The following is a 144,179-nucleotide window of genomic DNA, read 5'->3' as shown; positions in this document are numbered from 1 at the left end:
TTTCCATATTTCATATAGGCCTGGTTCCAAGAATGGGAAAGCAGACGCACTCTCCCGGATGTTTCCAGAACCTCTCCAGTTAACTGAGCCCAGTACCATTTTGTCACCCCAAAATTTTGGTATTCTTACCCAATCTGATTTGACAGCCGCTATCAGGGCAGCATCCAGTCACTATACTGATCCAGAGGTACCCTCCTTGGAGAAGCATGACAACTTGCTTTGGGCCTGGAATAAGATTTTCGTTCCAATGGAAGTAAGACCTCTCATTTTAAGAACATTTCATGATCATAAACTGGCTGGTCATTTTGGAACACAGAAAACCTCAGAATTAATTTCCCGTGCCTTTTGGTGGCCTGGTTGGAGGAGGGACTGCAAGGAATATGTCTCTTAATGCATTACTTGCCAGCAAAGTAAGGGGTCTAAGGCCAAGGCTTGGGGGCTGCTGAGGCCCTTACCTATTCCAGAATGGCCATGGGCAGAAATTTCTATGGACTTTATTGTTGATTTACCACCTTCAGAAGGATTTACCACCATTCTGGTCATCGTTGACCGCCTCTCAAAGATGGCACATATTTACCCATGATAGGCATTCCTTCTGCCCTGGACACAACCAACATCTTTATTAAGGAAATATTAAGGCTGCATGAAGTCCCTGTTAGTATCGTCTCGGACAGAGGCGTCCAATTTACGTCTAAGTTTTGGAGGGAGCTTTGCAAGTCACTGGAAATTAAGGTTTGTCTCTCTTCCACATACATCCCCAGAGCAATGGACAGACTGAAAGAACAAGCCAGACCTTAGAACAATATCTCAGTTGTTTTTGTTCCAGCTCCCAGGACGATTGGTCCTCTCTTTTCCCTACGCAGAATTTTCCTATAATAACTCCATACATACAGCTACTAACCAAACACCTTTTTAGGCAAATTTCGGTTTTCACCCCTCTTTTCTTCCAGATTCCGTTCCTGAAACCTCAGTCCCTGCCATCCAAGATCGAGTAACCTCCATCCAAACAAATTTCCAAAGGATCCAGGAGACCATGCAAGAGGCTCAAGACAGTTACAAGAAGCATTATGACAAAGGTAGAAGAAACCCTGACTTCAAGATAGGTGAGAAAGTTTGGCTATCCGCCACTAATCTCAAGTTACCTTTTCCTTCATGAACATTGGGCCCTAGATTCATAGGGCCATTTAAGGTCAAAAGAATGGTGAATCCTGTAGCCTTCGAGCTAGCATTACCTAGCTCCTATAGGATACATCCAGTATTCCATGTATCCCTTCTAAAACCAGTGGCCCCCAGTCCATTTCCTGGAAGAGAGGAACTTCCTCCTCCTCCTGTTGAAGTTGATGGGGAGAATGAGTTTGAAATAGAAACCATACTAAACTGCAGAAAGATGGGTAGACAACTGCAATATTTAATTAAATGGAAGGGGTATCCCCCCAAAGATAACTCTTGGGAACCCTCCGGAAACTTACATGCTCCACGGTTGATCAAAGCTTTTCACCAGGAACATCCAGAGTTAATGGCAAGTTTGGGCATCCAGAGGTTGCCCCTTGGGGGGAACTGTCAGGGAAACAACCCAGATCAAGCCTGCCAGCATCGCTGTTTCCCTGTGCGCATGCGCGACGGAACGGCGCTTCGGCACATGCGCGTTCGCGGGCCGGCTGAATGGTGCGCGCACATGCGCTATAGCGCACGCATAATGTGAGTCCTCTGCCTGCCTATAAAAGCTGCCTTGCTGTTTAACAAATTGCTGGTTTGTCTCTCAGCTTCCCTGTGATCTTGTTCCTGTTACCTGCCTATCGATTACCTGTTGTGACCTGGATTGCCTTGACCTACTCTGAGTCTCTCCTGGATTTGACCCCCTGGCTTGTTTTACGGACTTTGCTTACCTCTGGATTTGACCCTCGGCCTGTACTCGGATTGCCTTCTCCTGCCTTGACCCTCAGCCTGTGACCTGGATTTACCTTCAGTCTTCAGTACCTTGAACCTCTGCCTGTTTGGAACTTTGCTGCTGTCTCCTATGTTTGACCCTCAGCCTGCTCTTGGATTTCCCACCGGGCTGACCCACAGCCCAGCCACGCCGCTGCTCGATTGCGTTGGACGGCCGCTGTCCTCTGATGAATCTACCAGGTGCTAGGCTTTATGGGAATTGTAGGCTATATGCGGTGGTCAGTGTGCAGGCGCACGGGCCACTCTCTGTCCGCTCCTGATTGGCGAATTGTAGTTGCCAGTCAGGTGGGGGGCTTTAAATAGGATAGCTAGTAGTCCATTCATGCGGACTCACTGGGACGCTGCTGTGTTTAATTTGCCATACAGGTAAATTTGATTTTTTGCTGACTATACCACCATTATATGCAGATATAATTGACCACTGGGACTTCTATCACTATGCCTATTCACTGGGGGTTTTTTGTTTGTGTCCAACAGGCTTATGCACTGTAACTGGTGTGGATACTCTGTGCATCTACCCCATTTTTTGTTTGAACTTGCATTACTATACTGCCTCTGGTCATTATTATACTGCTGGGCTTGTCGCCTAATTCCCTCATGGAGGAAGGATTCTTTAACCAAGCTTATTGGATAATTCCTGTCGCATAACAAAAATCATTTCAATCTTTGGTAAACTACAATTCTTTCTCTATTTTTTTATTCAGTGTAGCTAGTCTACGTACCAACTCAATTGTTCAACATGATCAATTATTATTGATCTTTTCAGCGTCCCGGTTACTTGTTAGTATACCTTGTATTTGGTGAGTATTTAGGAATTGTTCCTTTTTTTTTTTATTATAGATAGTTGAGCTGTTTATAGCCTTACACTTATGTATTTTTACAGCTATATACCAAGGTTTATTTTATCAAGCCCCCTGCAGCCACAATATAGGGCAGTGAAGGACGACCATTCTCCTCACATTGGATGTTGTCCATCATGCCCTGCTGGGCTCCGTGGGTAGGTTGTGATGATGCTTGGTTGATGTTATGTCCCTGGGGACAGCTTTCCACCCTTTTGGTTGGAATTAATTGTTTGGGGGAGACTGCACTTGTCTAATATTTTTGTACAGTTGCTCAGTGATATGCACAGTGTTATCTGTTATTTATATTTTGTTATATTAATAAAAGATCTTTTCTTTCTGTATAACTACAACCTATCATATCCCTTGAGGAAGCCAATGTTTTAGCGAAACTAGTAGGGGATATTTCAACTATTTCTATCAACTGGTTGTAATGATCTGCCTATGCTCCTTTTTGCACCCTTTATGAATTGTAATTTTAACTTTTTGTAATAAACTTAATTATTTTTATAATATGGCATTGTTGTATTTCTGGCACCGTAATAATCCCTTACACTCTGCCCTTCATTTTTCTTTTAATACAAATTATCATGACCAAATGTAGTTAACCCTGTATCTGGCAAAAACATTGTATTTAGTTGGCAAATGAACAATGTTCACTACAACCGATTACTGTGCCCATGAACATGAAATTCGACATTTTAAACTGTCCAATAGTAAAGAAAAGGACTTGGAGCAGCATGCATATAACAATAATAATCGAAACACACGACAAATACTTACTGTGACGGGAGTCACTGTTGGGCGCAGGGTGACCAAGAAAAGAATGAACCCTAAGAATATGATTGGATTACTTCAAATGAGACAGTAATATTCATTAACAATATCTCTCAAGAATATATGTAAAGACTATTCTTGGGTTGTTTGATTCTGAACTCAACATGTTAGTTGAGAGAGCTGATCACATTGGCCTCTAGAACTGGGTAGGAGCCGAACAGTCTACTCCTACTATAGTTTGCTGCCTACTAGGCTGAGGAGGGGAGGAGATCACTGTTTGTATTGTTAATTGTAATTAGCTCCTGCTATTGTGTGAAGGTGTCCTGTGTTATACTTATGATAATGTTAATTGTGTCTTCTGAGCTAAAAGGCAGCAAGTCTGTCCTAAAGGTCATGTCTCTGAGTCACCTAGTCTGGGTAAATGATTTAGTAAATTAGCTCATGTTAATTAGGTTTCTGGTTACAGGTGTATTGTTAGAGTAATATGAGCTGAAGGTAGGAACCTCCTCTTTAACTATATATAAAGACTTGTAATTTTGGTTCTAATACAGAGTCTGATTCCTGTTTGACCCTCCATACAGAGCCTCATCTCATACTTGAGGGGGAAGAATTATTTGTATGGGTTTCTTGTTCGGCTGATTGGAGTGTTTGGTAGCTGCCTTTGTTTTTGGAAATGGAATGTTCTAAATGGCTTTAACCCCTTTCATACTCGGGGTGTTGTTACACTTACTTTTTAGAAGCACTCTCTTGATCCTTCTGTACTGATCCTGCTCCCTCAGTTTCAGGTCTGACAAGCGTTTCCTCAATTGCTCCTTGGATCGTCGAACCCCAAAATTCCTGTGCAGACTCTTCACAACTTTAGTCATGATCTTGGCCTTTCTCTTATTAGGGTTGGTGTACGGTCCATACTTCCCATCATAGTCGTCCCTCTTCAATATGTCGACCATCTCCACCATCTCTACAAAGGCCATATTTGAGGTCTTAAATCTCCTCCTCCTGGATCAGGACGTTTCTTGCTCCGGGCTTTCCTCCTTGTTACTGCTATTATCACGCACCTGCTGTGTCTCCACCATGTCGTCTCCCACTGTGCGCCAAAAGAAAAGGGGCGGGGAATATTCTAGAAAGAACGTCAGGGGCGGGCGGAGTTTTGCAGTGTATATAAAGCTAACATGCGTGTGTCGTACCTACGTTCTGTATGCGGAAGAAGGAGGAATGGAAGCGACGAACGTAATAACAAAGGTAACATTTTAACTTGGGACATGAGTGGCCTATACTGATTCTAGATTGAGGCCTATATTGGGACAAGATTAGAAGAGTTTAGCTTGATATTAGAGTTTTTGTCTTTTGTTTGGTCTTGCAGCAAAAATGAAACAATTTAAAGACCCAGAATTTATGGGCCAGTTCATTGATAAATACAGGGATATGCGCAATTTGTGGGAGGTGAAAAACCCCTTATATAGAAATAAACCAGCTAGGAAGGCATCGCTGGAGAATTGGTAGCTGGAGAAGCATGTATAGGAAGGAGCTTCAGAAGGTCCATAAGTCCATGAGGTCAGGAGCAACAGCAGAGGATGTGTATGTACCCAGTCTGTGGTAATACAACAAGATGTGGTTTCTGGAAGACCAGATGGAAGCCAAGGAATCACTTTCGACTCTTCTGGACCCCCTTCCATCCAGCCTTCCCTCAACCCTTCCCTCAACCCCAACTGAGGCTTCCGAGGACCAACCTGGGCCTTCCATCCTGGAAGAAATTGAGGAGCCCAGCTAGAGCCAGGTATAGTATTTTTAAACATATTTTTTATTAGATGTTATTATTGCTAAGAAATGAATGATTTAACAAAAAGTGTTTGACATATCAATAGACAGTAGGGGCCAAAAATGATTGGGACAAGAATGAAAAATGTTGGGCTCAGAATGATAGTCTTTTCTATTTATTAACATTCAATTTGCAACAGTCAGCCAGGAGGTGGGGGTTAGTGTCAGCCAGGAGGTGGCCGGGTCCAGCCTCACCCAATCCCAGGTCCCTCCCCTCTGCATTCCACCCAAAAGACCCAGGAAGGGGAGAAACATGGAGGAGGCAGCACTTGTCCTCATTAAGGAGGCTAATGAGGCCCTGAAAGCCCCCCTCGATGCTGGAGAGGTCTATGGCTACTATATAGTCTGAAATTTGCATAAAATGGAGGAGGGCCAATGCTTCAACTGTGAAAAATTATTTTTTGAGGCCATTCACAAGGGGTTGAGGTGGCAAATGACCGATGATGTCCACTTATGTGCGCTCGCCCATCCTATTCCTCCTCCTGCCACAAGTCCACCTCCAGAGCCACAGCCCCACAGCCTGCAGGAAAGGCTGCAGTGAAAGCTGCAGGGCAGTGTGGAGGGAAGGCTGCAAGGAAGACAAGAAAGTAATGATGACCTGGCTTCAGTCTGGTCTGACAGAAGACGCAGGCTGTGGTAGTACCACAGCCTGGGGACATATATACCATCTGCTGCTGTTCGTGATCTCTGGGAGTCCTGGACCAGATTATGCTCCCTATTATATGGACTTCTCAGGCTACCAATTTTAATTTACAAAGAGTTGATGTCTGCCCTTAAAATAATTGGCTTAATATTGTATAAAAAGCTTTCAATAATGATGATTTCTCGTGAGACGAATTTTGGAATTATGTCTGCTTGAGTAAGCTTAAATCAAACTGTGTGTTTTATTGTACACACATAAAACTTGGAAAATACTTACAAAAATAGTACATTCATATTCAGAATTAGTGTTGTTTCATATATGCAAAAAATGTTCAAATATAGTTCATTTGTTTAAAAGATCTGAAAAGAGTTCTTAAAGTCATTAGAACATGTGCTTTCCCTTTTTATTGACTTTAAAGATGGCCGTTTAACTTCTTGTGTCCTGGAAGAAATGCTGTATGCATAGAAAAGAGCTGTGTATCTTGAAGAAGGAGATGTATGTAGCTTGAAGGCAGGGAGTAGCAAAGAGAAAGAAGGCTGTTTTCCTTCTGAATATATGAACTCAGTCTTTCAAATTCGCGCCCAACACAAATCCCTCCCATACACTCCCCTTTCTCCTCCTTCCTAAAAGTGGGGGCTAGAGTAGATATACAAGCCTTTTTAACATCTGTTTTCACTTTAACAAACCCTCTAAACATGAAACAAGATATATGTGAGAGAGACTATAAGACCACTTATAACATAAACGCATAAATCAAACAGAGTATCGGTTACATAGGAAGATTTTCAACCCATACATATGGGCATATAAATATTATTTACAAAATCCATCAAATTCTGACAGGGTCTTGACCTGCAGTCTCAGTCAATGAGTCGCCATCTGAATATCATTAGCTCAAAGTCTTATCATTCACACAATTGTAGAGAATGCATATTCTTTTTAATAAAGCCAATTCAAATTTAGATATTAAGAATATAACAGCCCTGGGATACAAAGGCTTCAAAAATTCCAGCAGTTTTTCCAGCGTAGCCTTCCTCTTTATTTTGTTATTATGAATAAATGGAAATTGTTTTATATGAAAATACCTGCCTTGTGTTTTTCTTCAAATAGGACAGTTTTTTGTGAGTAGGCAGGTACATTTCAAAAATTCAATGTCTAATTAACTAGGGACACCAAGCAACCTCCTTGAGGTTTACAAGTACAAGATAATAATGTTGTTGTGGAAATGTGACATACAAAATAAAAAAAAATATGGAGATCACTATAAAATAATTTAAAATAAAAAAAAACAACAGGAGATCTTGATTAAAAAAATAAAATAAAAATGACTATAAAAAAAAAAATTATAAACATTACTATGGAGATCTGGATTATTCATAAGATCACGAGAAATAATAAAGAAATCAGTTTGTGAGAACTCTGTGTGAATATGAGCAGCAAAACAACTTCATTCTTCTAGCATTCTGAAGAAGAGGAGAATGCACTGCATTAAACTATTTAAAACATTTCAGTGTGACGAATCTGCCATCTCTATTATGAACGGTAATTTTACCATACCGAGTGCTTCTGTCTCGTACTTGATTCTGAGCATGCGTGATTTTTTTTGCGCGTCGCGATTGCATACAGACAATCGCATTTTCGGATAGGAAATTTTCCTGACCGAAAAATTGAGAACATGCTCTCAATCTTTTGCTGGCTGGAATTCCACCAGAAAAAGACTGATGGAGCATACACACGGTCGCATTTTGCGACAAAAAGCTCTCATCTGAGTTTTGCTGGTGGCATTTCCGATCGTGTGTATGTGGCATTAGGAGAAAACCTGTTAAAATCTGCAAAAGACTTGAGACTGGGGCAGGGGTATACCTTCCAGCAGGACAACGACCCTAAACATACAGCCAGAGCTACAATGGAATGGCTTAGATCAAAGCATATTCGTGTGTTAGAATGGCCCAGTCAAAGTCCAGACCTAAATCCAATTCAGAATCTGTGGCAAAACTTGAAAACTGCTATTCACAGACATTCTCCATCCAATCTAACAAAGCTTGAGCAATTTTGCAAGGAAGAATGGGAAAAACGTCACTCTCTAGATGTACAAAGCTGGTAGAGACACCCAAAAAGACTTGCAGCGAAAGGTGGTTCTACAAAATATTGACTCAGCGGGGCTGAATACAAATGCATGCCACAATTTTCCAGATATTTATTTGTAAGAAATTTTGAAAAACACTTATCAGTTTCCTTCCACTTCACAATTATGTGCCACTTTGTGTTGGTCTATCACATAAAGTTCCAATAAAATACATTTACGTTTTTGGTTGTAACATGACAAAATGTGGAAAATTTAGAGGGGTATAAATACTTTTTCAAGGCACTGTAAATGTATATTTTTCAGGATAATAGTATTTTTTTCCATTTTATGCATAAAATGAATCTATTTTTTTTTAATTCATACACAGTATTGCTAAATTTGCCCTGGGGACTTTAATTGAGATACATCACTCATATAACCAACAACATAATACATATATTCCACATGATTAAAGGTTTATTGACACAATGACATTACATTGTGGTAAAATCCAGTTAAAATCATATTATGCCCCGTACACACGGTCGGATTTTCCAATGGAAAATGTCCGATCGGAGCGTGTTGTCGGAAATTCCGACCGTGTGTGGGCTCCATCGGACATTTTCCATCAGATTTTCCGACACACAAAGTTGGAGAGCAGGAGATAACATTTTCTGACAACAAAATCCGTTGTCAGAAATTCCGATCGTGTGTACACAAATCCGACGGACAAAGTGCCACGCATGCTCAGAATAAATAAAGTGATGAAAGCTATTGGCCACTGCCCCGTTTATAGTCCCGACGTACATGTTTTACGTCACCGCGTTTAAAACGATCGGATTTTCCGACAACTTTGTGTGACCGTGTGTATGCAAGACAAGTTTGAGCCAACATCCGTTGGAAAAAATCCTAGGATTTTGTTGTCGGAATGTCCGAACAAAGTCCGATCATGTGTACAGGGCATTAGACTGATTTGTAACATTAAATTCATACACAGTTCCAATGTTGGCATACATATAATATGGTGGAAGACACCTTTGCCCATTTAGTGATCTGTAGCACCAGTCTGACTGATATATTATGCTAGTTTGACAAATCCATATCACGATTCAACCCTGGTACTGGTACATGACCCCTTTGTGTGGTTTCCAGGCTTGGGATGGCTGTTCTGGGTTGAGTTGTTCCAGGGGCTGCAATGCGCCTGGATAGCCTCGCTGTCCCCCGCTGCACTTTCGCCACTGGGGGAGGATGGCGGGCCCTCGATGCGCATTGGCATTCACACCCGCCGTGTGATGTCAGAGGTCGCAGCTTCATGCGCCTCATATGGGAGTTTAATGTCACTGCGATGCTGCCCATTGTGGGGTGACTGTTGGGCACCATCTCACCTGGCAGTCCCGCCAGGTGTGTATCTGCGCCCTTGCCCCCCCTGTTTTGGGCAGTCCACACATGGCATTTGGAGGAACCCATTTTGGACCCTTGGGATAAAATGACAGGAGACAAAAAACAGGGTCCCCCCCAATCAATATAAGGCCCTTTGGGTCTGGTATGGATTTTAAGGGGAACGCACGTTGAAATTAACCAAACCCCAAATCTATATCAGACCCCAAACCCTTATTTGAGTATGCAGCCCAATGACATCAGTGGGTGACCCCACCCCCTTGTAATTTCACTGACTGGGGCATGCTGGGTCGATGACGCCACAAGGGGAGGGGTCACCCCCTGATGGCATTGTGTGACTCTGCCCCTTAGCTATTTAAGAAATGTCAGACAGAGGTTCAGGCAGTCGGCGGGGAGCCTTCAACAAGACAGGAGGTCCTTTTTTTTTTTCAGGTACTGTGGTACGGCGGGCAGTGCGATTGAGGATGGATCTCCCCTGAGGGACATTTTTTTTAATAAAGGAGTTGTCAAAAACTCATGTGGTGTCTTTATTCACTTTTTACACTTTTTTGGTAAATGGGTAGGCCATACTACTCATTAACATGGGGGAGGCATCTGGGGGCACCCTTATTAAAAGGGGCTTCCAGATTCAGATAAGCCCCCCACCTGCAGACCCCCACAACTACAGCCCAGGGTTGTGGGGAAGAGGCACTTGTCCTCATCAACTTAAGGGCAAGGTGTTTTGGGGGCCCACCCCTGCCCCAAAGAACCCCTCCATGTTGAGAGCATCTGGCCTGCTATGGTTCAGGTACATAGTTACATAGTTACATAGTAGGAGAGGTTGAAAAAAGACACAAGTCTATCAAGTCCAACCCATGTGTGTGATTATATATCAGTATTACATTGTATATCCCTGTATGTTGCGGTTGTTCAGGTGCTTATCCAATAGTTTTTTGAAACTATCCATGCCCCCCGCTGAGACCACCCCCTCTGGAAGGGATCCTTGCCACACTTACAGTAAAGAACCCTCTACGTAGTTTAAGGTTAAACCTCTTTTCTTCTAATTTTAATGAGTGGTCACATGTCTTGTTAAACTCCCTTCCGCGAAAAAGTTTTATCCCTACTATGGGGTCACCAGTACAGTATTTATAAATTGAAATCATATCCCCTCTTCTCCAGAAAGAATAAGTTCAGTGCTCGCAACCTTTCCTCATAACTAGGGATGAGCTGAACACCCCCCGGTTCGGTTTGCAGCAGAACATGCGAACAGGCAAAAAATTTGTGCGAACACACAAACACCGTTAAAGTCTATGGGACTCGAATGTGAAAAATCTAAAGTGTTCATTTTAAAGGCTAATATGCAAGTTATTGTCATAAAAAGTGTTTGGGGACCCGGGTCCTGCCCCAGGGGACATGTATCAATGCAAAAAAAGTTTTAAAAATGGCAGTTTTTTCGGGAGCAGTGATCTTAACCATTTCAGCGCCGGAAGGATTTACCCCCTTCGTGACCAGAGCACTTTTTACAATTTGGCACTGTGTCGCTTTAACTGCTAATTGCGCGGTCATGCAATGCTGTACCCAAACGAAATTTGCGTCCTTTTCTTCCCACAAATAGAGCTTTCTTTAGATGGTATTTGATCACCTCTACCATTTTTATTTTTTGCGCTATAAATCGAAAAAGACCAAAAATTTAAAAAAAAATGATATTTTCTACTTTTTGTTATAAAAAAATCCAATAAACTCAATTTAGTCATACATTTAGGCCAAAATGTATTCGGCCACATGTCTTTGGTAAAAAAAAAATGGCAATAAGCGTATATATATATTGGTTTGCTCAAAAGTTATAGCATCTACAAACTAGGGTACATTTTCTGGAATTTACACAGCTTTTAGTTTATGACTGCCTATGTCATTTCTTGAGGTGCTAAAATGGCAGGGCAGTACAACCCCCCCCCCCCAAATGACCCCATTTTGGAAAGTAGACACCCCAAGGAAATTGCTGAGAGGCATGTTGAGCCCATTGAATATTAATTTTTTTGTCCCAAGTGATTGAATAATGCCAAAAAAAAAATTACAAAAAGTTGTCACTAAATGATATATTGTTCACACAGGCCATGGGCATATGTGGAATTGCACCCCAAAATAGATTCAGCTGCTTCTCCTGAGTACGGGGATACCACATGTGTGGGACTTTTTGGGAGCCTAGCCACGTTCAGGGCCCCGAAAACCAATCACCGCCTTCAGGATTTCTAAGGGCGTAAATTTTTGATTTCACTCCTCACTACCAATCACAGTTTTGAAGGCTATAAAATGCCCAGATGGCACAAAACCCCCCAAATGACCCCATTTTGGAAAGTAGACACCCCAAGCTATTTGCTGAAAGGCATGTTGAGTCCATGGAATATTTTATATTTTGACACAAGTTGCGGGAAAGTGACAATTTTTTTTTTTTGCACAAAGTTGTCACTAAATGATATATTGCTCACACAGGCCAGGGGCATATGTGGAATTGCACCCCAAAACACATTCAGCTGCTATGTATGGGGATACCACATGTGTATGGGGATACCACATGTGTGGGACTTTTTGGGAGCCTGGCCGCATACGGGGCCCCAAAAACCCATCACTGCCTTCAGGATTTCTAAGGGCGTAAATTTTTGATTTCACTCTTCACTGCCTATCACAGTTTCGGAGGCCATGGAATGCCCAGGTGGCACAAACCCCCCCAAATGACCCCATTTTGGAAAGTAGACACCCCAAGCTATTTGCTGAGAGGCATGGTGAGTATTTTGCAGCTCTCATTTGTTTTTGAAAATGAAGAAAGACAAGAAACATTTTTTTTTTCTTGTTTCAATTTTCAAAACTTTGTGACAAAAAGTGAGGTCTTTTTTCAGCAACTTGTGTCACAATATAAAATATTCCATGGACTCGACATGCCTCTCAGCAAATAGCTTTGAACTGTCCTGGCATTTTATGCACAACATTTAGAAGCTTATGTCACACATCACCCATTGTTCTAACCACTTGAAGACAAAGCCCTTTCTGACACTTTTTGTTTACATGAAAAAATGATTTTTTTTGCAAGAAAATTACTTTGAACCCCCAAACATTATATATTTTTTAAAGCAAATGCCTTACAGATTAAAATTGTGGGTGTTTCATTTCTTTTTTCACTTGCGCAGCGATTTTTCAAACGCTTTTTTTAGGAAAAAACACACTTTTTTAAATTTTAATGCACTAAAACACACTATATTGCCCAAATGTTTGATGAAATAAAAAAGATGATCTTAGGCCAAGTACATGGATACCAAACATGACATGCTTTAAAATTGCGCACAAACGTGCAGTGGCAACAAACTAAATACATTTTTAAAAGCCTTTAAAAGCCTTTACAGGTTACCACTTTAGATTTACAGAGGAGGTCTACTACTAAAACTACTGCCCTCGATCTGACCTTTGCGGTGATACCTCACGTGCATGGTGCAATTGCTGTTTACATTTGACGCTAGACCGATGCTTGCATTCACCTTTGCGAGAGCAGGGGGGGACAGGGTTACTTTTTTTTTTTTCTTCAATTTTTTTTTTTAATCATTTTTATTGTTATCTCAGGGAATGTAAATATCCCCTATGATAGCAATAGGTAGTGACAGGTACTCTTTTTTTAAAACAATTGGGGTCTATTAGACCCTAGATCTCTCCTCTGCCCTCAAAGCATCTGACCACATCAAGATCGGTGTGATAAAATGCCTTCCCAATTTCCCAATGGTGCTGTTTACATCCAGGGAAATCTAAGTCATGCAATGCTCGTAGCTTCCGGTTTCTTAGGCCATAGAGATGTTTGGCGCCACTCTGGTCTCTGATCAGCTCTATGGTCAGCTGGCTGAATCACCGGCTGCATTCTCAGGTTCCCTGTTAGGACAGGAGAGCCAGAGAAAAACATGGAAGACGGTGGGGGGGGCATTCCCTCCCACTGCTTGTAAAAGCAGTCTAGAGGCTAATTAGCCACTAGGATTGCTTTTACATGAAAGCCGACCACTGGCTGAAAAGAATGATACCAAGATGATACCTAAACCTGCAGGCATCATTCTGGTATAACCACTCAAAGTCCAGCAACTTTGCCAATACGTTGCTGGTCCTTGTTGGGCATATATTGTAATCTTTTTTTTCATGCAGCCTGTGGGCTGAACGAAAAAAAGAGATTGATCGGTGGGTATGCCCACCATTAGAATACCTCCCTTCATCCACCCACTTCTAATGATGGGCATACATGCACCATTTATATATGCCGAAGCATGGGGGCATCCTCCCTCAAAAGGTAGGAGCTAATCGCTCCTCCGCCCCTGCTGCCCCCATGCTTCGCCATATATCACCTCCGCTGGAGTCACGGCTTTATATATCGTGGGAGCAAACGCTGTTGCTGTCAAGATAAATAAATCCGTGCTGCAGCTGAATGGCGTACCTGAAGACAAAAAAATGGTTAACAATAAAACACAGTAAACAGTAAAGTATAAAAAATTGCATACCTGAAAAGCAAACATGATAAAACATAATAACAATAAAACATTGCAGAATAGAAGTAAAAAAGTAAGTAAAAGTAAAAAAGAGCAGAACAATAGAGAGAGAATAGAGAGAGAGAGAGAACAATAAAATGACAACTATTTTTTTTTATTTTATATATTTTTGTGTGTGTTTTTTTTTTTTTTTTACACTTTTATTTGTAACTGTAACTTTTGTAACTGTAACCGGTTCCAGGTTACCCTGTGAAAGTGTGCCTAGTCTGTGCAATGCTGTACGCTAATACTCAACTAGTGTACGATAGCGTTCAAAACATTCACCAATGCAAAGACCAGGATTGTCAGGACAGGAGGGACAATAATAGCGGGTGTCATGCCTATATCCACGCTTGCTGCAGACACAACATATTTTTGGGGGGTTTGTTGGGTAGGGGTACTCGGGAGGACATAAAGAAAATGCCTCTCATGCAGCCGACTGCATTTGGTTGGGGATGTGAATGGGGGAAGTACAGGTGCTGCAGAAGTGGTGGGTTCCCAATTAGGATTGGCAAATGCAGGAGGAAGGTCATTATGGGCACGACGGGCCTGTGTTTGTCTTCTTCTTGGTGGCAGCGGGACACTACTTGTGCTTGCCACCTCACCAGCTTGAACTGCACTTATGGGACTCGCCACGTCACCAAGTGTTACTGCAGTGCTGGTTTGACTACGACCGGGGTGTACTAGGCCGCTGGTGCTTGCCAGTTCACCAAAACGCTACCAAAAAAACTATTAACAATCGCAGGATCAGGCCTGACTCTGCAAACGCTGCAGTTATGCGTTTAGTGTGTAGTAAGTGACAGTGATCGATCAATACTGCACTTGGGTGGGCTGGGCTGGGCCGGGCGGAGGGGCAAAATGCAGGTGCTAGCAGGTATCTGGGCTGCTCCCGCTAACACTGCGTTTTTGGGAACCCTAAACTGCTGGGGACGCTAGTATAGATCTGATCAGATCAGATATTGATCCGTTCAGATACTATACCACTAAGGGAGGTGTATGGTGCCTGCGTGGGTGTTAGCGGTACTGGCCCTAACCTGACGCTGCCTGGGGCAACGCAGACCCTATATGACCCTAAAATCTAACTTATATTACCACCGGGCGATCAGGGGGCTAAACCTTTATTAGGTAATAAACGGCTGGTGCCCTGACACTATAAAAAATAAACTCATTAACCAGCGTCACCCGTAACAGTTATACGGTGATCACTGGTGAAAGGGTTAACTAGGGGGCAATCAAGGGGTTAAAATCTTTATTAGGTAGTATACAGGGGTCCCTGATGCTATAAAAAGCTGACGGCAAACCTATATATTTACCTCCCTAACTAGCATCACCAGTGACACTAATACAGTGATCAGAAAAATTATCGCTTAGTGACACTGCCGATGGGGGGTGATCAAGGGGTTAAAACTTTATTGGGGGGGTTAGGGGGGTACCCTAGACCTAAAGGGGCCTAACACTAACTGCCCTACCACACTAACTGTCACAAACTGACACCAATGCAGTTATCAGAAAAAAAAAAAAACCCAGCTTGGTGTGTACAGGTACGTGATTTTGCCTGCCCGTGCCATTCTGCCGACGTATATCGTCGTGAGGCAGTTGGCAACTGGTTAATAATGCTTAAAGTGAAACAATAAAAGTGAAATATTCCTTTAAATATCGTGCCCGGGGGTGACTATAGTATGCCTGTAAAATGGCGCATTTTTCCCGTATTTAGAACAGTCCCCGCAGCAAAATGACATTTCTAAAGGAATAAAAGTCATTTAACCACTTGACGACCGCCTCACGCCTATTTACGTCAGCAAGGTGGCACGGACAGGCAAAATCACGTACATATACGTGATTTGCCTTCCGCGGGTGGGGGGTCCGATCGGACCCCCCCCGGTGCCCGAGGCGGTCGTCTTTTGTCCCACGGCGATCGGAGATGAGGGGGAGGCCATCCGTTCGTGGCCCCCCCCTCGCGATCGCCGCCGGCCAATCACATCATTCCTTTGCTGCTGTATGCTAAACAGCAGCAAAGGAAATGATGTAATCTCTCCTCGGCTCTGTAATTTCCGTTCCGGCCCGAGGAGAGAAGACAGGTATGTGAGTGCACCAACACTACACAACACAGTAGAACATGCCAGGCACACAAAACACCCCGATCCCCCCCCCGATCCCCCCCCGATCCCCCCCCAATCACCCCCCCCCTGTCACAAACTGACACCAGCAGTTTTTTTTTTTTTTCTGATTACTGCATTGGTGTCAGTTTGTGACAGTTACAGTGTTGGGACAGTTAGTATTACCCCCCTGTAGGTCTAGGATACCCCCCTAACCCCCCCTAATAAAGTTTTAACCCCTTGATCACCCCCTGTCACCAGTGTCGCTAAGCGATCATTTTTCTGATCGCTGTATTAGTGTCGCTGGTGACGCTAGTTAGGGACCTAAATATTTAGGTTCGCCGTCAGCGTTTTATAGCGTCAGGGACCCCCATATACTACCGAATAAATGTTTTAACCCCTTGATGGCCCCCTAGTTAACCCTTTCACCACTGATCACCGTATAACTGTTACGGGTGACGCTGGTTAGTTTGTTTATTTTTTATAGTGTCAGGGCACCCGCCGTTTATTACCGAATAAAGGTTTAGCCCCCTGATCGCCCGGCGGTGATATGCGTCGCCCCAGGCAGCGTCAGATTGGCGCCAGTACCGCTAACACCCACGCACGCAGCATACGCCTCCCTTAGTGGTATAGTATCTGATCGGATCAATATCTGATCCGATCAGATCTATACTAGCGTCCCCAGCAGTTTAGGGTTCCCAAAAACACAGTGTTAGCGGGATCAGCCCAGATACCTGCTAGCACCTGCGTTTTGCCCCTCCGCCCGGCCCAGCCCAAGTGCAGTATCGATCGATCACTGTCACTTACAAAACACTAAACGCATAACTGCAGCGTTCGCAGAGTCAGGCCTGATCCCTGCGATCGCTAACAGTTTTTTTGGTAGCATTTTGGTGAACTGGCAAGCACCAGCCCCAGGCAGCGTCAGGTTAGCGCCAGTAGCGCTAACACCCACGCACGCACCGTACACCTCCCTTAGTGGTATAGTATCTGAACGGATCAATATCTGATCCGATCAGATCTATACTAGCGTCCCCAGAAGCTTATGGTTCCCAAAAATGCAGTGTTAGCGGGATCAGCCCAGATACCTGCTAGCACCTGCGTTTTGCCCCTCCGCCCGGCCCAGCCCAGCCCACCCAAGTGCAGTATCGATCGATCACTGAGACTTACAAAACAGTAAATGCATAACTGCAGCGTTCGCAGAGTCAGGCATGATCCCTGCGATCGCTAACAGTTTTTTTGGTAGTATTTTGGTGAACTGGCAAGCACCAGCCCCAAGCAGCGTCAGATTAGCGCCAGTACCGCTAACAACCACGCACGCACCGTACACCTCCCTTAGTGGTATAGTATCTGAACGGATCAATATCTGATCCGATCAGATCTATACTGGCGTCCCCAGCAGTTTAGGGTTCCCAAAAACGCAGTGTTAGCGGGATCAGCCCAGATACCTGCTAGCACCTGCATTTTGCCCCTCCGCCCGGCCCAGCCCACCCAAGTGGGCTGATAAAACATAATAACAATAAAACATTGCAGAATAGAAGTAAAAAAGTAAGTAAAAGTAAAAAAGAGCAGAACAATAGAGAGAGAATAGAGAGAGAGAGAGAACAATAAAATGACAACTATTTTTTTTTATTTTATATATTTTTGTGTGTGTTTTTTTTTTTTTACACTTTTATTTGTAACTGTAACTTTTGTAACTGTAACCGGTTCCAGATTACCCTGTGAAAGTGTGCCTAGTCTGTGCAATGCTGTACGCTAATACTCAACTAGTGTATGATAGCGTTCAAAACATTCACCAATGCAAAGACCAGGATTGTCAGGACAGGAGGGACAATAATAGCGGGTGTCATGCCTATATCCATGCTTGCTGCAGACACAACATATTTTTGGGGGGTTTGTTGGGTAGGGGTACTCGGGAGGACATAAAGAAAATGCCTCTCATGCAGCCGACTGCATTTGGTTAGGGATGTGAATGGGGGAAGTACAGGTGTTGCAGAAGTGGTGGGTTCCCAATTAGGATTGGCAAATGCAGGAGGAAGGTCATTATGGGCACGACGGGCCTGTGTTTGTCTTCTTCTTGGTGGCAGCGGGACACTACTTGTGCTTGCCACCTCACCAGCTTGAACTGCACTTATGGGACTCGCCACGTCACCAAGTGTTACTGCAGTGCTGGTTTGACTACGACCGGGGTGTACTAGGCCGCTGGTGCTTGCCAGTTCACCAAAACGCTACCAAAAAAACTATTAACAATCGCAGGGATCAGGCCTGACTCTGCAAACGCTGCAGTTATGCGTTTAGTGTGTAGTAAGTGACAGTGATCGATCAATACTGCACTTGGGTGGGCTGGGCTGGGCCGGGCGGAGGGGCAAAATGCAGGTGCTAGCAGGTATCTGGGCTGCTCCCGCTAACACTGTGTTTTTGGGAACCCTAAACTGCTGGGGACGCTAGTATAGATCTGATCAGATCAGATATTGATCCGTTCAGATACTATACCACTAAGGGAGGTGTATGGTGCCTGCGTGGGTGTTAGCGGTACTGGCCCTAACCTGACGCTGCCTGGGGCAACGCAGACCCTATATGACCCTAAAATCTAACTTATATTACCACCGGGCGATCAGGGGGCTAAACCTTTATTAGGTAATAAACGGCTGGTGCCCTGACACTATAAAAAATAAACTCATTAACCAGCGTCACCCGTAACAGTTATACGGTGATCACTGGTGAAAGGGTTAACTAGGGGGCAATCAAGGGGTTAAAATCTTTATTAGGTAGTATACAGGGGTCCCTGATGCTATAAAAAGCTGACGGCAAACCTATATATTTACCTCCCTAACTAGCATCACCAGTGACACTAATACAGCGATCAGAAAAATTATCGTTTAGTGACACTGCCGATGGGGGGTGATCAAGGGGTTAAAACTTTATTGGGGGGGTTAGGGGGGTACCCTAGACCTAAAGGGGCCTAACACTAACTGCCCTACCACACTAACTGTCACAAACTGACACCAATGCAGTTATCAGAAAAAAAAAAAAAAACTGCTTGGTGTGTACAGGTACGTGATTTTGCCTGCCCGTGCCATTCTGCCGACGTATATTGTCGTGAGGCAGTTGGCAACTGGTTAATAATGCTTAAAGTGAAACAATAAAAGTGAAATATTCCTTTAAATATCATGCCCGGGGGTGACTATAGTATGCCTGTAAAATGGCGCATTTTTCCCGTATTTAGAACAGTCCCCGCAGCAAAATGACATTTCTAAAGGAATAAAAGTCATTTAACCACTTGACGACCGCCTCACGCCTATTTACGTCAGCAAGGTGGCACGGACAGGCAAAATCACGTACATATACGTGATTTGCCTTCCGCGGGTGAGGGGTCCGATCGGACCCCCCCCCGGTGCCCGAGGCGGTCGTCTTTTGTCCCACAGCGATCGGAGATGAGGGGGAGGCCATCCGTTCGTGGCCCCCCCCTCGCGATCGCCGCCGGCCAATCACATCATTCCTTTGCTGCTGTATGCTAAACAGCAGCAAAGGAAATGATGTAATCTCTCCTCGGCTCTGTAATTTCCGTTCCGGCCCGAGGAGAGAAGACAAGTATGTGAGTGCACCAACACTACACAACACAGTAGAACATGCCAGGCTCACAAAACACCCCGATCCCCCCCCCGATCGCCCCCCGATCCCCCCCCAATCACCCCCCCCCTGTCACAAACTGACACCAGCAGTTTTTTTTTTTTTTTTTTCTGATTACTGCATTGGTGTCAGTTTGTGACAGTTACAGTGTTGGGACAGTTAGTATTACCCCCCTGTAGGTCTAGGATACCCCCCTAACCCCCCCTAATAAAGTTTTAACCCCTTGATCACCCCCTGTCACCAGTGTCGCTAAGCGATCATTTTTCTGATCGCTGTATTAGTGTCGCTGGTGACGCTAGTTAGGGACCTAAATATTTAGGTTCGCCGTCAGCGTTTTATAGCGTCAGGGACCCCCATATACTACCGAATAAATGTTTTAACCCCTTGATGGCCCCCTAGTTAACCCTTTCACCACTGATCACCGTATAACTGTTACGGGTGACGCTGGTTAGTTTGTTTATTTTTTATAGTGTCAGGGCACCCGCCGTTTATTACCGAATAAAGGTTTAGCCCCCTGATCGCCCGGCGGTGATATGCGTCGCCCCAGGCAGCGTCAGATTAGCGCCAGTACCGCTAACACCCACGCACGCAGCATACGCCTCCCTTAGTGGTATAGTATCTGATCGGATCAATATCTGATCCGATCAGATCTATACTAGCGTCCCCAGCAGTTTAGGGTTCCCAAAAACACAGTGTTAGCGGGATCAGCCCAGATACCTGCTAGCACCTGCGTTTTGCCCCTCCGCCCGGCCCAGCCCAAGTGCAGTATCGATCGATCACTGTCACTTACAAAACACTAAACGCATAACTGCAGCGTTCGCAGAGTCAGGCCTGATCCCTGCGATCGCTAACAGTTTTTTTGGTAGCATTTTGGTGAACTGGCAAGCACCAGCCCCAGGCAGCGTCAGGTTAGCGCCAGTAGCGCTAACACCCACGCACGCACCGTACAGCTCCCTTAGTGGTATAGTATCTGAACGGATCAATATCTGATCCGATCAGATCTATACTAGCGTCCCCAGCAGTTTAGGGTTCCCAAAAACGCAGTGTTAGCGGGATCAGCCCAGATACCTGCTAGCACCTGCGTTTTGCCCCTCCGCCCGGCCCAGCCCAGCCCACCCAAGTGCAGTATCGATCGATCACTGAGACTTACAAAACAGTAAATGCATAACTGCAGCGTTCGCAGAGTCAGGCCTGATCCCTGCGATCGCTAACAGTTTTTTTGGTAGTATTTTGGTGAACTGGCAAGCACCAGCCCCAAGCAGCGTCAGATTAGCGCCAGTACCGCTAACACCCACGCACGCACCGTACACCTCCCTTAGCGGTATAGTATCTGAGTGGATCAATATCTGATCCGATCAGATCTATACTGGCGTCCCCAGCAGTTTAGGGTTCCCAAAAACGCAGTGTTAGCGGGATCAGCCCAGATACCTGCTAGCACCTGCATTTTGCCCCTCCGCCCGGCCCAGCCTACCCAAGTGCAGTATCGATCGATCACTGTCACTTACAAAACACTTAACGCATAACTGCAGCATTCGCAGAGTCAGGCCTGATCCCTGCGATCGCTAACAGTTTTTTTGGTAGCTTTTTATTGAACTGGCAAGCGCCAGCGGCCTAGTACACCCCGGTCGTAGTCAAACCAGCACTGCAGTAACACTTGGTGACGTGGCGAGTCCCATAAGTGCAGTTCAAGCTGGTGAGGTGGCAAGCACAAGTAGTGTCCCGCTGCCACCAAGAAGACAAACACAGGCCCGTCGTGCCCATAGTGCCCTTTCTGCTGCATTCGTCAATCCTAATTGGGAACCCACCGCTTCTGCAGCGCCCGTACTTCCCCCATTGACATCCCCAACCAAATGCAGTCGGCTGCATGAGAGGCATTTTCTTTATGTCCTCCCGAGTACCCCTACCCAACGAACCCCCAAAAAAGATGTTGTGTCTGCAGCAAGCACGAATATAGGCGTGACACCAGCTATTATTGTCCCTCCTGTCCTGACAATCCTGGTCTTTGCATTGGTGAATGTTTTGAACGCTACCATTCATTAGTTGAGTATTAGCGTAGGGTACAGCATTGCACAGACTAGGCACACTTTCACAGGGTCTCCCAAGATGCCATCGCATTTTGAGAGACCCGAACCTGGAACCGGTTACCGTTATAAAAGTTAGTTACAAAAAAAGTGTAAAAAAAAAAAAAATATATAAAATAAAAAAAAATAGTTGTCGTTTTATTGTTCTCTCTCTCTCTCTATTCTCTCTCTCTTGTTCTGCTCTTTTTTACTGTATTCTATTCTGCAATGTTTTATTGTTATTATGTTTTATCATGTTTGCTTTTCAGGTATGCAATTTTTTATACTTTACCGTTTACTGTGCTTTATTGTTAACCATTTTTTTGTCTTCAGGTACGCCATTCACGACTTTGAACGGTTATACCAGAATGATGCCTGCAGGTTTAGGTATCATCTTGGTATCATTCTTTTCAGCCAGCGGTCGGCTTTCAAGTAAAAGCAATCCTAGTGGCTAATTAGCCTCTAGACTGCTTTTACAAGCCGAGGGAGGGAATGCCCCCCCCACCGCCTTCCGTGTTTTTCTCTGGCTCTCCTGTCTCAACAGGGAACCTGAGAATGCAGCCGGTGATTCAGCCAGCTGACCATAGAGCTGATCAGAGACCAGAGTTGCTCCAAACATCTCTATGGCCTAAGAAACCGGAAGCTACGAGCATTTTATGACTTAGATTTCGCCGGATGTAAATAGCGCCATTGGGAAATTGGGGAAGAATTTTATCACACCGATCTTGGTGTCATCAGATGCTTTGAGGGAAGAGGAGAGATCTAGGGTCTAATAGACCCCATTTTTTTCAAAAAAGAGTACCTGTCACTACCTATTGCTATCATAGGGGATATTTACATTCCCCGAGATAACAATAAAAATGATTAAAAAAAAAAAAAATGAAAGGAACAGTTTAAAAATAAGATAAAAAAGCAAAAAAATAATAAAGAAAAAAAAAAAAAAAAAAAAAGCACCCCTGTCACCCCCTGCTCTCGCGCTAAGGCGAACGCAAGCGGCGGTCTGTCGTCAAACGTAAACAGCAATTGCACCATGCATGTGAGGTATCGCCGCGAAGGTCAGATCGAGGGCAGTAATTTTTGCAGTAGACCTCCTCTGTAAATCTAAAGTGGTAACCTGTAAAGGCTTTTAAAGGCTTTTAAAAATGTATTTATTTTGTTGCCACTGCACGTTTGTGCGCAATTTTAAAGAATGTCATGTTTGGTATCCATGTACTCGGCCTAAGATCATCTTTTTTATTTCATCAAACATTTGGGCAATATAGTGTGTTTTAGTGCATTAAAATTTAAAAAAGTGTGTTTTTTCCCCAAAAAATGCTTTTGAAAAATCGCTGCGCAAATACTGTGTGAAAAAAAAAAATGAAACACCCACCATTTTAATCTGTAGGGCATTTGCTTTAAAAAAATATATAATGTTTGGGGGTTCAAAGTAATTTTTTTGTAAAAAAAAAAAACTTTTTCATGTAAACAATGAGTGTCAGAAAGGGCTTTGTCTTCAAGTGGTTAGAAGAGTTGGTGATGTGTGACATAAGCTTCTAAATGTTGTGCATAAAATGCCAGAACAGTTCAAAACCCCCCAAATGACCCCATTTTGGAAAGTAGACACCCCAAGCTATTTGCTGAGAGGCATGTCGAGTCCATGGAATATTTTATATTGCGACACAAGTTGCGGGAAAGAGACAAATTTTTTTTTTTTTTTTTGCACAAAGTTGTCACTAAATGATATATTGCTCAAACATGCCATGAGAATATGTGAAATTACACCCCAAAATACATTCTGCTGCTTCTCCTGAGTACGGGGATACCACATGTGTGAGACTTTTTGGGAGCCTAGCCGCGTACGGGACCCCGAAAACCAAGCTCCGCCTTCAGGCTTTCTAAGGGCGTGAATTTTTGATTTCACTCTTCACTGCCTATCACAGTTTCGGAGGCCATGGAAAGCCCAGGTGGCACAAAACCCCCCCAAATGACCCCATTTTGGAAAGTAGACACCCAAAACTATTTTCTGAGAGGTATAGTGAGTATTTTGCAGACCTCACTTTTTTGTCACAAAGTTTGGAAAATTGAAAAAAGAAAAAAAAAAAAGTTTTTTCTTGTCTTTCTTCATTTTCAAAAACAAATGAGAGCTGCAAAATACTCACCATGCCTTTCATGAAAATAGCTTGGGGTGTCTACTTTCCAAAATGGGGTCATTTGGGGGGGTTTTGTGCCACCTGGGCATTCCATGGCCTCCGAAACTGTGATAGGCAGTGAAGAGTGAAATCAAAAATTTTCACCCTTAGAAATCCTGAAGGCGGTGCTTAGTTTTCGGGGCCCCGTACGCGGCTAGGCTCCCAAAATGTCCCACACATGTGGTATCCCCATACTCAGGAGAAGCAGCTAAATGTATTTTGGGGTGCAATTCCACATATGCCCATGGCCTGTGTGAGCAATATATCATTTAGTGACAACTTTGTGCAAAAAAAAAAAAAAAAGTGTCACTTTCCCGCAACTTGTGTCAAAATATAAAATATTCCATGGACTCAATATGCCTCTCAGAAAATAGCTTGGGGTGTCTACTTTCCAAAATGGGGTCATTTGGGGGGGGTTTGTGCCACCTGGGCATTCCATGGCCTCCGAAACTGTGATAGGCAGTGAAGAGTGAAATCAAAAATTTACACCCTTAGAAATCCTGAAGGCAGTGCTTGGTTTTCGGGGCCCCGTACGCGGCTAAGCTCCCAAAAAGTCCCACACATGTGGTATCCCCATACTCAGGAGAAGCAGCTGAATGTATTTTGGGGTGCAATTCCACATAGGCCCATGGCCTGTGTGAGCAATATATCATTTAGTGACAACTTTTTGTAAATATTTTTTTTTTTTTTTGTCATTATTCAATCACTTGGGACAAAAAAAATAAATATTCAATGGGTTCAACATGCCTCTCAGCAATTTCCTTGGGGTGTCTACTTTCCAAAATGGGGTCATTTGGGGGGGTTTTGTACTGCCCTGCCATTTTAGCACCTCAAGAAATGACATAGGCAGTCATAAACTAAAAGCTGTGTAAATTACAGAAAATGTACCCTAGTTTGTAGACGCTATAACTTTTGCGCAAACCAATAAATATATGCTTATTGACATTTTTTTACCAAAGACATGTGGCCGAATACATTTTGGCCTAAATGTATGACTAAAATTTAGTTTATTGGATTTTTTTTTATAACAAAAAGTAGAAAATATCATTTTTTTTCAAAATTTTTGGTCTTTTTCCGTTTATAGCGCAAAAAATAAAAACTGCAGAGGTGATCAAATACCATCAAAAGAAAGCTCTATTTGTGGGAAGAAAAGGACGCAAATTTCGTTTGGGTACAGCATTGCATGACCGCGCAATTAGCAGTTAAAGCGACGCAGTGCCAAATTGGAAAAAGACCTCTGGTCCTTAGGCAGCATAATGGTCCGGGGCTCAAGTGGTTAAAACTGCTTGCGCTGTAATGTAATGTTGCCCCCCCCCTGTCCATTACCAGGCCCTTTGGGTCTCGTATGGATATTAACCGCTTCAGCTCAGGAAGATTTTACCCCCTTCCTGACCAGAGCACTTTTTGCGATTCGGCACTGCGTTGTTTTAACTAACAATTGCGCGGTCGTGCGTCGTGGCTCTCAAACAAAATTGACGTCCTTTTTTCCCCACAAATAGAGCTTTCTTTTGGTGGTATTTGATCACCTCTGCGATTTTTATTTTTTGCGTTATAAACAAAATAAGAGCGACAATTTTGAAAAAAACGCATTATTTTTTAAATTTTGCTATAATAAATATCCCCCAAAAATATATAAAAAAAATTTTTTTCCTCAGTTTAGGCCGATTGTATTCTTCTACATATTTTTGGTAAAAAAAATCGCAATAAGTGTTTATTGATTGGTTTGCGCAAAAGTTATAGTGTTTATAAAATAGGGGATAGTTTAATGGCATTTTTATTAATAATTTTTTTTTTTACTAGTAATGGCAGCGATCAGCGATTTTTATTGTGACTGCGACATTATGGCGGACATGTCGGACAATTTTGACACATTTTTGGGACCATTGTCATTTATACAGCGATCAGTGCGATTAAAAATGCACTGATTACTGTGTAAATGACACTGGTAGTGAAGGGGTTAACCACTAGGGGGTGGGGAGGGGTTAAGTATGTCCTAGGGGAGTGATTCTAACTGTAGGGGGATGGGCTGTGTATGTCACTACGCTGATCACTGCTCCCGATGACAGGGAGCTGTGATCAGTGACACTTGTCACTAGCCAGAACGGGGAGATGCTGTTTACATCAGCATATCTCCCCGTTCGTCTTCTCCGTGAGGCGATCGCGGCTATCCCCGCGGCGATCGAGTCCCTGGGACCCGCGACCTGACTCACGGAGCTCCCGGCGGCGCACACACAAGGTACATTTTGTAAGTGTAGCTCCAGCCAAAAAATCTATTTTTAAGCTTTTGGATAACATAGAGAAGGGTTATCATCACCCCTGTTCAGAAGATTTCACCTCACTTTCTGTCCCAATGACAATTGGATTTAGAACATTTTGGGTTATTAGGGAAACAAGGATTGGAGATAACGCATCAGTGGAGACACCTTTTTCCCATATTAACACTTACAGGAGAGAATTTCCCTTCCTCGGGGTACATTTCCTCTCACTTCCTGTTGTCTTCCTCCGTTTCTAAGTAGGAGTCGGTTGTAAGTCAGATGTATGAAAATAGGGGACCGCCTGTATATACTATACGGCCTGCCCTATACACTCTGCAGAAAATTGGGCCTTAGGTGTTGGTGGTACTAGAACACTGTAAGCCCTCACAGTTACTCTTGGTGGGCACTGGAATGGGCCCTGCTGTGAAATATTATATCAAGAATTTTATTTACGCTCCCCTGTTAAACAGGGGCATACAAATTGGGCCTTAGGCGGTGTTGGTGGTGGTGGTACAACACTGTAAAGCCTCACAGATACTTTTGTTGAGTGCAGGAACAGGCCCTGCTGTGAAATATTAGATCAAAAATTCTAATTACGTGCCCCTGTTAAACAGGGCCAGAAAAATTGGGCCTTAGGCGGTGTTGGTGGTGGTGGCACAACACTGTAAAGCCTCACAGATACTTTTGTTGAGCGCAGGAACAGGCCCTGCTGTGAAGTATTAGATCAAAAATTGTAATTACGTGCCCCTGTTAAACAGGGGCATAAAAACTGGGCCTTAGGCGGCAGTGGTGGTGGCCCAACACTGTAAAGCCTCACAGATACTTTTGTTGAGCGCAGGAACAGGCCCTGCTGTGAAATATTTGTTCGAAAATTGTAATTACGTGCCCGTTAAACAGGGGCAGAAAAACTGGGCTTTAGGAGGTGGTGGTGGTGGCACAACACTGTAAAGCCTCACAGATACTTTTGTTGAGCGCAGGAACAGACCCTGCTGTAAAATATTAGATCAAAAATTGTAATGACGTGCCCCTGTTAAACAGGGGTAGAAAAATTGGGCCTTAGGCGGTGGTGGTGGTGGTGGTGGCACAACACTGTAAAGCCTCACAGATACTTTTGTTGAGCGCAGGAACAGGCCCTGCTATGAAATATTAGGTCAAAAATTGTAATTACACGCCCCTGTTAGACAGGGTCATAAAAATTGGGCCTTAGGCAGTGGTGGTGGTGGTGGCACAACACTGTAAAGCCTCACAGATACTTTTGTTGAGTGTAGGAACAGGCCCTGCTGTGAAATATTAGATCAAAAATTTTAATTATGTGCCCCTGTTAAACAGGGGCAGAAAAATTGGGCCTTAGGCGGTGGTGGTGGCACAACATTGTAAAGCCTCACAGATACTTTTGTTGAGCACAGGAACAGGCCCTGCTGTGAAATATTGGATCAAAAATTGTAATTACGTGCCCCTGTTAAACAGGGGCAGAAAAATTGGGCCTTAGGCAGTGGTGGTGGCACAACATTGTAAAGCCTCACAGATACTTTTGTTGAGCGCAGGAACAGGCCCTGCTGTGAAATATTGGATCAAAAATTGTAATTATGTGCCCCTGTTAAACATGGGGCAGAAAAATTGGGCCTTAGGCAGTGGTGGTGGCACAACATTGTAAAGCCTCACAGATACTTTTGTTGAGCGCAGGAACAGGCCCTGCTGTGAAATATTGGATCAAAAATTGTAATTATGTGCCCCTGTTAAACATGGGGCAGAAAAATTGAGCCTTAGGCAGTGGTGGTGGTGCCCTGAGCCAAAAATATTCCTAGAACCTATCATCATGAAGATTGAGGAAGAATAGGATAGTCACTCAGCATAATAGGATAGTCACTCAGCATATGCAGTCTTCAAGGGATCCCACAGCCATAGAAAAATCAATCGGTTACATCAGCATCAGGTGCTTGGTAGCTGGTGATCCAAGACTGATTCATTTATATGAATGTGAGCTAATCAACAGAGTCTGTGGACAGGCGCAATCTGTGATTGGTTACAAAGCCTCCAGCAGCACGGAATGTGCCTTCAGAAAGAACTCTGGATGCAGGACAGGCCAGTAGCTCAATTGCATATTGAGCAAGCTCTGGCCAGTGGTCCATCCTCAAGACCCAGTAACCCAGTGGATGTTCTGGTGGAAAGGTCTCCATGTCTGATCTTGCCCCTAGATATTCCTGCACCATGTAATTCAGACTCTGGCGATGGTTGCTGGAACTGAACAGACCTGGGCGCTAAGGACTGAAGAATTGTCTGAAGGCATCGGTCAGCCGGCCACCTTCTCCATCGCTCTCTCTGTGACTGAACGAAGCCTCAGAAACACATTGTCCAGCACCAGGGAATTGTAACCTCCCAGGCTCTGGAAACGCATTGCACAAACCTTTCTGCAAGGCCTACCGAAGATGTTTCAACCTCTGCTCCCTCTGCGAAGGCTGGATAAGTTCTGCAACCTTACTCTTGTAACGTGGATCAAGAAGGGTTGCCAGCCAGTAATGATCCCTTTCCTTGATACCATAAATCCTAGGGTCCTTTTGCAAGCTTTGCAGGATCAGGGAGGCCATGCAGTGTAGGTTTGCTAAGGCATTCGGTCCGGAGGCCTCTGGGTCACTAAGGACGACATGATCCGCAGCCACCTCCTCCCAACCACGTACAAGTCCATGGGTTTCTGGGGAGGGCAAACAATCCCCTGAAGACTGCTGCTGATGCTGAGTGTTATCCTCCACCGCCATGCTGACACAATCCTCCCCCTCCTCCTCCTCTTCTTTTTCCTGTGTGATCGGCGGGCCTGCAGGAATACTAGTATCTGGATAAATGGGGCCTTGAGAGGTAAGGAAGTCCTCCTCTTCTCCCCCGCTGTTCTGCTTCAAGTGCCCTGTCCATTATTCCATGAAGCGTGTGCTCCAAGATGAAGACAAGAGGGACAGTATCCCTGATGCATGCACTGTCACTGCTCACCATCCTCGTGGCCTCCTCAAATGGTGACAGGACAGTGCATGCATCCTTGATCAGTAGCCACTGGCATGGAGAAAGAAAGCCAAGCTCCCCTGTCCTAGTGCCATACTCACACAGGTACTCATTGATGGCCCTCAGCATTGCCAACATTGAGTTCCACCTGGTGGGCATGTCACAAATGAGGCGGTTCTTGGGCAGGTCGCATTCTCTTTGAATGTCAGCCAGCTGAGCACTGACATTATATGACCGGCGGAAATGACCACAGACTTTCCTGGCCTGCCTCAGGAGATTCTGTAAGACAGGGTACCTGCTCAAGAACCGCTGCACCATCAAATTCAGGACATGAGCCAAATAGGGATGAGCCGAACACCCCCCCGGTTCGGTTCGCACCAGAACGGACCGAAAATTTGCGCAAACTTTAGAACCCCATTGAAGTCTATGGGACTCGAACGTTCAAAATCAAAAGTGCTAATTTTAAAGGCTAATTTGCATGGTATTGTCCTAAAAAGGGTTTGGGGAACCAGGTCCTGCTCCAGGCGACATGTATCAATGCAAAAAAAAGTTTGAAAAACGGCCATTTTTTCGGGAGCAGTGATTTTAATGATGTTTAAAGTGAAGAAAAGGGAAGTGTTCCTTTAAATATCGTACCTGGGGTGTCTATAGTATGCCTGTAAAGTGGCGCGTGTTTCCCGTGCTTAGAACAGTCCCCGCACAAAATTACATTTTTAAAGGAATAAAAGTCATTTAAAACTGCTTGCAGCTTTAATGTGATGTCGGGTCCCAGCAATATGGATGAAAATCACTGAGACAAATGGCATGGGAACCCTCCCCCAGTCCATCACCAGACCCTTTGGGTCTTGTATGGATATTAAGGGGAACCCTGCACCCAAATAAAAAAAAAGGAAAGGCGTGGGGCACCCAGGCCCTATATACTCTGAACAGCAGTATACAGGCAGTGCAAACAAGACAGGGACTGTATGTTTGTTGTTAAGTAGAATCTGTTTGTAATTTTGAACTGGTACATTTTTAAAGTGTAGCTCCAGCCAAAAAATCTATTTTTAAGATTTTTGGAAAACATAGGGAAGGGTTATCACCCCTGTAACATTTGTTTTGCTGTCTGTGCACCTCTTCAGAAGATTTCACCTCACTTTCTGTCCCAATGACAAATGTTTTTTGAAAATTTGGGGTTTTTAGTGAAACAAGGATTGGTGATAAACCATCAGAGAAGAGGAGACCCATTTTTCCCATATTAACTCTTACAGGAGAGAATTTCCCTTCCTAGGGGTAGATTTCATCTCACTTCCTGTTGTCTCTTTCCGTTTGCAAGTAGGAGTCGTTTGAAAGTAGGGGCCTGCCTTATATACTCTGCGGAAATTGGGGCTTTAGGTGTTGGTGTTGCTACAACACTGTAATCCCTCACAGTTACTCTTGGTGGGCACAGGAACGGGCCTTTCCGTGAAATATTAGATCAAGAATTGTATTTACATGCGCCTGTTGAACAGGGGCTGAAAAATTGGGCCTTTGGTGGTGGTGCTGCTGCCAACACAGTAAGTTCCCACAGTTACTCTTGGTGGGCGCAGAAACGGGCCCTGCTGTGAAATATTAGATCAAGAATTGTAATTACATGTCCCTGTTGAAAAGGGGCAGAAAAATTGGGCCTTAGGCACTGGTGCCACAACACTGCAACCCCTAACAGATACTCTAGCTGGAGCGCAGGAACGAGCCCTGCTGCAAAGAATTGCATCAAAAATTGTAATTACACTCCCCTGTTAAACAGGGGCTGAAAAATTGGGCCTTAGGCACTGGTGCTGGTGCCACAACACTGCAACCCCTCACAAATACTCTAGTTGAGCACAGCAACGAACCCTCCTTGCAAAATATTGCATCAAAAATTTTAATTACACGCCCCTGTTAAACAGGGGCTGACAAATTTGGCCTTAGCCACTGGTGGTGGTGCCCAGAACCAAAAATATTTTTACAAGCTATCAGCATGATCATTGAGGAGGAAGAGGATAGTCACTCAGCATCAGCATAGGCAGTCTTGAAGGGATCTGACATTTAAAAAAAATTATTCGGTTACATCAGCATCAGGTGTTTGGTAGCTGGTGGTGATCCAAAACTGATTCATTTTTATGAAGTTCAGTCGATCGACCGAGTCGGTGGACAGGTGCACCCTGTGATCGGTTACAAAGTCTCAAGCACTGAATGTGTGATCCGAAAGAACCCTGGATGCAGGACAGGCCAGTAGCTCAATTGCATACTGTGCAAGCTCTGGCCAGTGATCCATCCTCAAGACCCAGTAACCCAGAGGATTTTCGGTGGGAAAGGTGTCCAAGTCTGATCTTGCCCCTAGGTATTCCTGCACCATGTAAAACAGACGCTGGCGATGGTTGCTGGAACCGATCATACCTTGGGGCTGCGGACTAAAAAACTGAACGTAACGGTCAGACGGCCGCCTTCTCCACCGCTCCTTCTTTGACTGACCGAAGCCTCAGCAACATGTTGTCCAGGAACAGGAGTTTTTAGCCTCCCAGTCTCTGGGAACGCATTGCACAGACCTTTCTGCAAGGCCTCCTGAAGATGTTTCATCCTCTGCTCCCTCTGCGATGGCAAGATAAGGTCCGCAACCTTACCCTTGTAACGTGGATCAAGGAGGGTTGCCAGCCAATAACGATCCCTCTCCTTGATACCACGAATACAAGGATCCTTCTGCAGGCTTTGCAGGATCAGGGAGGCCATGCAGCGTAGGTTTGCTGAGGCATTCGGTCCGGAGGCCTCTGGGTCACTAAGGACGACATGATCCGCAGCCACCTTCTCCCAGCCATGTACAAGTCCATGGGTTTCTTGGGACTGTAAATGATCCCTTGACGATTGCTGCTGATGCTGAGTGCTAAGCTCCACCTCCATGCTGACACAATCCTCCTCCTCCTCTTCCTGTGTGATCGGCGGGCACGCAGGAACGCTGTCTGGATAAAAGGGGCCTTGAGACCTAAGGAAGTCCTCCTCCTCCTGCCTCTGTTCTGCCTCAAGTGCCCTGTCCATTATTCCACGCAGCGTGTGCTCCAACAGGTGGACAAGGGGGACAGTGTCACTGATGCATGCACTGTCACTGCTCACCATCCTCATAGCCTCCCCAAATGGTGACAGGACAGTGCATGCATCCCTGATCATGGCCCACTGGTGTGGGGAAAAAAACAAGCTCCCCTGACCCTGTCCTGGTGCCATAGTTGCACAGGTACTCATTGATGGCCCTCTGCTGCGTGTGCAGCCACTGCAGCATGGCCAACTTTGAGTTCCACCTGGTGGGCATATCACAGATTAGGCGGTTCTTAGGTAGGTTAAATTCCTTTTGGAGGTCAGACAGCTGAGCACTGGCATTATATGAAAGTCTGTGAAATGCACACAGACTTTCCTGGCCTGCCTCAGGACATCCTGTAAGCCCGGGTACCTGCCCAAGAACTGCTGCACCACCAAGTTAAGGATGTGAGCCAAACAGGGCACATGGGTCAGTTGTCCCTGTCAGAGAGCGGAGAGGAGGTTGGTGCCATGTCGCAAACCACCATTCCTGGCTGAAGCTGGCGTGGCGTCAACCACCTCTGAGCCTGCCCCTGCAGAGCTGACAGAATCTCTGCTCCAGTGTGGCTCCTGTCCCCCAAGCACACCAGCTCAAGCACCGCATGCCATCTTTTGGCCTGCGTATTTGCGTAGCCCCTTGAACGCCTACGGAGCACCGCTGGTTCCGAGGACAAAGCACAGGAAGAGGCCATGGAGGAAGAAGAAGAGGAGGGGGTGGAGGAGAGAGGTGTGTCAGAATCACCAGTAGTGGCGGAACAACCTCCAACACTACTGCACCTTGTCCTGCATCCTTCCCAGCTGCCAGAAGAGTCACCCAATGCGCTGTGAAAGATAGGTAACATCCCTGTCCATGCCTGCTGGACCATGAGTCAGCGGTAATATGCACCTTACTGCTGACCGCCCTGTCCAGCGAGGCCAAGACATTGCCTTCCACATGCTGGTAGAGAGCCGGAATCGCCTTCCATGAGAAAAAGTGGCGTTTGGGAACCTGCCACTGAGTAACCGCACATTCCGCAAACTCACAGAAGGGGGCAGAGTCTACCAACTGAAAAGGAAGCAGTTGAAGTGCTAGCAATTTAGCCAAGCTAGCATTCAACCTCTGGGCATGTGGATGGCTGGGAGTGAACTTCTTTCTGTGGTGCAGCAGCTGGGGCAGGGAAATTTGTCTGGTACAATTTGACGTTGGTGTACCGATAGCAGATTGCCTGCAAGTACTTGGCTGTGACACATCTAATTCTACACCTTCATTCCTCTCAGTGCAGGTCTCAGAGAGGACTGAAGGTATAGTGGGGTTGGAGATCCCAGCTGATGAGGAGCAAGGAGAGGTCCTCTTTGTTCTTTGGTGTGGGTCTTTTAGATACGCTTGCCAACGAACTGCATGGCAGGTCAACATATGTCTGGTCAAGCATGTGGTGCCCAAGCGGGTAATGTTTTGGCCACGCAAAATACGCTTGAGAAATATGTTGCAAATAGCAGTGGTGGGATCTGATGCACTCGTCTCAAAAAAGGCCCACACCAAAGAACTTTTGGAATAACGCGCAGAGACAGCAGCACCCTGCACATGCGGAGCTCTGCGGTGTGATGCAGTCGGTGTGCTGCCCTTAAGCTGGCCCCTGGAGGGCATCCTGCCTCATTGGTGATGTGCCTCCTCCTCCTCCTCCCTCCTATCAGGCACCCGCATGGAGTCAGTGACCTCATCATCCCCTCCCTCCTCATCACTGGAGCAAAGCTGGCAGTATGCTGCAGCTGGGGGAACATGACTGCCAGATTGTTGTCCTTCTTGGGCACCCCCTCTCTCTGGGCTCACATTACTGCCTTCCTCTAGCTGAGTACCATCATCAGAGCCTTCAAAATGCTGGGCATCATCCTGGAGCATGTACCCAACACTGTGGTCAAACAGTTCAGGGGACTCCTCAGGAGGACATGGTGGGGCTAGGGAGTGACTGATGCCATTGAGCCGAGGGAAGAGGCCGCGTTGGCAGCTGCTTTGCCAGACAATGTACCCTGAGCCTGGTTGAAAGGGGATGAGGAGGGTGAGGACGGCTTAGTCATCCCCTCTACCAAGTATTCAGCATGTTGGGGCTAAACACGGCCAGCTGCCGAAAAAAAGGACAAGCGTGTCCCACGGCACGGCCACATGCTGATGAGGATGCACTGTTGCCGCTAGACACAGAGCCTGCTTGCCCTCTTTTATTGGCTTGTGACTGTCTGCCTCTCCTTGTTTGCCTTCCAGACATACTAATGGCCTGCACTGCAGTGAGATGTAGCTGCACAAAACTGGGATGTATTTATATACTGATTATACAGAAGCTAGCAGATTGCCTGCTTGTGGTATTAATAGGATCAGAAGAAGCACACCAGCCCTTGTCTTCAGGTAGCTATAGGTGCAACTGTGCAGGGTACACAATACACTAACTGTAAATACTTCAAGAGTCTGCCTGTGCTATTAATAGGATCAGAAGAAGCACACAAGCACTTGTCTTCAGGTAGCTATAGGTGCAACTGTGCAGGGTACAGAGTACACTAACTGTAAATACTTCAAGAGCCTGCCTGTGCTATTAATAGGATCAGAAGAAGAACATAAGCACTTATCTTCAGGTAGCTATGCTGTAGGTGTAGCTGTGCAGGGTACACAGTACACTAACTGTAAATACTTCAAGAGCCTGCCTGTGCTATTAATAGGATCAGCAGAAGCACACACGCACTTGTCTTCAGGTAGCTATAGGTGCAACTGTGCAGGGTACACAGCACACTAACTGTAAATACTTCAAAAGCCTGCCTGTGCTGTTAATAGGATCAGAAGAACACAAGCACTACAGTACACAAACTGTAAATACTGTAAAAACACCTGCCTGCCTGTCAGTATATTAGGAAGAGAATAACAGGAACGGATCTAGCTAAACTAAATACAGTATATATATATACAACACCTGGGATGCATTTATATACACAATACACTGTAAGTGCAGCTAACTGACTCGACCTGCCTACTCTATCTAACTTAAATCAAATGACACCGTCTCTCTGTCTATCTATCTCTCTCCGCCGCCGCAACACACTACACAAGGCCGCCATGCAGACGGCCTTATATAGTGTGGGGCATGTACTAAACCCCCTGAGCCATAATTGGACAAAGCCACCCTGGCTTTGGCCAATTACGTCTCTCTGTACACACGGCACTGTGATTGGCCAGGCATGTGGGTCATAGTGCATGCTTGGCCAATCATCAGCCAGCAATGCACTGTGATGCTGCAGTGAATTATGGGCCGTGACACGCCACTCGAACTTGGCGCGAACAGCCCATATCGTTCGCAATTAGATGAATGGTCCAACAGGCGATGTTCGAGTCGAACATGGGTTTGACTCGAACTCGAAGCTCATCCCTAGAGCCAAACAGGGAATATGGGTCACGTGTCCTTGTCGGAGGGCGGAGAGGTTGGTGCCATTGTCACAAACAACCATTCCTGGCTGAAGCTTGCATGGCGTCAACCACCTCTGAGCCTGCTTCTGCAGAGCTTACAGAATCCCTGCCCCAGTGTGGCTCCTGTCCCCTAAGCAGACCAACTCAAGCACCGCATGGCATTTTTTTGCCTGAGTGCTTGCGCGGCCTTCTGGACATGCTGTAAATTTTGTTTAGCAAAACCACACTACACTGTATTGTGTACTGTATTGTGTACTGTGTGCACCACCAGGAAAGTAGTAGCAACTGCACTAAGGGTGCACGGTACTGTGAACACCAACAGAAGTTTAACAACAACTATGGGTGCACTGTATTTTGTGTACACCACCAGGAAAGTAGTAGCAACTGCACTAGGGGTGCATGGTACTGTCTACACCAACAGAAGTTTAACAACAACTATGGGTGCACTGTATGTATTGTGTACTGTGTACACCACCAGAAAAGTAGTAGGAACTGCACTAGGGGTGCACGGTACTGTGTACACCAACAGAAGTTTACTGTGTACACCAACTGTGTACACCAACAAAAGTGTAATAACAACAATGGGTGCACTGTATGCATTGTGTACACCACCAGGAAAGTAGTAGCAACTGCACTAGGGGTGCACGGTACTGTGTACACCAACAGAAGTTTAACAACATCTATGGGTGTACTGTATTGTGTACACCACCAGAAAAGTAGTAGCAACTGCACTATGGGTGCACGGTACTGTGTACACCAACAGAAGTGTAATAACAACTATGGGTGTACTGTGTACACCACCAGAAAAGTAGTAGCAACTGCACTATGAGCTCACAGTACTGTGTACACCAACATAAGTGTAATAACAACTATGGGTGTACTGTATTGTGTACACCACCAGAAAAGTAGTAGCAACTGCACTAGGGGTGCACGGTACAGTGTACACTAACAGAAGTGTAATAACAACTATGGGTGTACTGTATTGTGTACACCACCAGAAAAGTAGTAGCAACTGCACTAGGGGTGCACGGTATTGTGTACACCAACAGAAGTTTAACAACAACTATGGGTGCACTGTATGTATTGTGTACTGTGTACACCACCAGAAAAGTAGTAGCAACTGCACTAGGGGTGCACGGTATTGTGTACACTAACAGAAGTTTAACAACAACTATGGGTGCACTGTATGTATTGTGTACTGTGTACACCACCAGAAAAGTAGTAGCAACTGCACTAGGGGTGCACGGTACTGTGTACACCAACAGAAGTGTAATAACAACTATGGGTGCACTGTATGCATTGTGTACACCACCAGGAAAGTAGTAGCAACTGCACTAGGGGTGCACCATACAGTGTACACTAACAGAAGTGTAATAACAACTATGGGTGTACTGTATTGTGTACACCACCAGAAAAGTAGTAGCAGCTGCACTATGGTTGCACGGTACTGTGTACACCAACATAAGTGTAACAACAACTATGGGTGTACTGTTTACAACACCAGAAAAGTAGTAGCAACTGCACTATGGGTGCACAGTACTGTGTGTACACCGCCTGAAGTGTATTAGAAAAAGTACACCAGGAACGGCCTGCAGCCAGATATAGCTAAACTGGATACAGTGGATATATATATACAGGACTGTCTGTATATATATATATATATATATATATATATATATATATATATAAAATACATTGCAGCTAACTGAATAACCTGCCTGCTCAATCTAAATGACACTCTCTCTCCGTCCACGCCAACTACACACTACACTGGGCTGACGTGCAGGCAGCCTTATATAGTGTGGGGCATGGACTTAGTCCCCCTGAGGCCCCCTGTCTTTGGCCAATTATGGCTCTCTTAGCTGAGGGAACTGGGATTGGCCAAAGCATGCAGGTCATGGTGTATGCTTTGGCCAATCATCATACAGCAATGCATTGCGCTCCCGCAGTGCATTATGACCTGTTATACACTGCTCGAATTTGGCGCAAACGGCCCATAATGTTCGGTTTTCGACGAACTGACGAACAGCCAATATTCGAGTCAAACTCATGTTCAAACAAAACAGAAAGCTCATACCTACTCATAACTAATATCCTCCAGACCCTTTATTAGCTTAGTTGCCCTTCTTTGTACTCGCTCCATTTGCAGTACATCCTTCCTGAGGACTGGTGGCCAGAACTGGTGCAGCCGGACCAGAGTCTTGTAGAGTGGGAGAATTATTGTTTTTTCTCTGGAGTTGATCCCCTTTTTAACCACTTGACCACTGGGCACCTAAACCCCCTTCCTAACCAGACCAATTTTCAGCTTTCGGTGCTCTCACATTTTGAATGACAATTACTCAGTCATGCAACACTGTACCCATATGAAATTTTCGTCCTTTTTTCACACAAATAGAGCTTTCTTTTGGTGGTATTTGATCACCTCTGGGTTTTTTAATTTTTGTGCTATAAATGAAAAAAGACCGAAAATTTTGTAAAAAAATGAATTTTTCTTCATTTTTATTATAACATTTTGCAAATAAGTAATTTTTCTTCATAAATTTGGGCCAAAATTTATACTGCTACATCTCTTTGGTAAAAATAACCTAAATTAGTGGATATTATTTAGTCTGTGTGAAAGTTATAGAGTCTACAAGCTATGGTGCCAATCACTGAAAATTGATCACATCTGATTACACCTGATGTACTTAGGCCTATCTCATTTCTTGAGACCCTAACAAGCCAGGAAAGTATAAATACCCCCCAAATGACCCCTTTTTGGAAAGTAGACATTCCAAGGTACTTAGTAAGAGGCATGGTGAGTTTTTTTAAGTTGTTATTTTTTCCCACAATTCTTTGCAAAATTAAGATTTTTTTTATTTTTATTTTTTTTCACACCAATTTGTCATTATAACAGGTTATTTCTCTCACATGGCATGTACATTACACAAATGACACCCCAAAATATATTCTGCTACTCCTCCTGAGTATGGCGATACCACATGTGTGAGACTTTTACACAGCCTGGCCACATACAGAGGCGCAACATTGAAGTAGCACATTCAGGCGTTCTAGGAGCATAAATTACACATCTAATCTCTCAACCACCTATTACACTTTTGAAGGCCCTGGAGCACCAGGACAATGGAAACGCCCACAAAGTGACCCCATTTTGGAAAGAAAACACCCAAACGTATAATCTATGAGGCATAATGAGTCTTTTGAATGGTTCATTTTTTTCCAGAAGTTTTTGGAAAATGTGGAAAAAAAATGAAAACGCATTTTTTTTACACAAAGTTGTCCATTTCTAAGATATTTCTAACACATAGCATGTACATAGCAAAAATGACACCCCAAAATATATTCTGCTACTCCTCCTGAGTATGGCGATACCACATATGTGAGACTTTTACACAGCCTGGCTACATACAGAGGCGCAACATTGAAGTAGCACATTCAGGCGTTCTAGGAGCATAAATTACACATCTAATCTCTCAACCACCTATTACACTTTTGAAGGCCCTGGAGCACCAGGACAATGGAAACGCCCACAAAGTGACCCCATTTTGGAAAGCAAACACCCCAACGTATAATCTATGAGGCATAATGAGTCTTTTGAATGGTTCATTTTTTTCCAGAAGTTTTTGGAAAATGTGGAAAAAAAATGAAAACGCATTTTTTTTTACACAAAGTTGTCCATTTCTAAGATATTTCCAACACATAGCATGTACATAGCAAAAATGACACCCCAAAATATATTCTGCTACTCCTCCTGAGTATGGCGATACCACATATGTGAGACTTTTACACAGCCTGGCTACATACAGAGGCGGTACATTGAAGTAGCACATTCAGGCGTTCTAGGAGCATAAATTACACATCTAATCTCTCAACTACCTATTACACTTTTGAAGGCCCTGGAGCACCAGGACAATGGAAACGCCCACAAAGTGACCCCATTTTGGAAAGCAAACACCCCAGCGTATAATCTATGAGGCATAATGAGTCTTTTGAATGGTTCATTTTTTTCCAGAAGTTTTTGGAAAATGTGGAAAAAATATGAAAACGCATTTTTTTTACACAAAGTTGTCCATTTCTAAGATATTTCCAACACATAGCATGTACATAGAAAAAATGACACCCCAAAATATATTCTGCTACTCCTCCTGAGTATGGTGATACCACATATGTGAGACTTTTACACAGCCTGGCCACATACAGAGGCCCAACATTGAAGTAGCACATTCAGGCGTTCTAGGAGCATAAATTACACATCTAATTTCCTTAAATCTATCACATTTTTGAAGGCTCTTCATATTTCTAACACATAGCATGAACATACCAAGAATTACACCCTAAAATACATTCTGCTGAGCAAAGGGTAAACAAAGGATTACCTGTGGTTTTAGTAGTGCAGTTGTCCACAGGGACATGGTCAGCGACAGTGAATGGAATTGTCCAGGCAGCAGGCCGGAATATTGTCCATAGTACAGGCAGGGATAATGTCCTTGTACAGTCCAGGGTCAGTGCAAGTAGAGACATTGCCAGCAGTGCCAAAATATTGGTCCTGGTAGTAAGCAGGAACATGGTCCAAGTAGCAGGCCAGAAAAGAATGGGGACAGGGGTAGAGGCTTCTCCCACCCAAATCTCTTTGAAGCCTCCGAGTCTCCAGACCCTAAATCTGGGAATGAGAAAACTAGAAAATTAGTTTTCTTCATCCAGAAAAACATTTCTGGAGCCCCTCACATATGTGAGACCCCTGTTTTCCCACTAGCATAGCAGGGTAAATGATCAGTCCAAGAGGCAGGCAAAAAACGTGGTCAAACAGTCCAGGGTCAGTTCCAGAGCAGGCAGAGGTAGGTACAATTTAGCGTTAGGCATAAGCTTGGTCGTATAACAGGCCAGGGTCAGTTCCGGAGAAGGCAGAGGTATGTTTATTGTTAGGCAGAAGCTTGGTCGTGTAACAGGCCAGGGTCAGTTCCGGAGAAGGCAGAGGTATGTTTATCGTTAGGCAGAAGCTTGGTCGTATAACAGGCCAGGGTCGATTCCGGAGAAGGCAGAGGTATGTACAGTTCACGCAGTGGCATAAGGGGTGTGGAGGAAAATGACAGGAAATGAGAATTACATTTACCATACGTCCCTAATAATGTAGAGAAGTATGGTAACGGCAGAAACATTCACCTATACAGAGGCCTGGTTGGGAAGGACAATCGGGACAATAAAATGAGGTGTCTCTTCTAATTCCTCCTCTGGAGCACACCCGGCATCTCTTCTGACGTCTCTGGCCTGTTTCACTGGGGGGATTTTCTCAGGAAAGTGGCGTTCATGGAGTCTGCTCACGGAATCAGAGCGAATAATTTCTGGTGGGCTTTCAGGGTACAAAAGGGCGGAGATTACTTGTTCCTGGTAGTGCAGATAGGATACGGGGTTCTCTGTAGATTTTTGGTAAATAACAGTGTTATACATGGCCAAACTGAAAAAATAAATGGACACTTTTTTATACCAGTGACGGGATTTTCTTGTGGGAAGGTAGGGTTCAATCATCTGATCGTTGAAGTCCACTCTCCCCATAAACAAATTGTAATCATAAATACAAGCAGGTTTCTGGACTGGGCCGTTTCTTCTTGGGACTTCCACGTAGATGTCATTATGGATTGTCATCAGCATGTGGACTTTTCGTCTGTCCCTCCACTTGACAGCTAATAGCTCCTGGTTCCGCAAAGCCACCGTATCCCCTCGGCGTAGCCTTTCATTGACCAGTTTTTGCGGGAAGCCTTTTCTATTCATTCTTACAGTACCACATGCTGGTGTGGCTCTCCGGTGAAGATTGCAGAAGAGGGGAAAACTTGTATAAAAGTTATCCACATAAAGGTGGTACCCCTTTCCAAGGAGTGGATAAACAAGCTCCCAGACAACTTTGCCGCTGGCTCCAATATATTCTGGGCATTCAGGGGGATGCAGTTGGGTGTCCTTCCCTTCGTACACCCGGAAGGAGTAAATGTACCCCGTGGCTCGGTCGCAAAGTTTGTACATTTTTACCCCATATCGGGCCCTTTTGCTGGGGATAAATTGTTTGATGCCGAGCCTGCCGGAGAATTTTACAAGGGACTCATCCATGGAAATATTCTGTTCGGGGGTATATAATTGGGGAAATTTTTTAGCAAAATAGTTTAGGAGTGGCCGAAGTTTGAATAATTTGTCAAATGCTGGGTCATTTCGGGGAGGGCACTGGGTGTTGTCATTGTAGTGGAGGAAGCGCAAAATCATAAGGTATCTTGATCTTGGCATTATCGAAGAGAAGAGTGGCATGTGGTGGACGGGGTTAGTTGACCAATATGAGTACATTTTGTTTTTTTTTGTGAGTCCCATTGTAAAAGTTAGGCCTAAGAAAATTTTAAATTCCGCTATGGTAAGCTCTCTCCACTCAAAGGGACGGGCATAACTAGAGCCAGGGTTGCTTACTATGTACTGCTGTGCATAGAGGTTGCACTGGGCGACAATGGACAATAGTAAGTCGTCGGTGAAAATCAAGCATCACAAAATCATCGGTGTTCACCTGGACACCTATCTGGGCGGAAAAAGGGGGGATATTTGCTGCTTCGGAATGAGGGGGAAGCCACAGGGGGTTTTGAAGGGCATAGGTAAGGGTGGCATGGCCTCTATCCTTTTGTGGCTGAGAGGACACCCTACTGGTACCTGGCCTTTGTTGCAGTGGCACTGCTCTTGAGGTGGACGGCACTGCGCTGGAGGTGGACGGCACTGCACTGGAGGTGGACGGCACTGCTCTTGAGGTGGACGGCACTGCTCTTGAGGTGGACGGCACAGCTCTTGAGCTGGAGGGCACAGCTCTTGAGGTGGACGGCACAGCTCTTGAGGTGGACAGCACTGCACTCGAGGTGGTAGTAGGCTGCTGCTCCACGCCAGAACGCCTTCTTTTCACGGGCACACGTTCCTCTTCTAAATCTGTATCAGACTCACTGCTTGTCACGGGTTCATAGGCTGAATCGGAATCAGACAGAGACTCAGAGAGCTCCCCGCTGCTCTCATCGGTCATGCTGAGATCCTGGTAGGCCTCCTCGGCCGTAAATAATTTTTTTGCCATACTGGTGGCTGGTGAGGTTGATGTGGCGCAGATGAGCACTGATGGGCACAGGTGGCACTGATGTGGCACTGTAGTGGGACTGGTGTGGCTCTGCTTGCACTGTAGTGGGACTGGTGTGGCTCTGGTTGCACTGGTGTTGCTCTGGCGGCACAGAGGTGGCACTGGTGGGCTCAGGCGGCACTGGTGGGCTCAGGCGGCACTGGTGGGCACAGGCACACTGGTGGGCACAGGCAGCACTGATATGGCACTGCAGTGGCGCAGATGAGCACAAGTGGCACTGATGGGCACAGGTGGCACTGATGGGGCACTGGTGTGGCACTGGTGTGCACTGTAGTGGCACTGGTGTGCATTGTGGTTGCACTGGTGTGCATTGTGGTTGCACTGGTGTGGCTCTGGTTGCACTGGTGTGGCTCTGGTGGCACAGAGGTGGCACTGGTGGGCTCAGGTGGCACTGATGGGCACAGGTGGCACTGGTGTGGTACAGGTGTGGCACTGGTGTGCACTGTATTATCACTGGTGTGGCACAGAGGTGGCACAGAGGTGGCACAGAGGTGGCACAGGTGGTACAGGTGGGACAGGTGGCACAGATGTGGCACAGATGACACTGATGGGCACAGATGACACTGTTGGGCACTGCTGTGGCACTGTTGGGCACTGCTAAAGATGAAAAAACTCACTGATTGTCACCGTAAAGCTCTCCTCTCCTCTCACGCTGCATCGGTGTGAGGAGAGGAGAGCTGTAACCTCCTGATGACCCTGCTTTCCCTTTTTGTTTACATTTGTGATCGCTCCATCATTGGACGGAGCAATCACATGGTAAAGGGCCGCTGTGATTGGCCCTTTACCGCGATCCGTGTTGCGCCGGGTCCCCTGGACCCGGCGAACATGGATGTTCCTGTGTGCGCGCCCGGGGGGGGCGCGCGGGAGCGGTTCTCCTGGATCACGTCATATGACGTAATCCCAGAGTTATCCAGCCACCCTGCAGCCGTCATTCGGCTGTGGGCGGTTGGCAAGTGGTTAATGCATGCCAATATTCTGTTTGCTTTGTTAGCAGCAGCCTGGCATTGCATGCCATTGCTGATCCTATCATCTACTAGGACCTCCAGGTCCTTTTCCATCTTAGATTCCCCCAGAGATCCCCCCCCAGTTTATAGATTGCATTCATATTTTTGCCACCCAAATGCATTATTTTACATTTTTCTACATTAAACCTCATTTGCCATGTAGTTGCCCACCACATTAATTTGTTCAGGTCTTTTTGCAAGGTTTCCACATCCTGCGGAGAAGTTATTGCCCTGCTTAGCTTAGTATCGTCCGCAAATACATAGGTTGAACTGTTTACCCCATCCTCCAGGTTGTTTATGAACAAAATAAATAGGATTGGTCCCAGCACAGAACCCTGGGGGATTCCACTACCCACCTCTGACCATTCCGAGTACTCCCCATTTATTACCACCCTCTGAACTCGCCCTTGTAGCCAGGTTTCAATCCACATACTCACCCTATGGTTCATGACAACTGATCTTATTTTGTACAGTAAACGTTTATGGGGAACCGTGTCAAATGCTTTTGCAAAATCCAGATACACTACATCTACGAGCCTTCCTTTATCTAGATGGCAACTCACCTCCTCATAAAAGGTTAATAGATTGGTTTGGCAAGAACGATTCTTCGTGAATCCATGCTGAGTACTAGACATGTGCATTCGTTTTCATCCGAATGCATTTTCATCCGAATTTCGGGTATTTTCGTTATCGTTTTAACAAGCGATAACGAACGTGCAGAATCCGAAAAAACGAAAAGATCTGACATAAACAAATGCTTTATTTTCATTTTCGTTGCGACAACAGTTCGATATAGATAGGAGATTCAACATGACGCTGACAATAGCGATCTGTGTCCATCGAACCTGTGGTCAAATGTGCCTAACATTAGCTCTATTAGGCCAAGATTATTCAACATAGAGAGAAAAGATTCAACATAGAGAGAAAAGATTCAACATTATAGAGACAATATCAAAAAAGGTTGAATGTGCCTAACCTAACTCTATTAGTCCAAGATTATTCGACAGAGAGAAAAGATTTGACATGAAGATTCGACGAAGCAGTCGCAGCGAGCGGACATTTATGGTCAAATGCTCAGCCCATAGGCTATAGAAGAATTCTAATGTTGGTTGACTAGTAATAATAATTAATAAATATAATTATTACTAGTGTCATACAACATTAGGATTCAGCTATAGGTTGTAGGTGGAACATTCGACCGGAAATGTAAGATTGCGACGTCGTACAGTTTAGCTGCTCCGTCAAATCTTCTTAGAACATTTGACAGACACCATAAGCCTTCAATGACAGATTCGACCTTAATTATATCGAATTTTCAGACAAATGCATTTTTTAAAGAAACTAAATAGATAAAAACGAATTTCGGGAGTAACTAAATAAATGTATTTTTCGGACGAAAACGAAATTCCGAAACAAAATATTTCAGTGTGCACATGTCTACTGAGTACTGCTAATGATACCACTCTTGTTACTAAAATCTTGTATATAGTCCCTTATCATCCCCTCCAAGAACTTGCATACTATTGATGTTAGGCTAACTGGTCTGTAGTTCCCAGGGTTATATTTTGGGCCCTTTTTAAATATTGGTGCTACATTGGCTTTTCTCCAATCAGCTGGTACCATTCCAGTCAGTAGACTGTCAGTAAAAATTAGGAACAATGGTCTGGCAATTATTTGACTGAGTTCCCTAAGTACGCTCGGATGCAAGCCATCTAGGCCTGGTAATGTATTAGTGTTAAGTTTCCCAAGTCTAATTTTAATTCTGTCCTCTGTTAACCATGGAGGTGCTTTCTGTGATGTGTCATAAGGATAAACACTGCAGTTTTGGTTACTAGACATGTGCACACTGAAATATTTTGTTTCGGAATTTCGTTTTCGTCCGAAAAATACATTTATTTAGTTACTCCCGAAATTCGTTTTTATCCATTTTGTTTAGTTAAAAAATGCATTCCTCCAAAAATACAAAATAATTAAGGTCAAATCTGTTATTGAAGGCTTATGGAGTCTGTCGAATGTTCTAAGAAGATTTGACGGAGCAGCGAAACTGTATGACGCCGCAATCGTACATTTCTGGTCGAATATTCCGCCTACAAGCGATAGTAGAATTCTAATGTTGTATGACACTAGTAATAATTATATTTATTAATTATTATTACTAGTCAACCAACATTCAAATTCTTCTATAGCCTATGGGCGGCACATTTGACCATAAATGTCAGCTCGCGGCGACTGCTTCGTCAAATCTTCATGTCGAATCTTTTCTCTCGATGTCAAATAATCTTGGACTAATAGAGTTAGGTTAGGCACATTCGACCTTTTTTGCTATTGTCTCTATAATGTCGAATCTTTTCTCTCTATGTCGAATCTTTTCTCTCTATGTCGAATAATCTTGGACTAATAGAGTTAGGTTAGGCACATTCAACCTTTTTTGCTATTGTCTCTATAATGTTGAATCTTTTCTCTCTATGTTGAATCTTTTCTCTCTATGTAGAATAATCTTGGACTAATAGAGCTAAGGTTAGGCACATTCGACCACAGGTTCGATGGACACAGATCACTATTGTCAGCGTCATGACGAATCTTCTATCCATATCGAACTTTTGTCGTAACGAAAACAAAAATAAAGCATTTGTTTATGTCGGATCTTTCGGTTTTCGGATTGTGCACGTTCGTTATTGTTTGTTAAAACAATAACAAAAATACCCGAAATTCGGACAAAAATGCATTCGGACGAAAATGAATGCACATATCTATTGGTTACTGAAGCCCCCCAATTCCCTCGTGAAGAAGACTGAGGAGAAGAATAAATTCAATACCTTTGCCATCTTCCCATCCTTTGTAACCAGATGTCCTTCCTAATTCTTTATGGAGCCAATATGGTCTGTCCTCCCTTTTTTACTGTTTACATACTTAAAGAATTTCTAGGGATTTTTTTTGCTCTCCTCCGCTATGTGTCTTTCGTGTTCTATCTTAGCCGCCCTAATTGCACCCTTACATTTCTTGTTGTATTCTTTATAAAGTCTGAATGCTGATGATGATCCCTCAACCTTGTATTTTTTGAAGACCTTCTCCTTTGCTTTTATATGCATTTTTACATTGGAGTGAAGCCATCCAGGACTTTTGTTCACTATTTTAAATGTATTACCCAATGGGATGCATTGGCTAATTCTTTTTATTTAATATGCTCTTAAAGCAAACCCATTTCTCCTCTGTGTTCTTTGTTCCTAAGATTTTATCCCAATTCAAATCTTCTAACAAGGTTCGGGGTTTAGGGAAGTTGGCTCTTTTGAAATTCAGTGTCTTTGTATTCCCCTTATGTTTTCTATTTGTGTGATTTATACAGAAGCCAGTTGACCTGTGATCGCTGTTTCCTAAATTGCCCCGTATTTTCACATCCGTGATCAGGTCTGTATTGTTGTTAATCAGTAGATTCAGTAATGCTTTATATCTAGTTGGTGCGTCTACCATCTGAACCATGAAATTGTTCTGCAAGATATTTAGGGACTGGCGAGCCTTAGACGAACGCGTGGTTCCATCCGCCCCGTCTATGTCTAGATAATTAAAATCCCCCATTATGATAACACGTCCCATCCTTGCGCTAATCCAATCTGTAATAAGAGATCCGTCTCACCCTCCTCCCTCAGGTTAGGGGGCCTATAGCATACTCCCAGTAATATTTTCCCCTTAGCTTCATCCCTTTGGAGTTCTACTCATAATGATTCCACCTCCTCTCTAGCTCCCTTAGTCATCTCTCACATTCACATGTACATTATTCTTGATATATAGGCATACCCCTCCCCCTTTTTTACCCTCTCTATCCCTGCGATAAAGGGTATATCCTTGAATGGTTGCGAGCCAATCATGGGAGCTGTTGAACCAGGTCTCTGAAATTCCCACAAAATTCTAATCCACCTTGTACAACAGTATCTCTAGTTCACCCATCTTGTCCGCTAGACTTCTGGCATTGGTGACAGCCAGGTCTTTCCCAGCTCCTCCCAGTAATCTGTCCACCAGATCCGTGATGTACCGAACCCAAGCCCCCCGACAGACAACATACAGTTCGGCGCTTCAGGTCTTTGTTACAGATTGCCCTCTTTGTCCTTTTAAGAATTGAGACCCCTACCACCAGAATCTGTCTTTCCTTTCCCTTCACTTCTCCCCCACTCTCACTGGAGGAGTTCTACCCCCGGCAGCTAGGAGAGTCCCTCAGCTCCAGCAGTGCTGGTCCCTGACTGTTTTCACCAATGTCACTCAATGGAGCGTACTTATTGGGATGCTCCAGCCCTGGATCTGCCTCCCTGGCACTTCTCTCTCTACCCTTCCTGACTGTCACCCATCTACTCTTTCCTAGTGCCTGCACCTCTTTGTCTCCACCCTCCTCTGTGCTGGCCCCTGCCGGAACCTGCCGTGTACATTCCTGGCTCTCCTTTAGTATGGAGGGACTTCTCAGTGCTGACAGTTGCTTCCCCCGATTCAGAACCTGGGCTTCCAGGGAAACAATGTGCTTACATTTTGCACAGCAGTATTCGCTCTCAATCACATGATCAAGGAATGCATACATGCCACAAGATGTACACCGAGTCACATCTCCACACCCACCGGGCATCGTATCTACTAATTTAATGAGGAATGGGGATTATGCCCTGTCCAAATTACCTAACAACTAGCTTCCTGACACTAGCACTCAACAAGACAATACACAGATACTCAACAAGACAATACACAGGTACTCGCTGACCAACGTGCACTCGCTGACCAACATGCACTCGCTGACCAATGTGCACTCGCTGACCAACAAGCACTCGCAGACCAACAAGCACTCGCAGACCAACGTGCACTTGCTGACCAATGTGCACTTGCTGGCCAATGTGCACTCGCTGACCAACGTGCACTCGCTGACCAACATACACACACACAATACACAAGTGTTAATGATCCACACACACTACTCAGACAACACTCAGGTACTCACAATACACAGGTACTACCTGACACTAATATTCAATACAGCCCCCGTGCACCGCAGCACTCATGTACTTACAATACACAGGTACTTGACCCCTGTTATAACCTCTTGTTTTCAACTCTGGTTTTTCAACTCACCACTTAGTCCAGTTCCACTCGGTTTAAGTTCCAGCAAGCTCAAAGATGAGCAGGCTCACAATGGGTTCTGCAAAAGGTTATATAGGCCTCAAGCACCTGTGACCAATTAACCACTCCCCTTAATTATTAGGCTGAAGTAAGAAAAGAAAAAAAAAGCTGTTAAAAAGTGTCAGAAAAAGGTGTTAAAAAGCTACAAGGAAAAGCCCCAAAAAGAACCTAAAATGCAACCTAGCAATCACCAGCAGTCAAAAAGCAAAACTTTTTCACCCTCTACTCAAGGTCCCCACTGTTTAGCTTCCAATCAGCAGTCCGGCAATTTCAAATGTGCTTTACACAAGGTTATGTAGGCCTCAAGCACCTGTGACCAATTAACCACTCCCCTTAATCAGTAGGCTGGAGGAAGGAAAGAAAAAAAAGCTTTTAAAAGTGTCAGAAAAAGGTGTTAAAAAGCTACAAGGAAAAGCCCCCAAAAGAACCTAAAATGCAACCCAGCAATCACCAGCAGTCAAAAAGCAAAACTTGTTCACCTTCTACTCAAGGTCTCAACTGTTTAGCTTCCAACCAGCAGTCTGGCAATTTCAGATGTGCTTTACACAAGGTTATGTAGGCCTAAAGCACCTGTGACCAATTAACCACTCCCCTTAATCAGTAGGCTGAAGGAAGCAAAGAAAAAAAAAGCTGTTTGAAAAGTGTCAGAAAAAGGGCCTCAAGCACCTGTGACCAATTAACCACTCCCCTTAATCAGTAGGCTGAAGGAAGGAAAGAAAAAAAAAGCCGTTAAAAGGTGTCAGAAAAAGGTGTTAAAATGCTACAAGGAAAAGCCACAAAAAGAACCTAAAATGCAACCAAGCAATCACCAGCAGTCAAAATGCAAAACTTGTTCACCCTCTACTCAAGGTCCCCACTGTTTAGCTTCCAACCAGCTGTCTGGCAATTTCAGATATGCTTTACACAAGGTTATGTAGGCTTTAAGCACCTGTGACCAATTAAGCACTCCCCTTAATCTGTAGGCTGAAGGAAGCAAAGAAAAAAAAAGCTGGTAAAAAGTGTCAGAAAAAGGTGTTAAAAACTACAAGGAAAAGCCCCCAAATGAACCTAAAATGCAACCCAACAATTACCAGCAGTCAAAAAGCAAAACTCGTTCACTCTCTACTCAAGGTCCCCACTGTTTAGCTTCCAACCAGCAATCTGGCAATTTCAGATGTACTTTACACAAGGTTATGTAGGCCTCAAGCACCTGTGACCAATTAACCACTCCCCTTAATCAGTAGGCTGAAGGGAGCAAAGAAAAAAAAAGCTGTTTGAAAAGTGTCAGAAAAAGGGGTTAAAAAGCTACAAGGAAAAGCCCCAAAAAGAACCTAAAAATGCAACTCAGCAATCACCAGCAGTCAAAAAGCAAAACTTGTTCACTCTCCACTCAAGGTCCCCACTGTTTAGATTCCAACCAGCAGTCTGGCCAGGTCAACAGGCTATACATATAGTTTTATGGTTTACGAGGGAAGACATAGTCACGTAGAGCCGGAGAACTGCCCAGACTACATAGGGAGCGCTGGTAAGATTGTGTGGGACTTGGTGTCACCCTTATTCGGAAAGGGGTACTACTTGTATGTGGACAATTATTACATGAGCGTATCACTTTTTAGTCACCTTTTTGATTGTGGAATTGGCGCATGTGGCACCGTCCGACTTAGACGGGGGGAGAGAGCCTGCTTGAAGTGTAATAATTTGTTAGCAGTGAAGTGGAGGGATTCATGGAATGTTTTTGTTCTGTCCTCCCTTCACACAGATATGACAGTCCAGATTCTTACGGCGACTGGTGTTGTGGAGAAACCCCACTGCGTCCACAAATACAACCTTAACATGGGAGGGGTGGACCTCAACGACCAGTTGTTGGTGCCATAACTAATTGCCTGTAAGGTCAGACGCTGGTCTGTATACTTTTCTTCTCATTTGTTTTTGAAAATGAAGAAAGAAAAGAAAAATGGGGGGGGGTTGTGGTATCTGGGCATTTCACAGCCTCCGAAACTGTGATAGGCAGTGAGGCGTCAAATCAAAAATTTACGCCCTTAGAAGGCCCGAAGGCAGTGATTGATTTTCAGGGTCCTGTACACGGCTAGGCTCCCAAAAAGTCTCACACATGTGGTATCCCCGTACTCAGGAGAAGCAGCAGAATGTATTTTGGGGTGTAATTCCACATATAACCATGACATGTTTGAGCAATATATCATTTAGTGACAACTTTGTGTAATTTTTTTTTGTCATTTTTCAATCACTTGTGACAAAAAAATAAAATATTCAATAGGCTCAACATGACTCACAGCAATTTCCTTGGGGTGTCTACCTTCCAAAATGGGGTAATTGGGGGGGTTTGTCCTGCCCTGCCATTTTAGCACCTCAAGAAATGAGTTATGCCCCGTACACACGGTCGGACTTTGTTCGGACATTCCGACAACAAAATCCTAGGATTTTTTCTGATGGATGTTGGCTCAAACTTGTCTTGTATACACACGGTCACACAAAGTTGTCGGAAAATCCGAACGTTCTGAACGCGGTGACGTAAAACACGTACGTTGGGACTATAAACGGGGCAGTGGCCAATAGCTTTCATCTCTTTATTTATTCTGAGCATGCGTGGCACTTTGTCCGTCGGATTTGTGTACACACAATCAGAATTTCCGACAACGGATTTTGTTGTCGGAAAATTTTATATCCTGCTCTCAAACTTTGTGTTTCGGAAAATCCGATGGAAAATGTGTGATGGAGCCTACACATGGTCGGAATTTCTGACAACAAGGTCCTATCACACATTTTCCATCGGAAAATCTGACCGTGTGTACAGGGCAATAGGCAGTCATAAACTAAAAGCTGCGTAAATTCCAGAAAATGTACCCTAGTTTGTAGACGCTATAACTTTTGCGCAAACCAATAAATATACTACTTATTGACATTTTTTTTTTACCAAAGACATGTGGCTGAATACATTTTGTCCTAAATGTATGACTAAAATTGAGTTTATTAGATTTTTCTTATAACAAAAAGTAGAAATTTTTTTCCAAATTTTCTGTCTTTTGCCGTTTATATCGCAAAAAATAAAAATTGCAGAGGCAATCAAATAATATCAAAAGAAAGCTCTATTGGTGGGAAAAAAAGGACGCAAATTTTGTTTGGGTACAACATTGCATGACTGCGCAATTAGCATTTTCTGAGGAGTTCATCACCATCTTTGGCAATTCTCATTCTTCTAGGGATACATTGTACATACACTTTTATGTAAATTACATATTAGTTTTGGTAGCCTCTTGCCAGCTATGGTGTCTTTACACAGACTTAACTTCTAATCCAGTGTAAACATGTCCTACGTTAGTAGTGTACTCTAGAATTCCATAGATCCTTTTATGAGTCTCTGTTGTATGCTTTCCTACATTCTAATAGGTTTAACTTTCCTTCTAGCTATTTTTAACTTCCTTTAATTTTTGTGAAAATGTCATATATATTGCCTGTGTACCTTCACAGGTTGACTCATTAAGATTTTTTAATGAACACATATTGAACATACATTTTTATTTCTATATGTTCATATGGTGATATGCTGGGAAAACTTCCGGGATCGGGACCGCATTAGTATATCAAAAATAGACACCAACCGGCGTGGATCGCCGCTGTGTTTTGCGTTCCACGCCTCTATCTGTTGGGCCTCGGTTTCCTGCTCTCCCTGACACGCAAACTCAGAGCGTCCCATTGTCACTACCTCATCATGCGATTGTCACATGTCTATCAGAACAAATGGGATTGCCGCTCTACCTATTGGTGATCAAGAGTGAGGCTTGGTTTTAGAACATCTCCCCTAGGATTTGATTGGCCACAAAACATCATGTGACCGTTGTGTCACGGATGACGCTGCCGAACCCGGAAGTCATCCCGTGTAACAGCGCTGATTAGCTGTTACACTCTAATCTCTATGTATATAAAGCGCAGTTGTGTGGGGGGCTTATTCATACCCCAGCAGAAGCCTTAGGAGGCGAAACGCGTCGGGTTCTATGACTATACCCCACCACTACCTACTGCGCCTGTTTTTATAATTTTTATGCCGGTTTTTATATTGGGCATAGTTTTTACCGCCCTCCGTCTGTAAAAAAATCTTTTCCCGGAGTACACTCCTCAAATAAAGTGCTTTTATGCTCTTTGCAAACCAAGGATTTACACTATGTGGAGTTTTTTTCCTCTCTCTTGCTTATTTGCACACATGATGGACTTCTGAGGAAACGGTCATCCGGCGATCGGAACCATACCCTGGGGACCCCGGACTCCAAATCGGTGCTTCAGTTGAGGACTGCTGACAAGATGGTTTACAAGTTTTCCCACAAACCTCTACCTCACACCGTCTAACGGTATAGGCTCGTTTGACTCACCGCTACGGCCTGTGAGTCCACCGGATCTGGTAAGGGCATTCTTTTGCTTTCTTCTTTCTCCTGGTGGGAATTATCCATATGAGCCAAGATCCAGCGTATTGATCGGGACCTTTCCCAATAACCTCTAAATTACCTTTTGAGAAGACGGCTTACACCCAGTTGCCTGTGGGACTGAATGAGACTACCCCATCTGGCCATTTAAGAGACTTTTGAGTTCCTATTTATGTTTGTTTTCCCCTGGGGATGCCGATGTCCCTTTTCTTGTCTGCCACTTCCATTGAATTTTGGTTTTGTGGAACAACATACTCAGCTCATTTAGATATCTTGCATTGACAATTATTTGTCTTATCCTTTATGTATGATTGTCTCCCAATTAACTTATAGTTTTTCACTGAGTTTTTTATATTCTTAAACACACACTGTGTTTTCACCCGTATTGTATATATTACCCACTATATATATATAATTTTTTGTATGTTTTACAAACACAATATTTTTTCACGTATTTACACTGAAGGTGTTTTCACTCTCTCCTAACCACTATTTCTACCTGTATAGCAACAGGAGTCTCACTACCCATTAGCGCCACACTTTTTTACTTTTACTCTAGAATCTCCCCAGAACAATTTTCTTCATATAAAGTTGAAGAAGAGAGATTGCTGTGTGGTCTTTCTATGATAAATCACAGCGAACCTAATGAACAGAGCCACTTGGACTGGCTCTGTACACAGCGTCTGTGAACCAAACTGTCCAAGGACAATTTGGTTCACATACTGTACATTAACAATCACAATGGCTGTGTGCTGGTGCTCTATTGGGTTCTGTTTATAAACTGCAGATATAGGTTCATGTAGTTCTCTCCCAAAAGAACATTACTAACAAACTTAATCATATCAATTATCATAACATAATCATCATAATTCTTGCTGATCTGTTTACTGACCACTGAAACAAACACCAAAGTGAATATCCTGTCTTCTATTTTCCAGTTGGGGGTTTAATGCACAGCCCTCACATGCCTTTTCAAATCTGCCTTCTATCCTCCTTGCTGCATTGGCTATCTGGATCAGGTACCCCTGAGAAGACATAAACACAGTGATGCAATTTTCCAAAATCTTCGTTTAAAGTTATATTAAAGTCTTGTTTTTTTTTGTTTAAAAATAACAAAGATGTTATACTTACTTGCACTGTGCAGTAGTTTTGCACAGAGCGGCCCAGATCTTCCTCTTCTTGGTTCCCTCACTGATGCTCCTGGCCCATCCCTCCTGCTGACTGCCTCCACAGCAAGCAGCTTGATATGGGGGAACCCAAGCCGAGCCGTTGCTCTGTGTGCCCATTCAGACAGGAAGCTGCAACTTGGCCCTGCCCCTTCTATCTCCTCATTGGCTCACTGACTTTGATTGACAGCTGCTGTGTCTCAGCCAATCAGGAGGGAGAGTCCCGGATGGCCAAGGCTCTCGTGCAACATCGCTGGATTGAGATGGGGTTTAGGTAAGTATTGGGGGGCTGGGGGGGCTGCACACTGAAGTTTTTTGTAACTTAATGCATAGAATGCATTAAGATTAAGAACCTTCTGCACTTTAAGGGTGCTCCTTCATAATAGCCTTCTCCTTTACACATAATGAGGGACTCCAAGTACATTTGAAAGGATTGCCATGGACAGCTCCGACTTTGGTCCTATAAAACAATGCACTGACTATACAGACATACACATTATTTACCAAACTCCTTGTGAATTCTGTGATAACTAATAACTACTAGTAGGTCAAAACTTACAGGTAGTAGGCCCATCCAGCAAAAAAAATATGCAGAGCTTAACAAGGATGTTGTTTTAAAGTAAAAGACTGTTGAAAGGATTGCTTGCAATACATTACTGTATCTTCATCCTCTTAAATACATTGTGCTCACTGTCACAATGAATCTTGTAAAGGATTACAACAGGGAACGCTCTTATTGGCGTTGATTTACTAAAGGCAAATATACTGTGCACTGCAAGAGCACTTGTTCCAGAGCTTAGTAAATGAGATGGAGCATTACTTTGCAAAGAATATCCAATCACATACAAGAAAAATAAAAAAACAGCATTTTTGCTTTTACATGATTGGATGATAGAAATCAGCAGAGCTTCCCATCATTTTAGAGCCACTCCTCAAATTTAGAGCAAATGGACTTGAAGTGCACTTGCAGTGCACAGCATATTTGCCTATAATAAATTAACCTCATTGTGTTATGTCATATGAGCTTATTCCTGGTTCTCATTGCTCAAGTATGGCATGCTGTAGAGATGACATTACAACATTTTGAATTCAAACAAATTCAAATTTCTCTGCATATACTGTAGCCGGTGGCAAGAACCAATTACTTTAATATTTTTTATTTTATTTGAATTATGCAATGTAATTATGTAATGTTCAAATACAGCTTAGTTGTATCTTTCTTTGGGGACAGGTAACCAAGGATTCAGTAAGTACAAAATAATTGACTGAGCACTTAACCATTGATTCTTAATCTTTAAATCAATGCAATTTACAAAAAAATTACAGGGAATTGTCCATATGTGAAATATATAATAAAACAACCTCTATCGACTGGTATATAAATTGTAAGATTGGTAACCTGCTCAACAGGAACCAAGCAGGCATATAACATGAATCTAACTAAGCTTGCTTGGATTATGTACATTACAGAAGCAATAATAACTTTAGGATTTTTTTTTTTCTCGGAGTCACTTTCTTTCGCCTTATGAAAGATTGGTCAATTTTACTGTACTTTATCTTATTTTACACAATTCGCACATTGTCCACTTATAGCAAAATATCACAAAAATCCCTTTTTTTACGGACTTGCCGTGTCTGATTTGGCTTCGGCAAGGGACTTCTGTGCGGAAGGGCCTATTTTCATTCTGTGTCAATTAGATCAGTTTCACCTGTTAGAAGAGCTGTTACAGTGACTGGATCCCCACTCACTCCCCAACCTTTTCAGGGGTTTCAGTTGTGAAATCAGAATATAAAAATTCCAAATCTCAGATGTCTTCTTTGACTGAGACAGTGTCTCAGGCCTGACAACTGGCATTCTAAGTAAAGAATGATACTAAAATTGCTAGCTTTTTCACCAAGGCTCAGTCCCTCATCAGCCATCACCTCTGCTCCCTGACACAATTCATTATGTGGAAAGAGACCATAAGAAAGAAAAGATAAGTATTGATTTTTGTGAAATGAACACTCACAGCCTCATTTTGGACTCAGATGTCTGGGGATTAACATTTTAAGACATCAAAGAGTGATCTTCAGTTAACCGGGACATTCCAGTAAAATGCTAAAGGTAATTTCAAGAAGCCTTGAAATGTTATTTCTAAGGTATTAACTAAAACTGAAGGGTTTTACCACCAAATGGTATAGGACCTTTTAGCTGCAGTGCCAATTATAAAGTAATGTAGAATTAATTGGTTTGTGTAGTTCGATTTGTTAAAGGTTGAGCTGCCTATTATTGGAGCAAAATAGAAATGATACATGGTTATACTCTTAAAGTACACCCAAAATATTGCAGATTATAAATTGAATATAGATACATTTTCAGTGTAACCATGGACAATAATTAAATCTAAAATTAGAGCATGACAATGCAGATATGTCTCTTTGATTTGTGTGCTTTTCAAGAAAGAAAACAGATTTTGTAAGATGCTTTAGAATACTTTAAATGCAATATAAGATGTATAAGTACATGAATGACTTTAGTCTGGGAACCATGTATTTCAGAACAAATCCTTTAATTTAAAGGATTTGTACACTTTTAGTGCAGTTGTCATCACTATAAAATTGCAATTAACAGGTACAATTGCAAATGTAATGCTGATAATACAATTCTTTCGTGAGTAGGTGGAAAAAGGACATCAACTTTGATATAGTAAGAGAAATATAATGTTGATCACCGTGGTGGTTTATTCAAAAGTGTTGCAATTATCAAACCAAAGTTACCATTTTCATACCTAATAAGACATAGTGTGATGCAAGGTGTGGAAAAAGATTTTCTACTCTGTTAATGGATTACACTCTGAGTTTAACTTGATGTAGTGGAACCAAGGAAGTTCTCCAATGTGCAGCAACCACTCAATGAATGGGAGAAAACAATAGACACTGAGTTGGATTAAGGGAAAACTGAACCCCTGTGATTTTGGAGGCAAAGGAGGTAAGCTTACTCCAAATTGGGACAACATGTGGACACTCCCAGAATGAATGGAAAAATGAGCCTGAGGTCTGACATCCTCTAAAACACAGGGGAGACACCATAGGGAAAATGTATGCACTGTAGTTGGAGTCCGATACCATCTTGTGAAGAGTTTTACAGCAGTCTCCCTGATGATCAGCCCACACAATTTCTTGAAGGATCAACAGGTATTTTTTTGCTATTACAAATATAACAACAACAGATAAAACAAAAGACTTTCAAGTGTACATTCAGCAAACCAAAAAACAAGAATGGAGTTTATTATGAGGGCTTACAAACACTTTAAGTTATATTCCTCTAAATCCTAGAAACCCAAATGGGTCTTTCTCATTTTTTTCCTAAGTTTTTTTTTGCTTGCTAATGCCCACTATTTGCAGTGACCTGCATTTTTCCACACCCACCAGATCAACACAGGCCACTGCATGAGCACAGAGAAAGCAATAGGTTTTTATGTGTCTTGTTCACACCAAAATCTAGTGTACATGTGTGTTGAAGTGTGTTACATTAAAATTAAACCTGCCTGCATTTTAATGCAACGCACATAATGTAAAGGAAATACAAAGTAATGCAGTGCAACTGAAAGTAAAGATATCAAAAATAAATTGCTGTACGTATTTTGACCCTAGCTATGAGTAAGCACTAACGTTAGTGCGAAACGTCAGCTCTATTCCTGTCTGCTGTTACCCTGTAATTGATGTGCATCTTCTTAATAAACAAGGCTAATCTATGAGTGCGGCTGTCCAGAATTCATTCCCATCTACTGCTACTAGTAATAGCCAGCACCTTTAACCTCTGAATCAAGAAGGAATTATTTTGGTCTGTTTGGACTTTTTCCTGGAGCGGTGATTACTCCATCTTACAAGTATTTTGACCCTACTGGCCCATTGGATGACATGCCATGAAAATGCATGCCAACACACATAAAACACAATTTATCACAGTATAATGAGCATGAAATGTTGGCTAAATGTACATCAATGCACATAGATTTTTGATTCATTGCTGTGAGTTTTTTTTGTCGAGTATGGAGTGAAAAGTCCCTCAATTCTTTCTTTGCCATTGTAATCAGCTGCATATACACTGGCATGAGTGCTCAATATAAAATATTAATTGGTGAAATAAATGAATGAACATTTTATACCAATGTGCACACTGAAGATGCTACGTGCATAAGTATATATATATATATATATATATATATATAATATCGTGGACGCACACGCCAGCGGCGGTGGGTCAAACAAGCAGAAACGATCCTCGCTGGCACACACTCCAGCTGGAACTCCTGTAGAAGGATTGGTGTACATCTACACTTGCATCCAATGACACAGAGATTTAGGGCATGATGATGAGGTTCCACATAGTGCAGATGGATCACAGGTTTAAAAATGCATTTAAATAAAAAAAATATAAAATCGTACAAGCATCACATCAGATGTGTACATAAAGTGACCACAAAATCGATACAAAGTAAGCGTGGTGTATAGAGCCGAGCAGGCTCTATACACCACGCTTAATTTTTATTGATTTTTGGATGCAAGTGTAGACGACTCTTTGGATGCAAGTGTAGACGTGTACCAATCCTTCTACAGGGGTTCCAGCTGGAGTGTGAGCTCGTGAGGATCGTTTATGCCTGTTTGACCCACCACCACTGGCATATGCATACACGGTTTGGGGTAAGAGTATTCACCCCCCTTCCCTGGTGTTGGATGCACATCCTCAGGTGCTGTGTATAAATAATTCCCTTCACATCCCGGCTCCAATATTGCAATTTAGGATTTCCAACGCCCTGTGATTACATCTATGGGATTGAACATGTTACACATGAACTATTTCAGGGACTCATGAATGGTTACTTTGGTTATCTTGCTCCACAGTAGGTTGGATGTGCAAACCATTCCATATACCTTTTATGTTTGGACTATTCATGTACGTCTATAATATTGCATGATTTTGTGTTTGTTTACAGGATTTTTTTTATATATATATATATATATATATATATATATATATTATATATATATATATATATATATATATTTATGCACATAGCATTTTCAGTGTGCACATTGGTATAAAATGTTCATTAATTTATTTCACCAATTAATATTTTATATTAAGCACTAATTTCTGGATACCTATTCAGGTTCCTATGCACTTTGTATCACTGCATTTTTTCTATTTTTTACTTTTTATACAATTAGTCTTATTGTTAATGCTAGCAGCTTTTCTAGATATAAGTAGCGCAACTTTATTTCCACTTTTATACACACAGGCATACAAGCAAATACTTTGCAAAAGAGTATTTTTTTTAGCTCTAAATAAGATATGGTATTGCAAATTAAAAGCCAAATGCCACCTTACAAGTCTTCTAAAAATTCTCTTGTAATGTCAGTGTTATTTATTGGTGCAGTGTTTGTTTCCATGTGCTATATATGGAGATTTATAGACAAATTAAAGAGTTGTTGTATTCTAATGAGACTAATCAGTATTCTCAGATGTGCTATGCCAATTCATGACTGTTGTAGAATATACAATGTAGTATGTAAACAAAAGTTACAATTTACTTTTATTTACCTGAAAGCACCCGCTCCTCAATGACCCCTCCCCATCGGAGGACCACCAGGCTTGAGGGGAAAACATCTATGGAAATCACAGAGGAGGACAGGGGCATGTACGTTCGAGGACGAGACTCAAGAGCGTTCCTCCGGACCGTACCCTTTTCAATGCACCAGGTACTGTATGCACCCATGGAACCTACAGGAGTCAACAATGGACTGTACTTCATACTCCTCATGGTTCTCAACCTGTACAGGGTGAGGACGAGGCACCGAAGTGGTAAAGCGGTTGCAGACCAAAGGTTTTAATAAGGAGACATGAAATACATTTGAGATACGCATATTAGAAGGAAGGTCTAATGAGCCACTGGGTTAATCTTGCAAAGAATACAGAAATGCCCAATAAACCAAGGTGCAAACTTCAGAGAGAGAACACGAAGTCAATGGTTGCGAGATGACAGCCAGACCTTTTCCCAAACCTGGTAGGAAGGCGCAGGCAGGTGTCTGCGATCAGCATGGAGTCTGTACCTATCATTAGCATGTCGCAAAGCCTCCTGGACTTGTGCCCAAGTGGAACGAAGACCACAGAGATGCTCCTCTAATGCAGGAATACTCCACAGAACAAATGAGTCAGGCAACATGGAACGTTGGAAACCATAGTTCGCCATACATGGGGACAATTGGGAAGCAGAATTCAAGGCACTATTGTGAGCAAACTCTGCCCACAGTAAAAGGTCTGACCAGCTGTTATGATGGTCAGAAATATAGTAACGTAGGAATTGCTCCAAGGACTGATTAGCTCTTTCTGCTGCCCCATTAGACTGCAGGTGATAAGCAGAGGAGAAAGCAAGCTGAATTCCCGACTGTGCACAAAAAAATCACCAGAACTGGGACACAAAATGCTAACAGCTCTCTGTCACCAATCTCATAATTGCACTCCGCAGGTGCCAATTTCTTGGAAAAGTAGCCACAAGGATGCATAGTGCTCTCAGAGGTAGGACGTTGAGACAGAAGGGCTCCAGTCTCAGAAGCATCAACCATGGGGGGCGCATGCGCAGCGTGGAGGAAGATGGACGCCTGACACTGTAGCTCCGCTCCACCCGGGACTCTATAGGCTTCCTGAGGGCCATAAACAGCTCAAAGCACGCTAACTTTTGCACCCCTCAAGCCACATATGCTTGGTGCATGCCGTCGAAGAGAAGAAAATCTCAGGGCTCCTCTCAGAACACTTTAACCCACTATCTCCTCCGCACGCGGGAACGTTACAGCATTTTCCAAGATGGCGCGGCGGGGAGAGGGGATTCTCCAGCTCCAGCTCCTCTGTCACAGTCGAGTCCTTCTCCAAACAAGAACAGCACGAGTGAGTACCACACCACCCTCTCTAAGGCAGACTTGGATGGCAGTCTGGAGGCTATGTACACCAGACTTGTGACCAAATTCCAAACGGAGCTGCATAAAACCTCCCATACCCTGTCACAGGAAATAGCAGCTCTAGGCTCACGTACTAAGCTCCTTGAAACCAAACATGATGAGCTTGCCTTGGCCTATAACGACCTCAGTCGTGAACATGAATCTCTAGCCTTAGCCCTAACTGCGATTCAAGCCCAAGTCGAAGATCTCGACAATAGAAATAGGTGCAATAATTTATGACTAAGAGGTATCCCAGAGTCAGAGACAGACTTAATCCCAGCAGTGATTCGTTTATTCAAATCACTTCTTCCAGATTATGAATCTGCAGCCTTCAAGTGTGACCGTATTCACAGTGCTCTCCGTCCAACACCACCTGATGACAAGCCCCCCCGGGATGTGGTCCTCTGCATGAAGGACTTTCTCACCAAAGAGGAAATTTTGAGGGCTGCCCGGAATAATCAACGGATTACCCTGGATAACCACCCCATCCAGATTTACCCGGATATCTCCCCAGCTACCTTGGACAGGCGTAGAGGCCTGAAGGAAGTCACCACTGCGCTCCAATCTGCTCATATCCGATACAGATGGGGATTTCCGTTCAAATTGCTGGTTCCCCATAATGGTACCACCTTTTCAGCTTCTTCCCTACAAGAGGGTCAAGAAATCCTGGTGAAGCTTGGCCTCCTGGATGCTGCTGCGATACGTCGCCCTCCATCGACACCCTGTCCAGCTCCCATTTGGCAAACCCCACCACCCAGGAGAGACAGAAGGAGGATCCGCTACGAAATTGGAGAGGGCCTCGCAGAACTACCAAGCTGAAAGTTTTCGCAGATTATCACTCAATTATCCCTTGAGACGCTCTACACCATATTTTCTCTCACCCTACTAAAGGTGACCGTCCCTCGGAGCCGTGATATGTTCTCCCCACCCAGCAAACATTTTTTCTGTTACCTCGGGCGCTGCATCTCCCTTTTTTTTATTATTATTTGAGTTTTCTTTTTCCTTTTCTGTTAGCCCTACAGGTTTCACGTTCTGCAATCCCACTAGTTGGAAATTGCAGTTCTGCTGGGTACGAGACCTAGTTGTCTCGCTTGTGAACTCTTTTTTTCTTATCAGGTAAAGTTTTGTTATAATTTTTACTCTACCTGATCCAGTTTGGACGTGGGACTTTATGTCCTTTTCCAGCACAGTATTTTTCTTTTTTCTTTTTTTGGTTATACATGTTTATGAAGTTTTTATATTTGGTCAGTCAGTTCACAGCCTAAAATATTGGTCCTTTCTATATTTTATATGTGAGATTTGTATGTCTATGATTCATGATCTCTTTTATTGGTTAAGTATATATGAGATTTACGACCTGGTGATTAAGATAATGGTGGAACCCCTGCTTGGTTTAGTATGCTCAAGTTCACAAATTCAGGTTACTTTCCATACAGGGGCTATTTTGCACCTTTTCTGTTATGATAGCTCAACTATGACATATCATGGTCATCACCTGTATATCCCATAATGTGAAGGGATTCAATTCCCCCATAAAGAGACACAAGGCCTTTGATCTATATAGTCACATGGGCGCCAAGATCCTCCTACTGCAGGAGACCCACTTCTCACATTCTTCACATCCAAAATTCCTTCATAGGAATTTCCCTCAATCATTTTACTCCCTTCATTCAACCAAAAGCAGAGGTGCCGCCATTTTATTACATGCCTCCCTCTCAATGGAGGTAAAGCAGTGCTATAGAGACAAGGATAGCAGGTTCGTCATTATCAAAGGGATAATTCACAATAAAGAAATAACAATAGCTAGTGTATACGCCCCTAATGACGCACCTGCATCCTTCTTTAAGTCTTTTTTTGATAGATTGGTCTCCTTGAACTCGCCCCACATGATAATAGGGGGTGATTTCAACTTAGTGGCTAACCCAGCACTGGATAGATCCTCCTCCACAATCGCCTCTAAGGCTTTCCCCAGGTCTCTAACACAAGGCCTGGTCGACCACCAGCTAATGGATACCTGGAGAACGCACAACATGGGGCTTAAAGAATTCACCTTTTACTCGCACCCCCATAAAAGTTATGCCAGGTTGGACTATATTTACACCACCCCCATCATATTAGCTAATTCCTCTGGCGCCACGATCCACCCTTGTGTTTGGTCGGATCACCATGTAACTTCCTTTACAATGAATTTTATTGGACTTGCTCCCACCCCACACACTTGGAGACTGAATGAGGCCTTGCTCTCAGACCTAGTGACAGAATCCGAGACAGCTAAGTCAATTGAGGAGTACTTCTCATTTAATGCTCTTCCAGAAACCCCACCTTCTATTGTATGGACCGCCCATAAAGCAGTTGTAAGGGGCAAACTAATCAGTATCGCCTCATCCCATAATAAAATGCATAGACAAAAAATCCTTGACCCTACGACAGAATTGGATCGCTTATATAAAAACACCAACACATTGTGCTTGGAGTCCACCAGAAAAATCATAGAACAAAAGCGTCTAGAATTAGACTCTCTCCTATCCTCCAAGACCGAAAAAGCCCTTAGATGGTCCAAAGCCAAATTTTTACTGCATAACAATACCGCCTCAACCCTCTTTGCCAGAAAGCTCAACCAGTCTTCACGCCCCACACATGTATACAAACTGGCCTCAGAGACGGGTCTATCCACCTCCAACCCCAAAGAGGTGCTTAGAATTTTCGAACACTTCTACTGCTCCCTCTTAGCACCGGTCCAAACGCCACCCACTCTTGCAGAAGACACTTGGCTCCAAAACATTCCTATTCCCTCCCTTTCTCCTACACAAATAGAGAAACTCAATGCTCCTATCACATCCTCGGAAGTTCTTAAGGTGATCAAATCCTTGAAGATAGGCTCAGCCCCTGGCCCTGATGGCTTTTCTGCCATATACTATAAGAAATTCGCCAACCTTCTTTCCACCAACTTAGTACAATTATTTAATTGGGTCCTACAAGGGGGTAGATTCCCGGATGAAATGCTGCTGGCAAATATGTCCTTAAACCCTAAACCTAACAAAAGTCACTTACTCCCCCAAAATTATAGACCAATTTCGGTCATGAATAATGACTTAAAAATCTTTAGTAGAATTCTGGCGGACAGACTGACATCCATTATTTCCTCCCTGATATTTCCCTTCCAATCAGGGTTTATACTCCACAGATTCATAACTGATAATATTCGGTTAGCCACCAACATAATACAGGATGCTAATCTGTCTTCCAGAAAACTTTTTATGCTCAGCCTAGACATACACAAGGCGTTTGATAGCGTCTCCTGGAGCTATCTTTCTATCCTTCTGCAGCGTATGGGCTTCTGTGATGAATTTCTACATGCGTTTCGTGCCCTTTACGTAAACCCCAAAACTCGTATTAAGATCCCGGGCAGTTATTCTGATTTTTTTTCTGTAGGGTGGGGCACTAGGCAGGGGTGCCCACTCTCTCCTCTAATTTTTGCCCTCGCCCTAGAACCCCTAGCTATTGCAATACTCAATAACCAAGATATATCAGGTTACACCAAGGGTGCCTCGTCCTACAAATTTTGTATGTATGCGGATGATGTCCTCATGTTCTTAACTAACCCCCATATTTCCCTGCCTAATCTCCTACAGACCCTGTCAAACTTTGCGGGAGTCTCCGGCCTCAAGGTCAATGTTTCAAAATCAGTTGCTCTCCCGGTGGGGTTTTCTCCAAGAGAGCTCCAACAACTTAAGGGTGCCTTTCATTTTGTATGGGCTGAAACCCACCTATCTTATTTGGGCATTGGCCTGACAGGAAACTTCTGCAAACTTTTTGAAACTAACTACCCTCCTATGATCTCTAAATTGAAAAAAACCCTGAAAATATGGTCTCAACTTCACATCTCCTTTCTAGGTAGAATTACAGCCTTCAAAATGGTGATCCTCCCCCGGTTACTCTACCTCTTTCGATCCCTTCCAATTAGAATATCTAAAGCCTACTTGCTAACCCTTCAAGCACAACTTAATAAATTTATTTGGCAAGACAAACCCTCTAGATTCGCTAGGGAAACTCTTTACCGTTCTCCTAAGAGAGGAGGTCTGGGGGTCCCTCGTATTTGGCTATACTATATAGCCTGTAGATATGCACAACAAGCCCAGTGGAACATCAGAGACTCCAAGGTCCCATGGGTCAAATTTGAACAAGACTCTATTGCTCCCCTATTTCTTCCTGGGATAATGTGGTCCTCCATCCCCTCCCTCCCAGAAATCTCTACCAAAAACCAGATTGTATCACTGGGTTGGAAACTCTGGAACTCATGTAAGAAAAGATTCAACCTTATTTCTCATACCCCTCGGGGAGCCTCCTTTCTAGGTGATCCTAGATTTCCCCCGGCCTATGATCACCCGGAGTCATTCCAGGAGTGGACTCAACATAACCTGAGCACACTGGGAGATTTTCTGGTTGACTCCAAGTTTACTACATTTTCGATACTTAAGGCCCGTTTTCATAGTCCAGATAGAGAATTCTATCGTTTCCTCCAAATACGACATTTTTTTCAACAACATTACCCCACCCCCTCAGCAGGAAATACGACATCATATGAGGATATGTGCCATTCGGCTCCTCGTCAAAGAGGCCTTATTTCACAAATCTATAAATTATTAGAATCAGTTGAAGATATTCCGGCCCTGAAGTATAAATCTCAATGGGATCAAGAACTAAATCTAGACCATAACGATATTGATTGGGATAGGGGTTGGTTAAACATACGCAAATGCTCTAAGTCCCTAACTATTAGGGAGACAGCCATAAAACTTATGACAAGATGGTACTATACCCCAACCCGTATTTACACGATATACCCGCAAACTTCTCCCAGGTGTTTCAGGGGTTGCACACATTCGGGTTCTTACATTCACATATTCTGGGAATGTGAGAAACTTCAACCTACCTGGAAGAAGGTACTAAAACTGGTGGATAAAATAGCAGGACATCACATCAACCTCACCTTTCTCCATTGCATTTTCTTTCAAGATATCCCTGAAATTACAAAACCCCTGCTGAGGTTAATTCACTCCATCTGTGTAGCTATGATCTGGTGCACTGCTCTTCATTGGAAATCCTCTGAGATCCCATTCGCACAAATTATCTCACGTGTTGATAGTATGATGATAACTGAGAAAATATTTCTTGTCAAAAGAAGTTTATTGAGTATACAATGTTATAAAGATACATAAAGTAAGTTTACAAGGATCTATAAAGTAAGCTCATTGTTTTACAGTAGGGTTTATATAGTTAAATATCATGAAATTTCAAATATTAAACATTGGGTTCACGTAAAACTAAATTAAAGATATATATCATTTCCTTCATTACTTTTGTAGGTATTTAAATGATTTATACCTACTATACATATTGTTTACAAGTAGAGTGTATATAGGTCTAATAAATTCTGATAATGAGCTTTAATCGTAAGGTGGAGAAAAGGAAAGAGAAAGAAGAAAAAGGGTTGAAAGGTAGAGGTATGGTCCACAAGGTTGTCCCGCTCGTCAGTTTATTATTCTTTTTAGTTCTCTTTGAAGCCTTAGAATGGGTGTCTCTGTAAGTCATTTAATCTGTTACCATGGCAACAGGACAGAGTCATTGAAGTTTGACAGGAACTGTTGTTTTATCCAAGGATGCCAAAGTTTTTCAAATTTTGGAATTTGATTTTGATCGATGGCTACCATCTTAGCATGGGACATTGTATTATTCATTCTGTGAATTGTTTCTGCTAGTACCAATGTAGGAGATTTCCATGCCTTGGCCACTGTTTGTTTTGCAGCCGTTATTAGTTGGATCATAAGTTTGAATTGAGAGAGTGTTAACCATTCCGGTTTTAGATTAAGTAAAGTTAAATATGGATCTGGTTGTATTATTTTTTTAAATATTTTAGATGCAATCATGAAGACTTCCTTCCAGAAGGTTTGGATTACTGGGCACGTCCACCATATGTGTAAATATGTGCCTATTTCTGGGCATCCTCGAAAACAAAGAGCTGAGGTATTAGGTGAATATTTTGCCACTCTAGCGGGTACAAGGTACCAGCGAGTTAGGACTTTATAATTTGTCTCCAGTGCTAAGATGTTGGGTGAAGATGACTTAGATGTGAGCCATATGTTGGACCAGTCCGTGTCTTCTAAAGTTCGTCCCAGATCCTCCTCCCACCTCTGAACGTAAGAGGGTCTATTAAGATTTGCTACTTCATATAATTGATTATAAAGTGATGAAATTGTACCTTTAGCAAATGGATCTTTTGTACAGATTGATTCAAAAATGGATAATTGGGATAATGGTGTATCCCCCTTTAGGAATGGTGTATAGAAATTTTTGATTTGCAGATATCTAAATATCTCAGAGTTTGGTAGATCATATTTTTCTCTAAGCGATGGGAATGAAAGGAATGATTTAGATGCTATGAAGTCATTTAGTGTCTGAATGCCTGATGTTGTCCAAGCTTTAAAAGAATTTGGGTAGATCCATGCCGGATAAAAGGCCGGATTTCTGATAAAAGAAAGGAGAGGATTGTGTGGAGATTGTAACTGATATTTGGTTTTTAGTTTATCCCAGAGAGATAAGAAGTGTTTAGTTATGGGATTATGAATTTTAAAGCGGTCTTTAGGATCAAGCCATAATAAATTTGATATTAATAGAGGGTCATTTTCTGAAGCCTCTATAAATACCCATAATGGGATTTCCTGTTTTGCATGGTATTTGGACAGACTGGCCAAATGTGCTGCTCTGTAGTAGTTAGTAAAATTAGGGTATCCCAGGCCTCCTTTATTTTTGGGAAGATGTAGTGTGTGTATAGGTATACGTGGTTTAGAAGAGCCCCATATAAACGAAGTTGCTCTTTTTTGTACTATTCTCAAAAAATAGGAAGGAATTGGAATAGGGAGGACTCTGAATAGATAAAGCAATTTGGGTAGAATAGTCATTTTGATTGCATTAATCTTCCCTATCCAGGATAAAGGAAGTTGTGACCATTGTTTTATTAGATTTGTGATCTGTCTTAATACAGGAGGATAATTGGTTGAGAATAAGTCAGAATGAGATGCTGTTAAATGAATTCCAAGATATGGGATTGATTTTTCTGCCCATGTGAATGGGAGTGCAGCCCTAGCCGGGATCAATTCCATGTTTGTGAGTGAAATATTAAGCACTAGGTATTTCTTAGGATTAATCATAAGGCCGGATAGGGCTGCAAATCCATCAAGAGCTGGTATTAAGTTAGGACCAGAGACCTGTGGTGATGATAGAAAAAGTAATATATCGTCTGCAAATATACATAATTTGTGTGTAATACCTCCTACTTCAATGCCAGTTATAGTTTGGTTTGTTCTGATGTATTGGGCCATGGGTTCGAGTATAAGGGCAAATAATAAGGGAGATAATGGGCAACCCTGTCGGGTACCTCTTTCGATATTAAAGGCTTCAGATTTGTATCCAGCATATTTTATATAGGCTTTGGGTTTATTATATAATGCTTTGATCCATGTTAAAAAGTGGGGTCCAAAACCCCATTTTTGCAATGAATATTGCATATATTGCCAGGATACTGTGTCAAATGCCCTCTTAATATCGAGAGATAGAAAACATAAAGGGATTTTCCGTTTTTTAGCAATATGTGCCAATAACACTGCCCTGCGTATATTATCGCCTGCCTGTCTATTTGGCATGAAGCCTACTTGATCTCTATGTATTAATTTTCCTATAATGCTATTGAGGCGTTTTGCTATTATTTTTGCTAATAATTTAATATCGAGGTTTAACAGAGAGATAGGCCGATAATTCACACAGGAAGTATCATCAGAAAGGGGTTTTGGGATCATACAAACAATTGCCATTAGTGTTTCTTGACGAAAAGAATGTCCATCTAGAAGTTTGTTAAAAGTTTCAGTGAGAATGGGAGAGAGTATTTCTGAGAATGTTTTATAGTATAAAGCCGAGTAGCCGTCTGGGCCTGGTCTTTTGTTAAGTTTTAGGTCTTTTATAGAGTTAGCAACTTCATCTATAGTTATAGGCTCATCCAAACTGCTTTTTTGATTCTGAGATAACTCAGGTAAGGTTATTTTTGAGAAGAAGGATTCAGCCTCTGTAGGATTAAATTCATTGTTTGTCTTGTATAAAGTTGCGAGATGTGAGTGAAATTTATGGACTATTTTAACTGGATTACAAGTGTAAACATTTTTTGATAATTTCAAACATATTGGTTTGAAAGATTTGTTAGTTGAATTTAATGCCCGAGCCAAATATGTACCTTATTTGTTTGTATTCATGTAGAAATTGTGTTTGGAGCGTTTGAGGGATTTATCAACTGACTCAGTGAGAAATAGATCGTATTCCAATCTAGATTTTTCCAGATGAGATTTTGTACTCTGAGATGGATTATCTTGAAATGATATGTAGGCTGCATTAAAATTGAGTTCTAGTTTTTTTGCTAGATTTTTCCGTTCCCGTTTAAATAGTGCCATTTGTCTTTGTATTGTACCACGCAAGACAGGCTTATGAGCTTCCCACAGTGTTATTGGGGAGATGTCTGTTGTATTATTAATTGATATGTATTCCTTTAAAGCTTGTTCAATGGCCATCTGATGTAGTGGGTGTTTGAGCATTATGTCCGGTAAGTACCACGTTGGGTCATGCGCTTTTGGTATGGCTGAGGCTATAGTAGTGTATACTGCATTATGGTCAGACCACGGAATCGGAATTATATCTGATGCAATAATTTCTGGTATCATTCCTATTGTTAGAAAAATATGATCTATTCTGGTGAAGGTTTGATGAGGGTGCGAGAAATAAGTGAATTTCTTTTTCATTGGGTTACTTTCTCTCCATGAATCTACCAGATTGTATTTGGAAAGAAGTTGAGAAAAAGGTAATCTAGGGGTTATTTTGGATGGTGTAAAAGGTGATTTATCTAGAAATGGGAGGAGGACCTGGTTCGAATCCCCACACATTATCACTGTTCCTATTTTGTGTGTATTAATCACTTGTAATATATGTGAGAGGAATGGTGTAGGTTGTTTGTTAGGAGCGTAGTAGGAAATCACCGTGATTGCTGTATCCATTATATAACCCATGAGTATCAGGTATCTACCTTCTGGGTCTTTAATTTCTGATGATAAGGTGAATGGTGTGGATCGGTGAAATGCAATTAGAGTTCCCCTTTGCTTGGTACAGGCAGAAGCCGTGTAAATTTGTTGATAAAAAGGAGAAATATATTTTGGAGTAGAATCTTTGGTGAAGTGTGTTTCTTGGAGGCATACTATGTGAGCCTTCTTGTTATGGAAAGTACGGAAGGCTTTGGTCCTTTTTTGAGGGACATTTATTCCCTGAACATTCAGGGAAAGTATATTCGGTGGTGCCATGGCAATAGATCAAATAATTTTGACTTACTTTTTGTTATGCAGAGCTGACTGCGCAGATCAACCTGTGTGGACTGAAGAGATGAATAGATAGAAAAGAAACCAGTGAATTCTGGAGTAAAGAGTAAACAAAAAACATATGAGATTAGATGATACATTGTATAAATTATTTTTTGCAAGTAATCACAATTTACCCGTGAAAGAGAATAAATATCTCTCTCAGGGGAATAAGTGCCTTCGTCACACTCCCACATAATATGGTTGGGAGAATGAGGAGGGCTAATGGGGGTACACGCATCTTCCGCTTACAGGAGAGAAGTGCTATGTCAAAAGACATCAAAATGATGTTTCATTAATTGGAGTGCAGAATATAGTTTTTGTTGAAATTATTTATTCCAGGGTGGTTGTATATGGTTAGTCTTGCCCTAGGCTAAATAATTCCGTTAGAAAGGTACTGTTAATAACTTTGGTATTGATGAAGATAGTTTGAATTATTTTGGGATTTTAACCCTTTTAGAGTAAACAATTACATATTTTATTCATATGTAACTGTTTAGATATGTTAACTCATAAAATTGAGGTTGTATTGCTTCAGATTAGAATAAACAAAAACATAATTCTAGGAACTAGTTAGGTAATAATATATTTGTTTTAAGAAAAGAAAGAAAAAGCTTCCATTACTTCTGGATTATTGAACATATTTGTCCTAAAAAGTAATAAATCTATTGTTATTACCTGATAATATATAACTGAACAAGAATTTCCTTATTTCACTTATATATTCTAAGGCTATATGAATCAGAAGTAATAAGAAATATAACTGGAATGTAACATGATCCCACACAGTGTGTGACTATCAGAATGCAGTTACATTCAGTTATAAATATAGGTTTTTTATAGAGAACCATCTCTTAGTATAATAAATGAAGAGATATCAGGAATTAGGATGTCAGTCCATTGAATCTTCTTGGTCCATGGATGATGTGGCATAACGGCCTCTTTTGTGAGAATGATGATTCCCATTTTGTTCTGAAATTTTCTGGGTGAGAAAATATTTCATACCTTACATGATTCCATCCCACCAATGATGCCAAATGGAATCCATGGTTCCTACGAAGGCTTCAAGACTGACCGTTTCTGACCAGAGTTAATACTGCTAAGTTTGTTCTACCTTTTATTTTCAATTTCTTTATTTCTTTTTCTGTTTTCTGTTTTCTGTTTTATTGATATTACACATCCAACCTTCTGGGTTATAGCCCCTTTCTAGTACTTAGTGTAATTCAAGAGATCATAATGCTGATAAAATGTTCTTATTATTTTGTAACGTGATTGTACACTTTGTACATGGATTTTCATGACATTTCTATTACCCTGAAGGAAATGGTATCTTTCGCTTTAAATGTATATGTATTCTTCTTTATACTTCTAATAAAATCTTTTGAAAACAGAAGCATCAACCATAAGGATAAGAGGTAACTTAGGATCAGGATGTGCCAACACAGGAGCAGAAACAAGGCAGCCTTGAGCCTCTCAAAGGCCGTAGCCTCCCTGGCGGTATTCCCGAGTGTGGCTCGGGGTTAAAATTCAGTACCATTAGCGGTAACCCCGAGCCACACTCGGGATCGCATTGCAGGATCCTGGGGCGGCTTTACTTACCTTGTCCCCGGGATCCTGCGATCTCCCCCGCTGTGTCCGAGGGCTCCGTCCTCCTCCGAAGCCTCTCCGTGCCAGGCTCCGTTCCCTGCGAGCGGCGCGACGCACGGGGGCGGAGCCTGGCGGCAAATTCAAAAAAATGTCAAAATCATAACACATACAGTACTGTAATCTTACAGATTACAGTACTGTATGAAATGATTTCACATCCCTTGTCCCCAGTGCTTTGGCCCATGCCCTGCATGCAGTTTTACATGATATACACTGTTCTTTCTGCCTGGAAACTGGAGATTGTCCATAGCAACCAAAAAGTGTCCCTTTACGTCAAAAGTGGCTTTAGACCAGCTAGAAAACAGCGATAGTAAATTAGAACACTTGCAGAATTGAGCGATAGTGAATTGTGGGGAAATTTATTTTATTACTATTTTTTTTATTTTTTTTTAATTATTTATTTTTATTTATTATATTATAATTTATGTTTTTGTGTTTCAAACTTTATCATACCCGGGATATCTACTAGACTCTGGTTTGGACAGATTTAAGTGTGTTATTGTTAAGATTTACAGACCTACAATATAAAACGCCAAATTTCCATGCAAAATAATTGTACCGCTTTCAGCACCTAAAATCCGAAAGAATCATACCGCCAGGGAGGTTAATGGACTTTGGAGACCAATTCTGTGGGTTACCGTCCTTTCTGGTCATATCAGTCAGGGGCTTGACTAGAGACAAGAAGTTACGTAGAAACTTCTGATAATAGTTGGCAAAGCCAAGAAAACATTGCAGAGGATGTAAACTCATGGGTTGGGGCCACTGTAGGACTGCTGAAAGTTTCTCTGGGTCCATAGAAAAACCAGCAGTGGAAATGACATAACCCAGGAATTTAACCTGTTCACAATGGAATTTGCACTTCTCCAATATACAATAGAGATTGTTCTCTCTTAGTTTCTGAAGCACACGACAGACATCTGTATGGTGGCTCTCCAGGGACTTGGAAAATATGAGGATATCGTCCAGATAAATCACTACACATAACTGCAACAAATCTCGGAGGACATCGTTAATAAATTCCTGGAAAACTGCTGGGGCTTTACAAAGGCCAAAAGGCATTATGATGTATTCATAATGGCCTGTTCTGGTATTAAACACAGTTTTCCACTCCTCACCCCTCTCAAATCACGAGATTGTATGCCCCTCTCAAATCAAGCTTCATGAAAACCGCTGCTCCCTTGAGGCAGTCAAATAACTCCGTAATCAACGGAATCGGGTAGACATTCTTAATCGTGAAACGATTGAGACCGCTATAATCAATACAAGGTCTCAGTTCACCACTCTTCTTCTTCACAAAGAAGAAACCAGCACCAGCAGGAGACAAGGATTTGCGGATGAAACCTCGATAAAGTGCATCTGCAACATACCCCTCCAAGGCCTTATCCTCCAAGACCGACAAACCCGGCCACGAAGGAGCATGGCACCAGGTTGAAGGTCAATTGTGCATTCATTCAACTGGTGTGGAGGCAAACTACCGGCTTGACCTTTGTCAAAAACATCGCTATAATTGAGGTATTCCTCCGGCAGGGGGAGATGCACAGAACCTTGGCTACCTTCTGGAAGCATGTCTTACTGCATTTTGGTGACCAGGAAAGAACCTCAGCATGGAGCCAATCAAAAGAGGGATTGTGCCTCTGTAACCAAGGATAACCAATAACCAGCAGAAACTTAGGTGAGGAAATAACTTGGAATTTAATTATCTCATGGTGAAGAGCCCCTATGGCCATGGATAAACTTAACAGTCTCATGGGCAGGCTGTAGAGGTCTCCCATCAAGAGCCTCAATGGCAAGTGAAGTGTCACGCAGCTGCAGCGGAACTGAGTGCTTCGATACAAAGGCAGCATCATTAACACAGGCCTGCAGCCCCAGAGTCGATTAGAGCCTGTATCTCGATGGACTACTCAGCCCAAGAAAGGGTAACCGAAACCAGGGGCTTATCCTTCTGGATAACTGGGGATGAAACAACGCCACCTAAGGTCTGTCCCTGACAGGACCTCAAGGTTCTGGCATTCCTTGGACAGGTAGGACAAGACTTCAAAAAAGTGAACTGCCTGGCCACAATAAAGGCTCAATCTCTCCCTCCTTCTAAGGGTTCTCTCATCCGCAGAGAGACGCGTGAAGCCCAAGTGCATGGATCAATCTTCACAGACCGACTTTGTACCAGGAGGCATGGGAGGTGAGGGAGGCAAGGGTGGAACTGCAAAGTTTGGAGACAAATGTACAGGAGGCTTCCGCAAGCGCTCCTTAAAAGGGAGTCTTTCTCTGAGTCTGGAGTCAATGAGGTTGGCAAATGTGATCAACTTCTCCAGTTCAGTGGGTATATCCCGGGCTGCTATCTCATCCTTGATGGTATCCGAGAGGGCCTCATTGTTCCAAGCGACTGCCAGAGTACGGAATTCAATGGCGTAATCAGCAACAGTTCTCGTGTGAGGACATGAGGCACTTGGCAGCAGAAGTGGAGCATTCAGGAACGTCAAATACCCTTTTAAACAAAGCCACAAACTCAGGGTAACTCAGGACAACAGGTTTTTGTGTCTCCCATAGAGGGTTTGTTCAGGCCAAGGCTCTCTCAGAAAGCAAACATATCACAAAACCCTCTGCACTGGACTGGATTGCCCCCAAATCGCTGGGGAAGCGGAGCTACTTCTTATAGAGGTAATACTCGAGGTGGGTGCCTGCACAGAGACTGGAGCAGCAGCAGGGATGGCATGCAACACAGGAGCACTGGAGCACTGGAGTACTGGAGCAGCCACAGTGGGATATTCCATGTGAGCCATGCAACTCAGGAGCATTTGTAATGCCATGGCAAACTGATCCATGTGGTGATCCTGCTCATCCAATCTAGAAAAAATATTACTAACAAGTGGATTGACTACATCTTCTGAATTCATGGCCTTCGCCTACTGTCACAAACCATGAATCAGACTGAGACAGAAGTACAGTTAAATCACACTTTTATAATAATAATAAAAAAGGTAAACAGAGTGAATGTAGTCGAAACATAGCCAGAGTTTAGGAACCAGAATGGATAGTCAGACAAGCCAAAGCATCAGGAAGCCAGAGATGAGTGTAGTAGAATAGCAAGCAGGATCTGGAGCCAGAAGGAATGTCCACCAAGCAAGCCTTTAACAGGAATACAGGAGAGCGTCTCTAGAGATGTAACCAAGGCGAAGGCAAAGATCATCTGGACTGGATGGCTTAAGTAGGTAGGACCGATGAGCAGGATATCATTCACAGGTGAGTCACTGTGGAGAGATAGGAGCTAGCAATTAGCCGACAGCTGAGCGGCCAGCTTTGAGAAGGAAGGGCTTAGCCCAGCCCTGACAAGGAGCTGCTATTGCTGACATGTTTTTGAAGGTGCAGGCTTCTGAGCTATCAACTTTTTACTTGCTAGTGCATAGAAAGTAGGGATGATGTAAGGAAGGTTGGGTTCTCAGCAGCGGAAAGAATGTGCATGCGAATTATGTTCCCCACACTTCTATGCATATGGGAAATGCAAAACAAAAATTAAATGAATGCTCCTACGCTGCTCAGATACTATCCCGATGCCTACAGATGAGAGCTGCTATCGCTACCTTGTTTTTCTCACAATAACTTACAATTATATATGTTAATAACTATATAATTGTCATATATGTTTTATCACATTTTTATAGTATGGACTAATAGGGACTAATAGTCCTCTACATGAGAACACAGTAAAAATGACAGGTCCTTCTTAAGGAGACATCAGGAGTCTATCAAGGGTCTGATGTCACCTCTGGACCCCAGTGGTCAAGCACAGATCATGTTTGATCAGCTTCTTTCCCAGTCACAGCAGCCAGGAAATGACGGCTCTGAAGCTAGATGTTGTGAGAACCTTGTTGCTTCTGACGTAATTCAGTGCAGCAATTGAAGTAAATCACTATTCAGTATTCATGTATGTCTTGATTATATTATCTTTCTACATATGGGAATAGGTTAATAATAAAGAAATGTTACAGCTGTGTCCTAAATAATTTATTGTATTATGTACTATGATTGTGTGGCTATGTATTTAATATGCAGCTGTGTTTATGTGGCTTGTCTGTTTTAAAGTGCTGTTAAAATATATATACAATATATCTTGCCTCCCCTTAAATGATAGCTAAACCCAAGAACAAAAATGCAATATTCTGCAAATTAAAGTGGAGTTCCAGCCACAATTTTTTTTTAAAAAGTCAGCAGCTACAAACACTGTAGCTGCTGACTTTTAAATAGGACACTTACCTGTCCAAGGAGCCCGTGATGTCGCCCCACCCCCCCAGGGCGATCCCTCCATCGGATCGGGTGCATGTGTCGCCATTGTAACTAAGGGAAACCAGCAGTGGAGCCTTGCAGCTTCAACGCCAGTTTCCTACTGTGCATGCGTGAGTCACACGGCGCTTTGTGAATGGCCAGCTTGTCCTCTGGGACACAAACAGGTCCCAGAACACAGTGAGGGGGGGGTCGCCGCACAAGAGGACAAGTTATCCTGTGCCACGGTCAGGCTGGAACAGAAGTAGCCTTAGTTCAAAAAGGGTACTAAAGAAAAAAAAAAATTAAAAGGGGTATTTAGTTTAAGTCCACCTTTCAAAAGTGAGTGGATCTCTGCTTTAAGATGTGGTGGCTACATTTGTTTTCGTTTTGCAGGCAAGAACATTTTCGGCAAGTACAGAAAATGCCTATTGACCTAGTCAGAATTGCAGTGTCCTTGTTACTTCCTGTGAGCTGATCTTAAAGCACAAACACTTTTTTTTTTTTTTTTAACTGCTTATCCCTCAACCTCCAGATTTAATAGAGATGAAAAGAGAAAGACATGTTTTAAGTTCAGCCTAGGTAACAACCATGGCTCCTTCCATGGATACAAAGAGGAAGTAGGCACACATGGCCAGGAAATGTGTTGTTTGCAAAATAGCCAGCAGCCACTAAGGACTGGTAGGCTTTAATATAGTGCATGTTTGTCTTTGGGTTTTGAAAACAGAAGTAAATCAGTCTGATAATTTTAAACATATCTGAGTGATGCACTAATAAGAGAATCCTGGTCGCATCTCGTGCTCTATATACATAGTCAAATTATAATAAATACTGTAAGTCAAAAATTTTGGATTAGCAAATATTTGTTTCATTGTAAGCAACTTTAAATTATTGTTAGTGTTCTTAGTTTCTTTGGTCTTACACAGTGCTACTACATTTTCTTAAATTTCAGAGTTTGGAAATAACCTGTTTGATAGAGTGACAACTTAATCTCTGTTATCCAGCAATCAAAAATCAAATGCCCTCGCATAGCCAAACAGTATGAAAGTGGGACTTTAATGCCCATCAGCCTGAATGTCTACAGACTATGACAAATAGAAAACTGAAGGCAATCTAGAAGATTACAGATACAGAATATATTACAATGAGTGCTTCCTGTAGATGTAGTAGGGGAAAACTAGTACTTGACAGCTTATCATTTCAATAGGTTGCATGGTAGCTGCAGGTATTAAGGGACTTCGACAAAGAAAAACAGATCCCTGTGGTGGTTTATATCATTCAAATTATAATAGCTTTCAAAAGTTATTATATGTTAAAGGGTATATAAATGAAGCACAATCTAAAATAGTTGAAGTGATTCAAATTGTCTCCTTATGAATTACTTTTCTAAGGTGCTGGTTATAGTTGCTAAATGTTGATAAAGTTTTCTGTGCATAGGATTACATAATTACATAGTTAGCTAGGTTGAAAAAAGACACTTAGTTTAACCAAAAGACAAAAATAAATGCATTAAAAACTGAATCCACAGCACAGATGATTCAGAGGAAGTAAAAAAATGCTCATAAAGCATGGTCCAATTTGTTCTAATCTTACTGATCCAAAGAACTGGATACTCCCTGGATCAACAATGTCCAGTGTATTTCTTATATGTTTTAATAACCAGTTATACTGTATTATGCACTTAGAAACACATGCAGAAATACAGTCAGACTTTTTTGGAAGCAGTCTACTAGGTTGTCTAGAATTAGTCCATGTAAAAGACTTTTCAATATTCCATACAGGAGCTCTTATGGTAAAACATCACTTTCTGTATGGAGAGGTTAGACCTAGGTTTGATAAAGAAACTTAGTGGTTCAATAGCCAGGAGGAAAGAAGGGGGAAATAGGACAGCCTTGACAGGTAACAGTCAGAATGGGCAATCTAGCGAAATGGATACAGAAAAAAATATGGATAAAATCGTCAAGGAGGTACCGTCTGTAGAGATAACCCAAAGGAAAGGGAAACAGAAGTAAACATAATATAAACACTCAACCCAGTCGGGGGTAAGGGGTCTATTGCCTATAGCGCAAACAGTTGATAATAATAATAATAATGATAAGGCTAATAGAGCAAGTTCCTCTGAATCAAACCAGTAATGTAAACAAGATTCCAGGAACAGGGAAGAAAGCAGGAAAGAAGCCCAAAGGGCTGGAAAAGGATTCCTCAGGGAGGAACACCCAAAAATAATTATATGAAACAATTCTTTATTAGAAAAATACACAAAAAAAATTGCACCCACTATAAATACAATGAGGTATCACACTACCTCCACCATAAATTTAAAAATAATGATAAAGTTATCATAGACAGGTGATTACCACGGACAACATACCTCATTCATACAAACATTCACCCATCATATAGAATTTAAAGTACAAACTGGAGAAAAATTAGGCAATAATTGGCTATAATAAATAAGGTGAAATTCATCAGTTCATAGAAGGCAGAGTGGTAAATGCACAGAATAATATGGAGCCTGCCCTGGTGCAGGACATCAAGGGGGTCAAACAAGGAGTTAAGCAGGGGGCTAAAGGAAAAGTCCTGAATAATGGTATAGGTCCCCTGGTATGAGAGCAATTAAGAGCGGTGGAGACCGTTTCCCATTTCATTACCACTACTTCTTTACCTCCACCTTTTGCCTTTGTCTGTCCTTTTTTCCCCTCCCACTCTTGTGATACTTGTGTGTTTTGTATGTTTATCCCCCTCTTTTTGATACTGTGATTATCTTTCCATATATAGATTTAATATAATCTGTTGTTTTTTTAACCTATTTTTTCCTATGGCCTATTTACTTGATGAGAAATTTGATGCAGAGATCCAATCAGCATTTTCTAATGAATCTATTCCACAGAGTTCTGGAGATTACTCTCTAAAAAAACTCTTTAAAAATCATAAAAAATTAACAAATATCTTAATAGAAAATGGGATATTTCTTCCCTTAGATCCAATATTGAACATAAAGTAATCTCCAGGGGATTAAGAGAGAGAGTGGTCCCTGCCAGTCATTTACATTCACCTAGATGATGACCTCCTTGATAAATGGAAAAGGATTGGGGAATCGAGGTGATGCGACTAATTGTGGAAGAGGAGATTGCTCAATTGGAGGAGATTCAAATTGAGATAGATAAAAGTGTACAACTCCTGGAGCCCTTTAAACAGGATCAGGAGTTTGAAAAGTTTAACGAATCTCTAAAGAAAGGAGTAGAGAGAACTCAAAAGAACCTTAGGATTAATAAACAGGAAAAATGTAAACAAAATATAGCAGACTGGGAAAAAGACAATATTTTTGACCCTAGTGTGCAGAGAGGCAGAAGTCATTCACATAGAAGCAAACACAGAAAAAATTCAGCTTCATTAAAACGTAATTCATGGACTGATGGCGATGAAGAACCCTCTATAAAAACAGTGACTTTTTTAGAGAAAGGACAGGGAGGGAGAGACAGTCCGGGTCCATCACAGGAACAAGCCCAAACCATTCAGAGAGGGAAACGCAGACCTCGGGCACACGTCATAGACAGGGAAAAAGAGAGAGATCAAGGAAAAAGTGCAAGGGATCTCAGAGCAAGCACACAGAGACGATAGACAGTATTGAGTCAACTACTACTGATCCCTCTGCCCCTATTGTGACCTTAGACATAAAAGTAATTAACCTCACCGACTTCTCTCTAAACAATCATCATATTTCCCTACTTAAAAAGGGTCTCTCCTTCTCCCCAAAGTCTGTGATGAATGAATTTTAAGTTTTCAAGGATGTAAACCTTTTCTTACGAAAGGTAATCTTTAAATATTGGCACAACCAACTGTCAGGAAAGGTCTCCTCCGCTGGTGATATCGATCATTTGGCATGCAGTACTGAGGTCCACCAGCAGGTGTCTCCTGGCAGTTCGGAGCTGTCAGAAGAGCTCTTTCCTGCAAGTATTCTATCACCTTTGGGCCGCAGTACTGGCGTCCACCAGCGGAGGAATCCTGGCAGTATGGAGCAGGTATTTCCCTCTGCAGACAGGTGTCACCTGACTTTAATTAGCAGAACTGTAGTATAAATACCCGGCAATTGCACACTTATGTTGCCCTGGTATTGTTCCTTGAGCCCTGACCTGTATCCTGTTACTCTGATTCCTGAACCTGAAGCCTGAACTTGAAGCCTGATTCCTGGAACCTGTTGATCCTGTTTCCTGTCCGTTACCTGAACCCTGGACCCTGGACTCTGAGCCTTGTACCTGACCCGTCCCTCCTGTGATCCATCCATCCTCTCTTGTCCTGTTTATCTCCCTTCCCAGCTACTATTCCCCTGTTTATGACCCCGGCCTGGCTTAACTACGATTCTGGTACTCCCTCTTGCTACATATGCTGGTTGGTTTTATATCACTGATTGTTTGGTTGTTCACTCTGTATTGGTGGTGTGTTCACATATGCATTTTCCTTAATAAACTTACTTTCACCTATTTATGTCTGGTTCACTCTATTGCAGTCACACAGTTCTGGTCACATCTGGTTTATGACAGAATACCAGGCCATCCCTGACCAGAAGTGGCTGCACAGGGGAACCATTTTGATTCAGTTGGTTGCAAACATGAATGCCGATGAGGTTATTTATTTTTCTCTGCTGGCATCTGAAAGTAGTGATTATTGCCGCCAGGCTTTGAAAGGATGGTCTAGTGACCAGTTGTTTGCCACTATACGTTTGGCTCACTCCCTGGTCGATCAGGGTTATAAATTGTTTGGGGAGGTGCAGCCTTTAATCAAGCTATGTACTAATCTGGCCCTGCCCTGTATTCCAGAAGGCCGTGATGATTTCACTCCTCCTTTTGATATGAATCAGGTTGTATCCCTAGTATGGCTTTTTGAAGATAATCCAGCCAATTTTTGTGAGCACTATTCAGCCTGTTACCCACAGGTGATTGCGGAGTGCATTGTGTCTGCTCAGTCTTTTGTTAGACAAGGAGATTTAAAAGCACAATTTGTACAACCTATACTTTCAGCATGGTCTGACATGGTGCAAGCAGCTCCAGCCAAACAAACCACCTCTGCCACCAAACACCAGCCTACCCAAATGTATGTTTCTCCATCACCCATGTCAACCTCAGTTGCAGCGCAGTATACGCTGCTGCTGACCAAATACTCATATCCAGTCTCTGCTCCCTGAACCTATCCTGCATTCAACCCACCTGCCTCTTATCAGCTGCCTACAAACCCACAGGAACTTCCCCTAACTACTGTTACCTATTCTCTACCATATCCCAATCCTCCTTTCCAGTCTGCTGCACCCCTCACCTACAGAGCTTCAGTGGCTAAGCCAAAGAAAAAATGAAAGTCTTTTCCAACCAAGACGATCCTTCCAGTAACCCAGCCTGCCTCCGCACCAGCTAATCCAACCCAGTCTGACATCCCAGTGCCTGCCTTCCAGCCTGAAATCTCGGTGCCTGCCTTCCAGCCTTAAGTCTCGGTGCCTGCCTTCCAGCCTGATGTACCTGCCTTCCAGCCTGACGTGCCTACCTTCCAGTCAGATGTGTCTGCCTTCCAGCCTGATGTCTCGGTGCCTGCCTTCCAGCCTGATGTCTCGGTGCCTGCCTTCCAGCCTGATGTCTCGGTGCCTGCCTTCCAGCCTGATGTATCGGTGCCTGCCTTCCAGCCGGATGTCTCGGTGCCTGCCTTCCAGCTTGATGTCTCCACTTTCCAGTCTGATGTCTCGATGCCTACCTTCCAGCCCAAAGTCTCGTGCCTGCCTTCCAGCCTGATGTACCTGCCTTCCAGCCTGACGTGCATACCTTCCAGTCAGATGTGCCTGCCTTCCAGCCCGATGTATCGGTGCCTGCCTTCCAGCCCGATGTATCAGTGCCTGCCCTCCAGCCGGACGTCTCAGGGCCTGCCTTCCAGCTTGATGTCTCCACTTTCCAGTCTGATGTCTTGATGCCTGCCTTTCAGCCCAAAGTCCCGGTGCCTGCCTTCCAGTCTGATGTGCCTACCTTCCAGTCTGATGTGCCTACCTTCCAGTCTGATGTGTCCACTTTCCAGTCTGATGTACCCACTTTCCAGTCTGATGTCTTGATGCCTGCCTTCCAGCCCAAAGTCTCAGTGCCAGTGTTCCAGCCGGAGGTGCCAGTGTTCCAGCTGGAGGTGCCAGTGCCTACTTTCCAGCTTGATGAGCCTGCTTTCCAGCCTGATGTGCCCGCTCTCCAGCCTGATGAGCCCACTTTCCAACCCGAAGTGCCCGTGCCTGCTGCCCAGTCTGACGTGCCTGCTGCCCAGCTTGAAGTGCGCGTGCCTGCTACCCAGCTTGAAGTGCCTGCTGCCCAGCTTGATTTGCATGCTCTCCATCCTGATGAGCCCGCTTCCCAGCCTGAAGTGCCCGTGCCTGCTCCCCAGCTTGAAGTGCCTGCTGCCCAGCTTGAAGTACCTGCTGCTTCACTTAATGTGCCCGTGCCTGTTGCCCAGCTTGATGTGCCTGCTGCCCAGCTTGATGTGCATGTTCCTGCTGTCCCGCTTGATGTGCCTGCTACCCCACTTGATGTGCCTGCTGCCCAGCCTGAAGTGCCTGTGCCTGCTGCCCAGCCTGAAGTGCCCGTGCCTGCTGCCCAGCCTGAAGTGCCCGTGCCTGCTGCCCAGCCTGAAGTGCCTGCTGCTCAGCCTGAAGTGTCCGTGCCTGCTGCCCAGCTTGAAGTTTCCTGTGCCTGCTGCCCAGCCTAGAGTGCTCCTGTCCGCTGCCCAGCCTGGAGTGTTCCTGTCCGCTGCCCAGCCTGGAGTGTTCCTGTCCGCTGCCCAGCCTGGAGTGTTCCTGTCCACTGCCCAGCCTGGAGCGTTCCTGTCCGCTGCCCAGCCTGGTGTGTTCCTGTCCGCTGCCCAGCCTGGTGTGTTCCTGTCCGCTGCCCAGCCTGGTGTGTTCCTGTCCGCTGCCCAGCCTGGTGTGTTCCTGCCCGCTGCCCAGCCTGGTGTGTTCCTGCCCGCTGCCCAGCCTGGTGTGTTCCTGCCCACTGCCCAGCCTGGTGTGTTCCTGCCCGCTGCCCAGCTTGAGGTGCCCGCTGCCCGGCCGGACACCATGGACTTTCCCCAGCAACGGCTAGTTGGAGCGCCCTGAGGTCGCTCCTTCGAGGGGGGGTACTGTCAGGAAAGGTTTCCTCCGCTGGTGATATCGATCATTTGGCATGCAGTACTGAGGTCCACCAGCAGGTGTCTCCTGGCAGTTCGGAGCTGTCAGAAGAGCTCTTTCCTTCAAGTATTCTATCACCTTTGGGCCGCAGTACTGGCATCCACCAGCGGAGGAATCCTGGCAGTATGGAGCAGGTATTCCCCTCTGCAGACAGGTGTCACCTGACTTTAATTAGCAGAACTGTAGTATAAATACCCGGCAATTGAAAACTTATGCTGCCCTGGTATTGTTCCTTGAGCCCTGACCTGTATCCTGTTACTCTGATTCCTGAACCTGAAGCCTGAACTTGAAGCCTGATTCCTGGAACCTGTTGATCCTGTTTCCTGTCCGTTACCTGAACCCTGGACTCTGAGCCTTGTACCTGACCCGTCCCTCCTGTGATCCATCCATCCTCTCTTGTCCTGTTTGATTTCTGGTACTCCCTCTTGCTACATATGCTGGTTGGTTTTATATCACTGATTGTTTGGTTGTTCACTCTGTATTGGTGGTGTGTTCAAATATGCATTTTCCTTAATAAACTCACTTTCACCTATTTATGTCTGGTTCACTCTGTCGCAGTCACACAGTTTTGGTCACATCTGGTTTATGACACCAACATCACAATACCCAGGCTGTAGAATTAAACAATCAGGAGGAACAGGAGGCCTTACAGAATTTGGTATCCTTACTTCAGGAGAACGCAGATTCAGACCTCCCCCCTGACCCAATCTCTGTGAATAGACCCTCTAATCTGACCATCAAATCCCAAAAAATGCCTCCTTTATCAAAACATAAGTGGATCAGTTTATTTCTAGACCAGGTACAAAAAGATCTTACCAAAATAAATTGGAATTGGAGAGGTCCTGATAACTTATCCAAAAAAGAGAGGCAGGCGTTAAAGGAACTTCAAAATGCCCCCAACATTAGGAGCAGTGACAAGGGAGGTAAAATTGTACTTCTATCTGGACAACAATATGAACAGCAGGTAATGCGGAAACTCTCAGATACTCCACCTATACCAAATTGACTGAGAACCTCTTTCCCAAGATTGCTTACAATCTAAACCAAAAACTGGCCTCTGCATTTGAAGCCCACCTGATCACCAAAGAGGAATTAAACCATCTACAGGTACGTGAATTTAACATTCCAACACTATATATCATGCCAAAACTTCACAAGTCCCTTATGAACCCTCCAGGTAGGCCGATAGTCTCGGCTATCAAAGGGCCATTAGAAAGGATAGGCAAATACACGGATGCCCTCATCAAACAACTTGTCCTACTTTTACCCTCCTTTGTGAAAGACACGAGGGACGTCCTCAGCAAAATTGAGGACGTGCCCTGCCCAGAGGGAGCCCTGCTCATTGGGATCAACGTTGAATCATTATACACTTCGATTCCCCACGAGTGGGGCTTACGAGTGGTATACCATTTTTTGGAAAAAAGTTACCCAATTCTTGCTGCTCAAAATGAATTCATCCTTGAACTATTAGAATTCATGCTAACAAATAATTGCTTTCAATTCCTGGGCTCCTACTACAGACAGCGAAGAGGTACCTCCATGAGTGCCCCATGGGCACCCTCTTTCGCTTGCCTCCATCTTGGATTATGGGAGGAGGAGGTTGTCTATGGATCCATCCTGTACCTCAGCCACTGCAAACTGTGGCTGAGGTACATTGATGATATTTTCATGGTCTGGGGAGGGACAGCTCAGCAGCTGGACCTCTTTTTAGAGGAACTTAATATTAACAGCAGAAACCTACGGTTTACTCATAATTACCATCATGAATCTTTGCCTTTCCTGGATCTATCACTATACAGGGAGCGGCTATAGTGACAAAAACTTTCCGCAAACCAACGGCGGCTAATACTCTCCTTGATGCCGCAAGCCATCACCCTCCCTCTCTGATCCAGGGAATTCCGACTGGCCAATTCCTTAGGATCTGGAGAAACTGTTCTTTAGATAATGATTTCCGCAGGGAAGCCTCAGAGCTATATGGGAGATTTAGGGAGAGAGGATATTCTCATAAATCTATCCGTAGAGCCAAGAAAAGGGCAATCAATACCAACAGAAAGGAACTTTTAGATACCAAACCTCTGGCCAGTCAGGAAAATCCCTCTGAAACTCCCATTAGAATTATTACTAAGTTTGGCTCTCAGTGGGAACAGGTGAAGAATATTCTCACCAAACATTGGCATATTCTGGCTGCTGCCCCAATTTTGGGTAAGTTTATTGGAGAACGTCCTGTTATGACCGCACATAGATCTCAGAACCTTTGTGATATGTTATCTCATTCTGAATATACCAGGGCCCCCAATAGAAACTGGCTTACGGAACTCCCTCCGCTAAAAGGTAGTTTTGCATGTGGTAAATGTTCCATCTGCAAATTTGTGGAGAGGACGGACGTGTTCACTAACTCTGAGTGTCAAAAACATTTTAAGATAAAGGATTTTATCAATTGCTCCACCACACGTGTGATCTATATGATCACTTGTCCGTGTGAAAAAATATATGTGGGCAAAACAAAAAGACAAGTGAGGATCAGGATCAGTGGGCACGTCCAGAGTATCCTCAAAAAGGATGATGAGTAACCACTCCCCTTGCATTTTCTTAAGATGCATGGAGGTAATCCAAGTGGCCTATGGGTTAAGGGGATGTGTAGATTGAATTTGCCTGCTAGGAGGGGAGATTTTGATAAAAACCTTTACCAAAAGGAAAAAATGTGGATCTACCTCTTAAAGGCCCTTCAGCCTCTAGGCTTAAACAATGAGTGTAATTTATCTGTGTTTTTAGACTCATGAAAAAATCTTTGGTGCCTATTTGTATTTACACTGAAATATTTCATTCAATTTTTTCATCTCTCTGTGCTTACAAACCCTTTATTTTGTGATTTTGGTTTGGTCTCTTTCTGCTATCAAATTAATTCTTTCTTCATTGCACTTACAATATATTTTGTTATTAGTTACTTATTTAATATACTTTTTTCTTTATTATATTCTTTTGTTACCTTGTATAGCATAACTGCCTGGTAACGATTTATTTATTTTCAATACTAATTATTATTTTTTATTTTAATTTTTATATTTTTTTGTCAAGTGCTCTGTTGGTATATATTTTTCGCTTTCTTCTTTATGCCATCCTTTATAAGGATTATCTGTTTCTATGTTTAACTTGTCCTTTTGGCTATGGGTTTAGATATACCAGCTTTCTTTGTACATAAAATGAATGTTTCCACAGTATGTCTGAGTGTTTGGGGTTAAATGACTTATGTGGGTAGTCTGTATGGAGTTTGCTGCAACCAATCAGGTCAATTGATCTAGTATTTAGTGGACTCACATTCAGCATATAACTAGCTCTGATGAATTTCGCTTGCTGATAGAAACGCATCAACTAGACGCCCCTGTTTTTACAGGGTTCACCATGGACTTTTCACCCCTTCATTTCCTACCATCCCTGCCCTGGGATCAACCGTGTTTATGAGATGATGGATAACCGTACTGCCCAGTAATGATTGCAGCCTATAACAGCCAGCACTTTCATGGATGAACTATCTTTATCAACTTTATATATGATCTGACTCTGTGTTCATTGACCTTCAAGGAGACACTTTACCTGTTTGGGATTACCAAACTCCCACACACACCTGAAAATTAACACATAGTGGATGTGAACAAAAGCTCCCGTCATGAACCTCATCACGTGAACTCTCCTGTCAGTGCTACACGGTCAGTGTGCGGCTATGCCTATCAGCTTAGCAGCCCGTTCTCGGTGACATCGCAGACTTCAATTGCAAGGACTGATAAAACGTCTGCTGAGACTAATACTGAGTGGGCTCCATCTCTGTTGATGTACGGCCGGTGAGTGAACCTGTTTGTGAGTGGAGCGATCTGGTCCTGTTGAAACTGCTATACTAACCGTGCACGGACCAGTAAGTTCCTTAATGCTCCTCAATGCTGGATTGTGTCTAGTTATCCTGAGTTGAAGCTCTTACAAGGATACCGGACTGTGGGTGTTCTATGTATACCTATCTATGTACCTGTGAGCATGTGCTTCATCCCTGCTAATGAAGTTTACTTCCATTGAAGCCTTTATACACAGATGGTTACAGTGGAAGGAGTTTTTACCCCCCCACTCATTTGCTATTCTGACCAAGCAGATTCCTACACCCAATAGCGTCACGGCATCAGGTTTACCCACCGCTCTTAATTGCTCTCATACCAGGGGACCTATACTATTATTCAGAACTTTTCCTATAGTTCCCTGCTTAACTCCTTTTTGACCCCCTTGATGTCCTGCACCAGGGCAGGCTCCATATTATTCAGGTAAAAAAGCGCTTTGTAAATAAAATAACGGCAGTGCCAGTGGTGTCAGTAGTCCTTCCCAACGTGTTTTGCCCTCTAGGACATCATCTGGGGTGACGATGATGGACTACTGACACCACTGGCACTGCCGTTATTTTATTTACAAAGCGCTTTTTTTACCTTCAGAAGTGTGAGTGTTTTTACCACCAATAAACATGTTACGAGTTTTTATACAATATCACGTTATGTGCTCTTATATTTTCTTCACATATATCTTTGATGTCTGATTTGATCTATCCTTAAAAATGCATCATTACAAGTACCCGGGCCACCTGGAATTGTGTCCTTTGCGGTAGCTGTCACCAAGGATCCCCACTTTTACCAAAACATATGTACCGGGAGGTGTAGCTGAAAAAGGATACTAAATATTATGGCTGATTATGTGCTGGGAACACTGTACTCTGTAAAGAAACAAGAGGGTCACCAAACAGCCTCATAGTGTAGTGTAGCTTTATTCAGTGAATCAATAAAATACATATGTAGTCTACTAGTCCTTTGCTGTTCATTATTTTCGCTACCTATGTTATAACTTACTCCATATCATTTTTTTTTTTTTTGTTTTTTTTTTACTGCTTTTTATATCAGATCCATCAGCCTTGTTTTCTAGGAGGGTTGTAAGGGATGGGAAAGAGGGAGGGGAGTGGGGCTTGAGGTAGGCTGGGTACGTGTGTACTTTTTTGTGTGCATGGTAACATTGGAGAATATATTGATATATCTATAGGTTTGCATTTTATTCAGCTTTGGTAGCTCATCTGCTAATATTATTTATTTATTTTTATTCTCATCCCATTGAGAGTGACTTTTTATGTTACCCCATGGCATCTTTCACTGGATCTAAAGCAGAGTTATAGTGATGCGGCCTTAATATTTCTTTTTCCTTTTTCAACGGTTTTTATTGGTTTTCAAGCATTTTACAAAACACCAAGATATTAACCCAATAACACAAGAATTATAGGCCCATAGAGTTTAGCAAAGTACACACAACCCACCCAAAAATGGATGAAATACCAGAATTTACTTTACAGTGTAATGCACCGTACACACGGTCAGATTTTCCGATGGAAAATGTTCAATGGGAGCTTGTCTGACCGTCTGTAGGCTCCATCGGACATTTTCCATCGGAATTTCCATCACACAAAATTTGAGAGCTGGTTCTCAAATTTTCAGACAACAAAATCCATTGTAGAAAATTCCGATCCTGTGTACACAATTCCGACGCACAAATTTCCACGCATGCTCAGAATCAAGCAGAAGAGCCGCACTGGCCACGTGCGTTCTTGACGTTCAGAATTTCCAACAAGATTTGTGTGACCGTGTGTATGCAAAACAAGTTTGAGCCAACATCCATTGGAAAAAATCCATGGATTTTGTTGTTGGAAAGTCCGATCGTGTGTACACAGCATTAATGTGTACAAACCATCAGGCTGGGTTCACACTAGTGTGAATTGGGTGAATTGGATGCGGGTTTCCCTGCAACCAATTCGCATGACAGGAGATTGTGACCGGCACTCCGTGGAGCCAGTTCACACATCTCCCGGAGTGGCTGTGGAGCACATTGCACAGGGGTCCTGTGCATCTTTGGCTCTGTTTCAGGTCCTAATTCAGGCAAAAATTCAGGCCAGATTCTTCCCTGAAATGGAGAACAGGGACGCACCGAAGCCCTGCTGTTAGCCGCATCCATGTTTAATGTGAACCCAGCCTTATAGAATTTATGAAAGTGAACCTAAACTTAGTGGCAAAAAACATAAAGTGAGTGCAGCACTAATAATACTGTAAAAAAAACACAAAAATTTAAAATTGTGTCAAATATTCAGAAGTGGTGAAAAACCTGAGTGAGTGAAAAAGGAAAACTAAAGCAGAGTCCCTAAAATAAAATATAAGACATTACATAAATGGTGAGCCTAATTGGACAATATATAATCTATAAATGGCAAATGACATATACAAATGCCGAATGTTGTATTAAATGGTCCAAAAAGTATAAATAGTAAAGTCCACAAACATAATTCAAATGAGTGAAGACAGGTGTCTGTGAAACATCACATAAACTTGACAGTGAAAAAATACAATCAGAAAGTGAATCCAAGGTCCCAATATTAATAGACAGTAATTCAAAGAACATCACTTCTGGTGTACAAGTCTGCTTGGAGGAAGGGTTCTTCTTCACAATTTCATAACTACAATGTATCTTCATACCCACACGGATGTTCTTTGAATCACTGTCTATTAATATTGGGACTTTGGACAAGCTTTAATTCATAGATTTTTATATCACTTTCTGATTGTATTTTTTCACTGTCAAGTTTATGTGATGGTTCACGGACACTTGTCTTCATTCATTTGAATTATATTTGTGGACTTCACTATTTATACTTTTTGGACCATTTAATACAACATTCGGTATTTGTATATGTCATTTGCCATTAATTATACATTGTCCAATTAGGCTCACCATTTATGTAATATCTTATATTTTGTTTTAGGGACTCTGCTTTAGTTTTCCTTTTTCACTCACTCAGGTTTTTCACCAATTCTGAATATTTGACACAATTTTCAATTTTTGTGTTTTTTTTTACAGTATTATTAGCGCTGCACTCACATTATGTTTTTTACAGATTGGAGTTTGTTTATAGAGCTTTTTTGTGCTGGCAGCTTTATTTTTTTTGATTCATTTTTTCTTTTTTACATTTTTTTTGAGCACAACGTTCACCATCTGTTTTTTTTCTAAACTTAGTGACGTTTGCAATTGACCTAAGTAACTAAGAGCGAGTTCTGTATCTTGAAGTGGTCAAGAGTGATTAACTGGAACAAAGTCGATCAAAGATAACTAACTAAAGGTCCCCTAGTGTCAATAAGATAATAAGAGTAGTGAGGAACATGAAAAAGAAAGAGGTAAAAGGAAAGGATAGTAAGGGAGTTCTAGGAAGGAGAAGGAATAAAGTGGGGATCCCGGGGGCTTAAACGGGCTATAACAGGACGTTCACGGCCCTTTCCTTTTAATATTTATTATTTGATTATTTTCCTAATGGATTTCTCAAACCTCTTGCTATATATAATTTTAGTGTCAATAAATCATGACAATGAAATGAAATTTCTGTTTGTTTTTTTTTTGTTTTTTTGTTTTTTTATGTACATCCTTTTTAGTGTTGTTTATTGGGCCATAATAAATAATCCTAATAGTTCATTTAATTTTTTCTTATTCTTTCTTTGGACCCAGGTGCATTCATTTTTAGTGACTATTATTGTTCATTATTATCTATACATTTTTTCAGATCATTCCTATATTCTTAATAAAAATATTTTATATTTTTTTATCATTAGTATCATTTTTTATATATATTTCATAATATCAAGTAATTTGATTGCAATAATATTAATTTATTGTCTCATTGCATACCTCATTTATATTTATAGAATCCAATATCATTTTAGCAATTTACCTTACTAATTTCCTGTTTTTAATGCCCTGCATGTATTATTTAGTGTATAGATATTAGTGGCATTAGCCCAGTTAACAAAATGTAACAGGTGCATTATACCTATGATACATTTCTGCCAGAAGGTACAGTAGCTGTTAGGTAGACTGAGGAAGGGGAGGATCTGCTCTCCAAAAAGCATATCCCAGCATCCATTGTACACCAATACAGCGGGAGAAGTTCCAAACAGTGTTCATGTGTAGAGCCCAGCTGGCACTGTCAGCACTTTTTTCCAGTGGCGGTGACTTTTTACATAATGGCGGCTGCTGCTGCTGGTCCTGCTAATTTATCTGCTGATGGACTCTCTATAGCATAATAATATGTTTGAGCTTCTCCTTGTCTTGTGATTGCAATGCCTATGTGTTTTTTTGATTCACTGAATTAAGCTACACTATACTATGAGGCTGTTTGATGCCCCTCTCCCCCCTCTTGTTTCCTTAGTGACTGAAAGGGAGTGGATTAAAGCATGTGGAATTGGTCCACTCTGCTTACTCAAAAAAACTTGTGAGATCATTGGTAGTACAGTACATTTTCTGAGATCATAAGGAAATCCAGGTTTGTTTCACCATTCTTTCCATTCACGGCTTATGGCTTTGTTCAAGCCCAGTGGTATCCAAACTCCAGCCTGGGGGCCAGATGCGGCCCTTTGTTGCCTCTATCCGGCCCTTAGGGCACTATTTCTTCCATTGATAGGAGATCCTATTCTGCCAACTGACATTAACAATGAGGCGCCATTTTCTCCACTGACACCAACCACAAGGCACTATTCCTCTCAATGATACAAATAACGGGACACTATTCCTCCCCTTTACAAAATCTGGTGATGTTTACTCCCACCGATGCCAGGAAAATTTTCAATCCCGCTGGCCACAGTTCCGCCCCCCTAAATTTGAAAGATGATAAGCCCTTTGTTTAGAAAGTTTGAAGACTCCTGGTTTAGCCCTTTCGTCTGATAGTATGGCTGGACAAAAAGTAGTGAATGTTGGTGTAATTGACGTCAGTATTTTGATGGTGCTGGCAGGGGCAGCTGAGTAATGATGTACTGAGGGTGGAGAGGGGTGAGACGTTTGAAGAGAGAACAAAAATGTATGCTACTTTTTTCTATATAAGCTGTAAAAAGCTCTGAAACTGTTTAAAAGAGATAAACATGTTTATGTTATGGCAATATAGTCCACTGCATTAGTAAATGATATTAAAAAAATGCCACACCCTTCAGCAACTCGGCAGCAAATCAAAACAAAAAACAAACAAAAGTTGATGACTTTAATTTGTATATCATAAACAATTGCCATTTTTTTCACTTTCAATATATTTTACTGAGTTTTAGAAAGGTAACAGAAGGTATCAAGATATACAATTTAGCAGTGAACCACAAGCAGTAGTAAGAAGTCAAATCAAAACCATGTTAGTTGCTTCACAGGGTCTGAGCTTATTAAGGTCGTACAGCCTGTAAAATAAAAATGGAGGTACAAGGAAACTGGACATTATAAACAGTATTTCAAGTCATATATGCATACAGTATACATAGGTGTGCATGGTCCACACTTTGGCACTTTGGACCAGCAGGTAGGAAACAGAAGTGGAGATGCAGATAAAGAAAATGGAAAAGTGGAAGGGAAAGGGAAAGAGAGTAAGAATGAGAAATAGGAGGGGGGGATAGAAAGGGTTTCCCAGGTCTTCTCTTCCAAATCAAAATTTTATAGCGATTAGACTTTTAATTGGAAGTTCCACGTGGGCATATTGAATCCACTGGTTCCACACCTTAAGAAATTTCTTTTTTTTTTTTTTTTTGGAAAATAATTTGTATTAGAGTTTTATCAATACAGTGTAATAAACATAGAACAGTGAACTCATCCATAAATTTAGACATAAAAAAATAAATTTTAGTGCTTATTCACCAGTTGCATGTAAGTAGCCTGTTCACATTAAAGCGGTTGAATACCCAATATGATGATTTTTCTTCCTGTGGACAATTGCAGGTTTTATAATTATTTGCTTTGCAAGAATGTCTCCTTACCTGCTTTACTTGTGAATTATAGATATATTTGTGGCTAATGACCTAGCCTGTACATGTGCCATATGTCCAAATGTTCCAAATTTTCCGGCAAGCAGAGACCCTCCTGGAAAAATACAGTGTCTATGCTGGGGCTGCATCATTTCCTATTGTCGACGTCAGTCCCGACATCCCACGATGCTTTCAAGTAAGCCAGCAACAGGATAGTCTCTGATTCGCTCGACGTACGTTTACGTTGTTTCCGAAAATGAAGAAGAGGCTTGGATGCGGCTATTAGTGTGCATGCGTGGGATTACGGAGAGGAAAATTTTATGCGAGCGGAAGTATATTAGAATACAGACACAGAAGACCACAGTTGATATGGTGATGGCTATTACAGAGCAGCAGCGTTTTGAATATAGTGTTTTTACAGTAAGAATGATTTCTGGGCTTACTCTTAGTGCCCATTTTATTCTAAATAAATATTTAGATTGTAATATTGGTTAAATCCTTTTTTTTTGGTGAGTTTACTACCGCTTTAATAAGTATCAGAACTAAGCATTCCAGTGCACTAATAGTACATAAATGAGTAACAGGTATGACCACTGAGATGGACACAGCATCGAGAAAAAACAATGGAATAATAAAACATAAAAAAACAACAATAAAAGAAAGGGATGGAACTCTATACCAAGGAATGTAGAATATAGAGAACATGAATCATGGAAATAACAGTAGGACATAATCTACTCAAGCCAAAAGGACAAGATAACTATCACTGTCAGTAGTACACAATTATGGACAAAGTTATGTACAATGATAACGTGTAAATTGGGAGAGTCTACCATCTCTGTATGCAAAAATGTGTTTGAAACTATGAATTTCGGGGCGTGGCCTGACCTGACATGGAGACAGTCGCCTGATCCCTGAGCTCCGTCCGCCACAGGATAAAGCCGCTTAAATCCGGAGGTAATATCTCACTGCTTTCACATAAAATTATGGGGACAGCCTCCCGGACCTCTTCGGCATCACGCTCGAGATCCCCGAGGGACCTGGCCGGGGCACAGGGGCAGAATATCCCGGAGATGTTCCGGGCGGGCAGAGGCAACATGGCGCCTTCCCGCCAAGCGCCGACTCACTCCTCACAGCCTCCTTCACAGCCGCAAAACCTGCCCCCTATGCCACCACAACCCCTGCTTCCACACGGAGGGGAAGGGGGGATAGAACTCAGGCCCCATCCGCCCATATATATGCAGGACCTCCGCTCCATAGCAGAGGACATTAAAGAGATGCTATCCGCAGCCATCTCGGAGCTGAGGCTAGATCTCTGTTCACTGAATGACAGGGTGCATGTGGTAGAGAGAGAGACAGAACGTCAGGACGCCATTTTACAATCTGTCACAGAGGACATTGACTCCCACACTAGGCAGATGCGGGATATGCAGAGGCACCTTGAAGACCTCGACAATAGAGGCAGAAGACATAACCTGCGCATCAGAGGCCTACCGGAGTCGTTTGAGGGGGAACAGATCTCTCAGGCTATAATAAACATCTTTAATACCCTTCTCAACCGTCCTGCCCAAACCCCTATTGCAATGGAGAGAATACACCGCGCACTACGTCCTAAAGGCAGGGAGACGGATCCTCCCCGGGACATAATCTGCTGCATTGTGGATTTTAAACTTAAAGATCCTGCATGAGGGAGCACCGGTGCAAATCTATCAAGACCTATCTGGAATTGCACTCCAGCACAGGCGCGACTTAAGACCCCTGCTGGAGGCCCTGAGAGAAAAACAAATATTATACAAATGGAAGTTTCCCTTCTGCCTATCAGCTTCCGCTCATGGCCGTACAGCGATTCTTAAGGTCCCTGAAGACCTTCCGCATTTCTGTGCCACCCTTGGCATTCCGCCGGTGCCGGTACCTAATTGGTACGCAGCTTTTCGTCCCCGGCCCCCCCACCCGGGAAACGTTCAGCGAGGAACCCATGGAGGCACAAGACCCCTTGCCCAGCAGGAGACGCTCTCCCTCTGTGCACAGAAGCCACACCACATATCGCTCAAACTACCATGCTAACAGCCCCAACATCTCATCAAGATCCCGGGGTACATGCAGGGACCGCCACAGGCATGTTGAAGTAGCCCCGTCCTTCTGATCGACGGAGCAATCTGTACACAGCACAATCGGCCCATATATTTGTTTTCAGTTAATGTTCTAGAATATTTTATGATGTTATTTTTACTCTTTCCACCTCTTTTTTGAACTGTTTTAAGAAGACCAGACCAGGCAATACAAGAAGAACACTGGCTGGTTCCCCTGTAAGCTTGGCTCCTTTACATCCCTCTCAGCACCAGCTTTATGGCAGTGCTACATCATCCACAGGACCCTCCCAGTCACCAATCTCATAACCACTCTCGAGTCTGAGCTCCATTGTCTGATGACCCCGCCTATCTCCAATGGACATTTGACGACAAACTTTGCTCACAACTACAGCTTCCACAATGCACTGCAGCACCAAACCCCGCCCATGCCTCAACGCGAACCCACGTTTCCCGCATCTGAACTCCTTTACGTTACAGAGGCAAGCTTCAATCAACTAACAGGACTACATCACTGACCCCGGTTCTTGAACATTTATCCATCACCGAGCGCCCACGTTGTTTTCCCTGTAGTTCTGGACCCACCTCGGACAACCCAACTGCACCCACTCATCACCTGATCTGGGAGTGACTCAATACGAAGGGCTTCTCACACCATCTGCCTGTCTATGACCCACCGGACCTGCCACGCTGCTGCAGTCTACCTCTCTCCTTCCAAGAGTATGAACTTAACCGGTATAATTTCTTACAGTTTTGTGGTTCTTCTGCCAAATAATACTTCATGTTGAATTGCTATTTGCATTGCCGATATCTACCTACTCTAGATTTAGAACCTCTATTCTACTCGGTAGTAGCCCCGAACGGAGGCACAATGTTGTAGATCAGTTTTTTTTTTTTTTTTTAGGTCTACTTATAATTGCCTTTAGGGAATTTAATTTCAAGTCGCTAACTCTGGCTCAACCCCCACTCCGATGTCACTGCCCCACACCCTTGTTGGAGTGGGTCACTACATCGCTAGAATTGACACCGATGACAACCTTCCCACTCCTGCTGTTCAAGGAGAATGGTTGACCTCAGAACTCAGCACGTGAAATTACCCAAACTGCGGGTTTGATTGTTTGACTGTTTTATTATTTTGATATTTTGTTGAATTTTAGCTCACTAGGTATCTCCTGTTGATTCCTAAACCTGTGCACTTATCCCACGGTCCTTATCATATGACCCCAACCAACACAATTAAGCTTCTTACCTCAGTCATTAACTTCATGTCATCCTGTGGCGGAGGACCTTGTCCTCCCCTTCGATACTAGACCCCCTCAGTTTCTCCATCGCCTGGTTTTAGGCCAACCCCCACGTTGTTTTCCCTGTAGTTCTGGACCCACCTCGGACAACCCAACTGCACCCACTCATCGGGCTGCCGTCTCCCTTACGGGGTGAGATGCCCCACGCAGGGCCTGTACCCCACCGATCTACAGTTTGGGAGGTGAGTGGACATATAGTTCCACACCTCTTCAATACTCTCCACATCACCCCCACGTTTGATAAGCAACCTAAACCTCCAAATCAGACGTAAACCACCCTCCACCCACCCTTTTCTTCCCTCCACTTTTTCCTATGATGGCGGCTCCTACAGACTCACTATCCACTCAGGATGTTTCGCCACCCCTACCCCAATCACTTAAATTGTACTCGGTCAACATACGAGGTCTTAATACCCCTGAAAAACGGTCTAAACTTCTACTCTCCCTTCAACGATCTAGAGCACATATTGCGCTCATACAGGAAACACATTTCCGTACAGACTCTATCCCTAAACTACATAGTCATTACTTCCCCACTGCAATCCACGCCTCCAATGTGGAGGCGAAATCCAAAGGGGTCACTACCCTCATCTCCAAACACTGCCCATTCCAGATAACAGACACGGTAAGAGACCCTCTTGGCAGATACCTTTTTATAAAGGGCACTCTACATCATTTGCCTTATACCATTGCCAACATCTATGCCCCCAACACAGGCCAAGTAACCTTTTTCAAAACGACTTTACAATTGCTCGCTAGCTTCCAAGTTGGAACCCTTATTGTCGGCGGTGACTTCAATGTCCCACTGATCCCGTCCATAGACACTTCAAATGGGTCTTCCTTCCTCACTTACAGGGCCTTACGGGCCATCAAAATACAATTAAGCAATCTGCTCCTTCATGATACCTGGCGTACAATGCACCCTAAGGAGAGGGACTTCACGTACTATTCACCGCCACACAATAAGTACTCCAGGTTGGACCACTTCTTCCTTTCTCAGAACGACCTGACAAACCTCACTAAAGCCACCATAGACCCGTCCCTCCTTTTGGACCACAATCCTATTTCGATGACCTTACAACTGCCAACTAAGTGCAAGAAGACACGTATTTGGCGCCTTGATAGCTCCTTGCTGACAGACAAAATTAACACAAACATACTGACCAAATGCCTAGCTGAATACTTTGCCAACAATTCCGCTCCTGACATCACACCCATGACCACATGGAACGCTCACAAATGTGTCATTAGGGGCGAATTGTTGTCTATCGCTGCTAATCGCAATAAACTTAAACACGCTCGTATCACCGAACTAACCACGCGTATACATGCGCTAGAACAGACACATAAAGCTTCCACTGCAACTGCTTCGCTGACCGAACTGACACAGGCTAGAGAGGAACTTCTAGACACGCTTAATAAAACGCTGAAACGCAAATTTATGCTGACGCAAAAATTGTACTATGAATTCGGTAACAAATCCGGCAAATTATTAGCTAGGGCTCTCCAATCCAAAAAGGCTTCACATACCATTCACAAAATCTCCAACTCGGCTGGAGAATCGTTCGTTATTAATGAAGATATTTCAGCACAATTTGTTCAATATTTTACCAAATTGTACAATTTGACCCCGACTCACAACACTGACGATTCGATAAACCGAAAAACTGCTCTCCTAAATTTTCTAGCGCAATATGGACCAACCCCCCTTTCTCTGGAAGACGCACAATCGTTAGACACCCCTCTTTCAACAGACGAACTCCTTACAGCATTAAGACAAATGAAGACAGGTAAAAACCCTGGCCCTGACGGCCTCTCGACCAGCTATTACAAATCCTTCCCATCCATCCTCCTTCCGCACCTAGTGAAAGCCCTCAATACTCTGACGCTTGCAACAGATACCTACAATGAAATGCTCGCAGATCACATTACACTCATTCCCAAACAAGGCAAAGACTCCACACGAGTGCCGAATTACCGCCCCATTTCTCTACTGAACATGGACCTTAAACTCTACGCGAAAGCATTGGCTAATCGAATCCTACCTTTCCTACCCTCTTTAATCTCGCTCGACCAGGTTGGTTTTGTCCCGGGCCGTGAGGCAAGGGACAATACCACTAAGGCCCTGAACATACACCATTGGCTCACGAGAACATCCACAAAAGGTTTCTTTCTATCCTTGGATGCAGAGAAGGCGTTCGACAGGGTGGCATGGGACTACATGGAAGCCACCCTACAGGCAATGGGCTTGCCGCCCCGTATGCTTAAAATGATCTTAGCTCTTTACGCCTCCCCGACGGCTAGGTTAAGGATCAACGGCGGGCTGTCGGACGCCTTCTCTGTATCTAATGGAACCCGTCAGGGATGCCCCCTGTCACCGCTTATATTTATATTGACCCTTGAACCCATGCTCCGCAAACTGAGAGACAACCCCACCATCAAAGGTATTACTATCCATCACAAACAATACAAACTAGCCGCCTACGCGGATGACATCCTACTCTTCCTGACGGATCCCATTACAACCATCCCTAACCTTCTAGCTGACTTCGAACTCTTTAAAACCCTCTCCAACTTACAAATCAATTTTGAAAAGTCCAAAGCCCTCAATATTACCCTATCGACGGACACGGTTAATCTTTGTAAACTCAGTTTCCCCTTTGGCTGGGAGCAATCGGTTATTTCTTACCTCGGAATCAAACTCACCACTGACTTAAAGAATCTTTACTCTAGTAATTTCGTTCCTCTGATCCTGTCCATCCAGCGAGACCTCCAGAAGTGGCATCTAGGATCCTTCTCTTGGCTGGGCAGGATCGCTATACCAATCAAGTTACCATCATCATTCTTCTCATCTTACCAACGCATTTGCAGGACCTTCATATGGGTGTCTAAACACCCAAGACTTAACTGGGATAGATTGGTCCTTCCCAAACGATTAGGGGGCCTAGGGCTCCCAGATCTCCTAAAATACCATTGGGCATGTCACTTAACTAGACTGCTAGACTGGCACAAGCACCGCCAGTTCAAAGATTGGGTCAACTTGGAAGACTCCTTCGCGAGTCTTCCTATCACTAACTCTCCATGGGTTAATAGTAGACATATACCAGAAGATTTCACATCCCACCCATCCATTGGCGCCACTCTAACAATTTTTAAAAGGGCATGCAAGACACTTGCACCGGGTGTCATGGGGCACCGGGCCTCATGACACCATTAGATAATAACCCGGAATTTCCTCCGGGTCTAGTGATTAAAGATCCTACCCTTGGCACAGCTACCACTCAAGTAAGGGCCCATAGTTGTTTCCGAAACGGTCTGCTACTCTCCCACACAGACCTCTCCACGACACTATCTGACTACCACATACCTTTCTTCAAATACCTGCAACTGAGACATTTCCTCCAAACCCACATCAGGGACTCCCCTTGTAGCAGAGACCACTCCCCACTGGAACTCCTCTGCTCCAACGAGGAACCCCAGGGTCATCTGATATCCGCAACTTACTCCCTCCTGTTCTCACAACACATGGTCAAAAACGACAAATTAGTACAGCAATGGGAATCTGAACAAGCATTGGACCTTTCCCCACAGGAATGGGATTCAATTTTCACCCTCATGCACAAGGGATCCATAAACGTCTCGACACAGGAAAACAGATATAAATTGTTCTCTAAATGGTACAGAACACCTGATAAGGTTCATCACTTTCATTCAACCATCCCCCCAACTTGTTGGAGGTGTGGTATAACCAAAGGCACCCTATTGCACATATGGTGGAATTGCAGCTTAATACAGCCTTTTTGGGTGGAAATCCACCGGCTGATCACACAAATCTCCACATATACACCGGCCTTCACCCCTGAATGATATCTACTTCACCACACCCCTGACTCACCGGGGTCTTACAAAAAATCGCTTACCATACACCTAGTCAACGCGGCCAATCTATGCATCCCTGCAGTTTGGAGGAATACGACATCCCCTACAGTCGAAGACTGGATCCGGAGGGCAGATAAAATAGCCGATATGGAAAATCTTATATGCCAAGCCAACGACAACCCTACCAAATTCAACACCACATGGGCAAGTTGGTTACACTTCCGTCAATCCCTTACCCAGACCGCTCAGTCTCTAAATCCCTCACACACACCACACTGACTTTAACTGTATTGGACTCCTGAATCCCTGACTCAGCTATGCCGCCTACCCCCTGATCCACCCTATTCCCCATTTCCCGCTTCTATTATGTTCCAACCCTCACCCTTTTCATAGATACTTTAGACACTGATCCTTCTGAGCATACTCTCTCATCTTCTACACCAGTGATATTGGCTTCTAGCCACTACTGTCAGAATGCCCTTTCCGACACCCCTATGCAGAGAACCCGGTCACCTAGTGGAATTGCATCTCAACCTGCGCCACACTTTAGATTCTGATCCCACTTATTAACCGTCATCTTAGCCCGGCCCATTCACAGCGATGATCCCTTTAGGGGTGAATAGAACCGGGTTTAACCCTTGACAATCTTGATGTGACCTTTGCACTCCTTCTGATTTCACCTTATTGAACCACCCTCTCATCTCTAATCTAATCTAATGCTTTAGCTCTCGGAATTTTGGAAAGTTGGAACTGCATTTTCTTTCACCGCGCATGGAATCGACATGCTGTCCACCTCCAGCGAGTTGGCTACATTGGAAACTGCATACCTGCTATATGTTTGTAACCCTACTGATTGAGATGTATGTTACCTATGCTTTGTAAATCTGTAAAATTCAATAAAATCTTTTTGAAACTATGAATTTCGCCAATCAGCCCAGTTTCTTCCCTCACCCTGGGTATTACGTTCTATTTCCATCTTCTCATAATTACAGATCTGGCTGCTAGCAACACATGCATCGTACTTGGGAGCATTGGAGTGGGGATGTTTGTAATATTGATACTGAGTATGGCTTGTTCATTATTGAATTTAATTAAACCCCTGTTAGTACAGAAATCAGTTTAAATATTTTAGCCCAGAAGCTGCAGATATGCAAGCAGGATTACACCATAAGCACTAGTGTGCTTACCTGTCAACATTGCCCCCAACATAAGTTAGTGTTACCAATGGAAATTTTGGCCATTATATAAGGGGTGAGGTACCATCCCAAATGAAGTTTTTGAGCCGGTTCCGCAATAATTTAAACATCTAGAATATTGGTAATTATGGGAATTTTCTTTCAACCCTTGATGGTTAGTGAGGGTTTGATTCTTTTTCCCATTTTTGTATAGCAGTACCTTTGCCAAAAGTGGTTTTGGAATGTAATATATTGTAGAATAAAGTGATGCCTCTAGCTTTCAAATCTTTTGGGTGACAAAAAGACCAGGCTCTTCTCAAGATCTCCATAGATAGCAGGCCACAATGATGAAAAAAAGATGATAATGATGATAATAAAACAAACTAGAAAGAAAAGTCAGTTCATTCCCACATTTAAAACTAATGCCATGCAGGGTTAACAAACAGGTAAAAAAGTGATGATTCTAACAGAATCTAAGTGGATTAAACCACAATATCAACTGGGGTCAAAGAGCACAATACACTATCAGGATCCACAGGCCCGTCGGAGCCAGATGACAAAGTAGGATTGATAAGTGTAGTGCATAGGATCATCCAGCTTCTGTGTCAAAGTCAGTCTGAGCCTCTCCCAAGGAAGTTGACGAGTTGCGTAGGCTTGGTACTGGTGGGTCAAGTTTGCACCAATCTCGCATGAGATGTAGGCCATCATCTAGTGACGTATTTACAAAGGTGTCTTCATCCTTCATTATCAGTAGCTTAGCTGGGTACACCCATCTGTAGGGAATGTAATGTTTGAAGAGGCTTGGTTATGGTCTCTAGTTTCCTGCGCTGCTACATTGTATAGGCTGAGAGGTCTGCAAAAAAGGCCACATTTTGCAGCTCCTATAGGAGTTTTTCAACAACTTTTCCTTTGTCAGGGCTGGGCTCAGCCCTTCCTTCTCTGAGCTGGCCACTCAGCTGTCGGCTAATTGCTAGCTCCCATCCCTCTCCACAGTTACTCAGCTGTTGATGATCCTGCTCGTCAGTCCTCCCTACTTAAGCCGTCCAGTCCAGAGGAGCTCTGCCTTCGCCTTGGTCACATCACAAGAAACTATCTCCTGCATTCCTGTTTAAAGACTGGCTTTGCTGACATCCCTTCTGGCTCCAGATCCTGCTTGCTGTTCCACTACATTGATCTCTGACTTCTGGCTTGGCTGACTATCCGTTCCAGTTACTGAACTTTGGCTATGTTTTTACTACGGTTGTGATTTTTACTTTTATTATTAAACAAGCGTGATTTAACTGTACTTCTGCTTCAGCTTGATTTCATGGTTTCTGACATCCTTATTGTGATAGTTATGGATCCTTACAATGGTATCCCTGGGTAGATGGGCTGGGAGATGGTTCAGTTTCAGCAATCTGTGGATGCGATCAATCAATAGATCTTCCAGAAGGAGCTTCTGGAAGGGTCTCTTACAGAATATTGAGAAAATAGGATTTCAACACTGAGGACTTAACAGATTCCGGGATACCCCCATATTTTGATGTTATTTCATCTTGATCTTTTCTCAAGGTCAGCGAGTGTTGCATTGATCCAGGGAAGATCATCCTTCCTTTCATTATGAGCAATTTCTTGCTCATCGAAGGGGGAAGCAAACTCCCCCATCTTGCTTTCAATGTGTGATACTCTGTCATTTACTGCATGCAATTCTGCTTTAATTTGTTGTGTGAGAGACATTATATCAGAGTGCGGAGTGCTGCACAGGGAAACCAGCATATCTTTCAGAGTAGTGTCAATCACTGGTTGGTTAGAAGTGGGGAAGTCTGTAACTCCCTAGTGCCATCTAGTGAGGAATCAAAATTGTTCACCACATGTGCTGTAGCAGAAGAATTATGCAGATTTAGTTTAGCCTTCACAGGGCTGGATGTTGCAAATGAGGACTGTGATAAAGTCCCATTCTTGTGCTTGGATCTATTATTTGGCTGGGTGTGACACTTAGGTGCAGAGCCCTGCACAACAGAACAGCCATGTGAGGATCCTAGAGAGTGGTCAGCACAATCTTGGCTGGAGACATGCCGTGGCTGGGGAAAGAAGACTGTTATCTTTCTCGGCTGGCTCCTGTCTTTTCTCTTTCTCATGGCCATGTCTATCACTGCCGGATGCTGGAGGAATGAGAAGCGGTGCAGATCGAGGCTCCATTTGGCTGGGAATCACTCTGGTGGGTTACTGCAAATCAGAGCCATCTCTTTCTGTGCCCATCTTCTCCTCCAGTCGGCCACACCCTCCCACCTTAAGGAATTTTTTATGAGTATCAGTAAGTATACTGGTAAGTTTATTGTTGATTAGGAATGAGCATATGCATTGCTTGACTTTCATTAAATGTACAAATTGTTTCTTCCAGGCTCTTGCAATAGCCTGTTTGGCTGCCAACAGCACAAAAGTGGTTAGCTTAACATGGGATTTGGTAAGGGAGGAAGGTTTTAAATGAAGAAGTACAAGCCAAGGGTTTTTTAGGAGAGAACAATGCAATAGTTAGCAGAATAAATTGAACACTTTGATCTGCAATATGCCCAGCAAAGGGCAGATATATCAGATGTGCATAAGATGTGCTATTACAGCCTCTAAAGCAGTGGTTCTCAACTCCTGTCCTCAGGACCCACTAACAGGCCATGTTTGCAAGATAACTGAAATACATCACAGGTGATATCATGTGCTGTTCAGTGATTGCAATATTCTAGTCTGCATCTGCTCAAGGTAATACTTAAAATCTGTATCAAAAAATATACTGTGCTGTTGCTCAAAAAAAATTATATAAAGTAGCCAGCACAACAAAAGACAAATAGCGAAAAGTAATCCAAAAAGAAAATGCAGCGTTCACATATACAATTAAATGATAATGATGATAATTGCATGACCAAATATAACACAGTATGAGTGTGAAAACACAAATAAGATTAAAAAAAACAAAAAATAATTTGACAGTAGGAAAACAAAAAATAAATGAATAAATAATGTCCACCAATGTGAAGAAAAAAGTGTACAAAACAGGAGGGGAAGGGTTGAGTCAAAAAGTCCTGATGTAAATGGATGCTATCAGTAAGTTGACATCACAGAGGCATCAATAGGAACATGAGGTGTCAGTGGAAACATGACAGAAAGAGGATTTTGCAAGAAGAACCACCACCAACTGTATGAAGGCTTACTGGAAACGTAATTTGGACTTAAAGGGGTATATACTTCTTAAGTCATGCAGGCTTGTGGTGATTGTCATGGAACTTCCTACACTCCGCTTGAGTGCTTCCGTCAGTATACCACTTCCTCCCAGTCTGGATACAGATATCAGATATTCCAACTGCTCATAAGCACAAAACAAGGCGACACTTGTTTCACTGCTAACATGGACTGTTTATTTAGAATCAAAATTACAAGACTTTATATGCCGTTAGAGGAGGTTCCCCCCTCCTGCTCATATTACTCTAACAATACAACTGTAACCTAATTAACATAAGCTAGTTTACTAAATCATTTATCCAGACTAGGTGACTACATCTCCTAGCTCATTGACTATTCAAAACACATTACCATAAACATCAACACAGGGTTAATTAGAACAAACAACAATGTGTGGAATACCCTTAGAACCTGTGATAAGCCAAACTAGACTCATTTACATTAAACACATTATAGCAGAAGCTAATTACAATTAACATTACAAACAGTGATCTCCCCCCTCCTCAGCCTAGTCATCAACAAACTATAGTAGGAGTAGACTGTCCCATTTTAGGCAATTAAAGACATACCCTCCAGTCACCATTTCCTATATGGCATACACAGGGTCCCCAGAGTCTGTGTGTCCTGGGGGACAAGGAACTAATTCCAAAGTAATACCACCTCAAGGGTCCCCAGGCATACAGCTCACAAAGAGCACCATTCCCCCAAATGCCAGGGCCCATAATCTGTTGGCAAGAGGCTTGCATTCAGTTCCCTCCAAAAGCCTCTGTCCTGGCTAGGTCTGTCACATTTCTCCCCTTTCGGCAGAAGACTAACACAGGAGGAGACCCAAGATGGGTTGACTCCGAAGTTAGTATATAGTTCCAGTCCTCTAATGCCTGTACCCACACAGTACCCCAAACAAATTGTTCCAAACAAAGCATTACTCACCCAGCCATCCTCTGCCTCTCTCATAGAACATACTCGCTGCTGGGGGGTAGTGCGGACTGGTACTTCCCCCTGGAGTCCCTTTAGCCACAGGAGAGAAGACAGGGTGGCTGGGCTCAGTCCGTCATGCTGCTGGGCATCTGGGCCGACTGCCCAGCATGCCTGGGGTATACAGGAGGAGACTGAAGTCCCATCCACCTTAACAGGAAATCCATTGTTTGTTAGTGGAGGGCAGGGGCCAGCAGCACTCTGTTCCGTTGCCAGCAGTTCAGCTGGGCATAGGAGCTTCCCTACATCATCTGCCCTAGCTCCCTGGAACTCTGCAGTTGTTGCCAGCGCTGCGCAGAGGTTAGTAGCACTCTGTCCAGTTGCCAGCACTTCTGCTGGTTTTCTGTCAGTGGAGACCACAGGCCCATCCACCGACACCAGATCAAGCTGCATAGAACATACTCGCATGCTGGGGGGTAGTGCAGACTGGTCCTTCCCCCTGGAGTCCCTTTAGCCAGTGATATTCACCATTTATAGTAAAGACAATCACAGATCCAAGTCACCACGATCATAATTCCAGGTGTGAACAGCACTGGTCATCAGTAAGTTCACAATAAAACATATGGGTGAAGTTCACATGGAGGGAAGGAGGACCAAAGGATATCCACGTACTCACACAATGAAACCAGAAATTAAAGAAAGGTTCCACATAGTGTGATATCATTTAAAAAATGTTTTTAATTAAAAGGGTAAATAGGAACACTCACATTTCAAATGTAGATAGAAGGCTCTTACAGAGACATGGAATAGCGCAATGATGTTGGCAGGACTCAATTAAAGAAACTATATCGCACTATGTGGAACCTTTCTTTAATTTTTGGTTTCATCGTGTGAAGGGGATCCTCTGCATGGTGCCTGTATATATAGCTATATATTTACATCTACATATACTGTATATATATCTATATATACACTGTAGCACTGACCCCCGAAGGAGCTGCTGATTTAAATTGGCTTTTTGCCATCACCCCTTGTCTGTAGTTTCACCACATCAGAAACTATAGACTTAGAGTCTATATTGGGTCTTGCACCCACCAATGTATGCACCAGTCACTTAGTTCTTTTTCCAATGCTTTATTACAAGACAACTTGAAAGAAGTAGCAGTAAAGAGGTTGAAGGGGAGTTGCAGATACCTTTTTGTAGCAGATCACTTACAGACTCTTCAGAATAGAGGACAAAACACAGCTTTCTCTCTGTAAATCTTGTATGGCTGGGTAGATTTTGCCATAGATCTAGCAACCTGCAAGATGTCTGGACAAGCCTCTCTCACATGCTTAGCAGCCAGCATACACCTGGATAAGTCTCTCTCACAAACTTAGCAGCCAGACAGTTAGTTACCTTGATTGAATTGTCGAACAGCTTCGGGGCGTGACCGGATATGGAGGTGAATGGAGGTGTGTGAGCTCTCTCCTTGCTCCATCTCCCTGCTGCCATTCCTGATGGATTGATCCAGCTTTGAATACAGTATTGCCCCTGTTTTTTGGCCTCATTCTCCCGTCTCCTCCTAGCTGTCCTAACCGCTCTACCGTCCCTACAGCCTATCTTGGCTGTGTACCGCTCAGTTGATTTCGGCAGAAGGTGTAGAGGAGCTCGGCAGTGGCGGCGTCTAGCCGCTCAGCTGTAAGACGAAGGCGTCACGGGCTGTTTACATCAGGCTCTGATGGTTACTCGGCAACGATCTGCGCTCTCGCGGGAGTTGAGAGTCTCACGGGATCCAGAGGAGAAGTATGGAGAGCGGCGTCTAACTTAATCGGCATACCTTGAGGGGAAACTGAAGGAAGAAGGAAAGGAGTGGAAGAAAAAAGAAAGGTAAAATAATTATACAGGAGTACAGGATCACAGGGGGTCCCACTGGATGTGCTTGTCTGTGCTGGATGTCGGCCCCGTTCTTGGGAAGATTTCAAGGTAATAGAAGCTGAACTGTCTTTCTTTATAACAATGTAGTATTATGCTGGGGAGTTGCTGTCATTCATCAGTGCACATGGTGGAGTGTGTTATTCCTAGTGTCTAAATAGCACCTTAGCCTATTAAGGAATAGAGGAACAAAGCAACTTTTTCCAGGCACCTTTTGTTTTTTGTTTTTTTGGGATAGCTGGCATATATCTTTGTATAGCTATAAAATGACCAGGAAAAAGGGGGAGGAACAGCCCCAGCACCCCCAGGAGAGTTCACTTGCTCAGGCTACCCAGTCATCTAAGGAGAAGGGGAACCCAGCAGCATCCGCATGGGCAGCGGCGGCTAAACTGGAGAAGTATGCCCATACTCCCTCGCACTCTCCAGTTAAGGGCAACCAGCAGCCCCATGAGAAATCCCTACCGTGAGGCACGGGGGATAGAAAAAGCACAAGTAAAGCTACTTCAACATCACTAGCAACTATAAAAGCCGCAAATAAAAAAAGCCCTGAGAGGGACCCCCTAGAACAAACTCCTGAAGTTAATCCTGATACCGGGGTACCTAGTGAGCCCGAGCCCACACTGAAAGAGGTGCTGTGTGCAGTTAACGCTTGCAGGGGATCACTGAGTGATTTATGTGTCCAGTTAAGAGGCCTTAAGGAAGAACTACGCTCTATGAGCCAAGAATTACAAAATGTTGTGGAAAGGACTTCCATTTTGGAGGAGAGGTTAAGTCAAGTAGAGGATATTCTACATCCAATGAGGCAAGAGTTTAAACTGATGCAAACTCAGTTAGATACTTATAAATTCAAAATGGATGAAATGGAAAATCGCCTGCGTAGACATAACGTGAGGGTGCTAGGCCTCCCAGAGGGATGCGAGGGCTTATGTCCTGAAGTATTTCTGGAAAGATGGCTTAGGGAGGTTTTTGGGGCTGAGACATTTTTGCATTTTTACGCTATTGACAGGGCACACAGAGTGCCTACCAGGCTAACCTCATCAGGTACCTGCCCCAGGCCATTGATTATGAAGCTGTTTAGCTACAAAGATAAGGTGGTACTAATGCAAAAATCTAGAGAAAAGGGGGACTACCCTCCGGACTTGCAGAAGAAAAGGGCAGGATTTGCTGAAATTAAGCGTAGCCTGCGGACTATGAAAATAACATACGCATTGTTGTACCCGGCGCGCCTGCGTATAGATGCCTTAGGAGGGACACAATTTTTTGATTCAGCTGACAGGGCCACAAAGTGGCTGGAAGAAAACAAAAAGAACTTTTAGAGCTGGAGTACTAACAGTTGACTTTTTTTTTTTTTGGCAGCGGGGATTGGAGGGGAAGAGGGGTTGGTTGTTGTACTGGGGATAGTTCCCAATGAGTGTTTATAAATGGTGGCGGATGGTTGTCTTTTTGTTTATACCACAATATGTGACGATGGTTAAGGGGGGGAGAGGGAAAGTTAAGCAAGGGAGAGTCTTTTTTCTTTACCCTTGCTTGGTTGAAGGAGTGTTGGAATGAGTTGGTTGATAGGGTTAGAAGGGTCACAAGATATGCCCTTAGGGTAGGCCAAGATAGGCAGGGGGGGAGGGGGGTGGGGGGGGCACGAGGGTAAAGGAGCATACAAGTTTCAAACTACATTAAAGGGTTGTATTACACTAGCACAAAAGCTGCAGAGGGAAAAGATAAAAAAGCCACATAGATTTTTGAAACACTTACTCACATTTAAGATTTGTAAGTAAATCCAGTAGGTATGGAGGGCTGGGAAACTGTGTATATGAGTTTTCACTTCTTTATAATAATGGTGTGAATTAGGGCACTGGAGGTTAAGCAAATAGATAGGTTTTTTATACAGGCGGGCCTGAGTAGAGGGGCTGTCAGCGCCCCCAGTCATAGGAGACAGATCTCTACATTCTTGCTCTCCTCCTGCAAGGGTTGTATATTTGTATTTTGTATTCATTTTCTTTTTCCTTTTCTTTTTTTATGCACTAAAAGCGGTATAGAATGGTAGGAATAACCTCATGGAATATTAGGGGTATGGGTGATCCCATAAAAAAGTCACCATATTTTTAGAGTTGGAATCCCATGGCATGGATCTATTGTGCCTACAGGAGACACACCTGGCCAATGAGTCCAAATTATTAATTAGGAACAAAAAATTCCAAGCTCAATTCCATTCAGTGTGTGCCTCCTACTCGAGAGGAGTGAGTATATTGGTCAAAAAGGGTCTGGCGTTCTCCTGTAGGGATGCTAAGATCGATGCGTTGGGTTGCTATGTATTTTATATTGCACAGTAGAGGGTAAATCTTTTATTATAGCTAATGTGTATATTCCTCCCCCTTTTAAGATGGAGATTTTGTATTGCCTGCTAGAATATGTGGAGGATAAAACTGATATCCCGCTCATAGTGGTGGGTGATTTTAATGCGGTTCTTAATAGTAAATTGGACAGGTTTCCCCCAGGGGTCAGGGGGGAAAGGGCGACCGAGGGACGGCTCACTCAGTTACTTGAAGAGATTGGGTGGTGTGACCTTTGGAGAACCCGCAACCCAGAGGAGTGGCAATATTCTTGCTTCTCGGGGTCGCACCGCACTCTCTCTTGCATAGACCTGGCTATAGGTAATAGAGGGGTGCCACCACTGTTAGGCAAAATAGAGTATAGGCCGAGGGGGGTATCGGATCACTCGCCTCTGACGATAAATATTCGTGATAGAAATATTCAGAGATTATGGGCGCTAAATCCAACATGGTTGGAGATAATAGGAAAAACAGAAGATATATCGGAGAAATTAAAAGAGTTTGTTGAAAATAACTCAGGGTCGGCGTCGGAGTGGGTGGTCTGGGACTCCCTGAAAGCATTTCTTAGGGGCATTTTACTACAGCGAATAACATGGGTTAAGAAACAATCAAGAGAAAAGGGGGAATGGATTAGAAAAGAGGTGCTGGAATTGGAAAGACAATACGTGGAAGATCCAAGTCCAGGAAAACAGGAGCTCTGGGTAAAAAAGCAGCAGAAGCATAAAATGGACATAGTTAGAAACGCTGAAAACAGGAGACTATTCCAGAGACAGAGGTGCTTTGGAGAGGGAGAAAGAGTGGGTTGCATTCTGGCATTACTAGCTGAGACTAACTCCCCCTCCTCAACGATATCTACGATTCGGACCTCTAGTGGGGAAATCTCGTCTTTTCCCTCGAAGGTTAACAAGACATTGAATCTTTGAATATTATAGTAACCTATATAGATCACACCAACAATTAGAACTGAGCGAGATAGAGAGCCTCTTAGAGGGCACCAACCTGCCATCTCTCTCTGAAAAAGAAAGGACGGGTTTGGACTCCCCCATAGCTCTTGAAGAATTACAGCAAGCAGTAGCAGATATGCCTAATCAGAAATCCCCGGGCCCTGACGGACTGCCTGTGAATATTTATAAATATTACGGGGAGGTGCTACTTCCAGAACTCTTCAAGACATTGAATTGGGCGGTCACAAAGGGCAGGTTGCCCTCCTTGATGGCAGAGACTAACATAATTTTGATTCAGAGAGAGGGGAAAGATCACCTTGAAGCAGCTTCATACAGACCAATCTCATTGCTATACTCTGATATAAAAATTTGGGCAAAAGTAATGGCTACCAGGCTAAATAAATGCATCTCAGATTTAGTACATCCGGACCAGTCAGGGTTTATCCCAAATAGATCTACCAGTGTTAACATCAGAAGGGCGTACCCGAACCTCCAGTTCCCATCAGGGATCAAGGGTTCTAGAGCGGTCCTCGCCTTGGACATTGCCAAGGCATTTGACAGCCTGGAATGGGGGTATCTCTGGTGGGTGCTGGAGAGGTTTGGCCCAAAATTCATTAAGTGGGTGAAAACCCTATACTTCCACCCAAGAGCTAGACTAAAGATTAACAATGAATACACGGAGTGGTTATCTCTTGAGAGAGGGAAGAGGCAGGGGTGCCCGCTCTCACCACTGTTGTTCGCTTTAACAATGAAGCCACTGGCAGAGGTAATAAGAAGTTCACCCGGTATACAGGGATTTGGAGGGAGGAATAGGTTGGAAAGAGTGGCGCTATACGCCGATGATGTGCTACTCTTTTTGGGGGATATGGGGCCATCCCTTGAAAAGCAATACAGCTAGTGGAGAGGTTTGGGAGATCATCGGGCTTAATAGTTAATTGGGAAAAGTCAACATTGCTCCCGATAGACTCAACGTGCAGTACTCATAGGGGGGTACATCGAGGTTGAGCGTAACGGAGAAGACGTGCTACTTGGGTATAGTCATCTCAAATGATCCTGCCCAATATATCGGAGACAATTTAGTCCCCCTGCTGGAAAAATTTAAAATAAAAAGTGATATTTGGCGTCAACTCCCACTATCTTTGGCAGGCAGAGTTAACTTGATCAAGATGATATGGATGCCACAACTATTGTATGTGCTCCATAATTCTCCAGTCTGGATCGGGAAGAACTGGTTTCTAAAAATAAACACCTTATTTAGAGAATTAATATGGAAGGAAGGGCTGGCAAGGATTAGGTTGCAAACGCTACAGCGCCCTGTTAGGAAGGGGGGAATGGCAATACCTCATCCATATAGTTATTACTTGACGGCTCAACTACAACATTTGGGAGGCTGTGAATCCCAAGGTATGCTGAATACTAATGGGAAACTTATGTTGCAGGATAATCTACATAATTCTCTGGCGGAAGCGCTAGAGGCTGGTTCATTTCAGGATGGGCCCCCAACATATAAATTAGTTACTAAAGTTTGGCAGTCTGCTAAGAGAATCATGGGTTATAAGGGACCTACTGAATTCTCACCTATATGGCATAATAAATGCTTGAATGAGCTGCTAACATTGGAAAAAAACTTGATATGGATGCACCATGGAATATGCAGGCTGGCTCAGTTATATGAAGCCAACACCTTGAAATCTTTTACTGAGTTGAGGCGAGAATACGGTATCCCAAATAAAACATTCTATACTTATCTGCAGATCAGGCACGCCCTTGATAGTCAATTTAGAAATTGCCCATTGGAATGGTGCAACGCACCACTCCTTAATAAAATTACTAGAACAAACACCACCAAGGGTCTGATAGCAATGACATATGGACAAATCTCTGAAAGGCTGCTGGCCCTACAAATGAGTCTGCGTGTCAGGGAGAGATGGGAGGAGGACGTGGGGGAGATTACTGATACCCAGTGGAAAATAATTTTGGAGGCTGGTCCGCTGGTGTCCGTCTCTCCGTCGCAGCAGGCCTCGCATCTCTTTCTGCTACACAGAGTCTATTACACCCCTAAGAGACTATTTAGGTTCGGCTGTAGACAGGACAACAAATGCCCTAGATGCCTGGAGACAGGAGACCTCATACACATGGTGTGGAGATGCCCAAAACTGGCAAGATACTGGTCAGGGATAGTTAAGACTATAGAAATTAGGTTTAAAATTAAACTGAAACAGGAGGCCAGGGTCTGTATCCTTGGTTTGATAGGTGAAAACACGGGGAGTAACAATATGAAAATTGCCATAGCAAGGTGTCTTTACCAAGCTAGGAAATTAATAGCACAATCCTGGCTTTCCACCTCGCCTCCATTGCTGGAAGAATGGCTCAGGACAATGGATAAACTGGTGTGGACAGAAAAGACAGTCTACACCAGGAGGAGTAGCTACGGCAAATTCATAAAGATTTGGAGACCCTGGCTGCATGGGCTGGGCATAGCTCTCTGACTTAAACTTAATTCTAAAAGGGCTTATGGCATCAGACAATCCGGTAGCATAGTGGGGTAGTGTAAGTGTACTAGGGTAGACACGTCAAGCAGCTGGTATGGTGATAACATAGCGATTCGATCATGCACCCTTTTGCTAAAGATTACTGCTAGGGATGGGTGGGAGGGGGTCGCTCCAGGGGGGGGGGGGGGTTCTAAAAGCATGGGACAGGATCTACTTCTTAATGCCTTCATATCTGTTGGTTGTAGAGATTTTTTGTTTAATTGGATCCATCACTGTCTCTAAATTGGTGTGTAAATACATGCTTTTTAAAAAATAATATAATTAAAAAAAAAAAAAAAGAACAGCTTCCAGTACCAGAACCTTTAAGCCGACCCGGCGATACTGTAAGGGTAGTTAAATGTAGAACAGCTTCTTCACAGTATAAGAACCTTTAAGTCGACCCTGCGATACTGTAAGGATAGGTTAGAGATAGGCGCGTCCTTCAAGTAAGTTACCAGGCCCTTCTGAGAGACCTGCCTTCATCCTGGCTCTCTCCAGCAAGGGTCCTCCCCTGGATCTCCTCAGCTTGGCTCGGCTTCTTCCTAGCAGGCAAGACAGCCTAAGGACCACCTCTGAGGTAGTAGGCCCCAGACAGGCTTCTGGGCCTACTTGCACAACTGCAGTGATGGACCCCCTCCAGGGAGGGCCACAAGGTAAGAACTCTCTAAGCACATGGCATCTGTCCCATAAATACTCTCTCCCAGAAATCACAGCGGCAGGAACCTGTTTCTGAAAGAAGAATATTCATTAAAGTTTCACTAAGTTGTTATTCACACACTGTCCCATGGTACCAGTGACACCTACTGGCAACAGTGGGAACTGCACAACCAAGTAAATTCCAGAACAGATCCAGTAAAATATATACATTCAATCTGAGTTGTTTACAGCTCAGTCAAAAACTAAATTTACCTGCGAGTGCCTGGTCAACAGGAGCAGGGCGCTACATATATATATATATATATATATATATATATATATATATATATATATATATACATACACAGTGGGGATGGAAAATGGAAAGTATTCAGACCCCCTTAAATTTTTCACTCTTTGTTATATTGCAGCCATTTGCTAAAATCATTTAACTTCATTTTTTCCCTCATTAATGTACACACAGCACCCCATATTGACAGAAAAACACAGAATTGTTGACATTTTTGCAGATTTATTAAAAAAGAAAAACTGAAATATCACATGGTCCTAAGTATTCAGACCCTTTGCTCAGTATTTAGTAGAAGCACCCTTTTGATCTAATACAGCCATGAATGTTTTGGGGAAAGATGCAACAAGTTTTTCACACCTGAATTTGGGGATCCTCTGCCATTCCTCCTTGCAGATCCTTTCCAGTTCTGTCAGGTTGGATGGTAAACGTTGGTGGATAGCCATTTTTAGGTCTCTCCAGAGATGCTCAATTGGGTTTAAGTCAGGGCTCTGGCTGGGCCATTCAAGAACAGTCACGGAGTTGTTGTGAAGCCACTCCTTCATTATTTTAGCTGTGTGCTTTGTCTTGTTGGAAGGTAAACCTTCGGCTCAGTGTGAGGTCCTGAGCACTCTGGAGAAGGTTTTCATCCAGGATATCCCTGTACTTGGCCTCATTCATCTTTCCCTTGATTGCAACCAGTCGTCCTGCCCCTGCAGGTGAAAAACACCCCCACAGCATGATTTTGCCACCACCATGCTTCACTGTAGGGACTGTATTGGAGAGGTGAAGAGCAGTGCCTGGTTTTCTCCACACATACCACTTAGAATTAAGGCCAAAAAGTTCTATCTTAGTCTCATTAGACCAGAGAATCTTATTTCTCACCATCTTGGAGTCCTTCGGGTGTTTTTTAGCAAACTTCATGCGGGCTTTCATGTGTCTTGCACTGAGGAGAGGCTTCTGTTGGGCCACTCTGCCATAAAGCCCCGACTGGTGGAGGGCTGCAGTGATGGATGACTTTCTACAACTTTCTCCCATCTCCTGACTGCATCTCTGGAGCTCAGCCACAGTGATCTTTGGGTTCTTCTTTACCTCTCTCACCAAGGCTCTTCTCCCCCGATAGCTCAGTTTGGACGGCCGACAAGGCTCTAGGAGGGGTTCTGGTCGTCCCACACGTCTTCCATTTAAGGATTATGGAGGCCACTGTGCTCTTAGGAACCTTAAGTGCAGCAGAGCTCTCTGAGCTCTTCAGGCAGTTCCTTTGACCTCATGATTCTCATTTGCTCTGACATGCACTGTGAGCTGTAAGGTCTTATATAGACAGGTGTGTGGCTTTCCTAATCAAGTCCAATCAGTATAATCAAACACAGCTGGACTCAAATGAAGGTGTAGAACCATCTCAAGAATGATCAGAAGAAATGGACAGCACCTGAGTTAAATATATGAGTGTCACAGCAAAGGGTCTGAAAACTTAGGACCATGTGATATTTCAGTTTTTCTTTTTAATAAATCTGCAAAAATGTCAACAATTCAGTGTTTTTCTGTCAATATGGGGTGCTGTGTATACATTAATAAGGAAAAAAAATGAACTTAAATGATTTTAGAAAATGGCTGCAATATAACAAAGAGTGAAAAATGTAAGGGAGTCTAAATACTTTCTGTCCCCACTGTATATATAGATATAGCAAATATTGAAAAGATTGAGCGAACTTTACCAGTACCAGAAAAGGACCAACACTACATAATAATACTAAATCTCTTTATTACAAAAAATATTTTACAAAAAATTGCTTAAATAAAAACTTTTGTACATTATAAAAACAAAAAGAAAACCAGAGCTCCTATTGGTATAGCTACTTGTTTGATATCATAATAGATCTCTGTTATTACTACAGTAGGTTAAAGAGGTCGCCTTTTCGCTTTAATGCTTCCTCGGGATCTTATTCCTTGACTATGAAAAGAGATCCTTTACAAAAAAGAAGAGAGAAGGGAAACATCACATTATAGTCAGATAGTACGTGCAGCATAACATTCTATCAATATAGTCCCTATTAGGGATGAGCTTCGTGTTCGAGACGAACCCATGTTCGACTCGAACATCGTCTGTTCGATCGTTCGCCGAATTGCAAACGATATGGGCCGTTCGCGCCAAATTCTGTGGCGCGTCACGGCCCATAATTCACTGCGGCATCACAGTGCATTGCTGGCTGATGATTGGCCAAGCATGCACTATGACCCGCATGCTTGGCTAATCACAGCGCCGTCTGTAGAGAGAGCTGTAATTGGCCAAAGCCAGGGTGAATTTTGGCCAATTATGGCTCAGGGGGTTTAGTTAGATAGATTAGGTAGGACAGTCGGTCAGTTAGCTGCACTTACAGTGTATTGTGTATATATATGCATCCCAGGTGTTGTATATATATACACTGTATTCAGTTTAGCTAGATCCGTTCCTGTTATTATCTTCCTACTGACAGGCAGGCTTGTTTTGTTACAGTATTTACAGCTACCTGAAGAAAATTGCTGGTGTTCTTCTGATCCTATTAGTACCACAGTCAGGCCGCTAGACTATTTACAGTTAGTGTAGTGCGTCCGCGTCCTCCTCACAGTGTTCAGCTAAAGCTACAAGTTAGTTTAGTGTGACCTCTGCATAGTGTTCAGCTAAAGCTACAAGTTAGTGTAGTGCGTCCTCCTCACAGTGTTCAGCTAAAGCTACAAGTTAGTGTAGTGCGTCCTCCTCACAGTGTTCAGCTAAAGCTACAAGTTAGTGTAGTGCGACCTCTGCACAGTGTTCAGCTAAAGCTACAAGTTAGTGTAGTGCATCCTCTGAACAGTGTTCAGCTAAAGCTACAAGTTAGTGTAGTGCACAGTGTTCAGCTAAAGCTACAAGTTAGTGTAGTGCGTCCTCCTCACAGTGTTCAGCTAAAGCTACAAGTTAGTGTAGTGCAACCCCTGCACAGTGTTCAGCTAAAGCTACAAGTTAGTGTAGTGCATCCTCTGAACAGTGTTCAGCTAAAGCTACCAGTTAGTGTAGTGCACAGTGTTCAGCTAAAGTTACAAGTTAGTGTAGTGCGACCTCTGCACAGTGTTCAGCTAAAGCTACAAGTTAGTGTAGTGCGTCCTCATCACAGTGTTCAGCTAAAGCTACAAGTTAGTGTAGTGCGACCTCTGCACAGTGTTCAGCTAAAGCTACAAGTTAGTGTAGTGCACAGTGTTCAGCTAAAGTTACAAGTTAGTGTAGTGTGTCCTCCTCACAGTGTTCAACTAAAGCTACAAGTTAGTGTAGTGCGTCCTCTAAACAGTGTTCAGCTAAAGCTACAAGTTAGTGTAATGAGACCTCTGAACAGTGTTCAGCTAGAGCTACAAGTTAGTGTAGTGCACAGTGTTCAGCTAAAGCTACAAGTTAGTGTAGTGCGTCCTCATCACAGTGTTCAGCTAAAGCTACAAGTTAGTGTAGTGCGTCCTCTGAACAGTGTTCAGCTAAAGCTACAAGTTAGTGTAGTGCACAGTGTTTAGCTAAAGCTATAAGTTAGTGTAGTGCGTCCTCTGAACAGTGTTCAGCTAAAGCTACAAGTTAGTGTAGTGCGACCTCTGCACAGTGTTCATCTAAAGCTACAAGTTATTGTAGTGCGTCCTCCTCGCAGTGTTCAGCTAAAGCTACAAGTTAGTGTAGTGCGACCTCTGCACAGTGTTCAGCTAAAGCTACAAGTTAGTGTAGTGCACAGTGTTCAGCTAAAGTTACAAATTAGTGTAGTGTGTCCTCCTCACAGTGTTCAGCTAAAGCTACAAGTTAGCGTAGTGCGTCCTCTGAACAGTGTTCAGCTAAAGCTACAAGTTAGTGTAGTGCGACATCTGCACAGTGTTCAGCTAAAGCTACAAGTGATTGTAGTGCGTCCTCCTCGCAGTGTTCAGCTAAAGCTACAAGTTAGTGTAGTGCGACCTCTGCACAGTGTTCAGCTAAAGCTACAAGTTAGTGTAGTGCACAGTGTTCAGCTAAAGTTACAAGTAAGTGCAGTGTGTCCTCCTCACAGTGTTCAGCTAAAGCTACAAGTTAGTGTAGTGCATCCTCTGAACAGTGTTCAGTTAAAGCTACAAGTTAGTGTAATGAGACCTCTGAACAGTGTTCAGCTAAAGCTACAAGTTAGTGTAGTGCACAGTGTTCAGCTAAAGCTACAAGTTGAGTACCTGTGCAATTATGGCACTAGGACAGGGTCAGGGGAGCTTGTTTTTTTTCCCCACACCAGTGGGCCATTATCAGGGATGCATGCACTGTCTCACTGTCTTGTCACCATTTGAGGAGGCCACGAGGATGGTGAGCAGTGACAGTGCATGTATCAGTGACACTGTCCTCCTTGTCCACCTGTTGGAGCACACGCTGCATGGAATAATGGACAGGGCACTTGAGGCAGAACAGAGGCAGGAAGAGGAGGACTTCCTTAGCTCTCAAGGCCCCCTTTATCCAGACAGTGTTCCTGCGTGCCCGCCGATCACACAGGAAGAGGACGAGGAGGAGGAAGAGGATTGTGTCAGTATGGAGGTGGAGCCTGGCACTCAGCATCAGCAGCAGTCTTTAAGGGATCATTTACAGTCCCAAGAAACACATGGACTTGTACGTGGCTGGGAGGAGGTAGCTGCGGATCATGTCGTCCTTAGTGACCCAGAGGACTCAGGACCGAATGCCTCAGCAAACCTACGCTGCATGGCCTCCCTGATCCTACAAAGCCTGCGGAAGGATCCTCGTATTCGTGGTATCAAGGATAAGGAACAATACTGGCTGGCAACCCTCCTTGATCCATGTTACAAGGGTAAGGTTGTGGACCTTATCTTGCCGTCGCAGAGGGAGCAGAGGATGAAACATCTTCGGGAGGCCTTGCAGAAAGGTCTGTGCAACACGTTCCCAGAGACTGGGAGGTTACAAACTCCAGTTTCAGGACAACGTGTTGCTGAGGCTTCAGTCAGTCAAAGTAAGAGCGGTGGAGAAGGTGGCCGCCTGACCGATGCGTTCAGACAATATTTTAGTCCGCAGCCCCAAGGTATGATCGTTCCAGCAACCATCGCCAGCGTCTGTTTTACATGGTGCAGAAATACCTAGGGGCAAGATCTGACTTGGACACCTTTCCCACTGAAAATCCTCTAGGTTACTGGGTCTTGAGGATGGATCACTGGCCAGAGCTTGCACAGTATGCAATTGAGCTACTGGCCTGTCCTGCATCCAGCGTTCTTTCGGAACGCACATTCAGTGCTGCTGGAGGCTTTGTAACCGATCACAGGGTGCGTCTGTCCACCAACTTGGTCGATCGACTGACCTTAATAAAAATGAATCAGTCTTGGATCACCACCAGCTACCAAGCACCTGATGCTGATGTAACCGAATAAATTTTTTTGAAATGTCAGATCCCTTCAAAGACTGCCTATGCTGATGCTGAGTGACTATCCTGTTTTACTGAGTAATTATCCTCTTCCTCCTCAATGATCATGATGATAGCTTGTAAGAACATTTTTGGTTCTGGGCGCCGCCAGTCCTGCCACCAGTGCCTAAGACCCAATTTTTCAGCCCCTGTTTAACAGGGGCATGTAATTACAAATTTTCATGCAATTATCTGCAGCAGGGCTAGTTCCTATGCTCCAACTAGAGTATCTGTGAGGGGTTGCAGTGTTGTGGCACCAGCACCAGTGCCTAAGGCCCAATTTTTCAGCCCCTGTTTAACAGGGGTGTGTAATTACAATTTTTGATGCAATTCTTTGCAGCAGGGCTAGTTCCTGCACTAGAGTATCTGTGAGGGGTTCCAGTGTTGTGGCGCCAGCACCAGTGCCTAAGGACCAATTTTTCTGCCCCTGTTCAACAGCGACATGTAATTAGAATTCTTGATCTAATATTTCACAGCAGGGCCCGTTTCTGCGCCCACCAAGAGTATCTGTGAGGACTTACAGTGTTGTGGCACCAGCACCACCACCACCACCAAAGGCCCAATTTTTCTGTTCAACAGGGGCATGTAATTACAATTCTTGATCTAATATTTCACAGCAGGGCCCTGTGAGGGCTTACAGTGTTGTGGCCACAACAGCACCTAAAGCCCAAATTTCTGCTGAGTATATATTGCAGGCCCCTACTTTCAAACATCGAACTTACAAACAACTCCTACTTACAAATGGAAAGAGACAACAGGAAGTGAGATAAAATCTACCCCTAGGAAGGGAAATTCTCTCCTGTAAGAGTTAATATGGGAAAAACTTTTCTAGTTTCCACTGATGCTTTATCACCAATCCTTGTTTCACAAAAAAACCCACGTTTTCAAAAAACATTTGTCATTGGGACAAAAAGTGAGGTGAAATCTTCTGAAAAGGAGCACAGACAGCAAAACAAATGTCACAGGGGTGATAACCCTTCCCTAGGTTTTCCAAAAAGCTTAAAATAGATTTTTTTGGCTGGAGCTAAACACGTTAAAAATGTACCAGTTCAAAATTACAAACAGATTCTACTTAACAACAAACCTACAGTCCCTGTCTTGTTTGTATACTGCTGTTCAGAGTATATAGGGCCTGGGGGCCCCACACCTTTCCTTTTTTAATTTGGGTGCGGGGTTCCCCTTAATATCCATACAAGACCCAAAGGGCCTGGTAATGGACTTGGGGGTACCCATGCCCTTTGTCTCACTGATTTTCATCCATATTGCCAGGACCCAACATTACATTAAAGCCGCAAGCAGTTTTAAATGACTTTTTTTCCTTTAAAAACGACATTTTGTGCAGGGACTGTTCTAAGCACGGGAAACACGCGCCACCTTACAGGCATACTATAGACACCCCCCAGGTATGATACTTAAAGGAATATTTCACTTTTTTTTTTACTTTACGCATCATTAAAATCACTGCTCCCAAAAAAACAGTCGTTTTTAAACTTTTTTTTTTTTTTAAAACTTCTTTTTGCATTGAAACATGTCCCCTGGGGCAGGACCCGGGTCCCCAAAATCTTTTTAGGACAATACCATGCAAATTAGCCTTTAAAATGAGCACTTTTGATTTCGAATGTTCGAGTCCTATAGATATCAATGGGGTTCTAAAGTTCATGCGAATTTTCGGTCCATTCGCAGGTTCTGGTGCGCAGGTTCTGGTGCAAACCGAACCGGGGGGTGTTCGGCTCATCCCTAGTTCCTATATATATATATATATATATATGATGAGCCGAACTCCCCCCGGTTCGGTTCGCACCAGAACATGCGAACAGGAACAAAGTTCGCTCGAACACGCGAACACCGTTAAAGTCTATGGGACACGAACATGAATAATCAAAAGTGCTAATTTTAAAGGCTTATATGCAAGTTATTGTCATAAAAAGTGTTTGGGGACCCGGGTCCTGCCCCAGGGGACATGGATCAATGCAAAAAAAAGTTTTAAAAATGGCCGTTTTTTCAGGAGCAGTGATTTTAATAATGCCTAAAGTCAAACAATAAAAGTGTAATATCCCTTTAAATTTCGTACCTGGGGGGTGTCTATAGTATGCCTGTAAAGGGGCGCATGTTTCCCATGTTTAGAACAGTCTGACAGCAAAATGACATTTCGAAGGAAAAATTCCATTTAAAACTATCCGCGGCTATTGCATTGCCGACAATACACATAGAAGTTCATTGATAAAAACGGCATGGGAATTCAACACAGGGAAACCCCAAACCAAAATTAAAAAAAAAAAATGACGTGGGTGTCCCCCTAAATTCCATACCAGGCCCTTCAGGTCTGGTATGGATATTAAGGGGAACCCCAGCCAAAATTTTAAAAAAAAATGACGTGGGGTTCCCCCTAAATTCCATACCAGACCCTTCAGGTCTGGTATGGATTTTAAGGGGAACCCCGCGCCAAAAAAAAAAAAAAACGGCGCGGGGTCCCCCCAAAAATCCATACCAGACCCTTATCCGAGCACGCAACCTGGCAGGCCGCAGGAAAAGGAGGGGGACGAGAGTGCGGCCCCCCCCTCCTGAACCGTACAAGGCCACATGCCCTCAACATTGGGAGGGTGCTTTGGGGTAGCCCCCCAAAACACCTTGTCCCCATGTTGATGAGGACAAGGGCCTCATCCCCACAACCCTGGCTGGTGGTTGTGGGGGTCTGCGGGTGGGGGGCTTATCGGAATCTGGAAGCCCCCTTTAACAAGGGGACCCCCAGATGCCACCCCCCCTGTGTGAAATGATAAGGGGGTACTTACCCCTACCATTTCACTAAAAAACTGTCAAAAATGTTAAAAATGACAAGAGACAGTTTTTGAAATTCCTTTATTTAAATGCTTCTTCTTTCTTTTATCTTCCTTCATCTTCTTCTGGTTCTTCTGGCTCTTCTGGTTCTTCCTCCGGCGTCCTCGTCCAGCATCTCCTCCGCGGCATCTTCTATCTTCTTCTCCTCGGGCCGCTCCCATGGCATGGGGGGAGGCTCCCGCTCTTCTCTTCATCTTCTTCTTCATCCTCTTCTCTTCTTCCTTCTTTTCTTCTTCTCTTCTTCATTTTCCCCTCCAGGCCGCTCCGCACCCATGCTGGCATGGAGGGAGGCTCCCGCCGTGTGACGGAGTCTCCTCATCTGATGGTTCTTAAATAACGGGGGGGCCACCCGGTGACCCCGCCCCCCTCTGACGCACGGTGACTTGACGGGACTTCCCTGCGACGTCACGGGGAATGCCACAGGGAAGTCCCATCATGTCCCGTGCGTCATAGGAGGTGGGGTCACCGGGTGGCCCCGCCCCCTTTATTTAAGAACCGTCAGATGAGGAGACGCCGTCCCACAGCGGGAGCCTCCCTCCATGCCAGCATAGATGCGGAGCGGCCCGGAGAAGAAAATGAAGAAGAGAAGAAGGAAGAAGAGAAGAGGATGAAGAAGAAGATGAAGGGAAGAGCGGGAGCCTCCCCCCATGCCATGGGTGCGGAGCGGCCCGAGGAGAAGAAGATAGAAGACGCCATGGAGGAGATGCTGGATGAGAACGCCGGAGGAAGAACCAGAAGAGCCAGAAGAACCAGAAGAAGATGAAGGAAGATAGAAGAAAGAAGAAGCATTTAAGTAAAGGAATTGTCAAAAACTGTCTCTTGTCATTTTTATCATTTTTAACAGTTTTTTAGTGAAATGGTAGGGGTAAGTACCCCCTTACCATTTCACACGGGGAGGCCGGGATCTGGGGGTTCCCTTGTTAAAGGGGGCTTCCAGATTCCGATAAGCCCCCCGCCCGCAGACCCCCACAACCACCGGCTAGGGTTGTGGAGATGAGGCCCTTGTCCTCATCAACATGGGGACAAGGTGTTTTGGGGGGCTACCCCAAAGCACCCTCCCAATGTTGAGGGCATGTGGCCTGGTACGGTTCAGGAGGGGGGGCGCACTCTCGTCCCCCCCTCTTTTCCTGCGGCCTGCCAGGTTGCGTGCTCGGATAAGGGTCTGGTATGGATTTTTGGGGGGACCCCATGCCGTTTTTTGGGGTTTTTTTTTGGCGCGGGGTTCCCCTTAAAATCCATACCAGACCTGAAGGGTCTGGTATGGATTTTTGGGGGGACCCCACGCAGTTTTTTTTTTTTTTTCTTGGCGCGGGGTTCCCCTTAAAATCCATGCCAGACCTGAAGGGCCTGGTATGGAATTTAGGGGGACTCCCACGTCATTTTTTTTTTTTAATTTTGGTTCGGGGATTCCCTGTGTTGAATTCCCATGCCGTTTTTATCAATGAACTTCTATGTGTATTGTCGGCAATGCAATAGCCGCGGATAGTTTTAAATGGAATTTTTCCTTCGAAATGTCATTTTGCTGTCAGACTGTTCTAAACATGGGAAACATGCGCCCCTTTACAGGCATACTATAGACACCCCCCAGGTACGAAATTCAAAGGGATATTACACTTTTATTGTTTGACTTTAAGCATTATTAAAATCACTGCTCCTGAAAAAACGGCCGTTTTTAAAACTATTTTTTGCATTGATCCATGTCCCCTGGGGCAAGACCCGGGTCCCCAAACACTTTTTATGACAATAACTTGCATATAAGCATTTAAAATTAGCACTTTTGATTTCTCCCATAGACTTTTAAAGGGTGTTCTGCGGCATTCAAATTTGCCGCGAACACCCCAAATTGTTCGCTGTTCGGCGAACTTGCGAACAGCCAATGTTCAAGTCGAACATGAGTTCTACTCGAACTCGAAGCTCATCCCTTATATATATATGTAACGACACCCCGAGTATAAAAGGGGTTAAAGTCGTTTAGGACATTCCATACCCAAACACAAAGGCAGCTACCGAACACTCCAATCAGCCGAACAAGGAACCCATACAAATAATCCACCCCAAAAATGAGACACAGCTCTGTCTTCAGGTTCCAAGCTGGAATGAATCTTTATTCCAAAAAACACATGTTATACAGATCCCACTTCAAAACATTCCCCCCCCCACCCTTGGAAAACAGGGTGGGTTAAACTGTCCAATGACAATGGACACACAAGTCAGGTGTGCTTAACTTCTCATCAGTAAACAGTCTTAACAGGGGGGCAGCTGGAGGAATCCCCCCTCCCTCTTTCCTCACAGCAATACACATCCTGTGATCCAAGGTAGACAAACACAATAGAACATTGGAATACAGCCCCACCCCAAACTAGCAAAGTAAACAGTACACATATATACAGCATTGAGTCTCTGACTAGCACAGATCATAGTAGGGTTCTCATTCACCCTGTGCCCCATTAGTGACTCCCGTCACAATATATATATACAATGTGTAGTCACTTACAGCTAGAGAAGAGCTCTTAGGTAAGGTGGCGTGCTTGGTGTCATCCAAGAGGTGGCTCACATACAATGTCTTCTGTAAATGGTCAAATCAACAGACAAGTTGACTAATCAATGGAGCAGAGCTGCGATGCCGCTGGCAAAACGCCACTCCGGCAGTGTTTTTCGGGCAGATTTAACCCCTTTTCCGCCACTAGCGGGGAGTTGAAACAGCCCCGCTAGCGGCCGAACAGCGCCACTAAAACGACGGTAAAGCAGCGCTAAAAATAGCGCCGCTTTACCGCTGATGCCGGTGGCGGCACAGTGTTAAAAGGGTCTTAATGCCTAGTATCTCAACTGGGTCCTAGAGAATCTAAATATAAAAACAAGTCAGTACTTCAAATGCGAAGTCCATTATTCTAACAATCCCATTAACCAACATGAACAGACTAATACATACCTCAATAGTATTGAGGTGACAGTAAATACTGGCATTAAGCTCAAAAAGAGAAAACTTAACATCTCTTTATCAGACTGTACTGTTAGATGGAATCTAGGCAAAATAACAAGAATATATATATATATATATATATATATATATATATATATATATATATATATATATATATATATATATTATTTAGTCAGCCACCAATCGTGCAAGTTCTCCCACTTAAAAAGATGGGAGAGGCCTGTAATTGTCGTCATAGGTATACCTCAACTATGAGAGAAAAAATGTGGAAACAAGTCTAGACAATCACATTGTCTGGTTTTTTGAAAGAATTTATTTGCAAATTATGGTGGAAAATAAGTATTTGGTCACCTACAAACAAGCAAGATTTCTGATCTCACAGACCTGTATTTTCTTCTTTAAGAGGCTCCTCTGTCCTCCACTCATCAGTATAAAAGACACCTGTCCACAACCTCAAACAGTCACACTCTAAACTCCACTATGGTGAAGACCAAAGAGCTGTCGAAGGACACCAGAGACAAAATTGTAGACCTGCACCAGGCTGGGAAGACTGAATCTGCTATAGGCAAGCAGCTTGGTGTGAAGAAATCAACTGTGGGAGCAATAATTAGAAAATGGAAGACATACAAGGCCACTGATAATCTCCCTCGATCTGGGGCTCCACGCAAGATCTCACCCCATGAAGTCAAAATGATCACAAGAACGGTGAGCAAAAATCCCAGAACCACATGGGGGGATCTAGTGAATGACCTGCAGAGAGCTGGGACCAACGTAACAAAGGCTACCATCAGTAACACACTACGCCGCAAGGGACTCAGATCCTACAGTGCCAGACGTGTCCCCCTGCTTAAGCCAGTACATGTCCGGGCCCGTCTGAGGTTTGCTAGAGAGCATTTGGATGATCCAGAAGAGGACTGGGAGAATGTCATATGGTCAGATGAAATCAAAGTGGAACTGTTTGGTAGAAACACAACTAGTCGTGTTTGGAGGAGAGAGAATGCTGAGTTGCAACCAAAGAACACCATACCTACTGTGAAGCACGGGGGTGGCAACATCATGCTTTGGGGCTGTTTATCTGCAAAGGGAACAGGACGACTGATCCGTTTACATGAAAGAATGAATGGGGCCATGTATTTTGAGTGCAAACCTCCTCCCATCAGCAAGGGCATTGAAGATGAAACATGGCTGGGTCTTTCAGCATGACAATGATCTCAAACACACTGTCCGGGCAACGAAGGCGTGGTTTCGTAAGAAGCATTTCAAGGTCCTGGAGTGGCCTAGCCAGTCTCCAGATCTCAACCCCATAGAAAACCTTTGGAGGGAGTTGAAAGTCTGTGTTGCCCAGCGACAGCCCCAAAACTTCACTGCTCTAGAGGAGATCTGCATGGAGGAATGGGCCAACATACCAGCAACAGCGTGTGACAACCTTGTGAAGACTTACAGAAAACGTTTGACCTCTGTCATTGCCAACAAAGGATATATAACAAAGTATTGAGATGAACTTTTGATATTGACCAAATACTTATTTTCCACCATAATTTGCAAATAAATTCTTTCCAGATCAGACAATGTGATTGTCTGCATTTGTTTCCACATTTTGTCTCTCACAGTTGAGGTATACCTTTGATGACAATTACAGGCCTCTCAAATCTTTTTAAGTGGGAGAACTTGCACAATTGGTGGCTGACTAAATACTTTTTTGCCCCACTGTATATCAGACTATTCAGCCAGATAGTCTATCAAATACACATGTAAATAAAAACAGTAAGCTACATAAGGAAACCTCATCCAAAATATGTCAAGTATCCCTTCTTGAGGCCGATTCACTTACACTTACCTCACACCTCTTGCTTTAGACAACACAGCAGCATCCATTGCTGCCCACATCACAAACCTGTCTTAATAAATGCTGGCTTTGGTGCCAAATTGATCACTTAATTGGATAATCGGTATCTGTTGGAAGGGGGGAAGGAGCCCCCCTTGTTTTTTTTGTTATTTCTTTTTTTTGCTATATATTTATATGGATGAGGTACCCCTTAGCATTTCTATTCTATATTTATACATATATATAGATATATGTATACAGTTTCTCACAAAAGTGAGTACACCCCTCACATTTTTGTAAATATTTTATTATATCTTTTCATGTGACAGCACTAAAGAAATGACACTTTGCTACAATGTAAATTAGTGAGTGTACAGCTTGTAAAGTGTAAAGTTTCTGTCCCCTCAAAATAACTCAACACACAGCCATTAATTTCTAAACCCCTAGCAACAAAAGTGAATAAACCCCTAAGTGAAAATGTTCAATTTGGGCCCAAAGTGTCAATATTTTGTGTGGCCACCATTATTTTCCAGCACTGCTTTAACCCTCTTGGGCATGGAGTTCACCAAAGCTTCACAGGTTGCCACTGGAGTCCTCTTCCACTCCTCCATGACGACATCACAGAGCTGGTGGATGTTAGAAACCTTGCGCTCTTCCAACTTCCATTTGAGGATGCCCCACAGATGCTCAATAGGGTTTAGGTCTGGAGATATGCTTGGCCAGTCCATCAACTTTACCTTCAGATTCTTTAGCAAGGCAATGGTCGTCTTGGAAGTGTGTTTGGGGTTGTTATGTTGGAATACTGCCCTGTGGCCCAGTCTCCGAAGGGAGGAGATCATGCTCTGCTTCAGTATGTCACAGTATATGTTGGCATTCATGGTTCCCTCAATGAATTGTAGCTCCCCAGTTCCGGCAGCACTCATGCAGCCCCAGACCATGACACTCCCACCACCATGCTTGACTGTAGGCAAGACACACTTGTCTTTGTACTCCTCAAATGGTTGCCGCCACACACTCTTGACTCCATTTGAACCAAATAAGTTTATGTTGATTTCATCAGACCACAGGGCATGGTTCCAGTAATCCATGTCCTTAGTCTGCTTGTCTTCAGCAAACTGTTTGTGGGCTTCAGTTCCCGCTTGTTCTTGGGGCATTTTCCCTTCAGTTTTGTCTTCAGCAAGTGAAATGCATGCTCAATTGGATTCAGGTCAGGTGACTGTCAGGAGAATTCATCCTGCTGCTTTTGTCAGCAGTCACATCATCAATGAATACAAGAGAACCAGTTCCATTAGCAGTTATACATGCCCATGCCATGACACTACCACCACCATGCTTCACTGATGAGGTGGTATGCTTTGGATCATGAGCAGTTCCTTTGTTTCTCCATATTCTTCTCTTCCCATCACTCTGGTACAAGTTGATCTTGGCCTCATCTGTCCATAGGATGTTGTTCCAGAACTGTGAAGGCTTTTTTAGATGTTGTTTGGCAAACTCTAATCTGGCCTTCCTGTTTTTGAGGCTCACCAGTGGTTTACATCTTGTGGTGAACCCTCTGTATTCACTCTGGTGAAGTCTTCTCTTGATTGTTGACTTTGACACACATACACCTATCTCCTGGAGAGTGTTCTTGATCTGGCCAACTGTTGTGAAGGGCGTTTTCTTCACCAGGGAAAGAATTCTTCGGTCATCCACCACAGTTGTTTTCTGTGGTCTTCCGGGACTTTTGGTGTTGCTGAGTTCACCGGTGCGTTCTTTCTTTTTAAGGATGTTCCAAACAGTTGATTTGGCCACACCTAATGTTTTTGCTATCTCTCTGATGGGTTTGTTTTGTTTTTTCAGCCTAATGATGGCTTGTTTCACTGATAGTGACAGCTCTTTGGATCTCATATTGAGAGTTGACAGCAACAGATTCCAAATGCAAATAGCACACATGAAATGAACTCTGGACCTTTTATCTGCTCCTTGTAAATGGGATAATGAGGGAAAAACACACACCTGGCCATGGAACAGCTGAGCAGCCAATTGTCCCATTACTTTTGATCCCTTAAAAAGTGGGAAGCACATATACAAACTGTTGTAATTCCTACACCGTTCACCTGATTTGGATGTAAATACCCTCAAATTAAAGCTGAAGGTCTGCAGTTAAAGCACATCTTGGTCGTTTCATTTCAAATATTTTTTGGTGGTGTATAGAGCAAAAAAAGATTAGAATTGTGTTGATGTCCAAATTGGGCCCAATTAGCCATTTGGACCTGAATATATATATATATATATATATATATATATATATATATACACTGGGGACGGAAAGTATTCACACTCCCTTACATTTTTCTCTCTTTGTTATATTGCAGCCATTTGCTAAAATCATTTACGTTTATTTTTTTTCCTCATTAATGTACACACAGCACCCCATATTGACAGAAAAACACTGAATTGTTGACATTTTTGCAGATTTATTAAAAAAAGGAAAACTCATGTGGCAGGAGGCGGAGCCTAGCGGAGCAGACATGCATTGTTAGAGCTCCACACCGCTGAGGAGAGAAGAGAAGGACAAAGCGGAGCCTGCAGACTCAAAAGGTATCAATTTGAACCATTTTGACCCTGGGAACAAACTGTGAAAGTTTGGGCAGGAAATATGGTACTGGGAGGAAACCGTGGCAGAAATAAAAATCACCTCACAAAGAGCTCACAGGCACTCACTGCAGCTGAAGCAGCTCCAGTCACCTCACAAGATACAGCATCAGGGCGCTCTCACAGACAGAAAATGTCACAGCAAGACTCTCCATTTGAGTCAGATACAGAACAAATCCTCTCACAAACTTCTCCACAAGCCTCCTCAGTATCCCCAGTAATATTATTACAATTTGAAAAGATGCTTCATAAGGCTTTAAAACAAACCTCAGACCAAATAACAAAAAGCCTAACCAAAGAAATAAGAGAGCTGGGAAACCGCACCGCAGCCTTAGAAATAAAAATGGATGAAATTGAAATTACAACCCAAGAAAATATAACAGAATTGGAACAATTAAAAAAAGAGAATTTAATACTTCAAACTAAGCTTGAAGATTACGAAAATAGAGCCAGACGTTCAAACTTGCGCATAAGGGGAATACCTGAAACTGTGACAGACCTGCAATCTACTATTACTGCTCTATTACAAGAACTAAAGCCAGATATCCCTATTGAACGTTTAGATCTGGACAGAGTACACAGAGCCCTCACAGCCAAAAAGAAAGATGGACCCCCACGTGATATAATCACAAAATTTCATTATTACAGAACGAAAGAACAAATACTAATTGCTGCAAGAGAAAAAAAGGAACTTAATTTTCAAGGACACAATTATCAAATTTTTGCTGACCTATCCCAACTTACTATTACTAAAAGACGATCCATGAAACCCCAACTAATGGAACTGCAACGCCACAACATTATGTATCAATGGGGCTTCCCCTTTTCAGTCAGATTTAACTACCAAGGTACAATTTACAGAAGCAGATCAGCAGATGAACTACAACAGACCCTTTTAAAATTAAATCTGACAGAACCCACAAGCAGCAACACTCCCACACGCAGAAGAATGGCATCATCTTCACCTTCAGGCAGCACCCAGAAAATTTCAGAACAAAATGGGAATCATCATTCTCACAAAAGAGGCCGTTATGCCACATCATCCATGGACCAAGAAGATTCAATGGACTGACATCCTAATTCCTGATATCTCTTCATTTATTATACTAAGAGATGGTTCTCTATAAAAAACCTATATTTATAACTTAATGTAACTGCATTCTGATAGTCACACACTGTGTGGGATCATGTTACATTCCAGTTATATTTCTTATTACTTCTGATTCATATAGCCTTAGAATATATAAGTGAAATAAGGAAATTCTTGTTCAGTGATATATTATCAGGTAATAACAATAGATTTATTACTTTTTAGGACAAATATGTTCAATAATCCAGAAGTAATGGAAGCTTTTTCTTTCTTTTCTTAAAACAAATATATTATTACCTAACTAGTTCCTAGAATTATGTTTTTGTTTATTCTAATCTGAAGCAATACAACCTCAGTTTTATGAGTTAACATATCTAAACAGTTACATATGAATAAAATATGTAATTGTTTACTCTAAATGGGTTAAAATCCCAAAATAATTCAAACTATCTTCATCAATACCAAAGTTATTAACAGTACCTTTCTAACTGAATTATTTAGCCTAGGGCAAGACTAACCATATACAACCTGGAATAAATAATTTCAACAAAAACTATATTCTGCACTCCAATTAATGAAACATCATTTTGATGTCTTTTGACATAGCACTTCTCTCCTGTAAGCGGAAGATCCGTGTACCCCCATTAGCCCTCCTCATTCTCCCAACCATATTATGTGGGAGTGTGACGAAGGTACTTATTCCCCTGAGAGAGATATTTATTCTCTTTCACGGGTAAATTGTGATTACTTGCAAAAAATAATTTATACAATGTATCATCTAAACTCATATGTTTTTTGTTTACTCTTTACTCCAGAATTCACTGGTTTCTTTTCTATCTATTCATCTCTTCAGTCCACACAGGTTGATCTGCGCAGTCAGCTCTGCATAACAAAAAGTAAGTCAAAACTATTTGATCTATTGCCATGGCACCACTGAATATACTTTCCCTGAATGTTCAGGGAATAAATGTCCCTCAAAAAAGGACCAAAGCCTTCCGTACTTTCCATAACAAGAAGGCTCACATAGTATGCCTCCAAGAAACACACTTCACCAAAGATTCTACTCCAAAATATATTTCTCCTTTTTATCAACAAATTTACACGGCTTCTGCCTGTACCAAGCAAAGGGGAACTCTAATTGCATTTCACCGATCCACACCATTCACCTTATCATCAGAAATTAAAGACCCAGAAGGTAGATACCTGATACTCATGGGTTATATAATGGATACAGCAATCACGGTGATTTCCTACTACGCTCCTAACAAACAACCTACACCATTCCTCTCACATATATTACAAGTGATTAATACACACAAAATAGGAACAGTGATAATGTGTGGGGATTCGAACCAGGTCCTCCTCCCATTTCTAGATAAATCACCTTTTACACCATCCAAAATAACCTCTAGATTACCTTTTTCTCAACTCCTTTCCAAATACAATCTGGTAGATTCATGGAGAGAAAGTAACCCAATGAAAAAGAAATTCACTTATTTCTCGCACCCTCATCAAACCTTCACCAGAATAGATCATATTTTTCTAACAATAGGAATGATACCAGAAATTATTGCATCAGATATAATTCTGATTCCGTGGTCTGACCATAATGCAGTATACACTACTATAGCCTCAGCCATACCAAAAGCGCATGACCCAACGTGGTACTTACCGGACATAATGCTGAAACACCCACTACATCAGATGGCCATTGAACAAGCTTTAAAGGAATACATATCAATTAATAATAGAACAGACATCTCCCCAATAACACTGTGGGAAGCTCATAAGCCTGTCTTGCGTGGTACAATACAAAGACAAATGGCACTATTTAAACGGGAACGGAAAAATCTAGCAAAAAAACTAGAACTCAATTTTAATGCAGCCTACATATCATTTCAAGATAATCCATCTCAGAGTACAAAATCTCATCTGGAAAAATCTAGATTGGAATACGATCTATTTCTCACTGAGTCAGTTGATAAATCCCTCAAACGCTCCAAACACAATTTCTACATGAATACAAACAAACCAGGTACATATTTGGCTCGGGCATTAAATTCAACTAACAAATCTTTCAAACCAATACGTTTGAAATTATCAAAAAATGTTTACACTTGTAATCCAGTTAAAATAGTCCATAAATTTCACTCACATCTCGCAACTTTATACAAGACAAACAATTAATTTAATCCTACAGAGGCTGAATCCTTCTTCTCAAAAATAACCTTACCTGAGTTATCTCAGAATCAAAAAAGCAGTTTGGATGAGCCTATAACTATAGATGAAGTTGCTAACGCCATAAAAGACCTAAAACTTAACAAAAGACCAGGCCCAGACGGCTACTCGGCTTTATACTATAAAACATTCTCAGAAATACTCTCTCCCATTCTCACTGAAACTTTTAACAAACTTCTAGATGGACATTCTTTTCGGCAAGAAACACTAATGGCAATTGTTTGTATGATCCCAAAACCCCTTTCTGATGATACTTCCTGTGTGAATTATCGGCCTATCTCTCTGTTAAACCTCAAAACGCCTCAATAGCATTATAGGAAAATTAATACATAGAGATCAAGTAGGCCTAATGCCAAATAGACAGGCAGGCGATAATATACGCAGGGCAGTGTTATTGGCACATATTGCTAAAAAACGGAAAATCCCTTTATGTTTTCTATCTCTCGATATTAAGAGGGCATTTGACACAGTATCCTGGCAATATATGCAATATTCATTACAAAAATGGGGTTTTGGACCCCACTTTTTAACATGGATCAAAGCATTATATAATAAACCCAAAGCCTATATAAAATATGCTGGATACAAATCTGAAGCCTTTAATATCAAAAGAGGTACCCGACAGGGTTGCCCATTATCTCCCTTATTATTTGCCCTTATACTCGAACCCATGGCCCAATACATCAGAACAAACCAAACTATAACTGGCATTGAAGTAGGAGGTATTACACACAAATTATGTATATTTGCAGACGATATATTACTTTTTCTATCATCACCACAGGTCTCTGGTCCTAACTTAATACCAGCTCTTGATGAATTTGCAGCCCTATCCGGCCTTATGATTAATCCTAAGAAATGCCTAGTGCTTAATATTTCACTCACAAACATGAAATTGATCCCGGCTAGGGCTGCACTCCCATTCACATGGGCAGAAAAATCAATCCCATATCTTGGAATTCATTTAACAGCATCTCATTCTGACTTATTCTCAACCAATTATCCTCCTGTATTAAGACAGATCACAAATCTAATAAAACAATGGTCGCAACTTCTTTTATCCTGGGTGGGGAAGATTAATGCAATCAAAATGACTATTCTACCCAAATTGCTTTATCTATTCAGAGTCCTCCCTATTCCAATTCCTTCCTATTTTTTGAGAATAGTACAAAAAAGAGCAACTTCGTTTATATGGGGCTCTTCTAAACCACGTATACCTATACACACACTACATCTTCCCAAAAATAAAGGAGGCCTGGGATACCCTAATTTTACTAACTACTACAGAGCAGCACATTTGGCCAGTCTGTCCAAATACCATGCAAAACAGGAAATCCCATTATGGGTATTTATAGAGGCTTCAGAAAATGACCCTCTATTAATATCAAATTTATTATAGCTTGATCCTAAAGACCGCTTTAAAATTCATAATCCCATAACTAAACACTTCTTATCTCTCTGGGATAAACTAAAAACCAAATATCAGTTACAATCTCCACACAATCCTCTCCTTTCTTTTATCAGAAATCCGGCCTTTTATCCGGCATGGATCTACCCAAATTCTTTTAAAGCTTGGACAACATCAGGCATTCAGACACTAAATGACTTCATAGCATCTAAATCATTCCTTTCATTCCCATCGCTTAGAGAAAAATATGATCTACCAAACTCTGAGATATTTAGATATCTCCAAATCAAAAATTTCTATACACCATTCCTAAAGGGGGATACACCATTATCCCAATTATCCATTTTTGAATCAATCTGTACAAAAGATCCATCTGCTAAAGGTACAATTTCATCACTTTATAATCAATTATATGGAATAGCAAATCTTAATAGACCCTCTTACGTTCAGAGGTGGGAGGAGGACCTGGGACGAACTTTAGAAGACACGGACTGGTCTAACATATGGCTCACATCTAAGTCATCTTCACCCAACATCTTAGCACTGGAGACAAATTATAAAGTCCTAACTCGCTGGTACCTTGTACCCGCTAGAGTGGCAAAATATTCACCTAATACCTCAGCTCTTTGTTTTCGAGGATGCCCAGAAATAGGCACATATTTACACATATGGTGGACGTGCCCAGTAATCCAAACCTTCTGGAAGGAAGTCTTCGTGATTGCATCTAAAATATTTAAAAAAATAATACAACCAGATCCATATTTAATTTTACTTAATCTAAAACCGGAATGGTTAACACTCTCTCAATTCAAACTAATGATCCAACTAATAACGGCTGCAAAACAAACAGTGGCCAAGGCATGGAAATCTCCTACATTGGTACTAGCAGAAACAATTCACAGAATGAATAATACAATGTCCCATGCTAAGATGGTAGCCATCGATCAAAATCAAATTCCAAAATTTGAAAAACTTTGGCATCCTTGGATAAAACAACAGTTCCTGTCAAACTTCAATGACTCTGTCCTGTTGCCATGGTAACAGATTAAATGACTTACAGAGACACCCATTCTAAGGCTTCAAAGAGAACTAAAAAGAATAATAAACTGACGAGCGGGACAACCTTGTGGACCATACCTCTACCTTTCAACCCTTTTTCTTTTTTCTCTTTCCTTTTCTCCACCTTACGATTAAAGCTCATTTCAGAATTTATTTGACCTATATACACTCTACTTGTAAACAATATGTATAGTAGGTATAAATCATTTAAATACCTACAAAAGTAACTAAGGAAATTATATATATCTTTAATTTAGGTTTACGTGAACCCAATGTTTAATATTTGAAATTTCATGATATTTACCTATATAAACCCTACTGTAAAACAATGAGCTTACTTTATAGATCCTTGTAAACTTACTTTATGTATCTTTATAACATTGTATACTCAATAAACTTCTTTTGACAAGGAAAAAAAGGAAAACTGAAATATCACATGGTCCTAAGTATTCAGACCTTTTGCTGTGACACTCATATATTTAACTCAGGTGCTGTTCATTTCTTCTTCATCCTTGAGATAGTTCTACACCTTCATTTGAGTCCAGCTGTGTTTGATTATACTGATTGGACTTGATTAGCCACACACCTTGAAAGCCACACACCTGTCTATATAAGACCTTATAGCTCACAGTGCATGTCAGAGCAAATGAGAATCATGAGGTCAAAGGAACTGCCTGGAGAGCTCAGAGACAGAACTGTGGCAAGGCACAGATCTGGCCAAAGTTACAAAAAACTTTCTGCTGCACTTAAGGTTCCTAAGAGCACAGTGGCCTCCATAATCTTTAAATTGAAGATGTTTGGGATGACCAGAACCCTTCTTAGAGCTGGCCTTCCGGCCAAACTGAGCTATCGGGGGAGAAGAGCCTTGGTGAAAGAGGTACAGAAGAACCCAAAGATCACTGTGGCTAAGCTCCAGAGATGCAGTCGGGAGATGGGAGACAGTTGTAGAAAGTCAACCATCACTGCAGCCCTCCACCAGTCGGGACTTTATGACAGAGTGGCACGACAGAAGCCTCTCCTCAGTGCAAGACACATGAAAGCCCGCATGGAGTTTGCTAAAAAAACACCTGAAGGACTCCAAGATGGTGAGAAATAAGATTCTTTGGTCTGATGAGACCAAGATAGAACTTTTTGGCCTTAATTCTAAGCGGTATGTGTGGAGGAGGCACTGCTCATCACCTGTCCAATACAGTCCCAACAGTAAAGCATTGTGGTGGCAGCATCATGCTATGGGGGTGTTTTTCAGCTGCAGGAACAGGACGACTGGTTGCAATCCAGGGAAAGATGAATGCGGCCAAGTACAGGGATATCCTGGACGAAAAGCTTCTCCATAGTGCTCAGGACCTCAGACTGGGCCAAAGGTTTACCTTCCAACAAGACAATGACCCTAAGCACTCAGCTAAAATAATGAAAGAGTGGCTTCACAACAACTCCGTGACTGATCTTGAATAGCCCAGCCAGAGCCCTGACCTAAACCCAATTGAGCATCTCTGGAGAGACCTAAAAATGGCTGTCCACCAACGTTTACCATCCAACCTGACAGAACTGGAGAGGATCTGTAAGGAGGAATGGCAGAGGATCCCCAAATCCAGGTGTGAAAAACTTGTTGCATCTTTCCCCAAAAGACTCATGGCTGTATTAGATCAAAAGGGTGCTTTTACTCAATACTGAGCAAAGGGTCTGAATACTTAGGACCATGTGATATTTCAGTTTTTCTTTTTTAACAAATCTGCAAAAATGTCAACAATTCTGTGTTTTTCTGTCAATATGGGGTGCTGTGTGTACATTAATGAGGGGAAAAAATAAAGTTAAATGATTTTAGCAAATGGCTGCAATATAACAAAGAGTGAAAAATGTAAGGGGATCTGAATACTTTCCATCCCCACTGTGTATATATATATATATATCTATATATATATATATATCTATATATATATATATATATATATATATAGATATATATATATATATAAATATAGATATATATATATATATGTATATATATATCTATATATATATATATATATATCTGTGTCCATGCCTGTCTCCATCCCCACACCCAGTACTGGTGAAATCCCAGTATTAAAAGACATTGGTGGGTGTGTCACTGGGTAGGGGTTTTACTGATGCTGGGCTTGAGGTAAAGAGGGGCATGGGGGTAGCCATATATACGGTATATAGGCACCAAGCACAGGGTCCCATGTGTCAGCTTGATCCTGTGGGAAATTCACAAGAATTGCAAGGAAGAAGGCAGAACTCCAGGAAATCCAGATTATCCCACAGTTGAGTTAGAGGGCTGGCAGCTGAAGACATGTTAGGCAGTTTAGATACTCTTTAAAATTCAGTAATGTCTCACAAGAAGGAAGAGGGCATTTTCATAGTTTGCATAGAATGTAATAGGAGAGGTATTACATGTAATGTAACAATTGCCATTTTCCTGAACCATGAAAACTGAACCATGAAATAATCTGGGAGATTCTATTTCTGTAGGTCTGTTTTCAAGTTTTGTAGAGACAGGACAAGGTTCAAAATAAAGTTCTCTGAAGAATGCGAGAGACATTTGATTCTCTGGTAAGATTTAACATGTATAACTGTTGAACTTGCAAAGGGGGTAGGGTGTGGAAAAATGAATACAGAAGTTGGAGATGTATCAAACGTGGTAAATTCTACAAAAGGGTTAGGAATAGAGATCAGTAGTTCTGCCAAGAAAAAGTGGAGGTCTTCTGCAAATGCTGTCAGTATATATACTCTTTTTTTGAATTTTTTTTTGATAATTCCTTTCACAAGTTTGTTGTGTTTTACTGTACATATGAAAGGTTCCAATGATAAAATTAAAATTATTGGGGAGAGTGGACACCCTTGATGGGTGCTACTGGAAATAGTGAAGGGAAAGATAGACTCTCATTAGTGGGGACTGCAGTCAAAAGATTGAAATATAGGGACATTATAAACATCATTGTATTGGCTTGGGGGCCTATAGTGAGTAAGACTTGCTCCAATCAGTTCCAGGCTTCCCTACTGAAAGCCGTGTCCATTAACAGGAGAATGAACTCTATATGTCTCTTCCTCATGAAATGAATTATGTGTAGGAATGTGTTATCACAAGCTTCTCTCCCTGAGCTGAAGCCCACCTGCTCAAGACCAGTGTTGGGGGAATGGTTTGGACTGAGCATAAGTGCAGGTGAACATCACCTGTTCAGCAAACACCCGAGTTTGCAGGATGCTCGGAGGGATGTTTGCCCGCTGAATGCCCCACAATGCATTGCGCGCTGCACTGTACATTCTAAGCCCTGATTGGCTGAAGCAATGCACCAGGTGCAAGGCTTTGCCCAATCAGTGCACAGTGAATAGCTGGTTATTAAGGAGTGGGACCAGGAAGCCGGTCGCTGCCTCCTTAACAACTGATGAGTCATCAGCTGTCAACAGGCTTCCCCGCTGACAGCTGAATGAACCTTAAACATTGCCGGCAATAGAAAAATCTGAAGAAAAAGGCGTTCCCCCAATCCATATCAGGCCCTCTAGATCTGTTATGGATTTTGAGGGGAACCCCAACGCCTCATTTTTTTAAAATGACGTGCAGTCTCCCCCAAATTCCATTCCAGACACTTATCCGAGCATTCTGTCTGGCAGACCAGGAAGGGGGGGCGAGTAAGCGCCCCTACTCCTAAACCATACCAGGCCACATGCCCTCAACATAGGGGGTGCTTTGGGACAGGGGGGCTATTTAACAAGGGGGCACCCAGATCCCACCCCCCATGTAAATGAGTATGGGGTACATCGTATTTTTTTTTCTTTTTTTGGGTCCAGCGGTGTGGCAGGCAGCATGATTGATGATGGATCTACATCGGGGGACATCTTTTTTTTTTTTTTATAAAGGAATTGGCAAAAACTGTGTTTGTGTTTTTATTTTTTTTTTACACTTTTTTGGTGAATGTGTAGGGGTACTATTTACCCCATATTTATTCACATGGGGTGGAATCTGGAAGTCCTCTTGTTAAAGGGGGCTTCCAGATTCCGATAAGCCCCCTGCCTGCAGACCCCCACAACCACAACCTGGGATTATCGGGAAGATAAACATGGGGACAAGGTCCTTGGGGGTAGAGGGCAGAGCACCCTCCCATGTTGAGAGCATGTGGATGGTATGATTCAAGGGGTGGGAGAACTTGCCCCCCCCTTTCCTGGTCTGCATAAAGCTTAGAATAAAATTGATAAATTGGCTTGGCTATGTCTGGTGAAGAGATTTGCTGTTTGTTGCTTGTGTAAAGACCTAGCTAGGAATTGACTGCATTTGTTACCATGTTTATAATATATTTTAGAGAGAAGGAAATTATCTTGCCTAGCTTTATGTTCTAGCAAGTTAAGTAGGTCTGTACAGGCTTGAGCTAGCTTCATGTTGTGCATCTCAGCTAAAGATATTTTGCATAACTGTTCTACGAGGGACATTAATTTGGTCAAGTCATTTACTTGTTTAGCATGAATTTTCTTCATTTTATTTCTGAGAAAAATTAATTCACCTCCCAGGATGCTTTTATGTGCTTCCCATAGCGTAAGAGGATGAACATCTGCTGAGATATTTTCAGCAAAATAGAATGATAAAGAAGTTTTAGTGGAATTGTTGTTACACTGATCAGTCAGGAGAGACAGATTAGGACACCAAATGAAGTGAGGTGGTACTGCTATGCCCATAGAAATGGAGAGAAAAATAGACATAGTTTGAGTGGGTTTGAGGGAGAATAGTTGCATCTAGGAATGAGCCGAACACCCCCCGGTTCGGTTTGCACCAGAACCTGCGAAGGGACCGAAAGTTTGCGCGAACATTAGAACCCCGTTAAAGTCTATGGGACTCGAACGTTCGAAATCAAAAGTGTTAATTTTAAAGGCTAATATGCAAGTTAATGTCCTAAAAAGGGTTTGGGGACATGTATCAATGCAAAAAAAAGTTTTAAAAACGGCTGTTTTTTTGGGAGCAGTGATTTTAATGATGCGTAAAGTGGAAAAAAAAGTTAAATATTCCTTTAAATATCATACCTCATGGGTGTCTATAGTATGCCTGTGAAGTGGCACGTGTTTCTCGTGTTTAGAACTGTCCCTGCACAAAATGACATTTCTAAAGGAAAAAAAGTCATTTAAAACTGCTTGCAGCTTTAATGTAATGTCTGGTCCCGGCAATATGGATGAAAATCATTGAGAAAAATGGCATGGGTACCCTCTCAGCCCATTACCAGCCCCTTTTGGGTCTTGTATGGATATTAAGGGGAACCCCACACCCAGATTAAAAAAAGGAAAGGTGTGGGGCCCCCAGGCCCTATATACTCTGAACAGCAGTATACAGGCGGTGCAAACAAGACAGGGACTGTAGGTTTGTTGTTAAGTAGAATCTGTTTGTAATTTTGAACTGGTATATTTTTAAAGTGTAGCTCCAACCAAAAAAATCTATTTTTAAGCTTTTTGGAAAACATAGGGAAGGGTTATCACCCCTGTAACATTTGTTTTGCTGTCTGTGCACCTCTTTAGAAGATTTCACCTCACTTTCTGTCCCAATGACAAATGTTTTTTGAAAATTTGGGTTTTTTAGTGAAACAAGGATTGGTGATAAAGCAGTAGTGGAGAGGAGACATGTTTTTCCCATATTAACTCTTACAGGAGAGAATTTCCCTTCCTAGGGGTAGATTTCATCTAACTTCATGTTGTCTCCTTCTGTTTGCAAGTAGGAGTCATTTGTAAGTTGGATGTTTGAAAGTAGGGGCCTGCCCTATATACTTTTCAGAAATTTGGGCCTTAGGTGCTGGTGTTGCCACAACACTGTACGCCCTCTCAGTTACTCTTGGTGGCCGCTGGAATGCCCTGCTGTGAACTATTATATCAAGAATTGCAATTACATGCCATTTTTGAACAGTGGTAGAAAAATTGGGCCTTTGGTGGTGGTGCTAGTGCCACAACACTGTAAGTCCTCACAGTTACTCTTGGTGGGTGCTGGAACAGGCCCTGCTGTGAAATATTATATCAAGAGTTGTAATTACATGCACCTGTTGAACAGGGGCAGAAAAATTGGGAATTTGGTGGTGGTGTTGCCACAACACTGTAAGCCCTCACAGTTACTCTTGGTGGGCGCAGGAATGGACCCTGCTGTGAAATATTAGATCACAAATTGTAATTACATGTCCCTGTTGAACATGGGCTGAAAAATTGGGCCTTAGGCACTGGTGCTGGTCCCACAACACTACAACCCCTCACAGATACTCTAGTTGGAGCGCAGGAATGAGCCCTGCTGCAAAGTATTGCATCAAAAATTGTAATTACACACCCCTGTTAAACAGGGGCTGAAAAATGGGGCCTTAGGCACTGGTGCTGGTGCCACAACACTGCAACCCCTCACAGATACTGTAGTTGAGAGCAGCAACAAACCCTCCTGCAAAATCATGCATCAAAAATTGTAATTAGACACCCCTGTTAAACAGGGGCTGAAAAATTGGGCCTTAGGCATTGGTGCTGGTCCCACAACACTGCAACCCCTCACAGATACTCTAGTTGGAGCGCAGGAATGAGCCCTGCTGCAAAGTATTGCATGAAAAATTGTAATTAGATGCCCCTGTTAAACAGGGGCTGAAAAATTGGGCCTTAGGCACTGGTGCTGGTCCCACAACCCTGCAACCCCTCACAGATACTCTAGTTGGAGCTCAAGAATGAGCCCTGCTGCAAAGTATTGCATCAAAAATTGAAATTATACGCCCCTGTTAAAAAGGGGCTGAAAAATTGGGCCTTAGCCACTGGTGGCGGCTCCCAGAATCAAAAATGTTCTTAAAAGCTATCAGCATGATCATTGAGGAGGAAGAGGATAGTCACTCAGCATCAGCATAGGCAGTCCTGAAGGGATCTGACATTTCAAAAAAAATTATTCGGTTACATCAGCATCAGGTGCTTGGTAGCTGGTGGTGATACAAAACTGATTCATTTTTATGAAGGTCAGTCATTGAACGAGTCAGTGGACAGGCATACCCTGTGATCGTTACAAAGCTTCCTGCAGCACTGAGTGTACAATCCGAAAGAACGCTTAATGCAGGACAGGCCAGTAGCTTAATTGCATACTGTGCAAGCTCTGGCCCGTGATCCATCCTCAAGATCCTGCACCATGTAAAGCAGACGCTGGCGATGGTTGCTGGAATCGATGATACCTTGGGGCTGCGGACTAAAAAATTGTCTGAACGCATCGGTCAGACGGCCACCCTTTCCTCTGCACCCCCTTTTACTGACCGAAGCCTCAGCAACACGTTGTCCAGGAATTTGTAACCTCCCAGTCTCTGGGAATGCTTTGCACAGACCTTTTTGCAAGGCCTCTCGAAGATGTTTCATCCTCTGCTCCCTCTGCAACGGCAAGATAAGGTCCGCAACCTTACCCTTGTAACGTGGATCAAGGAGGGTTGCCAGCCAGTAATGATCCCTCTCATTGATACCACGAATACGAGGATCCTTCTGCAGGCTTTGCAGTATCAGGGAGGCCAAGCAGTGTAGTTGTGCTGGGGCATTCGGTCCGGAGTCCTCTGGGTCACTAAGGACGACATGATCTGCAGCCACCACCCCCAACCACGTACAAGTCCATGGGTTTCTTGGGACTGTAAATGATCCCTTGAAGACTGCTGCTGATGCTGA

The sequence above is a fragment of the Aquarana catesbeiana genome, linkage group LG10 (assembly GCF_042186555.1).
Source record: "Aquarana catesbeiana isolate 2022-GZ linkage group LG10, ASM4218655v1, whole genome shotgun sequence".
Lineage (NCBI taxonomy): Eukaryota > Metazoa > Chordata > Amphibia > Anura > Ranidae > Aquarana > Aquarana catesbeiana.
Note: the sequence above shows the minus strand (reverse complement) of the source record.